The sequence below is a fragment of the Chaetodon trifascialis genome, chromosome 9, assembly GCF_039877785.1.
Source record: "Chaetodon trifascialis isolate fChaTrf1 chromosome 9, fChaTrf1.hap1, whole genome shotgun sequence".
NCBI classification, from domain to species: domain Eukaryota; kingdom Metazoa; phylum Chordata; class Actinopteri; order Chaetodontiformes; family Chaetodontidae; genus Chaetodon; species Chaetodon trifascialis.
In genome coordinates this window covers 24,724,220-24,848,513 of record NC_092064.1, presented here as the reverse complement: position 1 = coordinate 24,848,513, position 124,294 = coordinate 24,724,220, and the positions used below count along the sequence as shown (strand labels likewise).

Sequence of the window (124,294 nt, the reverse complement as noted above, 5' to 3'; positions counted from 1 at the left end):
GAGGCCGGGCCTGCAGGCAGTCTGCTATTGTTTTACTTGGGATTCTGGTGATTTTGATTACAGCTCGCTGTGCATGCTATAAAACACATCTGCCTGTGGTGCAGAAACCACCAGAAACTACTTTACAGAATTTTTAGAAATGAGGTCCTAAATTGGGCAAATATGGCTCCGCCTGTGATACAATGCAGTCAAAACTATCTGCAATATTACAGGGTGTAAACTGAAAAGCTCCTGCTAATATGCTGTTTACCAGACTGTTTTTGGGGACATACAGTGCAAGTAGATTGGAGCCCATTTATTAAATCCTAAACTCCTTAGTGTAATGGAGCTTTTAATGTTTGATTTTTGCTGATAGGGAAGAATGACACCCATACATGTCTTGTTTCAAGCCTCATGCTTAACCTGAAGGTGCACAAAATTCAATTGTGACATAATTCTTATAAAAAATTGATTGCTGAAACTTTATAGCCCAAAGGTTATGATGCAATTTAGCCAAAGTGTCAGTGGTAGCTCATTGACAGCTACTGACTGAACAGAATATTTAGTGAATGAATGCCTGCAAGGCATGGCAAAACAGATTCAAATATATCTTTAATCACAGCACGTAAAGAGAGAATTAAAAGGGAAAATGAGCAAAATATGATGCTGAAACTGAAATCTCTGAAATCATTCGTGCACAGCTAAAACTAGACAACATGACACTGGTAAATAATTTGACTTGACAGTCAAACCTGATGACAATGAGTCTGAATTTTTATGTTTTTCATACAAAAGCAGATTTTAAATTTATTTACAGCTGGTATCATAATTCCTGCTAATACCATCCCTGTAACTGTGTTTATACAATGAGAGATGTATTCTAATACCAATTATCATGTCTGGCTTACTCTTTGATCCTAGAATTGCAGAGATGTTCAGGTTGAACACATAATTTCTTTCATTTTGATGAATCGTCTAGTTCCTGCAGCTGTCCAGGGCGCCGCCCAGTCCCATAAATGAGGAACCCCCTGTCACCCACCACCTTCACCTGAGGTCTGGCTGAGAGGGACTTTGGGCCAAAACAAGCCTGACATGGCAGTAATTCCATATATTTTCCTGTATTTTTAAATGCATGACAACAGCAGAAAAAAATGACAGTAGCAAATTGACTTTCTGATCAGATTTCAGGGATTTTCGGAGCAGTTATGTTTGGTAATATGGGTTTACCCTTTGTTGATACACAGCAAGCTGGGATTTGTTTTCATAGTGAGTGCAGGATTATTTTGCAGGATTTTTGTTTATCTTACAATTTTTTCCTTGTCTTCTCAGAGTTTGGGCTGGGTCAGGAACTGTTACTCTTGTCTGTAAAAGGAGAAGGACATGTACACTCAACCCCGATGAAGGAAGAACATTTAAGCTGCTCATTACCAAAATGTCACCCTTTCTTAGGGGATGCTGTTCCTAGTAGTATGTCCACCCTGATGAGACTGGGGTCTGTCCAGTGTGTTAATGCTGTTGGATATATGCTCTAAACCCCAAGGCATGAGCATTCAATAACAATAAAGAAAAAAATCTCCCATGCTGCCTTGTTGGGAGCTGCTGCTGAAATGCTCTTGCAGTGGGACCAAGCTATGCTGGATGAGAGAGGAAGCAGGAGTGGCACAGCAATGTGAAGCCTTTTCCGGTCCATAAATGCCATGTTTATTTTTGAAGTTCTGGCCTGGTGTGCACCACTTCTCTTTTAAACAAAATGGTGGGTGTATAAAGCCTGTCATAACGATGACAGGGATGGTAAGGCCTTTATAGCCCTGGGCTGTAGGAACAGGATGCTCAGCAGTTCAAAGAGGTTGTAGCCACGTGTGGCTCAGGCAGAGTGATCATGTCAGCAGAAGGGCAGACTTCTTCCCTTTTTTGCAGTGGAAAAGAAGAAAAAGAAGATTATTTAAGACTTTGCTGTCCTCCATGTCACAATGTGTTACACTAATCAGTGCTGATATATCATGGAAAAAGCATTTCAGAGTAAAAATTTAGCAAAGCATAATTTCGTTGAACACATTAACATGTACGTTTTTACGAGTTATAATTTTTTACGTTTTTATTGCAAAGTTTCATTTCTTTCATATAAAAACACACTCAAAGGTTACACACTTTTCTCTTTCCTTTCGGTGCAACTGTAAATCACAAGGTTATATATTATATTTATGTGTTTACTTCCACTATTACGATGCCAGTAGCGCAACTGGGTCTGGATAGAGATGCTGGGTGGTTTCCAAAGAGTTCTTTTCCACAGCTGAAGCCACTTTACCATGCCTGTTTTCACCGCAGTGCACCACAGGGCCTTCTGTGAGGTTGCTGTGCTTCCGTTGTGTGCCTCTCAGAGCCTCTCGAGTCCTCCTCACGATAACACTACAGCCAACGCTGTCGAAGGATCAAAGATCACCCCACGCTTAACAAACAGCTAGACACTTGGCCTATCAGAAACATCTGGGAGTGGTTGGCTGCAGCTGTTGGTGCATGCCCACACCCCTGAAACAATCAGGGCTCAGGCCAGATGTGGAGATCATCTCACGTAAAGTACAGATGTTTCTGTTCCTCAGAGTCACTCACCACAAGGAGAAGTAGGATGCTTTCTGAAGTCCTATTAAATTTAGACTGTTTGTGCTGCACCCATATTGGGTTCAGTGCCTTGGGACATGCCACCAGCCTGTGGGTTGTCACTATTCAGCAAGCTGATTGAAAACAGTGCTGCTTGCAAAGTGCTTTTGGAAAACAGTGCAAAAAAATGTTGTTTTTTCCAAATGCGTGAGTGTGAACCACTAAATATCACCTTGGCTGACCCTACTGATGATATAGAAGTGAGAATGTTGCACAACTTTTTCATACATTTTACATAATTAGCAGTTATGTTGCAATTCTAGAAATAAGCTGCCTAAATTTGCTGCTTGTAAAAGTAATTTTATGTGTACCGCAGGACACTTCATAACATCCCATATCCTCTCAATGTGAAATCCCAGCAGCTGTTCCACTAAATTATTGCTGTGACCCTCCTACTGTATGTGGAAGAAATATTCAAATCATGTGATGAAGTAAAAGTAGCAAAACCACAGCAGAAAGAAAAGCTCAACTGCAAGTGACAGTCCAAAAACACTATGTGAGTAAAAGTAAATGTGAATATTGAAAGTACTCATTATCAAGAATGGCCCCTTTCTTTATGTTACATTCTCATGCATTAAAGTATCAGCTGGTGCAGCCAGTCCTGTTTTTGAATTAATTAGTTTAAATAGTGTAATTAAGTCAAGGGCAATGCATCATCTCTTATGAGCAGATATGTTTTTTATGTTAAATATTTATCTGCAAAGTGAATAAGTACATCCTTCAAAAGCAGTGGAGTAAGAAGTACAATGTGGAGTAGAGTTTCATAGCTGATATTCAGAAATGTATCAGCTTTGGTTTTACAAGAGAGGGTATTAGCTCTCATTTCTTTGGTTCTGAAAGATGATTTTCTATACGACTTGACTGTATTTGATCTGAGCTAATCTGATCTTCATTGCTCAAAAGTTATTCTGCTCTTACACTTAATAAGCTTTGTTGTTTGAAAAAACTCTTTTCAGGCACAGCACAATATCCAGTGAGAGATTACGGAACATAAAAATGCAAGTGGCTCTGCGTCAGTGTCCAGTCTTGTACATTATGCACTAGGATCCACTGTGGAGATGTAAAGTTAATGATACATAGACATGAAGACACCTATTAGTGATTGCAGAGTTGACATATTAATGCACTGGATTTAATGTTAATGCCAGACCTGGGATGGTCTGGAGAGTCTTCCGCTCCTGCAGGCTCCCTGTGGTGATTAGAAAAACACTTTGGTGGATATTACACCCTGTTATTGTATCCTTCTGCTGTCTCTGCCTGTTCCCTCTCTCCGCACCCCATTAAAACAACATCTTTGGCCCAGGCTCACCGAGCATGACATCGGAAGTGAAGTTTAGTGAGGTACCCTCACCGTGACCCCCCCTCCCCATTCTCATGAATGAAATGGTTTTGTTCTGTGCATCAAAGGGAGGTCTTTTTGTTTATATTGGCTTTTATTTTCTGTATATCTCTTCCTCAAGTTTTCCCCCGCAGTGTAAGGATGATGAATTCATGTCTTCTTATAAGACTTGTGGGCCGTGATAACATCAGTGCGTGTTTGTTTGTAGTCTCGAATTTAGATGATTTCCCATTGTTGAAGTCCCATGTCTGCACTACTTCTTCTGTCTCTCCGTCATCAGTCTGTCCTCTAGCTGCCTGGTGGTCTTTAAAGTGGAACCATGCCCAAAACCAAAGGCCATTAATTCTGAGGAGATGGTTGCCCGTCAGAAAGTGTCACTGTGGAGTGCCAGTTGAATCCTGTCATTACTCGTATGGTCCTTATTCCACATATAAGACAGTAGAATGGTGTAGGGCAGCGTGAGCAGGTAAATGAGGAGAGGTTACAGGGTTTTCTTGTACCTCAGTCAGAAGATGTGATACAGCAGCTCTTTCCGAGAGGCTTTTCTGTCAGAGCAAAATGTGAATTATTAACCAATCTCCTGGTTCAGCAGAGGTCATAAGGAGAATTATCATTTGAATGTGAGCCATACTTTTTAAAATGACTTTAGAGTTATTTCTTCTTTCCATTAATTACTATTCCACTTGGAGTGTGAGGTTCATTTTCACTAACGATGAAATCTAGAAGTTTTCATGATACACATAGCTCCCATTTTCAGTTTTTTAATTTTCTTTCAGTTATATTGAAGTTTAAGAATCACTGGTTGGAGCTTTTATGTGTTTCACATCTTTCTTGTAAATGCATACCTCTGCAATGGAACCTAAAGGTTGGGCACCTGCTATGGAGGCCCCCGGATTCCCTCCCTTTCTTAGTAGATGTTTTGGGTAGAACCAGCTATTAAGAGACCACAGAGGAGACCCTGACAGGATCACATCATTTAGCTGGTTTCCACTACAGCAGGTTTAATGAAATGTCAGGTAAGTTTAGCATATCTTCTTTGTCCAATGTGCACAGGAGCTGGACCGGAAGAAAAGTCTAAACTTGAAGCTGGTATGGGGTTCTGGGATTCTGGGGTCTTGGGAAGAAGAAGAGGGAGCAGTGAATTTTAATATGACTCAGCATTTCAGTCTTTCGTATTCTTACCAATAATTCAGTGAGAATCCCCTATCTGACTTGCATTTTGTTTGACTGTGGGGGATGTGGTGGACAGTGCATGCATGTGAATCAGTTAAAAAAAACTGAGCTTTAACTCAACACGAAACATGTTGAAAGATTAGTTTTGTTTGTCATGCTTTCAGCTGAATTGGAAAAAACCCTGGAAAGGTTTCAGCCTTTGAAATGCTGATTCTGCACTGGCACCCGGTCTCTGACCTTACTGACATGTAGAAGCCATGAGCTGTCTCCCATCCTGCATCCTGAGCCTCTCCCACCCTTCTTTGATCATACAACTATTCTATCTCTTACGACAGCCTCACCATTTGTTAATTATTTGGCTACAGGCGTTGGCTGTAGGTTCCTGAACCGATGAGTCAGAGAACAGAATGACTCCCTGTGCTTCAGGCAGAGGATTTGGGTTCAAAACCTCAGCAAATCATCAAAGGGTACAAACGGGATGTGGTTATTTACTATATCTGAGGTTATAAAATAATTTCTTTCACCATTAAAATGATTATACCGGTATATTTATCCCTAATTTCTAATGTGAAACCTTGCCTGTGTATTTTTAGCTGTGGGCTCAGTAGCTGGTTTATAGAGAGCTACTGATTATAGTGTTTGTGCAAACCAAAGCACATATGGCTTTGACAGTATCGTAGCAGCTCTCTTCTAGAACATCTGTGCGTGACTAACACTGAAACATGACATACTGATGTAGGATCTTCCGAAGGGGCCATATCTTAGATTTACTCCCCATCACTTTTATACTGCATCCCTAAGTGTGCACTATTTAGCTTTGTTCTTCAACTCCTGACAGCCATTTCTTATGTTTCCCAAGATGGGCTATTTTACACAACAGACCGTGTTGCATGCTATAGCAGTTCTCACTTGGGTCATAGATCATGACTGACCAGCTGTCCGGACTTGAGAAAAATGAATGTACGTGGTCACAGCTGTGGGTTATTGCCCTTTGATGTCACTGTATTCCTGAGATTCTCACAGTATAAATATGAGGGAAGATTCCTCGATTCAGCAGCTGAGTCTGGCCTTTACAAAATCTAAGTCTTTATAATTTGAAGGCTTTGCCCCAAGGACAAATACAGCAGGGACACTCAAGCTCATAGAAAGTTGTTTTCACATTTATCACCCAAGAGATTGAAAGAGCCAAGTAAGATGCCAGCCTGATTTCTTTTTTAGAAAGTAAATCTTGTTGCTCTGTAAATATTTCTATTTGCTGGATGTTAGCTTTTGTAATCCCCTCACGTGAAGCAAAATGAGACTTGATTATCAAAGGTAATATGATTAATATTTTCATTATAGTCAGAATTACAATATGACACTGCCAAATAGGCTGTGGTATTCTATACGCATGATGTAAAATATAGAAATCTGAATTAAATATAATCTGTTCATCCTCTATGTTATACACACTTTTATTGCAGCATGATTTTTGTATGATTTTTGATTTTTATTGCTCATGATTTTTGTATTTAATACAAATGAGAACCTGTGAGCAAGTGCAAATTTGAGACTTGTGGAATGTGAATTAGTGGAAATTTATGACAGCCAAAGGATGAGCAGACACACAGTAAGTGTATCAGACCATAGAATAGGATGTTGACTTTACCAGGCAACATCCTACTCTGTGGTCTGAGGATGACTGTAGCCCTCATGGCCAGCAGGTTTCAGACAGCTTTCCTCCCTTTCCATCATCACTGCTGGCAGCTGGTGGGGGATTGCTTTTACTTAATTGTCCAAAAAGACGGCTGTTTCCAGCATGCACTTCCTCAGAAAAATGGCCAGACTCACTTGACCTCTTATCCCATAATCCTGTTGGAGCTTTGGCTCATAGCTGAATGATTATGACAATAGCACTTCCCTCAGTAGCTGTGCACCTAAAAGTTGAGTTTTGTGAATTATTTGGAGGGTTTTGCTGGGGTTTTTTTTATTTGTTTTTGGGGTTTTTTTGGAAAAAAAAATCCCAATTTGGCCTCAATATAGTCTTCATACTTAATTGTGCCATCATTACGAAAACAAATAATTAACCATGGCTATTAAAATGAACAACAAAACTGTAAGAACATGAAGAAACCATCCATCCATCCATTATCTATACCGCCTATCCCTTTCGGGGTTGCGGGGGGCTGGAGCCTATCCCAGTTACAATGGGCGAGAGGCGGGGTACACCCTGAACCGGTCGCCAGCCGATTGCAGGGCCACATGTAATGACAAACAAACATTCACACTCACACCTACGGACAATTTAGAGTCATCAATTAACCTAATGAGCATGTTTTTGGTCTGTGGGAGGAAGCCGGAGTACCCGGAGAGAACCCACGCATGCACGGGAAGAACATGCAAACTTCACACAGAAAGGCCCCGCCTGACCCGGGGATCGAACCGGCAACCTTCTTGCTGTGAGGCACGCACACTACCTGCTGCGCCACCGTGCAGCCCATGAAGAAACCATCAAAGGTATTTGGCAAGTTAATTAATGCATCATACATTTAAAGGGATGCTGAAAGCAGACAACCACAAATTCTACAAAACACTTCATTGAGGCAACTGTGGTTTCCGACTTGCAACCCTGCAAAATAACACGACTATCTGCAGCTTCCACGCTGCTGTTGATGAGACTAAAAATACGATAGGAAAACGTGTAAATCCTCGGTTTTATGTGTTGAGCTACTTAATGCACGACATTCAAAGAACTGTTTTGCATTTGCATCTTCATAAGGAATTGCTAACTGTTCTTAGTCTTCAGTTCTGGTCCTTGTTATGTTGTCTCCTGAGCATGAACACAGGGATCATGTGACCCTCGGACAAATTGTTGGTGCAGTTTGCAGCCTTGAGGACTCATGCCTTACCCCTAAATATATAACTGGTGAAACAACAATCTTTGCAGACATATCCTTTCTTTTTGAAAGCATAACAACAGTGTAACATAAAAATAATCTCACTGATATCTTTAAGAAATATGTGCTCGGACCATCAGTGTAATAACATTGCTCAGTGGAACCCTGGCAACCTCTGGTACATGCGGAGCATAATGAGACTGACACTCGCTCTGGCCACTGTGTGCATTAAGCCTGGTTCAGCATATGGACCTGATTTAAAGGGGTTAATTATACATGGACATTCATAATTTTGTTTTTTTTCCCCCTGTTAACTCAGCAGGGTCGGTGACTACTTGTAGCAAATCATTATTATCTTTTCACTATTGATTATTTTATGTGTTGATGTTGATTGACAAGTTCAGGGGAAATTGTGAAATAAGATGACTTTTGCTCGCCTGCTATGAATACAGGAATATAATTTATTGGTGATTGGAGGGTGTGGGTCATTTATGTTTCCTGTGGAACCAAATGAAAGCTTCATATCTGCCAAAGAAAATTATCACAGCAACTGACTCATGGCACAGAAAAATAGTTTCCATGGTTATATATTATTTCAGTTCGTTCTGTCACTCCATCTGCATGAAGCTTTGAAAGAGCTCCCCTCTTTAGTCTTGCTGGTTGTGTGGTCAGAGGAAGAGTTCAGTGAAGCTGCTTTGATGGAGAGATGAAGGAATTCACCCATCTTACTCTGTGCTGACCCTGATGGCGATTGTTCATTTCAATGCCAAGGCTTATTGCTATGGTGTGTTTCAAAATGAGTCAACAGTTTCTAAACTAAACTTTCTCAAGTGACAGCATTGTGAAGTGTGGAGTAATGGGATTAGAGGCTTTTTTTCCTTACGCGTTTGCTTGAACAATTTAATTGTTTTGGGAATTCCAGGGCATCACTCTCAATGCTCTGCATTCCTTTCCTGCACAACAGAACACATTCCTGGGAAAAAAGTGATCTCCATCAGAATTAGTTAGACTCCCTACAATGTCTGAGGAATTTCGTCCAGCAGGAGAACGACATGCCAGACTGTGTGATTGATAGTGTATTAATTAGAAAGCATTCACAGTGGACAGCCCAAAAGATCTGGTTTTTCTGATGTGGGTGTCATTGTTATAAGGCAGACTGCTGTTAACTAAGGAAGAGCCTGAGGCAGGTCTGATCTGTGCAGTATGTAGAAGCAATGAAATGAAGAATAAAGATTATTACATATTAATATATTTGTATGTTTGCTGTTAATACAAATACTTGTTTGGAATAATTGAATACATGTATATTCACTGAAATTGCAGAAGGAACCAAGGTTTAATTGCAAAATCAGATCAGAGTTTCGTCTTCTAGCAAGAGAAATCCGTATGCTGCCGTGCTGAATTATTCTCATGCTTGGTAGACTTTTTCAGCAGAGTTCAGTTCCACTCCTGTAGTTACAAGAAGAGCTCTTTGCTGCATGGCTCTGGGAAAGAAAAAGCCAAATTTATTGATTTTCTTCTCTTTATATATATATTTTTTTACTTCTCCTGAGACGGCTGTGAAAAACTTCATATATGGAGTAACTCTCATTTACTGTAGCTGTTCATATGATCCTATTTGGCCATCCAGTGAGGCTCCTCATGTCTGACTATTGTCTGGTTGGTTATTCAGTATCATGTCCAAATCTCAGAGACTCATGTGATGACAACGCCACTTGCCAGCCTTTAAATCGTGTAATAACAGAGCCTTTACACATTACAGCTGTAAAAAAAAACATAAAAGAAAACATGAAAACCACCATTGAATATTCTTACTTGTTTTCTGTTTTTCCTTATTCTTAGTCACTGGTCTAATTGGTGTTGAAGTGTACCCGCTTGATCTCAAAAAGCCTTTTACTTGTACTCCTTGGACTGAAATGAATGGTTTTCTAAATGTCTTTTGACAACCCGTGTCTCAACAGGATGTGAAGTTCACCAAGGTTGAACAGTGAAATGCAGGAATTATAAACGATACATCAACAAACAACAAAATGGGCCCAGAAATACAGCGTGCATGGCCCATAGCTGTTTTGCAGCAGCATTAAACTGTGCAAAGGTGGATTTTTTTCTGTATTCCTCAGTAGATGGACGGATTTGGCCAGTCCACATACAATATGTAGGAGAAAAACAAGAGTCACAGGCAACTTACTGGCTTTGTCGTCAGAGAAGGCATGAGAAACACAATACTGTTGTGGTTAGTCAGACTGTTTTTTTTAGCCTTTTTAATCCACACAATCATTTGCAGAGCTGACTGGGGTTTTGTCAGCAGAGCCTGGCTTTGTATTTATATAGTCACACAGATTCACACCTGGGACTTACCGAGCACAATCACAGCTTTCCTCAAGGGCCCTTCTGCACTAACTGTCGAGGAAGAGCACAACCTTACCAGAGCTGATATGCTTCCAGTACGTTTCCTCCAGTGAACACTCGGTAGGCTCTTTTCTGTTTTACAATGACAATACAATCTCTTCCCTCTGTCTTCTGTTACTTTGTAAACCACAAGACCATAGTTTGTAATTCAAAGAGAGCTGGGATAACAAATTAAATCAATAAGAAATATCCATGGTACGCTACATACAAAGAGTAGTTGTTTGATGAACACTTGTTAGAGTGAAGACAACACATATGTTCTTTCAGGTTTGTGTTTTAGAAACTGTTAATCTACTAAAATGTCCCTCAACAAACTGCAACAAACAGAGAATTTATAGTGTGCATCACTATAAACTGTATTATCTCACAATAAACCACCATGGTTGCATGGAGACTGACTGTTTTTCTACCTACACTAAATGTAGATTACTGATTTTTTCAAATATAATGAATCTGTAAGCCTTAATTTCAGAGTCCACATGACAAAGAATTCAGACTGATTTTCTTTACACAAGAGAATAAATGTCATAATGTTTGGAGTCAGGAAGCAGCGGTACCACTAAACAGAAATCAGTGAAAGATCTTTTACATCATGATTAAAGATGACAAAGAACTGGTACTCCAAGAATGTTTCTTGACCAAATGAAAACCACCTGTGCACGCAGTATCTAATATCCTTTGGAAGGGATCATGCATTGTAGGTTTATGTAAAGTATGCAGACACATACAATACACACACGCAGCACACAGGGATATACGGTATGCAGCGCGCTTCAGTGAAGTACAGCTGAAAATACTCTTTAACTTGATCAGGAACTGATCTCTGTTCTTCTCATTCATCAAGTGTGTAAAGCACATTCTTTTAGAAGCAACATAAAAAAGACAAAACTCAGATTTCTGCACAGCGATCATGAGGAAATGGTCCACTAGTGCTTCTGGTTAGTGTTTTGCCTCAATAAAAGTCTACATTAGACCGCTGCTCAAGCACATGCCAAAGCCCCCAAAACACCACTGCAGTTTGTCCATCACCAGTATTCCACACAGTCCACCTTAAAAACATAGATAATCAAAGCCTATAAGCTGTAGAAGAGCAACAAGGTGCAATCAGTGTCTGTACTGAGGTGTGCTTTACAGAATCTAAACATTTACGAAACATAAATTGATTCCGAATTTTGCTGCAGTGAGAAAGTATGTTGAGAAATGAAGTACACGCTTTTTCGGTTTTGGCAAAAAGAAATGTGAAGAAGTTCTATTTCATGTAGAAATGCTAATGTTTTAACAGTTTTGTGTCTACTATGAGAAAAAGAAGTGAAAATAACAGATGCAGATGTTCAAGTTGTGCTTAAGTTTAATCATCCTTCTTCCACCTTTACTTTCTTGATGAATAACAATACCTTTCTTCACCAAATATTTTCACTGTATGTTGAATCTGCACAGTTTGTCTGCCCTGTTTGTGTAACTGCTTTCCTAAATCTTGACAGAATTCACATTAGTATTCATATATGCTTTTAAAAGCAAACATTTAAAGCCCCCTTTAGTTACTGAAGGCACACTTGCAATGCAAACAATAAAAACCTTGAGAGTGTAACAAACATAACACAGCTTTTACTATCTGTCAGTCAGCTGCTGTACATAAGCAAAATACAAATTTAATGAAGGGAAAAAAGATCATATGTAGTATTTACTATCTCATAACGCAAGGCAGGAAGATGCCACTGAATCCTGCAGTATTCATTGCCACTGTATTAATACTGCATGCTCAGCAGTAGCCTGTTTAATGTCTTGGTATGACGTTGTGTGTATCAGGTTTGATGCACCTTTGTTCTGGTTGGAATGAATTCCTCGAGCAAAGCAGCCTGTCACACACTTAACTTTAATCTTGATTAAACTCGATCTATTTATTATTTCTTCTATGGACTTTCAGCACAGCTACAGGAGCCAGGCTCTGTGGTTTCCCTTCTAATCCATGGTCAAATGTCACTAAAATAGCCATCACAGAAAAATTACTAAGACCACAACCTTGTGATGTGGACACCAGCTAACCTCAAAGTAGAATTGCAGATTTATCCACCATCGCAGCACCTTGTTTTTTTTTTGAAATTCATGGTCTCTGATGACTCATAGGAGCAGTCCAGATCCTCTCAACCAGTGAGGAAGAGGCGGTGAACTCAGTGGATTCTGCTCGCCGGATAGTCTTATGCAAGTAAAAACGTCATGAGAAATGAACTGAAAGCGGGAGGTGACCTTGGGTAAAAGTCAGGCAGATTAATTCTTATGACAAAATGAATGAAAACTGTTCTTGAAACCAAAGTTTTGTATGGAACTAAAGTGCAGATGCCAAATGAGCAACAGATGCTGCTCTGATGTTTTGACAGTATAATCCCCGATCTGCTTGTTTTTTTGTTTTTTTTTCAAAACATAAACAAATGCCTCAGGTTGACATTTTTACATTTAGCCTTTACATTTTTTCATCTTTCATCACTTATCAGACTCAGAATAGACAATTCTGTCGAGCAAACATTTGTCTGATTGGTGTGCTGTCAACAGGACATTGGACAATCCATTGTCTTCTCAAAAGACAGTGTTTAGGACATTTATCTTACATGATGCACAAATATAAAAAAAAAAGATATTTGCAATGACAGCACATCTTCATTATACTTCATTTTGTTTGTTGAACAAACACACAGTGACTATACAGATAGTGAGTCCAAGTCATAATTTGATAATAAGAAACAGCCCAACACCTTATCTAAAAAAGAAACAGAAACATTAAAAAAGCTTTTTTTTTCTTTACAGCTGCGATACATTTTAGCGCTCTGACATTCATGAGATACCTTTATGACTCTACATCTTTGCCTTCTGAGCTCATCTCTTGCAATCTCTAAACATAATTTTGCGTACTATTTAACTTCCTGTTTCCTCACTCTTCTTTTTCTTTGCGCTCTACATCGCCACCATCTTTGGCACAAAGAACAGAAGCGAGCCCAGCGTCATTTTAATTGGCCTGTTTCTCCAGAGTGACATTAAAACATACAGGGGACAGAGAGTGCAGATGACATGTCCCTGTAGAAGCAAAGCTGTAGGCTATTCTGACTTAGCGAAACAATGTCACCTGATTTTGTGCGTGTGTGTGTGTGTGTGTGTGTGTGCGTGTGTGTGTGTCCGTGTGAATGTACATGTATGTGTGTGAATGTCTGTTTGAGTTTGCCTCCTCTTCCCTGCTGTCACGGTAATAATGAGTTGCTGCCAGCTCTGGAACTCATTCCACTTGGTGATATAGCAGTTCACAGAGTGAGGGAAGGGAGAAATAACTAGGTTGCTTGGAGGGAAAAAAAAAAAACAGTTTAGCCAGCAAAAATGTTGAACTGTTGTAGAGATGACACTGACCAAACTTTTGTTCCCAAAAGTTTAGTTTTTCTTAATGAGGACAAACACAATGAAACAGCTATATCAGTACTATTCATACTGTCACTAAATGCTGCCAAAGTATTCCAGTTATGATGTTATCATAAATTATATGACTTTAATTTGTCTCGCCAAGGGTGAGTCTGTTGTTAAAAGATGTTTCTTTAATGATGATAACAACAAAAATCCATAAATTATATATATAAAAAAAAAAACTGCGAATGAAAGCAAGATGATGAGTTGCAAGCACTCATCGCACTTATGTCAACTGTTTCTCTGCAATAAATATGATTGTTGACACAGCAGGGCCCCTCTGTTGTCCTCTTGTTTATAAGCTCTAAATACAAAGTGACAAGGGTTTAATAACTTTCAGATCGTTCAGTGATTGACAAGAAAGTGAAGCAGGGTTATGGCTCCAGCACTATTAGAGATAAAAGTGCAGCTTCTCTTGGGAGTTGGCTGGTGATGGAGGCTGTGTGCCTTTAAAGAGTCACAAGATGTGAGGAAAAGTTAGGGGCACTGACTTTTCTCTTGACTTACAGATGAAAAACACCCCCGGGAGATTTCCTGACTTCCAGCATCTGAAGGAAAACAGTGTCTTTATGATCGCTTGGGGTGCTTTGGTTGTGTTGAGGTTGTTTTTTCAAGGTATTGCGTGGAGGTGAATCCTCACTATGGCATCTGAGAGCCTGAAAGTGTAAGTAATTGAATATAATAAATGTATATTTTTGAAGATTTTGCTGAAAATTTTGATCATGATATGGCCCTGATATTCAGTGAAAGTTACAGTTGCCTTCAATCTCTTACTTATGTCAAAATCAGTCTGTATGTTGCTGTATTCTTTAGTAGTGTTATTCAAAAAGAACCTTATGGGGAAATAAAAGATATTTTAAAATGTGAATATTGCAACTGTTTTTCCAAAATCTGATGCTTCACATTTCAGTGGTCCACCCCACCCACTTTAAACCCACAGAAACATGTTACCATATTGCAAATGCACGGCACACTTTTGGACAATATGTAAACTTTTCCAACTTGATCCCATTATTCCAGATTGTTTAGACTTGTGTAGCAGCTCTGTAAGAAGCCATGTGGATCACAGCAAGCTCTGCCGCTGATTTACACTTCCCTTTTGCATAGGATGGTGGCACCAAAGTTCAGCAGTAACCTGGCTCGCCTCTCTGCAGTCGGTGTGGCTCCTTGTGGCAGCCGCAGCAGCATGAGCACCAAAGACGCGAGGAGCAGGAGGTTGCACTCCGTCACGTGTTGAATAAATTAGATTTGGAGAGGGGCGTCCGCCGCTCGGCCCCACACTGTTTGGTTCCAGTCAGCGTGCTGCAGCAGTGTGCCTGCGCCCCGACAGCGGATGCCGATAGGTTGATATTTGAAGAGGACGCAAGAAAAGTTTTTTTTTTAAGTTGCAATTTTACTTTTAACAGAAATTGGAAAGAACTAAACAGGAATTCTGCGAAGAGACAAATTGCGCGCAGCGGAGGGGAATCTACAGTCGCCGGCAAAGGACGCACGTTTTTCAAGTCCTGAAATGGATGTAACTTTCACTTCGGGCTTCATAAGGGAATACTGAGAAGAATCTGGATATCTTAAAACTCGGCTTGGCTTCTCTGAAACACAGCAAGGCAACAGATGAATGTGAGTAACCATCACAGCGTGCCACAGATCCTCTCACTCGATAAGTAGACTGATGCCATGAAGCTGACCATCAGTGCAGTTTGTCCATAAGTGCACTTTTCTTCTCACCTGTGTGATGTTTAACACACTTTACCCTCAGCCTGCAGCATAGCCTACTCTTTAGTGCGAGAATATGTTAAACTCATACATGATTTAAGAGGTTGGCTACTTTTTTTTGCAACCGGTTTCCAGCTCTTTCATGCTCAGACTTTATACAGCGGTAATAGAAATAGTGCATGTTGCAGCCTCGCTTGTTAACCTTTAAAAGACTCGCCTTTAAATGCAAAAAGTGCTCATAGAAGATAGAACGATTTGAATATATAATGATGTTCTTTCACGTTTGTATTAAATGTGACTGCAGTGTTTTTGAGAGGAGCACTGCACAGTCCACTCTTTGCAGACAGCCAAATATTTGAACTGCATGTCATGTCGCACTCTTTTTAACCGCTCTGGTACACTCCTTTCCAACTGCTTAACCTATGGAGTTATTTTGTTGTGCGCCCGGCGCTGAGCCTTTGTGCCTCCCTCTTACTCCAGTTGAGCACATACCAAATGATTATCCACATGTCGGCACAGTTATTGTGCTGGCAGACTTGTGTTCAATGACCGTAAGAAGGTGTTCTTTTCCCTCAATTAATGAATTAATTAAGTCTCCACTGGGTTCCATCACCGCGCACTTAGTTGTGAGAGTGATGGTTGCCATGGTGCAGCTGAGTAATTATGCAGTCCTTTTTTTTTTTGACTTTAGACACAACAAGGAGTTCAGGCTCCTCCTTTCGTTTTTTTTTTCTCTCACAATCAGCATGAGGAGGACAGAATCCTAGTTTTGCTTTCATTTGAGTGCCACCTCTGCTGTTCTTAAATGAAGGGATGTTCGGTGACATTGTTTCTGGCAGTCTATGATTGAATACTTGATAGTTATAATAAAAAGGCTAATTGACCAGACCATGACAGAATCCATACCACTAAGCCTTTTTTAAACTTTTCACCCATCCACCCGTACATATATCCATGCATTCATTTTAAAATCCATGCAATGATTCCCATCAGTTACTCTGGGAGGTATACAAAACATTATTCTACCGTGTGCCACTTTTAAAACTAGGTTGCGTTATAATGCATAACTTGCAGAGAAAACAAACAAACAGAAAAAGCAGCAGTGATGGATAAAACCAAAATGTGGACCTCCAAGGCTTTTATAACAATCCAGGCATTATGTCATCAACCCTCGGCACAGTGCATGAAGTAATCACTAGTCTCGTCTTTGTAGCTTTCATATGCTGTTGATGAAGCTGGAGTTCCAGACTCCTAAAAAGAAATAAAAAACACAAAATATGTTTCTCCCAGGATGGCCACACCGGCAACACCCAGAGAATTACTTGCTGCCTTACATTTCTTGAAATGCCTGGCTGTAGTCACTGCGGTTTTACTCATCTCCTTGCAGTGGCGTCATCAGTAAAATAAGTCAACCGTACATCAATCGTGGCCTTTGAAGGTGTCTTGCCAGAACGCGGTCACCTCTTATTACCAGATTCTCTCCCCTTAAATTAATAATCGATGGTGAAAGCAGGGAACTTTTGTGAACACCCTCATTTTATTAAAAAAAAATCCTAATTAGTCCTGACCTCTTAAAAATCTTTGTGACTGTTAGCATATTATGTGAACTTTGACCTTGGTTGTATTGATGTTGTCCAAACACTGCCTGCACCCCTGCTACTGTAACTCGATGCACATGTGTTTTTAATGACGCAACCGCTAGTACTGCCCAGGCAATATCAGATGGTGTCATCTTCAAAGACATAAGGTGTGTTTTTTTTTATCCTGAACATCTTACACAAACAGCTGAACTAACCCATGCTGCTCTTGCTGTGGGAAAGAGATCCTTCTTGTCAGGACCCTCAGAAACCCTTAGCTCATTGTGAAAAAGGAGCTGGTGTGTTTTCCCAATACCGTGCTTGTTATGGCCGAGGAACACATGCGTATCCGAGCCCTGTGATGGCTTTTCCTGCCCTTTTTACATGCACGGGAACTGACGTTTCAAAGACTAACGCAGGGCACAGAAACGCGGCACTTGTGAGAGGCAATAGTCTGGAAAACAATCAGAGCTTTTTAGTTTGCTTTGAGCTAAGCCTGTCATCCTCATGTCCAGTCAATCTGCAGTGTGGTTTCCATTATGGCTCCACTGAGCCTCAGGCAGCCTGGCATGTTCTCGAAGCGACAGAAGTTTTCTTAGAGTTAAGTGGAATCATGGCAAGGAATTAGAAGCTCATTTTACGAGTCTGTCACTGTAGTTGTCCCTCTTGGCCTGATGGTGGTGGAAATGGTTTGGTTGTGTTAATTAAAGTGGCTCAGCTGAAGTGCTGTATTTGGGATTACGTCTTTGATGAACTGGGATACATTTTAACCAGTATTTGGGTTGTATTCCTGCAGATCTGATACTCTGGTAAGATCAAGAAAGAACCAAATTTTATTCACAGGCATCTCAAATATTGTGTGTGATTTTAGTTTATGATGTTAGTTTAAGAGAAGTATAGGAGAATTATTCAATATCCCTAAGATACTACTTCTCAGATGACATGATATGACTTGGCCAGTTTGATCTTTGCCAAATCCACTGTATTAATTATGATGTTTAACAGTGTCATAACTCTACATGGTTAAAAATAATTTCATGTCATGAGTTGTTTGGCATTCTTCTACAGTATGTAATGTAGGTATTGGCTCATGGAGGGTGAAAGCAGTGTTTGCTCAGATGTATTGTCTGTTCTGAGTTTTGCCAAACCAAAGGTCTGGATGTCTTGATCTTGTAGTGAAAGAAACACAAATAGTACTTCACAGAAAATTGAAAAACGAAAAATAAATAAGCAAATGCATTTTCAGCTATGATGAAAAATGAATATTTGACATGTTTTGCTAAACATGATCTAGACCACAGTGGAGAGCTAGAATTGCAGCCCCGATGTTCACAACATTCGCCGTTGCCAGGGATTCTGATGCTGATTCCAGTCATGCTAGCAAAGTGCCCAGAATGATATCCACTGTATTCAAACAGAGGTTTCGCTCTGCATGTAAATCCCAGAATTCTTGGATTTTGGTCGGTTGAATTGGTTCAGGGGATTCAAAAGAAAGTGGGTCAATACTATAGTTACTAGCAATGAAAAGTACATGATGTGTTACACACACATGCTGTTTATAGAAAAAAATAACCACAGTGAAGCTTTTGTGCAAACATCTTAGTCTTTGCTGAGGGTGCATGGGGGTTAATCCTCCAGCAGTTACATCATCTTAATGAAACTCTTCACTAAGGTTCAACTACCAGCAAGAGGAACTCACCATGATCAAGGACAATGATGCAAGGAAAACATCTGAATCCAAGCCACAATGGGATTGGCTTACTAAATGCAACAGCTTTCAACCATCAGCAGCTATTTTGAACACTTTTTTTTCCAGATTGTTTTCCCTGAAGCCCTACAGACAAATAGGCTGTTACCTTTTATATCCTGACTGCTAACTGGCCTCTAACTTTTAGACATGAAAGTCTCAAGGATGTGGGCTTGGGTGGTCGGGTGGGTGACTGTATTTGCTATGCATTTGGTGAACGTGTTAAAGTGCAGAAATTTCTTTTAAACTTCATGCAGAATCTTTTAAAACCATATGTCCTTTTTAACCTGGTATTGTGCAATTAGCCTTGCTGACTGTGTCTGTTATATCCATTCAGGCTCTGCAGAGGTCCTCCACTGTAGCTCAACCAGAGAATGCATTATTTCAGTTGTGGCATTTGGACAAAGATTCTGGCCTTGAAAAGCTACCCTTTGTGCTTTGGAGAAAGCTTTGTAAAATGCATCCCCAGTGTTGCAGTAAAGTAAATCAATACTGAGACTTTAAAGTTCAAGTGCTGTCAAGATTTTCAGGCTGTCATGAATGTGCTTATGTTTTGGCCAAGAACAGAAGAACAGTTCTCAGAAAGCAACCCAGAGTATTATATGTAATATTGAGTTTGTAGTGTTTACCATTATGGTACTGTTACTTACAATTATTATGATCTCTGTGATTAATAAAAAATTGGTATGCATGTAGCAGATTGATCCAGAATTTGTTTTTATTCCCTAAACTATTAACTAATCTTGAACTAGTAACACAGAAGTGATTTTCATTTCATGTTTCAACCAGGAATTCTCACTCCTCACAATTTAAACCAATTTATGACATTAAAGTTAGCATCTTCAGTGTTGCGGGCTCCGTATCACGGCAGACTGAAATTAGCCCTGGAATCTGTGCTTATGGCCAGTTTCCAGCAGCCCTCAATTACAATGCTGCAAAGCCAGAAAAGAGGGGAGAGGTAGACTGCATGGAGCCCTTCAACTCTGCTGTACTGCTCTGTCACTCAAACGCACTGTCACCACCACGGCTGAGACAGATCTCCATACTGTGTTCAGGGACGCATAAGAGGCATTTAGTGCACACACACAGATGTTTTGTGAATGTTTCCTTGCAGATATCAGTTAAACCACTGGGGGGAGCCTTGAAGAGCTTTCACTAGACGCTCAATTCCTCAAAATGTAATACAATTTAATGTACATCTGTATATATTTCCTCCAAATTAAAGCTAAATTTACTTTGCAGGCACGTCAAACCTTAAATTCAATGAATTTAGACACCAGTGCAGACATTTGGAAGCTGTTGTCTTTATTTAATGAAACCGAGACAATAATTTCTTGTGTGCCAGACAGATGGTGACAGCCTTGTTGAAGAACTTGCACATTGATCCAAAGTGTCTCTCAGTCTCAGTTACAGATCCTCTGCTGTTGGCTGGGTCCATTGTTAGACTGTGTTTATTGTCTATGCAAGGACTTCCAACATCATTGCTCCTTTAAAATATCAATATTTGAAGGTTTTCTGCCTTGATTTTACACTCACACTCTGAATTCTCACGAGTATTGAAAGACTGGGGAGGGTTAAGTATTTGAAATGGTTCTTGGACAAGTCTTTCAGAACTGCTCAGTCCATAGAGGCTAACTGTGGTAGCACACTTAAATATTAAGTCCAGGACCTCACCTCCCAGACTTACATGAGAGGGTGCTGCTACACACTGGGTCAGACACACTGGGTAGCAATTCCTGCACCTTTTTAATTAGAGTTGAATAGCCACAGCCAAAGGCCTTGTCTGTATGGTAGTATGCTGTGGCCTGTGGTTTTGATGTTTCTTTAGCAAAGGAAAACTTTCTGGAATGTAGGAGGAACAAGGTGTTGACTTAGTAAGTGAAATAAGAAGTGTAGGAAAATGTTATGTGCAGGGTCTATTGTATGTGCTGCGGTTTGGAACGGAGCCCATAAAACATATGGGAAAGTGTTTAAGGCATATACATATTTCTCTTAAACTAACTTACTCTGTATTTTGACGCAGAAATAATACAAGTTTTCTGAGTTTCTGCTGTTGTTGGGTTTTGATATTGCTCAGCTTTTCCTCTTTGTGTGTCTCCAGGTTTAAAAAGAAGGAGCCAAAATGAAGACAGCTGCCAAGGGTTTTGGGAAGTCTATAATGGACCCTTTGCACCGTGAGGGTTGGTGGAACAGAAGAATAGTGCTAATGGTGTATGTGGCCTTGGAGCTTGTAACAGTGCATTCGCCCATGGTCCTGGGGACCCTTGAGCTACAGTTAGATGAGGAACAGCCAGCAGGCACAATTGTAGGGGACATCAGTGCAGGACTTCCTCCTGGCATCACAGCATCCCTGTACTTCATCTCAGACTATGAGGGCACAGGTGTGGGTAGTGATTTGGACATAGATGAGAGCACAGGCATTATTAAAACTGCTAAAGTTCTGGACAGGGAACTTAGGGATAGATACAACTTCATTGCAGTCACCATGACAGGCGTGACTGTAGAGGTGACTATCAAGGTGAATGACATAAATGACCATGCGCCGATGTTCCCGAGAAAACGAGCCACATTTAAAATCCCTGAGCAGACAGCCATCGGCACCAGGTTTCTTCTTGAGCCAGCTATTGATGCTGATAAAGGCCAGTTCACAACACAGGGTTACCTTATCAAGGATGGAAATGTTGGCCAAGCATTCACCTTGGAGACCAGGAGGGGAAGCAGTGAGGTTCTCTATTTGGACTTGGTGGTCAATGCCCTTCTAGACAGAGAGAAAAGATCCACCTATACTTTATCTCTTGAGGCCTTTGATGGTGGTTCCCCCAAAAGGACAGATCAGATGACATTAGATATTACCGTACAAGACATTAATGACAACGCTCCTGTTTTCAACCAGAGCCGCTACCATGCCATAATATCTGAGAACCTCCAGCCAGGAAGCAACATCCTGCAGGTGTTTGCCACAGACGTTGATGAAGGAGATAATGGGATGGTGCTGTATGAAATCAACAGGAGACAAAGCGACCTGGACCGCTACTTTGTCATTGACTCTCGCACCGGCATCATCACACTCAACAAGCCACTGGATTTTGAGATGCGGAGAGTCCATGAGCTGGTGGTCCAGGCACAAGATAACGCAACCCAGCCAGAGGTGACCAATGCCTTCGTCACCATCCACGTCAGAGACTACAACGACAACCAGCCCACCATGACCATCATCTTTCTCAGTGAGGATGGGTCTCCCAGAATCTCAGAAGGTGCACAGCCAGGGCAGTATGTAGCCAGGATCTCGGTCACTGACCCAGACTATGGAGAGTACGCCAATGTCAATGTGTCGCTAGAAGGAGGAGATGGAAAATTTGCCTTGACCACTAAAGATAGCATCATCTATTTGATCTGTGTCGACAAGATTCTTGACCGGGAGGAGAGAGACACCTACGAGCTGAGGGTGATGGCGACAGACTCCGGCACGCCTCCTCTCAGGGCCGAGTCCTCCTTCATCATCCAGGTGACTGACATCAATGACAACCCTCCTCTGTTCGACCAGCCGGTGTACAGGCAGGTCATTCCTGAAGTGGTGTTTCCTGGAAGCTTTGTGTTACAGGTGACAGCGAGAGACAAAGACCAGGGGCCGAATGGGGACATTAACTATAGCATCCTGCAAGATCAAGGTGCTTACTTCAACTGGTTCAGTATAGACTCTGTTACGGGGATTATCACCACTCTCTCACAGCTGGATTATGAAAAGAACCCCAAACCCAGTATAACGGTGGTGGCCACAGATGGAGGGAGACCACCCTTGTCCTCCACTGCTGTGGTAAACATTGTGCTTCAGGATATAAATGACAACGAGCCTGTTTTTGAGAGAAACTACTACAATGCGTCCATCAAGGAAAACGCAGCTCCAGGAACTTGCATTCTTGAGGTAGGACATTTCATTAAAAAAGTTTGGAATTGATTGATTTTGCAAACACACTTCCACACTTAAACACTGAGCTCACGTAAGGGTCTGAACTCAACTTGGGGGCAATTTTGAAGAGCAGACCAAATGGAAATTTATTAGATAAATAGGAGAGAAATTTGTCAGACTTTGCTGACTCCTTTCATTCCTCTATGAAGAGTTATTTTTTAATGTTAAAGCTGTTTAAATTGGACTGCCTTAGTGAGGATTTACCTGCAGTTTTAGGCCAAGATGATCTCCTCTTTGGCTGTCCTCCCTTTCACCTCTCAAAAGGTTTCCAGGGTAACAGAGGCAGTGTAAAGTCCTCTGTCAGGCCAGGCACAAAGGGGTTTTTCACATATTCACAGGCAGAGACAAATTCAGGGCTTTATCCAAAGAAATAGATGTCACTTCACTCTCAAAAGGCACCTTAATTAGGCTAGTTGAGCGTGAGAAAAAATAGCTATAGACGACAAGAAGAATTAAAGTTTAGACAAATTACAGCACCCCCAGTGACTGCAGTCCTGTTTCACTAAAACATATCTTTTGGTCAGATTGTTTTTGGCCATCTCGTTTAAAACACAGCCCATCAATTGCTTTTATCTTTCAAGTAATTTCTCAAGTATGGACATTCACACAAATTCTATTCCACAAGAATCTGCTGTAGTATTGCATGGATCAAGGATTTGGATACAGAGTGCAGTCCAGACAGAGGGCCCAGCAGACGGGATCTTGGCCCAGGGTTTGGCCTTGGGAGAGGGAGGGGTGAGGGGAGACGCAGGCCTTACCGCGACTTCTGGCTTGACTGCAGAAATAGAAGCTGCAAGAGCTTCTTGTGGGAGGTCCCCTAATTATAAATCACAGGGACCACAAGGATGAGGAGAAAGGAGAAGGTACTGAAATTGATTATGGAATTTTGAAGCAAAACCAGAGAATAATTAAAAAATGTATGTTTTGGAGTACCGTAAAGCTCTACGATCACTCTTTCCAATGTGGGCTGAAGTTCATGTTCTGTGAAAATATCTGAAAACCCAGATTTTGTTTTCTTTCAAAGTAGAGATGGTCAAAGTTTTGTCTTTCCCCCTTACTGCCTCCAAAAGCATTACTACCTGCTCTCTAACAACTCTCAGAGTATGACATGTTTGATCAGGGCCTCGCTGGGTCCAAGTATGAAGTAGTTCTTTAAAGCCACTGCTCTCTGGCCTCTCTTGAGCCTGCCTGGATGCTGTAGACGTGTGTTTGGCAGGGCATGTGAGAACAGACTGCTCTTACTCAGGGTGCCAGCTCTACATCCAAACATCTCAGCAAGACATCTGATGACTGCCTTTTTTTCTCTGCAGATGAAATTCCCAATGTCCCCTTTTTCCGTACACGTTGCTCTCCAAAAAACCATTACAATAAGGATATTGTGATCATTAATTCAGATTTTTGAAGTGGCTTGATTTTTTCCTCTGCAGGTCACCAGCACAGCCGTTGATGATTAATCTAATTTGGTGTGGCTCCACAGTGCTGCGCCTGTAATATTTTGTCACTTTATGCTATACGTCAATTGGTTTATGGATGACTTTAGAATTAGATATGTGGGGGAAAAAAGATAACTAAAAATAAGGACTTAAGCCTATTTACAGCAATCAGTCTTGTAATTTCATATGCAAGATCTACTGCAAAGAAAATAGGTCATCCTTGAGAGTGGAAATGAAATACGACATGAAAAACAACATTTAAAAAAAAAACCACAAGCTGCATTGTGGAGCATGTTTCATGAGCCATTACTAATTCTATTCTCCATTATTAGTTTTCAAACTGTGTCCAATTTTGCAAGTTTTCTGGATGTATAGAAGTCAAACAGAACTCTTACACCACAGATCTGATGCTATAAACGAACCACAATACCAAAAAAGCTTGCTATACTCTTGGCATACATCTACTGTATTTGATCCCTTTATGTGGTGAATGATGTTCTCTTGAACTATTTTATATCTCCATTCTACACTGTGCATTGTAAGCATGCATTCAGTCAGTCAGGATTGTTGCACTGTGCTCTGCCACTGTGCATTTTATTACAAATGTCTGAAGTCTTTCAATAATCGGAAAGTTAACAAGATGAAACAACAGTTACTTCAAGGTCATTTAATTAGGTCATTAAGCAAAGAGGCTTTTGATTCCTGACTTGATGAAGAGTAATATAGGATGTCACTGGAGATAATGAGGCACATCAGCCAGCCTTAATATCTCCAAATTCTGTAAGCGAAGCCTGGTTGGCTTTGACAGTTATTTCCCATTAATTCTTCAATGTGTTATTTTCTGAAGTAATGAAGCTTTCCAGTCAGTGTCAGAATCTCGCATTGGGGAATCATTTGCACCTCATATTATTTTGGCTTTTGGTTGGTTTGGAGTGTATTTCTGCAAGAATTTCCCCTCTGTCTGTTTTTGGGGGGTCGTTCTGGCGCTGATAGAAAGGCGAGAGGGGGTCTTCAGGCAGATGAGGAGGAAATGAGCCCTGACAAGTGCTGGCTTGAATGGCGGAGGTGACATGAGCAGGGGGGCTTCCTCGTCTGTCCGTTGGTCTGTCCCTCTCCAAATTCTTATCTGATCTCACTTCATATGTCATTAACTGGGTGTGAGGATAGGCCAAACCTTATTTTCAAACCCGCCTCCACCATGTTCATGACAGAATGGGCTGCTTGTCATTGCTGGAGCCTCCTTGGCAACATGAGACAACCACTGATTGCTGTGAGAGGAACATTTTGCCTTTTTTTTTTCAGTGCCTTTTTTTCAGTTGCTTTGCTGCCCAATGTGCTTCCTGTCTCAGTGATGTCTTGGCAACTTTTTGACTAAACACATCACTTCCCTTGAAAAAAAAAAACCATCAGGATTGCTAATGCTTTGGGTAGGATTTCTTCTGTGCAACAAAAATATGAGCCTGCTTGTTACCTACAGATTGCTCGTCTTATAAAACAGTGTATCATAACACTCAACTCATTCATTATTTCGCTGAATTCTTTCAAGGCAGTCTAGTTGAAAGAGGTACCTCAATGAAGTGGTGCTCTGAATCTTTTCTCCATTCCTGCCAACATAAAAGCAAGTCTGTGGGGAAAAGGAATACTCATAATTGCCCTGGAGAAAACATATGAATGATTGAAAGAATGTCTTTCTTTCACACGAGTCCCTGACAGTTTCTTTTTGTACTCTTGTGACCACCTATTGGTGACCACCTGGCAGGTGCCAGTAACACTTTTTCCAGTACCTTGAGTCATGTCGCCCTTGAGCTGTATTAACTGGTGAAAAATGTCGCTACTGTGGTGGTCAGTGTAATTATTGTTTTAATCCAGGCACATTCATAATGCTCTCTGCAGTACAGTCAGGATAATGATCCGCAGTTCACCGTTTAATTGCAAGAGATGCTTTTGTTCTAGCTTCCTCAGGGGACTTCGGTAAGCCTGCATTATTGAAGTACATCTTGCTTTTCACAATCTCTGCCTTTATTCTCTATCTTTGTGCGCAGGAATACCTACATCCCTTGTAGAACAGGCTTATATTAAGACTATATTAAGAAAATATTTAAAAAGTTACTGTCTGACAGTAAATTGATAATGCTGACAAGTGCAAGTGGCATTTGGGCTTTTTGAGAAGTTAGTTTGTTGTCATCTGGTTTATTTAAACAATAAGCTCCATTTTTAAAATGCTAGCAGTTATGTCTTCTTGCTCCCTGCTTCTCCACAAAAACATTATGTCTCTAAGTGTTTTAGCTGCTAGCCTTAAATGCTGACCTCATTTGCCAGTGGAGAGCATAAGAATAGTTCATTCTGACTTTCACTCAAACTAAAGTTCTGCAGAGCAGCCATGTAAAATGCAATGATTTTGTGACTGAGAGAGACACCTGACTTGCTCAATCACTCACTTTACATTGCCACATTTTCTATCTGTAATAAACTTTGCTAACTTCATAAGTAACACTTTTTCAGAGCATCCAAGTGAGACTAACTAAGGAGATACGTTAAATTGCCAGTTTCAGAGCTCAGACTAGTATTTTGGTACACAAACCATGCAATCAATTCTTACCAGACATTTTTCTGGAAATGCTTTGTGTCAAATAAAACATTCACTTGTCTGTTTTAATACCAGACTGGCCTGTCTCCCTGTGAGATTGGTTCTGCTTGAGGCGAGCTGACTGTTTCTTTTTCCTCCAGCTAACTACCAAGTTTCGCTGTGGCTCTGCGGTATAACAGTATTTTCAGGGAATGGTAAAATTGCAGGAAACTGGATGTGCTACTTAATGTGTTTGCAAATGTAATACTTCCTTGAACACTTACTCCTGGGCCTAGCAGGGGCACTGAAGCGAACATAAACACTGATGTACATCTGGATAGAGTGTGGGTGTTCAGGTCAAAGTTGCTGCGCTTGAGACAGCTGACCACATTTTATTGTGCTCAGATGTCCATCAGCAAATTCACCGCTTCTCTCTTTCCAACAACACAGGAAGAGGAGAAAGTTGTGGTAAAAGTTTTAATGTTATATGGTTGAATACAAAAGCAGGGAGGAAATGCTGTTCATTAGTGAAAAAAACGATCCTGTGGGTGTTTGAACACTAAAATGTGAAACAGAATAGAAAGACCATCGCATTTGTTTAATTTAGAGCTTCTGTACTTGAGGAAATTCTCGGTTATATTTAGAATTCATCATTTAATCGTCAAGTATATAAAATGTGAGAACTAATGTGACACAAATTGTTTTTAAATTGCTTTCATTAACAGTACAAAACCCCAAAATAGTAAATTTAAATTATATACAATAGAGAAAAGCAGCAACTTCTTATTTTTCAGAAGCTGAAACCAGGGGATGTTTGGCATTTGATAAATTACTGTCAGTGGGTTAATCAAATTGCTCCAGCAGTACTTTGTTTATGTCAGATAGCTGTGGAATAGTAATGAAATTATTATCCAAATGTTTTAGACAGTTAGTGCTGTATGTTTCTGAAGCTGTCCAAGCTTTTGAAATCTAGAAGCTTGTTGCAGTGACAGGTGCAACCACCAGCCAGTGAGATTTTGAAAAACATGCAATTGGAATTCTTTCTTGGTAGCTGGCTGTTATGTGGGTGCCACGTGATGAAGTAAGCAGTATTTCCAATGCTTCAGCGTGACTGTAAACGGTCAGCGCAAGCCGTGATGCAGCCATGCAGAGTGTTGGCTGTGAAGTAAAAGCTGTGAGAGATAAAAGTCGGCTGGAGGGGTTTCCTGCCCACATCTGGCAAGGAAGGAAGATGGGCTTATATGGCTCTCTCATGGGACATTTCATTAGTGCAGTCTGTCTGCCAGACTGTCTGCTGCAGGTGAGGCAGACCTCTCAGCACTGTTTCCAAGTTTCTATGAAAGGGTGTGAGTGTAGTGAAAGGAGACAGAGACATGGAGAAAGAAAACAGTGCAGAGTCTCCAGAGGGACAGTCGGCCTCTGGCAGCTGTGACAAAACTCCGACTCAGCAGCTGGGTCCAGCTGTTGATCCCTCCTCTAACATCTATCGTCTGACTCTGAGGGGTGGGATCAGCTTCACTCTTCCTGTGTCTTCGTATCTGTTTGTCTCTCTTTACTCTTTCACCTCGGCTATCCAGACTTTCTTATCTCTTCCCACGTCCATTTCCCACACTATTGTGTCCCCTCCATGATCCAATTTCACCTCTTCACTTCCCCTTGTTTCCCTCCGGAGTGGTGACATGTGGATCGGAGCAGGTGAGAGCAGCACATCTTCCTGCTTGTGGATGCTCAGGCCTCCCTAGAGTGATGTGAACATGCTGCCTTGTGGGTCCCATTGAGACCAGGCCGAGGCTTATCCAATTTGATGATGCAAGAAAGAAATGGGTGTAAATTACCAGCAGAGTGAAGTCAGACTGCAGATGTGTGTGCCTTCACAGTCGCATTGTCGCAGTGTTGGTTCAGGCTCAAGAGGAGCAGTTTTGCTTGACCTTTGTAAATAGAGACAATTATTCACTTTGCCTCCCTCCTCCTTTGAGACGACTGAATGGGAAGGGGGAGTAGACTGAGAGGCTTGCTGTGATGAGGGCTGCCAGGCCTTCTGTTCTCACAGCCCGTGGTCCCCCTGCACATGTGCAAGGCAGTTGGCACTTCTAAACAAGCTGGGCATCAGGAAGCATCATCTGCTCGTGATATTCATTCAGTTCCAAAGCAAATCTGTGCTAAATCATCCATCCAGTCCCCTGCTGTCCATAAGAAGCCACCAGACTGGAAAGCAGACGCTGAGTGACAGCTTGCCAGGTAACAAAAATCAGTAACCAGGAAACTAGATCCAAACAAACAGCAACAAATAACTTTTGGTGTGATGATGAAGTGCAGGTATTGTAATGGTACACACTGGCCAGCATGTTGTATTTTACATTCATGAAAAAACTGCCTCTTTCTAGAAAAGCATGCACTATATATACACAGCCCTAAAATATCTTAACCACTAAGCAAATTGTCTCCATATCCAGAACTTGACTGTTACAAAGAATGCATCGCTTTTGTCTGCCAGCAACCTCAGCCCCTCTCTTTTGCTCCAGCCTTGCTGCTGCACTGACTGCCAGTTGAAATAACGATTGAGAAGAATGTTACTGAGCCCAACAAGCTCATGGAAACAGTGGAGCAATCAGTTACAGAGCGTGTGGTCAGATCATCCTATTTCTGCTCCCAATTAGATCAGTTTCGGTTTACGACGAGGTCTGATTAGGGCTGTGAAGGTGGCTGAGCGTAGGCAGTCTACCTCAGCTCCCCCGTGTGAGAAATAGGTGATAGGAGGTAGTGTTTCAGGGAAGAAGTGGTAAAAACGTGGAAACATACAAAATACAGGCCAGAGGTAAGAATTCCAAAGCCAAGGCTATCTCTCTGTGTGGTCAGGACAATGTGGGACCGACACTGACACTGTTAGAGCAGGATGTTTGGCAGATGCAGTAATGACGCTATGAAAGCCCTCAGCTCTAATTAGTGCTTAGGGCTGCTATTGAACCTAAATGCTTTTTTGGTACTGACTGAAAGTTGACAAGGCACAGTGTACTGAAAAATGCTTGCTCAGATTTGTATTCCCCCTCACGTATTCTTTCATCATTTTTTTCTTGTTTTTTTGGCATTTTTAGTTTGTGTTTTATTTAACCAAAGCTCTTGCATGGCCGCTTGTTTTATGACAGAATTTATCATTTGAAGTTTGGTACTTTTCTCAATCAAGAAGTTATATTCTTACATTAAAAAATGATTTTAGATATCGTACTTATTCAAATGATACGCAGCCCTAAAAGCTCTGGAATGATACACTGATTAATCAATTAGGTTACATTTATCAATTTTTATAATCACTTAATCATTTAACAAGTAGAAAAAGCCAAATATTTTCTGGTACTTGTACCTGGCTCAGTACTAGTGAGTAAGTAGTTTTAAGTAGTAGAAGTAGTTCTAAGACAGAGTAAAAGATAGCAAGAGAGAGAGAGAATGGAGAATGAGGTTTGTGGGGTGAGACGCTCCACTTTTACATTGTGGTTACCCAACGTTGTCTGTCTTGACTTCAGACAGAGAGGCACCCAGGCCAGCTCCAACCAGACTGCCAGTCTGGGTGCACTGATGCTCCATGGTGGTCCTCCCTCACACTGTTGGTTGCATATCTTGAAGCGTTCGCCACATCTCCCAGAAGCGCCTGTTGCGTTGTAAGGGAGGACATCTGTTATGCCTTATCTATTCTAAGGTAATGCATTCACCCTGCAGATTAGTTCAAATGAGGAGACAACTGCTTAGCTTAATGCTGAGTGCTAGGAGGTGATTAAAAGATTGAGCTGGGGGAACTAATTACCACAGGGTTGTGTGCCTCATCAATAAGGCTAATTTGGTCTGGTGCTGCAGAGTTTGTGTTGATAGTGGTGTGCTGCTTCTTTTAACCAGCGTGTTGAAAGGCCAAATCTTTGTTTAGATTATTGTGTATAGCCTGGTGCTGTGAGGAGCCTGGAGGCAGAGCAGGGAGCAGTGGGACTCTCTGTTGTAATTAGGCAGAGCTGGTATGCAGGAGTGCAGGACCCAAGATGTGTGATGTGGCATCAGAAAAGGCGAACAAAACGCCAGTGACTGTAGGGTGCGTGTCTTGATGCAGACGGGGTTTTAGGATGGAAGAACTTCTCTAATCAGTTCCCTGAGTTCCTCCCAGTTCGTTTCACCAATGCATCTTGTGAGATCCAAAGCATCAACACAGGAGACTCAAGAGCAGGGAAATTTATGAAGCAGATATTACTTTGGCTGTCCAAGGCCAAACTAAAATGATGCACATCAGTGCACCTTTCCATTCCAGCGTAGGTTGAAGGCTGGACATGCAGCCAGTCTGATCCAGATGGAGCAGAACTGTATTGAGTTGCAGCACCGTGGAAAGTGAAGTGAAGAGTACTGAGCGAACATTTTTGTGTTTTTGCTCTGAGTGGCCTGTGTCCACTGTAAGGCTGATCACCCTCAGAGGAAGTATGAAAAAAACACTTTATGTTTAAGTTCCCAGAAAAAGTGTGTATTGTCTGCAGTGTCCTCGGCAAAGTCAACCCACCACTCAAATCGATGCAGACAGGGAGCCGGTCAGTGCAGTAGCCGGGATAATGGAGAAACAAGTTGTTGATGCTTTCAACAAGCCAATTCATCATCGGCAAGGCATCCAGACATCTGGTTTCAGAAGCCGTCTCCAAAACCTGGCTGTGTCTTTATTGAGAATCCCTGGAAATGATACTTAATATATTTCATCAGACCCTTGATGGAACTACAAAAGCATCATATCCCAGGTGCATTTCTGTCATGTGCTACAGGATACTGTATCACCTCGTCTGGAACCATCTACGCTTCTTTACAATAAAGTAATCTTTTCAGTCACCTGTTCTCCGGTAACGCTTTCATTTTTTTGTAGGAGGGGGGGTTGAGCACAGCCTTGCTCTCATGTGGTGGGCGGCGCTCTCATGTAATCTCTCTGAGGAGGCCTGTGAGGGTGTGCAGATGTGAGTGATCTAGGTTTGCAGATCTGTGCAGCTCTTTGGTGTGATGCCTGGATAGCTACAGATTCACCTGCTGCCAATTTTTACTATTAACAACTTATTGCTTACAGGACCTGATTAGCGCAGACAGATAATATTAATATTAATAGAGCAATTTTCCTTTGCATGTGAAGTCACAGCATGCTTGAATAACACAAGTTTATTCTAGGATCTGACTTGGACTGGGTGGTTGGACTTCTTAACTCTTTAGTAATTCAGGAAAGGTCAATGAATGGCTGCTTCAGTGTTTTGTGTCCTTTCTGCTTCCCACTCACAGATTTCAAGTACAACCAACTGCTGGTAGCTGAGCAGCACCTAGGCACCTAGGTTGTGAGGCAGAGGAGAGAAATGTTCCACTCAAATTTTCATTAGCATTTTCCCAGTCCACTGGTACTGAGAACTGTCACACTTTCAATCATGGGCCTGCTGATCTAATGTCTTCACGATCAAAGTCTCCTGACAGATTTGCCAGCACTGTGAATAGGCTACAGGACACAGGCAGTTTCATCATCACAAGTGTAACAAAAGCTTTGATTAAAAATAAATGCTGTTCTCAACCCAGGGGAAGCCATTGAGTGATGTTTAAAGTTGATTTTGACAACATCTGAAAGGTTCCCTGGGCTCCATCCAGTGGGTGTGTGGTCTCCAAAGCAAACAGAATGTTTGATAAGATGGTTGCGTTCTAGTCTCTTACTTATTGTGCTATGGGATAGATAATACCCTCATGCAGAAACATTCATTTCATGGTCATGTAAAACTTTCTCGGATTGTACATTGTAATTCCAGTGCATCTCTAAAATGGAAAGCTCAGCGCTGCGAGCGTCCTGTGATGTTCATGGTAGTTCTCTCCGCCGCTTTAGAGATGTCACTCATCAGTGCGCCTGAAAGAAATAAAAATGTCTGACAGGAAATTTGACTTTAAACATCCTAACTCTGCCCACATGGAAGCACAAAGCATTTCATTTATACCACTATAATTTGAGTGTTTGAGTTTTAGTTCAAGAAGTTAAATGCACTGTCACAATGCTTTGGCGGCCACCTTTTCAGTGTGCAGTAATGTATTGAGTACATCGTGACTGTGCAGGGGAAAGATGAGAAAATAATTAGGCTCCTTTTCTGCCTTTAAATCTCAGCCTGTTTCAGTCAGCGCTCTTCCCCTGTCACCATTCCCGTCATCGCCGCTACTGCACCATTTTTTATTTATGGGCCTTCGCTTCCTTGTTTTTCTACCTCAAGCATACTAATTCTACACTCTAATAGGCTTAGTGGTATCCATGCAATTTTTATTCTCTTATAAATACGAAGTCATCTTTGAAATATCGCCCCCTCCACATGAAATGAACTGCACAGAAGTATTTTGCTCATATAACCTTTCTAACTTAACAAGAGGCAACTTTTTATCCTTTAAGAAAAAAAAGCTAAATGTTTCAGAGGGTAGTCAGGAGAAGTTTTCTGCAGACTCCTTCTGTTCTGCTTGTGTATTTCTGAAAGGAGGGCTTTCTTTGAGAGACTCCTCGAGCCTCTCTCCCTCCTGCAGTTCTGTACATGAATTGTAAACAGGCTGTTTAAGTGTGAAGTCACCCTATGCCCTGTTGCTTCCGCTCTTTATTCATCACACTAACACACATACACATAGAAGTATGGTGAATGTTTTTGCTAAAGAGCTGGGGGAAGGGCACTACTGCTGTTGTGGGACTGGGCCAAGCTCTGACTCGCACTGCAGAGAGTAATTTCTGCAGGAGAGATACAGCAGAGAAGATATTAAAAAAAAACAAACAAAACAACACTTTTTAGTCAGGCCAGTTTTAAGTGTAGTTTTATTATCCATGATATAAAGCTCAACAATTTGCTAACATTTCAAAAGTGATCATTTTGGCCTGTCTCTAGAAATTTCTCTAATGACCTTCAGCTATTCATTATGTGTGAAGTTTCAGTTTTTACATTTTAAAATTGAGAGTCAAGAAAATAATAGGAGTGATGATGCTGAATGAAAAAATCTAAGCAGAAGCAAGGACAGTACTCTGACCTGTGCTCTATTGAAGAGGCTGAAGGAAGACAAGTGGAAAATGATTGAAACAAATGGGGAATGCAGATGGAGGAAGAGTGAGAAAGAAAGCAGATGCTGAGAGGGAAAAGGAGGCGATTTACCTCATGCAGCGTGCGTGCAAAAGTGGCGTGTAGATGAAGCTCAAGTGGTGGTTTGTTGCCATGGCAATATTGGGAAACAAGGGAGGGGTAAACAAGAAACCCCGTCGATTTCACGGGCAAATCATCATCTGAAGGGCCTGTTTTTCCGTTGTAATTGCGGTGGAGTATTTACGTGCTAGGACAGTCCCTAAATGAATGGTGCAGAGGTGAACACATGAAACCTTGAACGCTCAGCTGCTCTTTGACTTTCTTTATTTTCAAGGGACTGGACTGTCAAGAGTTAAGCTGTCCTTCTTTTCAGAGTTCATCACTGTTTCTTTTTGGACTGTCTCGCTGTCTTGGCTATCACACGACATTATCAACACATCCTAGAGGTCTGGGGAACATGTAGCAGGGTCTGAGGATGTTTGTTTGGAGATAGAAACATCATGATCACTTGGCTGGAGAAGGTACATTTGTCCTGGTGTATAAACACAGAGTATAAACTGAGCTATCCGATGAATCTATATTGTATATCAACTGAGGTTTTCATTTGGAGGGGGAATCAGGGGGGTAGCAGAAGGCTGAATATGTTTATTCAACATGTTCGCCCTCCTCAACCCCCCCACCCTTGCATGTTGTTAGTGGCTGGGCCTCTGCATCTGTCATAGAGGACAGACATGGGGGGAGAGTTCACAAGAGTTCCCAAACTCCAGCTCTGCTCAGACGTCTTTGTGCATGCTTTTTGTCTCGCTGCAGGGACTTCCCTTCACCCTGTCCCTCCCAGCTCTCCTGGGTTCTGATAACAGATGGTGGGCATCCTAATGAAGTGCCAGCGTGATTAGACTGAGTTCACCCTTCTTTTTCCACTCGGAAAGGAAGCGATATCAGTCTAAAAAACACTTCCCTCCAGAAACAGACTCATCCCACTGGACTGTGCCGGACTGTTGCTTACGTTCGGCCTTTATCTCCCACAGTTGAGCCATGTGAAGAAACAAACTCAAACCTGTTATCTCTGAGCGAACAAAGCCTATGTGGGCACACTGGTCAACATCATAAAAACTCTATGAGCTTTCAGCTTTTGCTGCACTGATCAGAGTCTGTCTGAGGAAAGTGGATGTGTTTTCCTGAAATCCAAAACGGAGAAATCTGCCTCTCTGATTAGTGGAGACACTGTAGTTTCACCCTGTTAGTCAAAATTGAATTCTGGTGTGGGGTCTGTTTATTGACAGGAAATAATCACAGCACGACAGGAAGTGATTAATTAAAACTTAGTGGACAAATGCAAATGTTTTGAAAGTACAGCAGGTACAGTGCTGCAATCTCCAGTGATGCTGCAAACTGTTAACCAAGAGCAGTTCACTGATGTCACACTGCTGACATAAAGTAAAGAGTAATCATTTCTATTATTTGGCAAAATAACAGTCAACGTTTCTTTGCAGCTTTAAGGTTTTTCCTGGCTTGTAGCTGAAGCAACTAGACAATATCTGTGAAATGTTACAGCTAAACTATTTCCCCCCTCTGTTAGACATACAACTGGACTTACAAAACTGAATAAAATCTGTGTGATGCATTTGAACATGAATAAAATATCTAGAAACTTTGTGTTTTGTAAGAGGATGAGAGAGATAAATTGTGCAACAGTTTGCGTGCCAGTGTGTTCTTTTCCCAGTCTGGGAAGGTGGGACAAAGCTGCAGGATTTGGCCCGTGTTTGTGCAGTAGGAGAAGGGTGCATCAAGATGAGGCCAAAGCACACAACTGAAAAGATTTTTGGCCTGGACATACATAGAGACAATGCTTCAATCACAACAGATGCATACTTAGGGAACTGTGGGATCTGAAAGCAATCCATGGTTTAATTGACCTAATTCTTCTGTGTGTGCTTACAATTGAGCCAAAGTCATAAAATTGGCCTGCTAATGATATTATATGACTGAACAAGTACTTGAAGATGGGAGCTTAGTGAAGGAAATTGGGTTATGTTAATGCAAGGCACCCCTACACGCTTAAGCAGTATAATAGAGAGAAGACAACTAAACAAACAAAATTCAGTGTGATGGCAAGTAGGGGCAGATAGGCTAACTAAGTGTGAGTGAGCAGAATTGTCATTCACCCAATGCAACAGCTCATTCAGTTTTAGTGGCTGTTTTTTAAGTAGTGGGAGACTTGGGCCAATGGGGGGGACTCCTGCAAGATTTTTCACTGTCCACATCCTGGTTTGGCTTGTGTTCTGTCTGAAGGGAAATGAGGAATGCTGTCCTTTAGGTCACAGGCCATGATTATGGGAATAAGTGTATGAAGAAAGAGGTACTTACAAAAATGGTCCCAGTGGATATTTTGTGTAGCTGTGGCAAGCTACACAGTTGGCATTGCGACTTCCAGGCCTTTGTAGACCATTTTAAGCACTTAGGTCATTTGTTATTTTTTAGAGAGCCTCCTCTCATCTGTAGGAGCAGTGCTACCATTTGGAGCACTAGTGCTTTGTTGAAATTGCCACTTTTGAAATGCTCAGCTGATTTATTATAAACCATATTTAAGTGGTTCAGTCTATTCCTTAAAGTGAGTGAGTTCATTTCTCATAATCGCTTTGTGTTTGCGGAATAGAGCAATTTAAATGACCTTACCAGTATGTTTTCAATCAAATGTTTACTTCTTAACCACAGATCTTGCACACTTGGAACAATTTTGGTGACCATTTTCGAATGGCTGTTCAGATGGTAACAGTTAATTGTACAGTGTATCTGATATTGATTTACTGATCTACTCAGTTATACTTAGATAAAATGAAAATATGCCATTGAGCTTGTGTTGTACTTTTTCAATAAGATATGCTTAAGGACTTAGGCTTCCCTAACCCATAGGGAACATAGGGCTGAGGCTCTCCCACCACCTGCCCAGGTAAGTATAGGGTGAGCTAAACAGAGAATAACCATCAGCATCAAACAACGTAATAGAAGATCCTTACCCATCTTCCTTCACGTTAACAGTGGCCAGCCCTTCCCTGCTAAATGACTCAAACCTGTTTTCACTCTCCCTGATTGAGCGGCCGATCATCCCTTCCCACTTCCCAGCAGAACAACAACAAAACAATGTCATGCACAAAAGGGCAAAACCCTTTCAGCAAACCATAATGCTGTGAAACAACAGTACAAGAAGCAACTCAAACACGTGTGTGTTTTCACACAGCCTCACCACAACTCTCATGATTTGTTTCATTGTACTTTTCACCTCTGACCATAATTACGTTTCTTCTCTTTTTGGAAATGATGATACTGTTGGCATTCATCCTGGCAGGTCATTTTTGACCCGTGTCTGCATTTAGCTGTGTTAACAACCTTTTTTTCTACATTGCAAGACAGAGAAATACATATAATGACTTGTCATAATAAAAACGAAATCATTATTGTTCTTTTCTTAAAAATATATTACAAAGAAACATTAAGCTATGTATCTAATAGTATTGAAAATACAGTGATTTTCTACCCATATTGTGTGTTTTAAGGTTTAGAACATGCATTGGGTTGAAAAGTCCAGTTGTCCTTGGGGTCTTCTTTCTACGCTGGAGACTCGCTGCTTATGAGTCATAACATTATGTGATTTTGCAGGAGGAGAGTTTCTCTTTCATGAGCTCTCCTAACTGGCAAACAACTGCAGCACTTTTGATACGACCTCTCCTTTATTGGTGCAGCTCTTAGTGCTTCGCCTTCTGTGAAGTTCATTACTGGTTTACAGTATATAATAAGCCTTATTAATTCGATCCCAGTGGTACTCACTCCTCTGCTCAAAGGGGTGAGTGCATGATTTGGTGTGGTCTCCCCGAGGCTTGGGTGGTATGGTGAAAGGGATTAACGGTGTGACGTCAGAGCGCTCTGACTGGAAAGAGTGGCATGATATGCTCACATAGCTGTGTTCACGCTGGACAGTAGGTTAGTTTCCAATCCCTGCTTAAGCTTGGGAATCTTCAGATGTGGGCACTGAAGGAAGCCAGTGGAAATGAACACCGTGGCAGTGGTGTGCTCTGTGGATGAGAGAGAGGAAATTGCTTGCTCATACAGCACCAAACTAATTCAGGGTTTTCAAATCCTTTCCAGGCTCACCAAAGAAGAGTTTATTATATAACTCACTACTTTTGTTTTCTATTTCTTTGCTCATTAGATATACAAAAACAAAGAACAGAGGCGAAACAGTGTTTCTCTAAAGCGGAGTGTCAGACAGGATTGATGGATCAACCATTTCCCCATATCCATGCTATTCTGCAAGGTAAATTATTCAAATGAATTCAAGTCAGCCAGGACAGCTCATAGAATACTTTGTGTGAAACGCCTTTTTTGAGATACAGAGCGCATTTAGCTATGGTTGTTAGCAGAGTGATGGGTGATGCTGAGAGGAAAGCAGATTGGTTCGAAATAAATCAAATAATTCTTTTATCTCATGCCAAGGACCCTCTGACTCTTGACTTTGCCTTTTGTTTCAAAAAACTTTGCCTGAAGTGCTAAAGAAGTAGAAGTAGTTCTACACCTGTAGTCCTATTTAAGACCTTCTGTTCATTTTTCACCCTCATGCTACTTACTGTAGTTACTGTTTGTTCTCGCTGTGGTAACCCAACCAAGGTTTTATTTATTTAAGTGCATCAGTATCCTTGTTGCAATGTTTCTTTTAACCTAGACTGCTAATGTGAAGCGAGGGTCTCTTTAGAAGACCAGTCTAGACCCCTCCTCACTCTGTGCGCTTACTGTTGCCAGGCTGTGAAAAAATGCCGGAGGAGTTGCCACAATGTGCTTGTATAGAATGGCTTATGGCACAAACACGGCACTGTCTGTGTCTGTAGGGACTGTTGATGTGGGACAGCTGCTTTATGATGGTAAACTCCTTTCCTGAAAGCTGAGGACCCCCTGCTAACTCGCCAGCATAACCACATTGTACGTGAATTGACTCAACATGTTGGATTAGCTGGTTAAATACAGTGATCCTTTCCCTCAAAAGTACAATCCTGACATTTAGGGCATTAGAATACCAACAAAGACTGTTCAATCTTTCTCAGGGCTTTCTTTTCTTGTTTATTCTTGGCCCAGTGTGAGGAAGATAGCAACCTGCATGTTAATTATGCTTCTCAGTGCCATTCAGGTTACATGTTCAGATTAAATCCAAGCTTGATGGAGACAAAGTCGAGAAACTGGACAGTTTTTTTGGTGTACAATGCCTCTGTTGTTGATACAGATAAATAACTTTTGTGCATTTGGGTTAAAGCACTTTGAATATATATACTTCATGGATTCTGCCAAACCAGTGACAGGGAGCTCTTGCCATCTTGGCAAGTGCCTGCGCAAAATAAATACAGCAAGACAGAAAGGGAAAAAAAGCAAGTGAATATTGGGATCCAAACCAGAAACCAAGCCGTGTAGGTTTTTTTAATTTTCCTCTGTCATGCACACAGGCTGAAACACATCTCAACACCATGGAAGAAGAGGACGGCGGTAAAGAGATAGACAGAGAAGGCAAAAATGGAGAGCTGAAAAAAGAGAGCTAGAGAGGTCTGAGTAGGGGAGAAGAAAAAAAAAAGAAAGCGAGAAAATGGAATAAAAATAGGCCCATGATGGAGCTGGTGTCTCGATGAGGCAGCCCACTAACCTCAGAGGCGCCACACTCCCTGGCTTATCCCAGCCCAGTGAAAAGGAGGGGCCACACCACAGATCTTTCTGACTGCCAAGGCTCCAGCGCCAGGCCGACTCTCTCTCTCTCTTGCTCTGTCTGGTCGTGGAGGGGCCAGGCATCTAAGACTAACGCAACAAAGCATGGCTCCCCTCTGGATGACAGAGCAATGTCTCCTGTTTCAGAGGATGAGCGGTGACGAGCTCTCACCCAGGTGTCACATCAGACCTGCAGGGGTTTTTTTTATGCGTGACTGCTGGGATGGCTCTGTTGGTTTAGCAAAGTTAGTGACTCAGTGTGGGAGCTGGTCGCTACTGAGTCAGAAGCCTGACATGTGAACTTCCAAGGCAATATGACTGCATGCTGCAGTGGAGGTCACATCAATCACAGCAAGTTGGGGGCCAGCAGAGCAGACATGAACCTGGTAGGAGGTCACTGACCTGGGAGTGAAATTCCACAGGTTTACCTTCACTTCCTGCTTTCCAGTCCTTTCCAGCGGCACGGCTGCTGAAAATGAGAGCATAGTAGACAAATTGAAAATGTGGGTGATGCACCCGACCATTAAATTGAGCAGTTTGAAAAATCAAATCACAGTCCAGACTTCTGATCTGTATAATTTGCAGTAGCCTTGATCTTGTACACCTGTACAGGATATCAGCTGTCTGAGGAGGCAAGGGATTGTCCTTTTTTTAAACCATGTTTATGCCACAGAGATTCATTGCAAGTAAAATCGGATTAGTTCTTCTGAGTCTGATCTGTCAGGAAGTCTACGCTGTCATCTGGGAAATACTGACAGACAGAGAAGGGAAGAGACCGAGACAGCTCGACATGCTCACTCATCTGGTGGATATTCAGAGGAAAAATATTTTCATAACTGTTTGAAATTTTACATATTAAGTGGATTAAGGGGATTGTACACACATACTTTTCCCTCAATTGAAAAAGAGAACATCTGGATTGCATTAGTTGTGTCTTATAGAGACTGTTGTGCTACTTTCGTTTTGACACTTCATAGTCAAAGAAGTGTGCGTAAAATATGATCAAATGCAGGGGGTGTTTTATTGTTTGTTTTTTTTTTCCTTTTTGCATCTTCCTCTCGTAAGCAAGTATATACAGTATAATTAGATGGCCAAGATTTGGAACCTATATTTTCCAAAGCCACAGAGGTTTGAAATTTGCTGAATGGTTGCATTGCTCAGTTATTCTATATGAGGAATTTGTAAGTCGAGTCTTCCTTTTGTTACCAAAGCAAGATTACTTCCTTTTGCTCCAGAACAACAATGAAATGTTCAAGCACTGAAGTAGAATGTATTCTTTTTCAACCTATTCCTTTGCAGTTTTATTCACAAGTTAATATAGAAGTATATTTAATATAGATGGATGTAGTTTATATTGTAGGGTGTACTACAATGGCTGCAAAATCACCGTAGGTCATATAGACACACACTTTTTGGACAGGGTTGAATAGATGTTAATAGTAGTTTAAATGTCGTAATATCTCAAAACACTAATTGTTTTGTTTGAGAAGGGGATATATGAGTCAAAAAAGGTAGGCGAACCATCCCATAAAGATGATGATAGTATAGCTCACAGGAACAAGTTTCTACCACAGGTGAGCGTAGTGGGAGGTATGAAAATGCTTTTCCATCCTGCTACAAACTGTATTTTCCATTTCCTCTGAGACTCACATCACCCAACAATTAAGACCAAATGAAAGCCACAAGACAGTGCTAAAAACATTTCTGTGAAGCTTTTGTCAAGAGTTGATTTTTCAGTTTGTCTTTGAAAATGGTTAACTTCAGAATACCTTCAGTACCACAAAATATGTTGCTTTAGGCAAACAGTATTTTTTATTAAAAAATTCTCATTATTGGCCCATTTGGAGCAAATTAAGTTTCATTTCTGTCAATGTTACACTGGTGTTCTTTATTTAGTGTGGTCTGTGATAACACTCAAGAGTGTAGAGTTATAGCTTTATTCAAAACCGCCCAGTTTGCACTCTAAGACCTTTTCATCTGGTAGCAATCTCCCCGTGAGCAGTTTCAGCCACCAAAAGCCCAATCCATCAGCCACTGTCATGTGCCGCAATGAAATGTGAAAGGGAGTGTAAATGCAGAGAGGCATAATGTTCTTTTAAAATGGAAAATACCAGTTTAAACTTCATTTGTGCACAATTACATTTTGGAAGAACAGGAAAATAAGAAAATCAATCCAAAATTCCCCTTATTCATTTCAAGATGAACACTGAGCATTCAGCACAACATGTTTTCCCTTTTTAAACTTGCTGCTTTGTCATTACCGTTAAGATAACAGTGGGATTATAGCTAAATGTGTTGATTTCATTCACAGCAGACTGGTTTTAATTGGTTCCTCTTTCATGTTTTATGAGACTGTCACCACAGTGTGTTTGGGTTTGATGCAGAAAATGAGCAGCAGATTGCATAAACTCCAATGCAAACAGGGAAAATAGGTGCTGTGTGCATGCAATGCAAGTGATTGTTGCCAGATTATATGCACCATATGTATTTCTTTCAGAGAGTAGACCGTATTTCCTTTTTTTATGAATTCCTCCCAAAGTCATCACATAGTGCAGCCGTATTTACCTACGCCAGTTAACTGGTTCCATGCTTTTCAGTTCAAATTCTCTTGAGCCAGTGGACAGATGATAGCAGCACAGCAGGTCAAAGAAGGACAGGACAGCCTTCAGCTATCTCCCACACATAAAACAAATCATATCCGCTCAACTTTAAAGAGTAAGACCAGGGATAAAAGGTAATATTAACTGTCTGTCTAAACAGATGAAAAGCGGTCTAAGGGCATGCAGTCTCCTCGCTCCTGCCCCGAGCAGCGGGCACACAGTCAACGCTGCAGCGCGTCCCCACATGAAGGTCAATGGAGGGCTGCATCGTGGGATTATGGGATGCAGGATATCTGCCCTTACTAGACCGAGAAAAGGAAATGAGAGGTGTCTAAATAAAGCCAGTTAAAATGAGTCAGAAGAAAAGTGAACAAGCCTCTTGCTTCATGCGCTTGTGGTTTGAGATGAGATGAAGTTATGCACCGAAAAGGATAAGAGAGAGAGAGAGAGAGAGAGAGAGAGAGAGAGAGAGAGAGAGAGAGAGAAGCAGAGAAAGTGAAAGAAGAACACGAGGGAGAGCAAGAGAGGCAATCTTGCAAATCACAGCTGTTGGAAATACAAATCGACTCAGTTTTTTCAACGTTATTGAATATCTCCTGTGGAGGAGTGAGGGCTGCAGGGTTAAACTGTCCTTTTGACAGACTAAAGCTAGAGTTTGCTGATTATTTATTTTACTCTGGTGTACTGCATTGTAATATTTAACTTCAGATAATTTAATTCGATTGATACATTCAGAGACAAACAAATGGCAAGATTCAGGTTAAATCTGTTGACCATCAGCTGCAGGCGACCCGGGTCAAGAATAATCAGGAACGCATGGATTGTATGTTATCACATCACAACGTGTTCCAGAGTTTGAAACCCGCAGTTTAACTGAGTAACAGTAATTGTCAGGGAGGACCAAGCTGTCTGTGCTATGTTTTTATTTGTTGCTTTGAACGCTGTGGTTCTGCCTAATCTGTAGTTTTCATGTAAGTGTCTGTTCACATTGGAAAGTAAAGCAGACACAAAATAGCAGCTAAATCCTTTCTTCCTTCTTAACTATGCTAACAGTAATCTGTGGAAGTTACATTGAGATGCTGTATCAAATCTAATTTATGCTTTCATAGTCATGTCACAGGAAAGACATAAAGACATGTCAAAGACAGCACCTGTGTTTTATGTTCAGAAAATAGTGACAGAAAATTCACATCTTCATCTTGTTCTATGATTAAACAGCATGTCTTTGAAGTTTGAAGGCCTAAAACCATGATTGCATCAGTTTAGCTTTTAGGGTGCTTGTTTCTGTTTCTTGTATTTGTACGTTTCACCAGAAATGACTGTGCCTGCACAGAAAACATGGAAAAGATTAAGAACCTGACCAGCGCTCTATGCTGAGGACACCGATCAACCTTTTTGGCACTCTTTGTTTTCTCATTTACATAACTGTGAGTGGTTTTACCAGTCTGAAGTGAGGCCCAGCAAGTAGCTAACAGTAAGCAGCTGCTTCTCATCTTTCTCTACAAGCATGTCTGTTATGGCTTCGCTCTGATTGGGTATCACATAACCCCCTTGTATCTCCTGAGCCCTTTGAGACGGAGCTATATGCACAGGCTGTTTTATTATTGCACCACAGAGATCTCTACGCTTTAAAGAGTAACTCATGGCAGAATTTGTTTTAAATGTGTATGTGTCTGGATAATTTAATGTTTTGTTAAGTAGACTATAAACAGCATAGGTGTAAAGAACGGGGAAAAAACACCTGTACATTTAATCGAGAGTGAGAAAATGTAAGGTTTGTTTTCAACTACAAATGTATTTGTTTAATCTGAGGGTTATGTATCGCAATAATAATGCAGTAAAATCTGGCATGTCAGAAACACTGCTTTATTAAATTCATATTGAATTCAAGAGTTCAACCACAGCCAGAAGGAAACGCAACTTTGTGAACTCTGTTGTGTAAGTTCACCATTATTGGGCAGCAACGGCTCAGCCACCATTCAACATGACATCTCCATTTCCAGTGATCCCATCTTGCTGAGAGCTTTTCTCCCTTTTCCTCTTGTCAGGGGTTACTTGCTGAGATATAAACCTGGTCTCTTGCCAGATTCAGGCTTATATCTATTTCTCTGTTTTGGAAGCTGGCCCTCTCCGTGGCTGCTCCACTTCCCGCATCCTGCGCGACAGTCCTTAGGTTGTTTGTGAAATGGAAGTAGAGCAGGACTCCTCTGGGACGTAACTAAGTAGGGAAGGTCTGTAGCCCCCTCACCTCTGTGTTCCTGTAGAGTCCCCCAGTGGCTCAGTAAACAGTGGGCTTGCTCTCCTGGTCTTTAGACTTTCTGTGTGTGCGTTTGTCTAGTAGGAGAGGGGTCTTTACGTTTGTGTGTTGAGGGTGGGCCTTTTTGCTTTTTTGCATTCGAAGTAGATGTCAGATTGAGTTAGCCCAGCGGTCTGCTGAAGTCTGGCTAGACTGGAGAACAATATTTTTCCAAGATTGCCCCGGAGTGCCAGTAGCCAAGACGAAGGGATGCTGCTGTCGAAGCTTCTGCACATTGCTGTTGTTGCTCTGCATGATCCATCCTCCATTTTTATTGTATCTGTGCAACAGGTTAAAATATGCACTTTTTCCAGTTTATAATTACACATTGTCTGTGCCAGTCTATCAGTCTCACATTACCCCTTTAACACAGTGAGCTGCAGTGAGGTTTATATACTGTTATCCTTATCTGCAGGATGCACAAGGCAGACTGCAGGAATACAGTCTGACTGAAGGGTGGTGCATTTACTGTGGGTAAGACAGTATATCTTCAACACATAATTTCTGTGGTATCATCTTTAATTGATTTCAGTTGTGCTTTGTACAGTTTCTCATATTACACCCCACTGGAGTTTCCCTCCCTGTCCCGAAGTGAAATTACCTTTCAGGCTTGTTTGAGCTCATCAAGCAGTTTGTCTTTTCTGGAAAAAATTAAAAATCCATTTATAACCAAAAAAATAAACATCTTCTTGGAGGAGACATGAGGCAGTGCTTCTACAGAGGGATATTAGGCTGCCTAATTTGTTCTCAACTAAAGATGAGGCCTGTCCCACATCTCTTGCAAAGGCATTGAATCTATAGCTTGTGAAACTAAAGAATGTGATTTTAGTAGCTGGCATGAATGAGGACTTGTTTGGTTCTGAGGTGAAGGTCCAACCAGTCCCACACTATCCATGCTATGAAATCCAATAGTTTCCAAGGTTGATTTTTTTCCTTCTTTTTTAAGCAGAAAAGGAGAAATTGTTGTGGACAATCATGCACACCTCCAGTGGCTGACTGATTCGGGTTGACTAGGTGGTTTCACTGGGCAGCTGTCTCAGCCCGGGATTGCACAATGTCCAGGTGGGAGTATCCATGAACAGGCCGAGGCGAGAGCTGCACACTTGGGTTGCCAGCCTTAGCACAAATTCCATCAACACCCACATTTCATCTGTCAGCTGCACTAATCTGAAGCCGACAGTTGTAAAAATAGGGCCATTAGATGGTAGATCTCCCCTCATTGACTTGGTCTATGGGAGTCCCCTGGTTTAATCCTGCAGTTGTTCCCCTGATTGAAAACAAATGCATCCTTCATCACTGCTGTCATCGAAACCAAAAATTCCTTAGAAGTGATTGATCTATAGATACCATTTTCACAAATGTAAAATTCATTGGTCATAGTTTGAATGAAACTTTGACACTGTTGCTTTTTCTTGTGCTGAACTAGTTATGAAAAGATAACACTACAGTATGAAATTAATTGATTGATTGATTTTTTTTTTTTTTTTGGAAACACCAGGTACTTAAGATTTGTACAATATAAGAGAAAATGTAGAACAGACAGAATTAACCTCTGGCAGTGGCAGAATACATATTTAGGCATAATTCACAAGCCAAATGCATGAAATAGTCTTTTGAGTGGCAAGAATATAAATCAGATACACTTATTCTGTTCTTGTCAGGCCACAGATCATCAGGGTGGGTAAGGCCAAGGGTCAGGGGTCAGAGGATGGCCAACAGTAGGCTCAGCAACTCTGCATGGTCTGAAACAGTAGTAAATCAAAGACATACTCACAACTCAAAGCTGTGTTCCAAGATTCTCAATCAAATCAGATTTCTCCAAGTGGGAACAAGAAGAAATACAAAACTGAGGGGGTTTCTCCCCAAGACGTCCACCTCTGCTGCGCTCCCCAGTGCAACTTCTGTCTTTTCATCTGGGTTTGGTGTGATCTGTTATATCCATCAGTCCGAGGAGGCCTGTGGCTCTTTGTATGAAGGGATATGTCAAACTGTTAGCAGCGTATGGTCTATTGGCACATAATAGCGAGCAGAGAATTGAAGCATGGGCATGAAAAGAGAAACCGCTAAAAGGCTGACAGACAAAGAGAAAAGAGCCTGCAAGCCAATAACCATGGAGACTATTTGTCTCAGCTTTGAAATTCAACAAACCCGACAAAAGGTATTAATTTGTAATTTACAGATCAATTCTGGTACAATCTCTCTCCCTTTTAAGGCGTTTAGAGGAAATACTGAGGTCAATACTGAAGCTTTGGCACTGAGATCTGAAAAGCTTGGGAGAAAATAAGGAACAAGGATGTGCCTGAATTTCTCAGGGCCCTGAATCAGATGTGACACACTTTACTTCCCCAATGACAGTGATCAGTGGAGTAACTGTGTGTTAAAGTGCAGAAAAAGTGATAGCTATAGTAATGTCTTTTAAAATGGGATGGCACCATTTGGGGACACTTAAACAGATTACACAGAGCATTTGTTCTGTGCAGAGGAAGTCACTGTGCTGAACAGAAGATGGCAAACAAATTGACTGACCCAAACGGACGCCTGGATGTCCAAATGACTCTACCAGAAACAGTAGGGGGAGAGAGAGAGGTCAAGATGCTACAATAAAACTGTTTTTACCTCTGAAAGATGTTCTTTTAAACGTAATACACAGTATCCCTGAATGCAGTGACTCATAACACCTGCCATCAACATGCAGTGGTTATATGAAAGGAGGTATTTGTTCTTTCATCCTTTGTACAGAGGCAGTGCCGTGAAGCATTAAATAAAATCTTGACATACTACTGTGAAAACTGTGGAGCCATGGCTTTGTTGGTTTATGTATGGGTGGTTTGTTCCGTTGCCTCCCGCACTTCCCAGATCCCCATCCTCTGTCCAGGCTCTATTTGGCAGTGCTCATTGTTGTGCCGCTTGTGGTGTCAAGCAGCAGGTCCACCAAAGTCATCCAGAAGCCAGGCCTAGACCCGTGAGAGAAGACTGCAGTGTGATTGGATTAGCTTTTGAGCGCCACGTTGCTTAATTAATGAAAATGACCTGGGAGCAGAGAGTGAAGCCATTGTCTGCACAGTGACAAAGTCCCTGCCCATCAACAGTATCCTTAACAGGATTTCTCAAAGTACGCCAGGCGTTCTTAATTTGTTGGCTTAGACAGCTACAGAAGGGCCCTGGCAGCTGAGATGTTGTCTGGCTTTTGCTTTGCAGTGGTGAAATTCCAAACACTGGCAGGAGTTTTTTTGGAAACAGAATTTTAAACAGCATTTGTTCCTAAAAGTCACACGTTTTGACCTCAGTGGTAGCAGGGCCTCTTCACCCATCGTCCACACTCATCTTTTAACTCTACAGCAGAAATCCAGTGAATTAAAGGTTTAGCCAGTCAGCAGCTCACACCTGCAGATTATGGCACAGCTCAATGCGTTCATTCACTCACGTGAACACTAGCTCTGCTTCACTTGATGATGTCCGAGCCCCTCCCTCTCCCCGGCCTTCTTTCATTCCTCTTCCTTTAACTTTCTATTGTAGAGGGATGTAAATGTGGGTTGGTATTATGAGGGTGACGACCCTGCAGGGTCTTCTGAGAGGTTGAGCAGAACCAGTGTGACCAGATTAATTAGCATTCCTCAGTGCCGAATGGTGCTCTCTGGAAACTATTACCTGGAATTACCTCAAATCAAAGACATCTTCCTATTATCTCAGCAGGATCAGTCAAAGCAGACCACTCTGTGACTGCCAACTAAGATGACAAAATACACAGCGCATACCTGTTCCCTTGACAACCAAGCTGCTTTTGATGAATTAGTCAACCAAAAAAAACAAGCTTTCACAACTGCGACAATAATTTCGCAAATAAAAGACAAAATATATTCAACTAATTAATTAATCTTGTTAAATATGTGAGTTGCCCGCATTTCCCTCAGTGGAATTGTCATTTGGCATCAAACACAGGCTGACACAGTTTTCTTGTGTGTTTCAAATACTCTAACCAAGATAACTTTTTCAACAATAGCCACACACATGCAGACTGCATGTGACCCACACCTGTCAGTCTTTCTCCACGGCCTCATGTTTCAGTCACTGCTAACACCTACTGACAGTGGCTAAATATTGTCAGTGGCTCACCCACTCATCATTTTGACGAAGATGTGTCTGACACAGTGGTGTGTTTTGTGTCTGCAGTCTGTAGAAGACAGACTGACTCTTGTGCAACAAATACACCGTCTAACAGGACAACTACAACAGTATAGAAAAAGAACAGTGAAGTCCTCAGGCATGGGGGCAAGCAGCAGATTTAGCACAAGTAGTGTTCTGTCTGGAGAACTCCTACCTGTGGCAGAAGTGAACTGCAAGACAGCCTTAAAGAAGTTTTTTAGTACACTGCACTGTACTCATATCACCTACTTTTTAAGAGAAAATGTACAAAAAATAACAGCAAGAAGTGAAAATATCAGAGGATAAAGAGCAACATGAACTTTCCTAGCCACTGGTGTTCACAAATCTAAAACTTCGATAAGTTACACTTGAAAAAAAAAACCTCACATATACCATGACAGACAGTCTTAATGGACCTCGTAATACATGTGCACGTTTTAAGTTCCTCTTTGATGTTTTAACGCTCATCTGAAATTTGGTAAAGCATGAAAACTATCGCTTTCTTCTCGATGCTTTTCCACCAAGGCCTTTTGTTATTCTTCTCCCCCCACAAGAGTTGGAGGTTTCAGATTTCTCCTTGGCTTACAAAGATCTGGAAATCTCTGAACTTTTAACTGCATGTGGAGCACTGACCTCACGTGCTCCGAGATAAAGATTTTGGTTCGGTCCATATAGTGGACATGTCTTCACAGCTTGATTTCCCTGTTCTCTATACTAAATTGGAGGTTTTATTTCATTATTTGTGCTGAAGCAGAAAGGAGAAATAAAGTAAAAGTGGCAGACTGAGCAAAGCCTCTGCTGCTCTGCAGTCAGTGAGCTGTACAATTCAAACAATGGCAGGGGTAAAAGTAATAAATGAATTAGATCTCCATTCATTCTGGCTGTTTTGGGGGCTTTGACATTCTTCCTTTTGAACTGGTGTTGAGTCCCAAGCTACTTATAGTTGAATCTCTCTTAAGGGAGGTGAACAACAGCTCAGAAACAAATGACCTGCTTGCTCCAAAGTGCTACAACCAGGATTCTTGGGAAACTTGCCCATACAAGTGAATTTCTGGTCCAAGAGCATTTCATAAGATGAATGTGTGCGTGTGTGTGTGTGTGTGTGTGTGTGTGTGTGTGTGTGTGTGTGTGTGTGTGTGTGTGTGTGTGTGTGTGTGTGCGTGTGTGTGAAGGATCTAAAATGTGATCGAGGCATTGGGTTGAGCATGTATGCGTTGCTGGTGAACAAAGACACAGAAAAAGTGACTTTTACCTTATATAAGTGCAAACTGAGAGAGTGAAAACTCTAACAATATGCGGGAAAATCAACATCTTGTTTTCATTGTTTTGTCCTCTTTATCTGACTTTAGAATAAGTCAGAATGAAAACAGGAATAGTCTTTAATTTCCCCTTTGATTAGATTGGCGGGGAACTCTGTTTCTTCTTTGGTCTCCCTCCAGCAGGCTTGTGTGATAGGAAAGGTCCTAATCCCCCAGAGTAAAAGGGTCTGTTGTGGGGGAAACTCCATATGGTCACAAAGTGTGTGGTTCCTAGGTCATGCCTGGCGGTTTTTAACAGCAGAGCAGAGCAGTCTTATATTTATCATAATTTGCATAAACCTTAATCTGTTGTGAAACTTTTAAATGACTAATTGGGAAATTATCCTGTAATCATGTGTGTGTATGATCCCCTCAAGGTATGTTTTTGTTACACATTTTGGAGTATGACCTTAAGTTCATGTGTATGATAATGTGTGATGGCGCTCTTTTAACCGTAAGCTGAACTGCTTTGAAGAGCTCAACAGTTCACTGGTTTCTGTGAGACCAGGCAATGACTCATCACAGCTTCGCCTAAACCCTTTTTAGTGAAATAGTTTTCACTACAGGAACTCTACATTCTGTGTCCAACACCATCAAGATGGGAGCAGTGAATCGGCTTTATTCCCCTGGTGGTCATTTTTAACTCACACCGCACCTGGGGTGAGAAGTACAGCCCATGATGTACTGTTTAAAATGTATATCATAAAAATGTCAGTCACAGGAAAAGCATTTATCATTCCATGGGTTTCCACCAGAGGATGTAGCCTCGTAGTTTACAGTTATGTACTCGACACCTACTACCCTAACCTATGGCTGCCTTTAGCTTCCTAGTAATCTAGCTAGTGTTCCTGCCTAATGTAAAGGGCATTGTGTTCGGATGGTCACACAGAAATGTATTAATACAGAAGTAGAAAATATTTTAAAGACAACAATAACTTGCAGGTGTTGTGTTTTTAGTAGCACACGTGTTAACACCCCATAAGGTCTACCTTATGTTTCCGAGTAATATGTTTTATATGTAAACCAGGGATAGGCTCTCCCACCTTGCGTGTGATATATATGTTAAGAAAATGAGAAATAGGCCACTCAGTTTTGTATGCGCATCCTGTAAAACACGTAAAAATCTAGGTCGCATGATGATACCTGAGCCAGCTCCACTTGCTGAAGAAGACTCTGAAAAGCTAGGAAGTGAATTTCTGAGCTCAGGTTTATTTTTATTGCATATGAAAAATATATATTATAGCAATGACGTGGGCCTAAGTGTGCATGACACATAGAAATAATGCACCAATAAAAGCTTAGCTGTTTAAATGTGGACATCTGTTCCGTGTGCTTGTCCAAGCATCTCTACCTGAATATGTGTGCATGCCAGTTATAGCTTTAGACTTGTACAGTGTAAGTAGGTGAAATAACACAGCAAAAAACAGCTGTAGCCACATGTACAGAAGTCACTGAGGATTTGGACAGGATTGAATCACAGATGTGTTCTGCAGTGATTATGTTATCCCCCTTCTTCCCTTTATGAAAATAATACTACATGCTATGAATTTAAAAGATCAAAGTGGATATGAAGCACTTTCTTCTCACTGATGTGTCAAAGTAACAGGAAGTTAAACAATTGTCTCGCTAATGTGCCTTGCTCACTGAATTCTAAATAGAATAAACCTAAATATTGCTGTTAAATGTAAACTCTCTATCTATCAGTGAAAGCTGATGTAATGCTCTCAAGGCTGTCTGATTTACAGACTCTTAAATAAATACATGTACCCGATGTGTCTGATGTATTCAACATGTATCCAACATGTCTCATACTATAGTGTTTATAAGATGTGAAAGATGCTTTATACTCTCTGCTGAAGTCACTTTTCCAGGCTGAGTCACGGTAGGGCCAGCTTCCCTGCTGTTTGAACATCAAAAGTTAGTGATTTTTATAAAAAATATGTAATACCAGTCCCTCATTCTTACTCTGTCTGCCTTTGATTTTATCATGGATTCATGAATTTTACCCTAGAGTTCATGAAAGGCACCATGACTGCAGTTTTATTCTTTTATTGGATTATTACATCATGCATAAAACATACATTTTTGCTGAGCTCATGGCTACATCGATTAGGTCAGTAATACATTCACAGATGAAATGGATGTGATGATAGAAAGCAGTGTGATGTATTTGGAGCAAAGGCAAGCGCTTGTTTGGTGCGTTAGCTTTACACAGAAGCGAGTGCTGCGTCTTCTTTAAGGTGATATTTTGATTACAGCGTTGCATTACCTAATGGCAGATTGAGTTTTGAGAAGTTGTGTATCTAATTAGTGTACTTGATCAGTTTGTTCACAGTTTGTCTTGAAGTGCCTCATAAGACATCTAGTGCCACCCATCTTTGACACTACTTCTACGGCGTGCCGGGGGGGGGGGTGATAACAGGCCACACACTCAGATCCACGCTCTCCGCTCCTTCGGCACATTTCCTCACTGCTCCATGTTCATTGCTAATATTCTCATTAGGCCCGGCAGAACGGCCGCCTAACGTGTTTTCACAGCCGGTGTGTGACATCATCTCATTTCAAAAGCACCTCATAAACACATAGTCCTCAGCTGAGGTCGGGTCTGGGAAAGCTTATAGCCACCCCTTCACCCGCCTCGTCATTGTCTCTGGAGTGACAGTGATCTAAGACACCAAGAATGATGAAAGCAGCAGAAAAAAGTTTAAAGTTGAGGAGATTATAAAGTTTTTTTTAGAAGTAGGTTTAAATATCTCTGCAGTATCTTTGGCATTACTTACTAATCAGGTCCTAGTTGCTCTCACTGGGTAGGGCACGCAGGGTACCAGGCTGTACTACGTGGAGAAATTAGATTCATTCTGACATTAAAGATTTTCTGGAATGTCTTCAAATAATCCTTCCTTCATTAACAAAAAAGAAAAAAAAAGAAAGAAAAGAAAAGAATAAATCCGCCCTCAAATGCCAGTGAAATATCAAACAAAGAAAAGCTTACAAGAAACATAGTCTCTGGTCAGCCAAAAGGTCTTAAGTCGATTGATAAAAATAAGACGGAGGACTTCAAATGTGTGAAGTGTGTTTTTTCAACAGTGTTGTACTTTAAACCTTTGACCAAAGGCCACACAGCGTGCAGAACAAAAAGGGAAATATCTCTAAAGCTGAGACCTTGATCTCCAAAGCGAGTGTCTGGCAAAAAAAAGAAATGTTTCCCCACAAAACTGCTTAATGGGGCTAAAGGAAAGGCAGCGATCATCACCCACAAGCACTTAAACAGCTCGTTGGCATGGTGAATTATTATGTGCACGTTTCAAACGGATGCTGACATCATCATAAATTATTGATCACTGATTGAAGCCTCTGCTCAGAGTTGATATTTTTAGGTCATCATTTGCACTTTCTCACTCAGATTCAGCATTAGAAAAAGTGAAACGCTGCTGGTTTTCATCTGTGAATAGACAGATCCGAGATTGAGGTTTCGTTTGAATTTTTCTGAATATTTCATTACTGCACATTTTTTATTATATTACAGTATTTGATCATGCTGGGCAGAATCTTGGTGCTGTGCCACAGATGGTGACCATGTCAGACTTTTCTGTATTATTACATCGATGTGTCCCAGAGGAGAGTAGCAACAGTTGTTTTCCATACTTGTCCAACATACGATCATCAAGTCCAGTTTTGCTCATGCACCTGGTATTCTCAGTTTTACTAGTTCCCCTCTCTGAGCCTTTGCCCTCTGAAATTAGATGTAATCCCTTTGAGGAGTGGTTGATCTGCTTATCGTTTTGCTACACACAGAGCTAGTTTCTCCCCCAAAGAATCTATCATGTGACATCTGAATCTTTAACCCATCAAATGAGCTTAAGTTATACTGGTGAAGCAACGTTTGAGAGATCCCATGACTCGCCAGTAATCCACAGTTCCCATTTCCTATTGGCTTTTTGGATTACAATATGTTTTCTTTGTTCCATTTTTCGTTACTGCTGGTAACACTAAAACAGCCCACATAACCTTGGGTTTCTTTATGAAAGCCACATTTAATCCCTCATTACCCCACATCCAGGCATTTATTGAAATGTTTGCAAGCCGTGTATGTGGCCCTGCTGCGTTCAGCGTTTCACGGTTGAGAATTTCCAATGCATCTGTAATACACGCATGCCGATAATGCATCTTTTAGTAGCTCTTTGCAATGGCCTGTGTTATCTCAGGTTATTTTTTTTGTGTTCTCCCAAATGTCTATGAAAACCAGGGCCCCTTTTAGCAGCCGCAGTTAAAGACACTTTTGTTAGATACTGCAACTGTTTGTAGTTGAAGGGAATAGACTCTAGTGTGCTGATGTAATCTGTTAAAGGGAAGGAAAACATTGTATAGTTGTTGCTGAATGAGCCCTGGAAGGCCCCAGCCTCAGAGGAAACTGGGAACAGGGGGTTGGAGGATTAGTGTTTTTTCTCAGACTTTGGCTCTACTTTTCCCCACTTTTTCCTCACAGTTTTTTTCTCCAGCTTCCTTTCTTTGTAAAAGGGTACCACATTTGCTCCAGATCTCATGATACAATGCACCTTTTACACTTTAAGAGAAGTACGACTGGCAGATGCAAGTTACTGTTGTATGTTTACATAAAGATTACATGGAAGTACTTCACAATGGAAGATCAGTTTGCAGTCTGTGTTTTTAGACCCAAATCAATACAACAGAGCAAAGGACATCAACACAAAGAATCACTTCAATTTTCAGAGAAGAACTTCAGACTGTGAGCATAAGCATGTGGTCACATAATGGTTATGTATTATCTTGAGCGTTGTTGGTGTTCTTTAATGTGGCTCTATTTTCCAATCCCACTGCTTTCAATAAAGACTAGACATCAGCAGTTTTTAAACTGTGGAGTTCAAACCATAATTTTGCTCCCCTGTCATGTGAGCAAGATGCTTACAGTATATGAGCCTTGAGTTCCACAGTTTGAACGAATCGGAGAGCTTTTCCATGCCGCATCCCAAATTTGATGATTTCCTACTGAAAACCAAAACCAGGAAGTGCAATAATGGATGGGACCAACACTGAAGCTTCAATATCTCAGACGACACTGTGAAACATGATCTTTAATGCTGGTAGTAATGTTTTCATAGAGACTGCTGTGTCATAAGGCAGGGTTAATCAGCACCATAGGAGCGCCATGTGCCCGTCTGTTTCTCCTTCACTGTTGCTCTCCTACTGTTATGCTCAACTGGGTCACGTTTATCTTCTCCTCGGAAACCAGCTCTGCTCTTCTGGAGCAGTTGGCCCTGCTCAGTTTCAATTTTAAATGCATCTCTTCGTGCCGGAAACTGAGACATAGCAGATTAAAAATAATGCTCCCTTTTTTAACGGCTGGCAAAAGAGTTGAATGATCCTCTTCTTTCCTGTCACAAATTGAAAAACTAACCCTCTCTTACTTTCGTGTCATCTCAAGCAAAATCTCTCTCTGCTGTTTATTTTCGCTGGCTTGTTTATTTGGTTAATCTTTCAGCACTTCTTCCTTTGTCTGGCTGGCTTAGAGCTGCTCCGCCACTCGCACCAGCTCATCCACTACCCACAAAACCAGTGACCCCCCACGGCAGCCTCTCTGTTCGGCTTGGCTCTTCTCCCATTTCAGAAAGGCACCAGAAGCGTGAGACACAGATGCATGTGTCTTTTGGACAGCTTACCCTCCCTACTACAAGACTTCAATTTCCCTGTAATGCCTGTCATTAAACAGCCTACACTTCTCTTTGATCTGGTCATGGTCTGTGTCCTTCCTCTTTATCTACTCTCTGGCTTTCACGACCTGTCCTGTATGCCTGCTCTGAGCTATCACTGTGAATGCCGCTGTCTCTAAACAAGTATGTGCTCCAGCTTCTATGCTTACATCGAACTTGAAACATACTAGACATTTAATATCAGGAATAGCCTCGCTTACACGCTTTGACCATTTTTCATGTAACAGGTGCAGAGACTCAGTTCAAATTTAATGCCTCTAATACAAAAACCATATGAGGATTAATCTTTCGTCGGTTTTTTGTCAGCAGGAACACGTACCTGTCAGGAGAAATGCTTTTGACTATAGTTAGCTCCTTTGTGTGTTTCGGTCGACACATGAAGAATGAAAGGGGCAAGAAAATACAGAAAATGTTTTCAAGCTGGAAAAATAAAACTTATCAAAGAAGCTGTTAGAGAAATGTCACGTCCCCCTTATTCACAATCCCACATTTGCCCGTTTCAGAGTCATAGTCAGAGATATATGGATAGTCTGCCACTGATGAGGAGTATCATAGTAAATATGAGCAAAATACCAAACTTCCTCATCAAATATCAGCAAACTAATGCTCCATCCAAAGAAATTGGGACTAATTGCTGCTCATCCTTTGGTATCCTTTCACATAAAGCAATCACAGAGCAGCTAGGTTGGTAAACAAGATTAAACAGTGGGACTTTATATGATTTCAGGCTATTACAGTAAACATTTACCTCATGCGGTTTACAGTTCACTTTTGCTGCTGTATCATTCTCAGCTGATCTTAACTGTGCTTCATTTAAGGGAACAGACTGCACCAAAACATACTTGCCATCTTCCCCTTTCCCCAGTCAGATTAACAAGGAAGAGAAACGGTGGCCTTTGACTGTTGTTGTGTCTGTTAGGTCGGGCAGTCCTTACACCCTGTGACACATTCCACTCCTTCCGATAAATCTTTCTTAAGGAATCAAACTGTGATTTATTTCTGCCATTGTCACAAGGGTCTTGAGTCAAAGCGCTCAACAGAGAGTCACAGAGGTTAAAGCCCATGGTCTCCCAGCAGGATGTGATACATTAACCCATTCAATGCCTGCGTAATGTCCTCTAACACTGCCTTAATAGGCTAATTTGTTTTACTATTATGGGCCTGTTTGAAAGACAAATATGCATGACTATAAATAATTTGTTCAACTGGACAAATGTATTTGCAAGACACAAAACTAATGTAGAGTAATGAGTTTCAAAACCACACATGTACCACTGACAGGTGGTTCTGACACTCTGGGCCTTTTGTAATTGGGTTATTTTCTAAATGATGCACGTCAGTGAAGTGTGAAATATAGTTTCTCAACTCGTTAATTATTCAAGTGCATTTATTTATTTAGAATAAAGACATATAGACACAGAATGTTCTGCTGCTTATAGGTAACATTAAGAAAGCTGTACATCAGGAAAGAGCTTGTTGTCTGTGTTGTATGTTGTAACATTTTGTGGCAGAGAATTTGCAAAACTCCATTTTCAGTAAGTAATCTTAGATCTAAGACTAATAACAAATGAATCTTGGTAAATATATCATGTTACATTTTTGCAAAAAAAAAATACATTGACCCTGGTAAATGTGAGTGTTGGCTGTCAATTTAGTTTGATAGCTCTGCAGTAACTGGTGTGCAGCGATTGTCATACCACTGTTTTTTCCATTTCATTCACGTGTAAAAGTAGCAGTTTCTACTTGTTAAAAATAGATCTCTGACTAAAGAATTTGAGTGGATCAGCATTATTGGAGCTGAAAAAGCATCCGGTATGCTCCTGTGGATCAAGAGAGATACTGACATCAGCAGACAGAAATCTTTTGGCTCCTAGCTGAAGGTACAGTATGTCTGACGATGAGTAATTCTCCAGAGTATGGTCGTCACGCAAAACCGATGATGATGAAGCTGTGCTGGCAACCAGTTATCTGTTCTCACGCAAGAAAGGATTTGAGATTAACCACGGCACCATGACATGTGTTTTGCTGGAACACTGTCCCACCATAACCAAACAGCAAAAGTTCACGTTGAACTCGCTCAATGTGTCTGCAGATAAGGAGATGATAGATGATGACCTCCTCAGCTCTTCCATGTGTATGATGTATGCATTCGGTCATAATGAAGACGTTTCGCTGCTGTGTTCCTGAGGTCAGTCGAGCTCAGTGCAGTTTGTTCAGCTACCTCTAGCATTTTCATCACTCACAGAACAAGTAGCCACAAACTGAGCTGAAAAGAAACACAGAGGAGCTGGAAGTTGCGTTTCATCATAGCCAATGAAGCATTCACTCCAACATCTAAATGACAGAGTGAGAATGCTGCAGAATTGTAGCGTAACATATTAAAGCATTAGAAGAAATGCTGTCTTTTGGATTCACTCTCTTGTTAATAAGTGGGTTACTGCTCGTGGCTTATTTGAAGATCATTTGCCGGTCTAAGATGCCCTATAATATCATACCTCAGAAGATCAGAGAAGTCTCTAATTATGAAGTCAGAACAACATTTACTTGGCTCATGGAAAAACACAAAAGGCTCCAGGGAGACGTTAGGTGCCAGTTTATCTGTGATTTATATTACCCTTCCTTTTTCCTGGGCCGTAATTCACTTGTCTGCCACGGTTATTGATGAAGGTAGAAGAACCTCGTATGCCTCGCTGACACAAGTGGCGGGTGGCTGGCCACCAGATGAAAGACAGAATAGATGGTTGCTGGGCCGAAGGTCCCAGAGGGCAGCTGGACATTTGGCTGACCTGTGACATAGGACCTCACATGTTAGCCAGAACTTTCTGCTTGATTGCATTAGATTAGGTATGCCTCGTACCCTTTTCTGTGTAAATCACACACACACACACACAGATGCATGAAGTCTCATAAACATGGTCAAGTATTGTGTGTATAGGTGGGTAGGGGTCAAGAGAGACTTCTCAAGATGTCCCAAGACTCACAGACACACAGAAAATATGTGGTTTTAGCTAAAACTTTAAACTCACTTTATTAAAACTCACGTTAATCACTAAGATGTCAAGACAAGAATAAGATGGGAAAACAATACAGCATTCTGGGAGAAATTGAAGTTTTTAGGAAGTGGTTTGTACAGTCATTTTCACTCATTCATCGTGTATACCTTTCACTTCAGGGTCACAGAGTCTGTAGCCTATCCCAGCATGCATTGGGTAAAGGTCAGGAAAACACCTAGGACATGCTTCCTACTCATCTCAAGGCATGTCACACTAAGCTGATAAAGGTCTTGACTCAAAGAAATAATGTCTTTTTTCTTAAAGATGAATTGCCTTTCCATTCGACATGTTTTTTAGTTTTGAGTCAAGAAAGGAGTTCTGTTCAAGCCACTTCTCTAAATCTTTCTTTACCTGCGACCATTTTTCTTTGCGAGACCTCACCAGGAGCCATTGCCCACAACAAAACAGCAGTTGATGGGGGGATCTGGCCAGAGCACATCCTTTTACGTAAACGTATTTGGTGTTTGTGCGAGTGCATGGTCTGATGACATTGCCATTAAGATCAAGCAACATATTGATATGTATATCAATGTATATTAATATCATGCGTGATCATATTAAGTAGTTCACGCAGATCTAACAAAGACAGCCATGTTTGTCTGAAGCTTTCAGACAAGTTTTCATCAAAAAACAGTTTGTAATACTAACAGTAAATAGTTAAATACCATGCGTTTCTGTGATTTGGGTGAATTTGCCCTTTAACATTGTACTTCAGCAGACTAACAACAGATGCAAATGTGCGTTCAAAACTGTGATTTACTCATACATAACAGAGTGGAAAGTTTCATCACTGAGCTCTTTCCACCACATGTGCACAGAAGGAATTCTCTTGCACAGCTGGGCAAGCAATTAATTCTGAAGCATGTATCCAGACACTTGATGATAACAACCCCATCCTATGTAAGTCTTGTTGCTCAGCAAAAAGCAGGAAATGTAATCACTGAACAGACTCAGGCTTGTGGATAAGTGCTGTCGGGGAGTGTGTGAGGTAAATTTGAGGTGTGTATCAGTATACCATGGGGATCATCGGGGGAAATCCTGGCCAAAGCTCAGCTTTTGTGTAACCCAAACAGGTTTTTATCTTTCAAATAGATTAAATATGTTTAATTCAGACTTGCATGTATTCCTTTTAGGAGCTTGCGTGAGTGTAATCTTGCGGAGGACATGTTTACTGTGGAAGTCCCTTTTGGTCTGAGAAACAACTGAAGTGCTCACTGACTACCTTATGTATACTCAGAAGGGATTGTTTGAAATGAATCACATGAAGGAGGGGACTGGACATGTATACAAGATAAAATATAATTACCCTATCACCTAAATATTTTGCTGAAAACTAAATAAATATCCTAGTGAGGAAATGAAACCCACCTATTGCTTTGGAGGCTCAAAAGAATTTGTGTGAAAAGAAAAAAATTGCTCATGAATCACAGCAAACATCTCAGATGGTAAACATACAAATATCAGATAGTAACCGTATTGAGCATGTCAAAGCGGAAACCGGCTCTAACATAACAGAAAGTGTTTCAGTTTAGGAGGTGACGTAGTTTTACATGTGTAAATATGGAAAATCTCATTATCACGTTTTCTAGCAAGTTAGAAAACAAGATGAAAGCGTAATGATGACGGAGTGCCAGTATCTCCATCCATCTCCACGTGACAGAGCCACAGTTTTATGTGAAGAACAGCTGTTGTTTGTTGTTGGCAGCGAACTGTTTGGAAAGTTACGGTACATATTGCGTGTGTGTCTGTGTGCACTCATCTGTCTAGCTGTACATGATCTTTTGTCTGCTCAGAATGAATCTCTGTTGACTCGCAATTATGTGACTCGGTAAAACAAAAGAAAGAGATCCAAACAGACACTCAGCTCTCCGTACCGTTTCCGTTGCCAGAGCGTGCCGTCTTAATGTGTCCAACCCACGTCTGAACCAGGGATGACTTCCTTCAGGATTGAGCTTACAGTTAAACAGGCTTTACAGGAGAAACCGCGTGTGACCCCTTCCTGGGCAGTCTTCATTTGTTTGCGATGTTTATCAGCCGGTGACAGGGTCTGTTTATGTGTATGGTTCCAGTAGGCCTTCATGACCCCAATGCCCTGACTCACCCCCACCCCCCGCTCCTCTTCCTCAGCTTGCAGAGAGCGACGGTAGAGAGTGATTCAGTTATTTTCCCTCAGGACTGATTATATTACTACAAGACTAGCACAGTGACGCTGTGGCTGCTGGAGGTGGGTTGCAATCACTCCCTTCTAATCAGTAGACCTACACTATGTTTTAATGTTTGCATGGATAATGAATTTCAGAGAATCCATCACGATGTCAGAAAACTCTTAAGGACATTCAAGATCTATCTTGAAACCTAAAAACAGATGGCTCCATTGACTAAAATTGAATTGCGTCCAATCCGTCACACAGATGTGACTCAGACTGAAAAATGCTGCTGAAATGTGTTATGTAGACTGCTTAAGAGCTGTCTGCTGAAGACTAACACCTTTGTGTTATTAACAATATAATAACCAGTTTGTATGTGAGGACGTCAGACATTTTAGATTGACTAAGAACTTCAGGACAGTCACATGGAATGATAAATAACGTGGGTGGGATGCCATCTGTTTTAATAAAGCAACTGAACAGTTACTTCTTTAAACATACTGTTAACACTGTTAACTGTGTAAATAAATGGCCTTTATTGAACAGGGGTAACAATGAAGCTTTGAGAATGGCTGATAGGTGGACTGACATGCTGGTACCACATGCTGCATTATGCTCAAGCTAAAGTTGGTCAACTTCATCATCATGGGGAGCAGCTGCTGCCTGGGGTGAGAAAACTGAGTAATAGGGCGAGCTGTCACTTAGTGGAGCCACAGCCTAATGCATTTACAGAACATGTAAGCACTGCGCTGATGATCTATTGATTTATTTACATTTTACATCACTGAAGTAAGTGGCTCTGTCAAACTATTTCTAGTACCGACCTCAAGGACAGCAGCTCTTTTGTGTAAGAGTCTCTGACATAATGCGTTGAATCTAAAATACAGTTTCAACAAATGACATGTTGTAAACGCACACAACAAAATGCACTTTAGAAACCTTTATTGTGTGTTGAAAAATCCTTGTGCTTGGTTTGTTGCAAATATAGAATACCTTCCCATCAGCAGTTTATTTGTGTGATCCTCCTGTGAGACTGGACAGGTCTAGACATTCAACATAAGCAACTACACACAGTGACACAATACTGTCTCTGCTTTCCAAACTGCCTGTTTTAATTACTGTTTTCCAGCAAGCTGAGATGAAATTACAATGGCAGTCAATAAACATGCCCTTCATACTTCGTGACTTTTAAATCTCTACTCTAAGATCAACCACCAAAAAATGTCAGTGTTTTCAAGAAACTGCCTCTTGTGCAATGCCTTTCCCATTTCCTACCCTCTGAAAGACGAAGGCAGTTGAGAGTCTTGATATTTCATTAGGGCCCTTCTGGTGCTGTGTAGTAAGAGTTGGAGAGATCTGGAAGACTCGAGTCCCTGCCACACCACATATCTGGCTCCCCCTGCTGCGCTGGGAAACTTGACCAATCCATCCTTGTTTTACTATAATTGCTGACCTCAGCGGTGCCTCAGAAACAATACTGTAAATGCACATAAAGTGAGTATGGCTTGTATGTATGTGACTACATGTCTGTATCAATATCCATATGTGTTGCAGAGGCGGCATCTGTATGTGGTTCTGTGTGCAGGGGAGAGTTCTGCAAATCGAAAACCCCCTTGAAAGAATATTAAAGTAAAAAAGAGAGATCTGCTTTATGATCAAGCTATCAGCACAGAAAATATAATTCAATCTGATGTCTCCAGTGTGTTCTTCATTATTAGTGATTACATGTGCTGCTTTGAGTTTACCACCAAATGATAGAATTAGCATGTGGTTGCATGGTATTGGCTTTGAATGTCTGCTGGAGAATATCAATAGATGAAGTGGCTCCTAGAGCGTTTCGGCAAATTTGACTCCACTGGTTCTCTATTGATGAATGCAGTGCTCTTTGTTGCCAGTTTTGATCACAAATTTACTCAAAGACATTTTGATCACAGCAGTGTAGCAGCCTGTCCTGTAGACCTGGTTCACACAGAGAAGAGAGGACAAACGACAGTATTGAATATTCTCATCAAACAGTCTTGTGGATCTCTGGGAACCAGGGACCAATCTGGCTCTGCAACCGCATCTGTGCTGTGTTTGTGCATGCCATGCTCAGTGGGCATTCTCCCACCCACTGCAGGCAGCTGTAGCACTAGCCTAGCCCACATCAGTGCTCCTGCACCCCCGCATGCTGTGCATGGTTCATATTAGCTCCCCTCCCACCTATCCAGACCCTGGGATCCATCGCCTGGTCTGCCTCAGCAGACCAGAGCTCAGCACAGCTATTGGATGGCTGTGAAAGGGATGACTAGCTGAAAAGGAGCCAAGCAAGAGCCTGACAGGCCCTGCTCTGTGGGTATCTGATGCAAGGTTACCTCCCCTGCTAGAAGTCTTGTGAGAGCGGATCCACTCAGCAAGCTTGCAGCATCAGTTCATCTCCCACACTGGACCTTGGGCAGGTCTCAGGGGGTTTAACTGGCTTTGTTGGTGACTTTTGTGGTGATGTGGGTTTACTGGAGGTTACCTGATGCGGAATCATTGTCATGTCAGATTTGAAAATGCGGTGTGTGTGCAGTGTGTTAATGCTCCAGTTCACCTTGACTTTTATTCTTTGCATTAGCGTAATCAAAAAAACAAAACAACAAAAAAAAAAAACACTGAACAAAAAATCAACAACATCTGCAAGGTAGCTAATGGCAAACAATTTTACATCCATTAGACATATTAAACTGGGGTAAAAGGCAGCCTCCTCCGACCTCCTTGTTTGTTTTAACTGCTCTACCTTCCACATTTTTTCATTTTCATTCAAAACGATTATTCTCAAACTCAAACCAGCAATTTTGTCTTTGTTTTCTTTCCATTGGCTAATTAGTGGTCAGCGTGCACAAGAAAATAGTGGCGCGTTTGTTTCTCCCATTTGACCTGTGGAAAATAAACAAGCTAATGTTTTAAGCAGGAGCCTCTCAGATGGGTCACTGAGCTGCTTCTGTCATTCCAGGTGGCCAAGGGTTAACGCCACACACACACCAGTTCACTTATGCTTCCAGTAGAGTTTTTGTCTTATTTATTTTTCCAGCCAGAGTAAAAACTTCGCTTAGAATTATCCCTGATAAGAGATTGTCAGCGGTGGTAATGCGTACATTATGGCAACGTCCTCGCCAGCTGTGAACCTACATTAAGGTTAGCAACACGTCTGCGTGTAGGCCTTTCCCAGGACCCGCCTGCTAACTTTTCCACCGATGTGCTTTCCAAAATTAAATTGCATTGCATTGCAATGTTTCTTTTGCTTTTATTCTGTCTATCTACAGGGCATTTTAAATAAGAGCTACATATCAAATACTCCCAGTTTACCTGTTGGGATCATGGTTCATGTCAAATGTTGACTGGGTTAGTGCACACCAGAGAGCTTTTAAAAACACCTTAAAGTTGTTCTCAAGGTGTTGAAGTCACATTCCTTCTTGTAGACATACAGTAGTACTATACACTGAATCTTTTTATGGAGCAGCCACTTGCGTGTATCTACTCTACTTCCTTCCCCTCAGTCGGCTTTTTTGTCATCATTATTGCAATAATTTGTATTTAATTAACCTGCGCTGAGCTGAAAAATAGTATTGCATGCCTGATCTTGAATGTAGCTTCCCCTCCATTCAACTCTGTCAGATTTACCTTTTCCCTTTGGCTGCACAATATCTCTCCTCACAGCTCACTTTGCCTTTTCTGGAACCCTTTTCCCCTTAAATGGTTTGATGCTTAATCACTTCCAGATGCAAGGTCTAGATGAAAGACAGACGCGTCACTTTTAGAAGAAAGTCTAATGAAAGATTTTAAAAGATGCAGGCCACCTAACTCCCAACCACTGAAGTTTGTCACAACTCTTACACTGCAAACTATAAAGACTGAATATTGTGAGACTTAAAAAAATGTGTGCTGTTTTGGAACCCTGAGGGCCTTGAGGCAAGTCTGAACTCTATTTAAAAAAGAAGCGATATTTCTATAGTCTATATATAGACTCTATATTTTTTATGTTGTTAGATTCAGTCAGACCCTTACTATTGCAGCAGTAGGGGTATACCAGCAAGACGGTGTCTAGCCATATAGCACTATACTGTGAAAAGCTCTTGTCAAATTCTTAGTCCTGCTATCATGTCGTGGCATTTATATTCTTGAAAGAATAAATGTAATTCAGTAATAGCAATAGTAATAGTAATTGTTTAAAGTAAACAAATGAATAAAATTTAGAGAGTGAGAAGTCTAAATGGGCGAATTTACTGAAAAAGCCTTGTTTTTTGGACGTGGACAAAATCTTTGGCAGCATAAAAAATGTTAGCATTCTGGCATGATGTTCTTAGACTGCATGTTATAACACATTAAATTCAACACAATGACCTTTTACTCACTTCAGACACAGGAACCCTGTCATGATGTTTTGACTGACTTTTTTCCAGCGGTGTAGTAGTTGTGGTGAGTGATGTGTGAGAGGAAAGGAAAGAGACAGAAACTTTATCCTGTCCTGTGTCTGCACTCTAGCACTGAGTGTCATTATATCCCTGTCTGCTATATTACCTCTCCTCTGTTCCCCTGCCAGATATGTGGACCTTACACCATACTAACCTGCTGCCCTTAACCCAGGTCCTCCACACTTATGTCAGTGCACTACACAGAGACAGATGAAAAGCTGCTGTTCATGGAACCATTGTTGATTTAGAAATCAATACTTCTTTGTCTACCCGTGTCAGAAAGTAGTTTCCTTTATGCCCTAAAAGAGCTGAGACTATCCCACTCTGAGAAACTAGGGCAGTAGAACCTGCTGGGGCCGTAGGCTTGGCAAAATATTGCTCTCCTGCTACAGACATTTCCAAAGGCGGCCAAAAGTTACTTACACTGGGCAACCTAATCATGTTGAGACTATAATTCTGGAAAATTTACTGTAAAATATTATCTGTTTTCATGTTTATCCTTCAGCACATGTGTAATGGATTTTATTAGTGTTCATCTACAGTTCGAGTCTGGTCAAATCATTAGCCCTGCAAGGACAGTTGGAACTCATTTCTATGGTGAAAGGACAATTCTGGATGATATGATTTGGCAACTATCACATAACTGTATATTTTTGGAGAAATCAGTGGGATTAAGATGGTTACTGACCTTGACAGTTATATGGTGTTTCACAGGGATACCCCAATACAGCAGATGTATTTTAATGGACATCTGGACAGAGAAAGTACTTGACAAATCTGGAATAGATTGTTCAAGCCATGCAGGGTTACCGAGGGAGGTTTTGTGAATTTGAATTGCAAATAATGAATACAATTCTACATAGCTGTTTGTTCTGTAATTAGAAATATGTCGCTGAGCCAGTACCAGTGTAATGTTGCTGAGGCTTTCACAACAGAAATTATGCAAAGGATAATTGAGAGCTGATGTAAAATTTTCATTCAAAGGCGTCGCGCTTGAATTGCTGTATTTGAGTGTTTCCTGTGAATAGAAGTTATTTGGCTGGCCACACACAAAGATTTGCTCCCAACCAAGAGGATTTTTTCCAAAACCAGTGGGGTTGAAGACTACCATGGAAAAAAAAATCCTTGGATTAGTTCTTATATTAATCCATCCATCCCTTCAACACTTGAGTGTTCATGTGACCTATGTGCTCTTTTGTCTTGCGCTACCTCCAGATTAACATCTTGCTTATTCCAAAACTGATAAGGTGTGTCAGAAACTGTTGGCTGGATTTCAATTAAATTCACTGTGGATATTATTTGTTCCCAGAGGGTGAATATGCTTCCTTATGCTTCTGACCACTCCCTGACCTTTCCTGCAACATCACTATCAAGCCATTTCCATTTGTAGACAAGGAATATCAAAATGTATCACACAGATTGCCTTGACAGAGACTTAATCGACTTGTGGCCTTTCTCTAGTGCCACAAACATTTCATTATAACCACAAATTACATTCTTGTAGAGCCTCAACTTATTGGAAAAATTTCATTTCCAAAGTTAAACTAGCATGTAGCTGATAGTGAGTCACTTTGCAGTGCAAGCAGCCCCTGCTCCTTCACCCAGTGTAAAGGAGCAAAGCTATGCATTTTTAATGAGCTGTTGTTCTATAAGTACTAAAATTAGCTAAGTGAAATAGCACAGAAATTGTTAAATAGCACACCCCCTTCCAAAAAAGTGCCTTTTATTACATTATGCTCATGTCACATGTACCTTTGACAGCTAAGTATAGCGTAGCATAGCATAGTCTTTCAGCCAGGTGTTGACTCTGGCTTTCTCATGCTATGTAGACTTCTCTGTACACGAGCTGAGGACCACAACAAGGCAACTGGGATGATTCTTGAACATCCTTCAGTCTGTCTTCTGAAATTTCATTTCTTTTTTTTTATCACACTTTGATAAAACAGCCAGACATCACAGGCCACAGTTTGGCAGTATTTAATGTCACAAATTCGTAGACCTTACACATGCCTTAAACTATGCAGTGAAGATTTCAGCTTTTTGTCTCCTGAGTAACCACCAAAATCTTTCACACATGGTTGGTTGGACTCCAGACAATACTGTCTGTGCGGCAAATGTTTGGAGTTCAGATATATTCATCAACAGTGTGTGGGCTTCTTCCTGGGCTGGTGTGGTCTCTGTCTGGGTCTTTCGTGTGGTGGTGGACATGTCACAAAGTCTCTGTCTTGCCTATCTGCTACTTTAGTGAGTAGTGAAAGAGGCCTTTAGGAGGTCTCCGCCTCGCTCTCCTCATCTGCGCTCTCCTCAGAAGTGATGCCAGGACAATACAGGGAGAGGAGTGTGCAAGGCTTCACACCAGCTGTGAAAGCTCAAAGCAACTCCTCGTCCAGATTTCTGCAACTCGCCCACTCGTTTGATTTCTCTGAGCCCACACTTTCCTCTTCGCCTTTACTGTCTTCTAATGATCTCCATGTCACTCCATCAATCTATCACATGCTACATCTCATTGCTCTTGCAGGAGTCCTGCTATTAGAGGCTTAATTGACCATGTCTGTGAGAATGAAACTGAAATTATGTTTGATATTGATTATCTGCCATTATTGAATTAATATCTGGAAAGTTTCAACCTTCTAGGACATGACCTAGCTCATATTGCTGTAAATATCTGGTCAGGTTGACTTAATTTGTGGTACTGGAGTTTAAGCTTCCTATCATAAAGAAGACAGCAGAAATCTCTCTTGGTGGCAGAATACTCAGTTCCCTCACCTTTTGACTGCAGTCTCCACAGTTTAGTAAGTCAGGTCCTCTCTATTCTAGATCCCTAGGGATGGAAACTTGCCTCTCTTCAACATCTATACTGATCTCTGTAACTTAAAGGTGCAATGTGTAAGATATGGCCAAATAAATTACATCATCAGTAGAACGTGATGAAGTAACAGTTCTGATGTTATATCAAAGACATCTGTGTACTGTGCTGTAGACATGTCTACTGAGGTTAGCATGCTAACCAGCTAGCCCAGGCCTGTCCTGTCTCATAACACCACTTTGTACTTTGTTTCAGCTGTGTGTGCGAGCAGTGAGTTTGCTACGTTTCACAAGCTCTCTTAGCTTTTTTAGTCTAACAAATGAGCACAATAAACCCCAAAAATGTCAAGAAAGGAAATATTCTTACATCTGTTTTCCTTATTAAGCAGAAAAATACAACAGTATACCTTCTGAACACTCGACAGAAATAAAAAGCTCACCAAAACCATCTTGTCTTTCCAGTGTTACAACAATCAACAACCTGTTTTGGTTTTTCGAGTTAGATGTGAAAATACTTTGGCTCTAGACGCTGCTTTTCCACGCTGGTGATGATTGGCCTTCCACTCACTGCACTGCCGCTTTAATCCTTTCCTGTCCCCACCTGCTGTGTCTTCATCGTCCCTGGAGTCAGAGTCCTGCTCTGAGTCGCTGTAAATCACCTCTGCATTATTTTCCCTGCTGTCAAACTGGCCTCCTTCAGTCTCTGAGGCTGTTTGGTCCGGATCTGTCCTTGATCGCTGTGAGGCTGTTGAGCCTGGTTCTGTTGCCCGTGCCATAAATACCAACAATCCCCTGGTGCTCCAAGCTCTTGGGTGCAGCACATTGCCGTCAGTAGAACCACTAGTTGCACAGTTAACTGAGTTAACAAGCTAACAGCAGTAGCTACAACCAAGATGGCTACAGCAAAGAATATAGTGAGCAGCAGTAAGCAGTTAGTCTGTGATATGCAGCCCCTTATTTGTTTGGAGTTTGACAGTCGGCTAATGCTTCCACATCGTACCATTAAGCACTTCTTTAAAGCTATCTCAGATGCATGGCCAGTGTGCACATAAGAGTGTGTCAAGTAACAGCACTTTTCCAGTAAGTTAAAAGCAGGCTCAGTCATAAAGTTGATTTTAAGAGAATTAGAAATGTCATCCTGTATTTTCTCAACATCTCTTTATGCCACAGAGTTTAATTTGGGCCACAGTAGCCGCTGCTTCATACTCATCTGTGCTTGGTTTGTTTGCAAAGAGTTTGCGGTGAATACAAAGAAGATTTCGGTGTAATCGGAGTGCAGAATTAACTTGGTCTCGCTCGTTTGCTCCACAGGTATCACAAGACTGTGATGAGCAGTGATTTTATCCCCAGTGTTTGTACGCTTGTGTCTTTGCTTATGCATCGAAGGTACACTGAAAGGACATGTGCATGCAGAGTTTGATTGATGTGTGTGATAATTTCCAGTTGGCAAACATTTACATGCGCACTCCGTCATTTGTGGCCTATTTGGATTGGCAGAGGTGCAGTCCTGATTGGCTGCTTTCACTGAGGACTTCAGGAGACAGATTTGTTTGACTGGGCATTCTAAAATACGGGGAGCATGATTAAAAACTACATCGCCTTCATTTCACCCCTTGTTGGCCTCCATGGTTTCGGCTCTACATCATTAGTTTGCTCATAGGTTTTTGCACTATTTCTTTCCACTGTGGAGCTTTTTTTGCATGTCTGCACAATGAAGATGGATAGAGGAGCAGTAGCTTGGGCAAATAAGGTCACGCTGACATACATGTGTTTGAATTATCCGCAAAAATTTAAGAACAAGAACTAGAAAGCCACACTGGTCAATCATATATTTGTACGAGAATTCTAATTGAACTTCTGGGAAATTTATCTCTAAAAATAGAAAGCACCCAAATCCTGAGCTTGTTCTTTTCCAGGCCTGGCTCTCTCTCAGACCACAGTGAGGACATTAGATGGGCCAGAACGCTTTGGAGCATCCAAAAACCTCAGGATCATTATTCCATTTGAACATATTATACATAAACATATAAAGGCATGTTCTCTCCTGTGAATCCTGTTCTCTTGATTGGACAGTCAGTCAGTCAGAAAGTCTCCTCTGGAAGGCTCCTGGAATCTGATGGGAGAACCGCAAAGTGTCCCAGTTATCTTTGGATTCCCCCAGCTTGTTTTACTAAAGAGTCGGCCAAACGTTGCCTTTCCCCTGCTGATAAGACAGCTTCCATCATGCCTCACTCACACACACCGAGTGTAGGGAGACTACTGCTGGCTGCTGCTGATGATCTAAGATTACTCCTGCTTTTGAACTTTTAATCCAATAGAAATAGATGGTTTGTGCAATAACTATACATTGCAATGGAAAGCATAAAAAGTCAGTGGGAAACAGAAAGAGAGGCCCCTCGTGTCCATGTCAAGATGGATACGACAAAGTGGTGAGTGGTATTTTTCCTACTTGACTTCATACATGACTGGCACGTCTTAAATGACTTTCTTGGTTATAAATAGTTCCTTTTCCCCAAAATGTACAATATGCCCATATAGAGGAGGTGTTGCGGTAACTGTAATGTACTCACTGCATGTGGGTATGTAGTTAGGCTTTGTTACTAAAAAGATAGAACAAAGAACGTCTGAAAGGGAAATAAACAAGTGTGCAACTGTGTTGTCAAAGTAATGAGATGAATGATGGATGACTTCTTGCTGTGACTGAACTGAAGCATTTCTCAACATCCCAAGCATGCTTCAGTCTTTATTCAAGACTCTGTAAGAATTTTGTTTTGTCTGTTAAGATTTACCCTTGCTGTGTTGATTTATCCTGATCTTTGATGCTAGAGGACACATTTTATTAGGTATCCTCATCTCTCAGGGTTCTTGGTTTGGGGTTTGGCTAATTGTCCTGCTCATATTTCATTTGCATATGGCCCCATATGTCCTTTCATATGGGTGGCTAGCAAATTATAACCTCCTGAACAGACAAGTCTCTGTGCTCCACCAAGTTGACACTGATACGCTGCTATTAACTTAGAAATGAGAGTGGAATTGAACACTCTCTGCAGATTCCAAAATAGACTGATTGCCTCGGGCAGTCTACTTACAGTGGTTAGGATTTATGCAAATGTTAATGTGTGGTTTATAATCTTACAATACATTCCACACAAAGGTCATACGTTTAACTCATGGAGCATATTGTTCCCAGGTTTTTCAAACCACATAGTATGGCTCAAAATATGCTCATCACTTTATTCAGCACATGGAGCACTGGGAGAAGTGTAATTATTAAAGCACTGGATCCTCCTCATGTAAATTAATTTCATGGCATACACATCACTCAATCCCCTGTCTCTTCTGAAAAAGCGCAGTATCTCTACAGCACACACGGCACCACTGTACTTTGCTCATGTTTAAACTCCTTAAACTCATAGTGAACTCTGTGAATTGTGTGCTCAGTGTGAACACACCAGCAAGTTTTGCTGTCTGTCATTATAGATTCATAGAGTGAAAAGAGCTCCAACTCCCAACCCACCATAAGTAACTTTCATTTTCTTTTTTCATCTTTTTGCTTTCATTTTCATTTCAGTTTTCATATTATAAATATAAATGTAGGCCTTTTACATCTTACTTTTTACGAACTGTATGTGGGTGTATTGTGTAGAAAAAGTTTTTATGGATGCTTGTGGCTAAACTGGAAAGCAACAGGGAGTCTCCGCAAATAGGATATACATTCAGTGCCTGTCACGAATGGGCCGGTCACAAGAGAGGAGATATTTTCCTCGATTTGCTGGGAGATGTGTGTGGAATATTTTTTTTTTCGTTTTGTTCAAGACCCAGGTATTTCTAAAATGCTCCCTCAACTTTGCCTCCAGCTGACACTCATCATACAACTGTGAAGAAAACAAGCATATAAAGCTGTGGGTTGTTATGAGTACCTTGTCCCTCTGCAAAATGATAAAATATTCCAGTGTGTTCGGTTTGCTGCAGCCTCCACGCGTTAAAAGATGGAGTAGCTTTCTTGTATTGCTCTTGGTTTCCCCTTTCCTCGTGTGGTTTATTATTCTTCTCTTTGGCTTGTGTCGTTGCCAGCTTTACAGCTCTCTCACTCCTGCACCCCACTCACCCTCTGTTACAGTCCAGAGTGTGGGGCATGCTCTCTGCTGAGTTCCCCGTCTGCCATCTGCTCAGGAAAGAGACGGAGCCTGAATTATTGCCGCCAAACCTTCATCACCTCAAATGAATGATTTCCATCTACTCACACTCACACCAATGCCATCTTTAAAAAGTCAGCTTTTGATGATAAGCATGACCTGCCTTATTTTTCTTGGCAATATTCCTGTTTTACACAGAGGAGGCTCCCTGCCGCTGAGTGTTGAAGCACCACAGCATGAATTGAGCTACTATTTCCTTCCAATTAGTGTTTTCCTAAAAAGATTCATCTATAAAGGATGTAAGGAAGGAGAATTCTAATCAACTTGTGAGGTTTAACCCTACTGTAATCTCTCACAAAGTGCGATCCAAAGCCAACACTTGCAAACAATTATACTGCTGGTACCCAGGGGCCTGATCTGATTGGTCTATTTGCCTTGTGCTGTCTTAGGAGATCCTGTAGTAATTGAGTCGGCTCCCTGGCTGATGGCTTGTGAGCTGCTTTTATAGCTCCAGCGGTTCCAGCCCTCTGTAGATGCGCGGCATTATTAAAACCAGACCACAAGTGGGACATTACATTAGGGTATAATATGCTGCACTGAAGCATACTGTGTGGTATCCCACTGTTCCCCAGCAGCCCCGGTCACTGTCCTTTGTAGACAGACGCCACTCCTGTAGCAGGCAGTTTTCCCTGCTGGCAGCCCTCCCAGAGCCTGTAGAAGTCATTCTCCTTCCCGCCACCCTCCTTCATTCCCTCAGAGCCCCTTTCTGCCAAAGGGCCTGTTTGGCTCATGCTCTGGCTCAGATAAACAACAAAGATCATGTCCAAAGATGCTTTCAAATGGCACCTGGTATGGGGCTCTTGTTTCAATTTGTGGATTGCCATCACTCTTACATCCCTCTAATAGAATTTAGATTTAATCTGCTGTGGCTTTAGAGTAATATTATTAATGAGTATGGAAACTGCTGAGTTTATCCAGTAAGATATTTCCCTTCCAACTTAATAAATTTTAATTTTAATGCACAATGTTGGAATGTTTAACCAATAGCATGTTTTCTTCTCTGTAGGTGACTGCGACAGATGCAGACGGCGGCTCCTTTGGCTCCATTACCTACTCCCTTGGTTCTGGCATCAACAGCGCTGTTCCCTCTCGGTTCACCATTGGCAAGGAGACCGGCCAGATCTGCACCAGTGCTGCACTAGACAGAGATCAAGGCCCGGCCAGCTTCGACTTTACTGTTACTGCAGTGGATGGGGTGAGCCACCGCATTTTGAAATCATGCTTAATATGAATCCATTGAGCCACAGAGTAATCCTATAAACACAGCAGCCGTGCTTTTCATATGGACAGGAGAGCAAAGACATGGCCAACTGTGCAGAAAAACTTTGATTTGAGAAGCCAAGTAAAAAATAAAAGCTTGAATGGCTCTCCGTGGCAGGCTTACTCAAAAGTTAGCATATCCTGTTCACTTTATGCCAAATAATACTCAAAAAATAAAAGGTTTAAAATGAAAGAAAATTACTACAGCCATGTTAAAGCAATCAGATGGAGAAATGCTTCAACTGTCAGGCAGTAATATTTTAACAAGTTGGACTGCTGCCTCTCTCGTTTTTGCCACCTGGTCCAAATGAAAAGCCTACACTGTATTTTCTGCAAATGAAAAGCCTATGAAACAGATTGTTTGATTGCGGCAAGCCCTCGCACCCACCACGGGTCATGGCATCTTGCTCTTTCCCAAGGGAAACTATCAATCTGTAGCCCTGCACGAACCTGCTGAGACTATATTTTAGAGGCTACGCCATACATCGAAATTTTAATAGGGTTTACTGCTGGTTTTTACTTGCACCATTAACATGGCCTAAATCCTACTTTCAGGTGTGTTTTTTCTGTTCATGATTTAATGTGTGTGACGGCATAACAAAAGAGCTTTTGTTTCCTCTGCAGGGTGGACTGAGCTCAGTTGCCTATGTGAAGGTAGATTTGGTCGACATTAATGATAACAGACCCGCCTTCTACCCAGTCAGCTATGCTGTCAGTCTAAGCACGCAGAGTGCCCCTGGGACATCTGTTGTAAGAGTGACGGCCTATGACCCAGACTCAGGCGAGAATGGCAGAATTACATACAAAACAGTACCTGGAGGGGCCTCCCCTTACTTTACTCTAAACAAAGACACAGGTTGGCACCAGTACTTTTCCAGTTCCTTATATCTTGCGTGATTTATAATGATGTGTAATGCAGAAATGGCCTGTTTCAACCTTCTCTGCGGCTTTGTCTTTGTAGGTGTGATCTCCCTGTCTCGGTCTGTCTATGGAAAGGCCAACTCTGTCATTCCCATGGTAATCTCTGCACAGGATGGTGGTGGCCTGGTTGCCCTCATCAATGCCAGAGTCAACATTAGTGTGGTGGCAGGACTAGTGGCGCCGCCTGTGTTTGAACAGACTCAGTACTACTTTACTGTATCGGAAGACGTCTTGCGGGGGACAGTCGTAGGTATCGTCCAGGCCAGTAGTAAGACAGGTGGGGTCCACAAACACATGCTCTCTTTCTTTTGTTCTCCTCTTTGTCACTCACTCACTTACTCACTCTCAAACACCCAAATTTAAGACCCACAGCCCATATCAAACAATTCAATATACATCATATGTCACATGGATCTTACCGAAATGAGATTCTTTTCTGTTCCCTGCACCACTTGTACAAATAGGCATTGGGCCACTGTACACATATAACTCTGAAATAACATCAATCAAAAATTCCATTTCACAACTGTGTTTATATATTCATTTTTTGAGTTTTCAGAGTTCTATTACAGTCATGAAAATTGAAAAATGACATATTTCGAGTGTACAGTTACTTGGTGCTTTTAGCGTAGCCTCCTGGGCCCTGTTGATGTGTTCCTGGTTTTTGTCACCTTTCCCCCTGTCCAGGTACCTCCAAAGATATCTCCTACACCATCAGTTCTGGGGACCCTGTTGGATACTTTACAGTGGATCCTGATACTGGGACCCTAAGGACTAGTCTGCCCCTGGATCATGAAGCCCAGTCAGCTCTTGATTTGGAGGTGCAAGCCCGCAGTGGTAACCCCCCTGCCTTTGGCCAGACCCGTGTCCACATTACCATCGCAGACATCAACGATAACCCGCCTGTTTTCCTGCCCTCTTCCTCGGAATCGTTGCTGCTGCCAGAGCACACAGAAATGGGCACAGTGGTTTATCGGGTCCAAGCTGAGGACAGAGACTCTGGACTCAATGGACAACTCACCTTTGAGCTTTCTTCTCCAACTGGAATCCAGAGGACCTTCAGCATAGAGCGCAGCAGCGGAGAGGTTCGATTGGTAGGGAGTCTCAACTATGAGAGTGCCCCCCGCTATGACCTCCATGTGATTGCCAAGGATAGTGGAGTACCTCAGCTTAGTGCCACCTTCATGCTTGTGGTTCATGTCCAGGCAGAGAATGACCAGGGACCTGTGTTTGATACCCTCACCTACCGTGTAGAGCTAAAAGAAGGGACTCCAATAAACAAACGCTTCCTGCAGGTCAGGGCTCTCAACAGAGAAACACCTGGCTCAGTTTACTTCAGTCCCTTGGCATATCACCTGCGTCCAGACGGAGATGCTGCTGGGTTTGGCATCATTGCGGACAGTGGCTGGTTGTTTGTGAAGAGTGCCCTAGATAGAGAAGTCAAGGACATGTATCTTCTAACAGTGCTGGCCAGCCAAGGTCATGGACAGTTGAAGAAGACGGGCAGTGCTACAGTGCGGATATCGGTGACTGATGAAAATGACAATTCTCCTCGACTCACACAGGAAAGGGTCTTCATGGCAGTGCGAGAAAACCTGCCTGCAGGAACAGGCTTTGGTCATGTGCTGGCCTCAGATCGAGACAGTGGCCCCAATGGACGCCTCAGCTACCGCTTCCTGCACCCTGATCGCCACTTCCAGATAAACTCCCACACAGGTTAATTGAAAATGTATTGTACTATGATGTACTATGAATCACAACAGCAGTCACAGAGGAGTGTTAAAATTGGGGTAGCTTAATTTTACTTCACGAGGCAATCAAAGAAAATCTGTATGTATGCAAAAAAAACTGCACATGTAAAAAGGTTTTTGGAGATGTTTAAGAGACAGATGCTTAAAGAACAGGGCAAGCTGCTGTTTACACAGGAGCTAGCACAAGAAAAGAAAGACTGCGCTGTTGATATTATATGTTGGATTTTGGATTTCTTCTGGATTATGTGAAATACCTGCCTCCAGAAGATACTGGAGCGTACCTGAACACCACATTCAGAGTGCTTAGTTTTTGTACATGTATTGCATTTTTCTGCATTTGAGTGAAAACTAAACTGAAACAGTAACAAATTATTTCTTTATACATGTGCTCAAAGACCCATCAATTTGAAAAACAAGCTGTCATGATTCCGCTGGAGACATTTTTTATTATCTGTAATCAAAAATGGAAATAATTGGTGAAAAAGCTCTATCAGTGTTTAGTCAACTCAACGAGTCATATTTAAAAAATGAGAGACTACAGTTGCCTCTTCCCCACTGTCATTAATTAGTCAGATGATGGTGACAGTAGCACTAAGCGTCTTGCTGGGCTCTAATTGGCCTGCTGAGCCTGTTAGTCAGTGGGTGGAGACACAGACTCTGAATTGTGATCAGTTTCTGGCTGAGTTATGAGTCCCTACAGCATCTGCCAACCTTCCAAAATTCCTCTATTTGTGTGTGTGCCTGAGTGTGTGTCGTAGATGTACAACCTGTGGATGTCTATTGCTTGTGTGTCATTGATCAAAGCCTGCTGGCTCTTAAGTCTCTCATCATTATTCTAGTGCTCTGGACTAGCGCTTCAGCATAAAATCCCTCTCATCCACCCCCTTTTCTCCCCAGGTGAGATCAGTACAAGGACTATTCTGGACAGAGAGCAGCAGTCGAGTTACCAGCTGGTGGTGGTGGTTCAAGATGGAGGCTCGCCCCCCCGTAGTGCCACAGGCACAGCCTTCATCACTGTCCTGGATGACAACGACAATGACCCCGCTTTCACACACAGCCAGTCAGCCAAAAACCTCATTATACAGGTGATATCAAAAGACCTGTTACACAGACGGGCAGAAAATGAAATGTCTTTCATATCTTTGTTGACGCATAGTAAATTTGGTTTTTTAATCCATAGGTGACAGAAGGTCAGTCCTCTGGGGTTTTACTGTGCACACTGCAAGCCAAAGACCCTGATGAGGGAGAGAATGGCACTGTATTCTACTCTTTGTCAGGTAGAGTACCTGCTGGAATTAAAGAGAGCACTCATCATTGCAAAATAACTAGTGCTTTATGTAAATGTGCTACCTGAAGTGATTTAAGAAACTGATATTACTCTGTGAGGTGTCCTGATTACAGATGAAGGGAGCAACACATATCAGGACACTTTTAAGAGCAATCTGCCACCCAATCAGAAGAGAGTATTTTCCATGGCTGTGGTACAAATGTATTATTGTAGGATTATTTTTGTTGTTTTATTTGTTTCTTTTATTTATTTATTTTCCAGCTTTGTATTTTCACTATTTTAGTTAGCTTTTTTTATGTAAAGCACATTGTAGTGCTGTGTAATGTAAAGTACTAGATTAATGAAATTGATCATTATTAGTATCCATGCATCTATGGTTGAGTTGATTAGTCATAACAGCCACCACTTTTGTCTGAATTTGATCCTGACAAAATGCTACAACGCTCAAAGTTTGGACTTTCGGTCTGTCACAGGTCCCAGGGCTGAGCGTTTCTCTTTGAACCCAAACACTGGAGAGCTGCGTTCATCGTCCCCTCTCAGCCACTCGGAGCGGGCTGAGTACACTCTGACGGTGACAGCCACTGACAGAGGACTGCCCCCACGCAGCACCTCCTTCTCCCTCACCATTCAGGTCAGACTTTAATTGGAGCCCGGCCAGCACAAACACCCTCACTATTCACCTATTTAATATCAAAGAATAGACTCAGCGCTGAGAGGATCCATGTCTCTGGGCCCCTCAGACTAGCTGCAGACATGTCAGCCGCACTTCTGACAAGCTCCCCTCCCATCCCCTCCCTTTTCTTCCCCTGTGACTTTTCAAAAGGGAAATTTCTATCTGAAATGGAAAAGTGGGTCTGAATCAAATACTCCCAGCTGGCTTGTGATGAGGGCCAGCTGTAGACTGCTCTGATCAAGGTCATACTCAATGACTTCAACACTTTTTTAATACAGTAGCCCTTTTTGCAATGAGCGGCAGGGCTGCACACTCACGTAAAATACAGCATTGAAGGTAATTCTGTTAATATCTAATATAAAACAGAAAATGGTCACAATGGAAGAACCCTGGAAGGAACGTAGATTTAAAAGTTCCAGGAAAATAGAGTTGCCATATAAACAGCTCCAGTAAGTGCCAGTTCAGTTTTTCCTCCTTTCCAACAACAAAAAAATAAGAAAGTCATAGTTATTGATTAATTGGATTAAACGGTACAATGTTGTTCTAGCCCACTGACACATCTCTGTAAGTTCCTTTAATCATCTTTTCAGGCTGGTTTTCTAAATCCATCAATGATAGGATGGGACTATACCAATTTATTTCTGGATCACTCCTTTTCCATCTAATGTGGAACCAATTTACAGCTTGTCATGTCAGATTTCACAACAGTCACAGCATATTTTTTTGACTGCCTACTTACGGTGGGAACTGTGCTGTAGGGTACAATGCTGAGTATCTATTGCTGAGTATCTCAGTAATGCTGCTGAAAATTTGGTCAACACAACCTCTCCCTTCCCCTTTACAGCTGTTTAAATTTTCTCAGGCCATACTTGTCTCAAAGAAAAAATCAGTTTTATTAAAACAATGTGTCATGTGTTACTTGTGGCGCTCCTTTTATACAAAAGAAAAGTAATAATGTAGTCTTTGAAGACACTTGAACTGCTCATCAAAGGAAGTGTAAAGCTATACACAGTACAGAAATGTGTCCCAGTGTTAAATTCAAACCCTGTCACCATTCCTCCTCTGAGTGTTACTTTTATCATCTATTATTTTATTATTTTTCCTGGCAGCCGCATGAGTATCAGATTAAGTGTTATTAAGGTTAGCAGGCGTGTTATTCAAGTCTATAAAAACCTCTTGTAACTGGTTTCATTTATTCCCAGTGAACACATGCAGTACAAGCAAGTGGATTGCATAAAATATGTTTCTGCTTTGCCCAAAATCCATGAAATATTTCCATTTTTTGTGTTGAAAACTGTAAACTTCAGAGCATTAGATCCACCGTCATGTTGCTCTGTCCTCAAATACTCTACTACTTCTTCATTGCAGATTCTCAGCACTAACAGGCCGACTTCTAATTCCCTCTCCATATCCTTCAATTCTGTGGAGGAGGCCAAACCTGGCTCTGTAATTGGCTCAGTCCGGCTCCGTGACAGAGAAACCTCAGAGGAAGGGGAGGTGACCTACACGGTGGTGGGGGGTTCAGGCCGAGATGGGACCTTTGTTGTAGACCGTCTGACCGGAGATGTGTACCTGGCTCGCCCTCTTGACTATGAACGAGATGCACGCTACACCCTGAAGATTGAGGTGGATGACTTCTCTCAGGCCCCCCCTAGCAGCACCCTGGTCCACCTGGACATTGATGTAGAGGATAGCAATGACCACACCCCTCAGTTCCCAGAGGATCCCGTCACCATCGTCATCTCTGAGAACATGGAGCCTGGCTCATCTGTCTATACTTTCCAAGCCACAGATAAGGATGGCAGTGGGCCCAACAGCGAGCTGAGGTACTCCATTCTCCAACAGTGGCCAAACACCCCTGGCCTACTAGCCCTTGATCCCTCCACTGGGGTTCTCTCTTTGAGCCAGGAGCTTGACCATGAGGTTATCTCCAACTTGATAGTGGTTGTAAAGGCAACAGACTCTGCCCTCGATGCCAGCCAGAGGCGCTGGGGATCTGTAACAGCGAGGGTGTACATAACTGATGAGAACGACAATCCGCCAGTGTTCAGCTCGCCAACAGCTGTCAGTGTGATGGAGGACCAGCCTGTGGGTTTTGTGGCGCTGTATGTCATGGCCAGAGATGCAGACCAAGGGGAGAATGGCAGAGTGACCTACAGCATCCAATCAGGCAACACTGGAGGAACATTCGGCCTCAACCCTAACTCTGGTGAGTCTAACCCAATGCAGGAGGTAGTGTGTGCTTTATGTTGCAAAACACAAAGTAAGAGTGTGGAGGTTGGATTGGTGGATGGGATGTTGCAGTTGACTTTCATGCTGGAACCTGTTTATCATGCCCAACATTAGGAGTGACTTTTAACTGTAAATATAATCTTTTATTAACCAACACCACATTGTAGTTGGCATGTGCAGGTATTGTAAATGTTCCATCTGGTGATAGTGTTGCATATGTGATACATCTGAGAGAACTCTTCGAAAGGCAATCACTATATTCTGGATAGGTTTCCCTCCTCAGCGTGTATTCATTTCAGCTTCTGGAATGTTCTTCCTCGTCCTGTGTTTTAGCCATAAACAGTCGATGTATATGTAACTTTTGGAAGAAGGGAGGCATATACAAATATAACATATGTCATCATCAGATATCAACACTTTCAGTTGTTTACATGCAGTAAGATTCAGCAGGCCAACCGCACCTGTTTCTTCATACTGATAAGACTAAAACTTTCTGCTTGTCCTCTATCTTTATATTTCCAGCACCTGTTGGGAATTTCAGCACTTATCCTCGCTGAAGTTGAAATATTTTCAATTCAGCAACCAAGCGAATCAGCATCTGTTCACCTCTCTTTGGGGCTTTTTGTGGATTTTATAAGCATTTGTGCAATCTCTAAATTTTACTTTTCAATGCATGTGTACACACCTTTCCATTTGCTTCCTCTAAGCCCCCCACCACAATCACTAAACCTCACCCCTCCATAAACACACAAACTTTTGTAATACTCTGCTTATGATGAAGTGCAGCTCTTGCTTCACCTTTCATGACTTATTTCTCTTAGCTGGAAGTCAGACAGACAGAGAAGCCAGCTTGATATATAATACACACACTTGCACAAGCACACATGCACACACAACCCATCATCTGTTATTGTGGCTCTATTCCCATGAAAGACCAAAGAACCTCCTGCTCGGGCTTCTGGGAACCATTAGAGAAGGGATCAGTTACGCGTGTTTATGTGTACGCACGTGTGTGTGTGTGTGTGTGTGTGTGTGTGTGTGTGTAGGCATGCACACATGTGTTTGTGTGCTTGCATGAGACTCTGTCACATAGGCAGTGCTGACCTTGGGCTATTTGGTCCTCTGGGCTTTGTTGTGGTGTTTGAGACACGTGTCAACGTAGGCTCCACCTTCCCCTTCAAGTCGCCAACGAGGATGCCTCCTGGAGCAGCTCAGGGATGGAAACGTTCAGGGCTTGTCATGCATGCCACTTCAGCTTCAGCCCCGTATGGGCGCTCACCTTGATGTGTTTTCATGCACACTGGTTATTTGTTAGAATGATGACAGAGTTAATCCTCTGAGCACCTGGTTTGCTCCTGTTTTGGGGTCAGTGACTGTAGACCTGTGACCATCTCTGCACACTATGTTTTCATTACTTTGGCATCACAGTTAACCACAATAGAGAGAACTGCCAAGCTATTATTAGGAATATATAAAGTCACAGAGCGAGACACATTCTCATCACTCAACGTCAGAAGGGAGGTCATTAATTTCACTTTGGGAGGAAGGGTGCCTTGGCGATATGGCGAATTGCTTCTTTGCAAAAGACAACATGATTTAGAGATTAGCACATCAAATGTTGATAAATGACTTCTGCATATAAGACAAGAAAGATGTGCTTTTTGTCTGAGCAACCTTAGCTGACCCTCACACTGCAGTCCAAAGTGTTGTCGCCACAAACTTGTCGTCCAAAATAAAAACTTTCCTGGTTTCCCGCTGTCTTTTTTTCTGCCAATGTGTTGTCAGTGACCAGAGATATGGCAGGATCATAGCGGAGTCTAATTTGGTGAAAATATTCTGGCCTGTAATACCCACCAGATTAAAGGCTTAAGGGCAACTTATCTCAGTCCTAGCAAGATACAAAGCGAAAACATGCTCGAAAAAGTCAAAACCAAAACGGCCCTTTCTTTTTTTAACAGTTGCTGCTCATTTTAAAGCATGAAACTGAAATTGAATCAATGCAAGCTCTAGCCTCTTAGGGCAGGATAATGAAAAGGCAAGGGTGCCCCTAATTTCTACGGAGCACGGCAAGCCTGGCTGTTGCGTGTCTAGAGTGTGTTTATTGCTTCTTTCTCGATGGCTGCGGCATTCTCCAGTGGAAAATCTCGTAAACTGCGGCCAGACCGTTGTGCTGTTACAGCAGTGGTGGTGGTAGCACTCAGGTAGGCAAAGCTGTGTGTGTGGAGGAGATTAGATCTGATTTGACCCTCACACGGGAATTTTTCACACTTGCTTTTTAAATCACTCGACTGCACACAACCGTGGAAAGTGGCATGTTTTATTGCCTCTGATAGCATGCTTTCATACTGTAGTTGTCGTGCGTAACTGCCTCTGTGAAACAGGCTATAATAAACTACACCCACACACACACATACAGGAAATCTCTCCTCACATTTCACCCTTGATTCATCTCTCTGCAGGCTCTCTGTCTATTTTCAAACCTTTGGACCGTGAGGAGCAGGACGTCTTTAACCTCACAATAATCGCTGAGGATCATGGGATACCCCAGCACTCGTCCAGCCAACTGCTGTGTGTCCATGTGATTGATGTTAACGATGAGGTGCCCTGGTTTGAGGAGAGTCAGTACGAAGCCCAGATCTCTGAGAACCAGCCTCCAGGAACTAGTTTGTTGACTGTGTCTGCCTCTGATCTGGACCAAGGTGAGACATACAGTACACTGTGCATTATGACTTAGATACTACAGCTTTAGCGCATGTAATCCTATTTTTTAATCAACGGTTTGCTCCCAGTACACCTATCTAATCACAACATGATGTATGTGTTGTTTTTTGTTCATGGATATCTAATCGTGCTGCTTCAGCAGTGAAGAGAAACAAAAATGCTTGTGATGCTTCTCATCTTTCATGGGTTGTGTGCGTATTCAGATTACAGACATTAGCAGTTGTTTTTAATTGAGGACTACACAGGACTGTGGGGGTGGGGGTACACAAAGAGTGCATTCCCCCAGACTTAGTCAGAAGCACATAAAACAGAAGGATTATAAACTTTCTCTCCAAAAGCAATCAGTGAAGTAAACAGGTGAGGTTGCCAGACTCTTTTCTGTTAGCACGCAATCTGGCATCCAGACACCTGAGGGAGGGCCGTGACTGCCAAATGCTTAGACAGCAAAACTAATGACAAACAAATAAATAAGCATGTAAGCTATTAACCAGAAAATCCAAGTATCTTCTAGATAATGTTTTGTCACATATATAAAAGGTCAAAAGAATTAACTTTCTGAGCATTGGTGATATTTGTTGTTAGTATACTTTTTTCCCCAATCCATTTTGGAATCAAAGCATTGTCTCTCTGTGTCTCTCTGCAGGAACCAATGGACAGGTGACATATGGTGGTATCTCAGAGGAGGATTTCAGCATCAACCCAGTTACAGGTGTAATAACAACCACTAAGTCACTAGACAGGGAGCTCCAGGAGTTGTACACTATAACAGGTACTGCCCCCTGACTGTCATACATCATAACAGATAAAACATGTCCAAAGGTGACTTCTTTCATAGTCCTCAGTATTAAGAGTTGCTTGCTGAATTTCAAATGTGGCATTCATCATCTCTTAACACACAACGCTTTGTGTGTTTTTTCTCCTTGTGTTTTAACAGTGTACGCGAAAGACGGAGGACTCCCCCCAAATTATGCCAAAGCCACAGTGAGGATCAGAGTGCTTGATGAGAATGACAATGCCCCTTTCTTTGGACGTCTCTACCACAGCATAGAGGTGCCTGAAAACCTGGAGGCATTGCCTCTGTTTACCCTAAGAGCCACTGACCAGGATGCTGGAGACAGTGGGGAAATTAACTACAAAATTACTGGTGAGAATTAGTTTTATTGTACCATTTACATTGTAAATGATCAGCTCAACTGCTGCCATGATTTTGCATTTTTATAACTTTCTACAACCATTTGCCATTGCCGTCTTTGCAGGTGGAGATCCATCTGGAGACTTCCACTTAGACAGTCAGTCAGGTGTGCTCTCCACTTCAAGGCCTCTGGATCGAGAGAAGAGGCCTGGATACACACTAACAGTCACAGCCCAGGACCGGGGCCACCCTCCTCTCAGCAGCACCGCTACAGTGGAGGTGACCATTATGGACATCAATGATCACAGCCCCCAGTTTCAGAGCAGCAGCTACACTGCAGACATTTCAGAAGATGTTCCAATCGGCTCACTGGTCCTGGAGGTGAAAGCCATCGATCTGGACCAGGGCCCCAACAGCCAGGTGCTGTACTTTCTGAGCAGTGGCTCCAAGAGCATGTTCATCATAGATCAGAACACAGGCCGCATTATCACAGCAGCACCACTAGACAGAGAGAAAACCGCCTCTTACTCCTTTGAAGTGTGTGCCACTGACTCTTCCCCTGTAAACCCACGCAACTCCACTGCTCACGTGACCGTCTACATTCAGGATGTGAACGACAATGCTCCGTTCTTCATTCAGGACCCACTCATTGTGAACATCTCTGCCAGCAGTGTGTCCAGCCGACGAGTGCTGGCCACCATGAGGGCGGAGGACAAGGACTTTGGGGCTAATGGTTCTGTGTTTTATCGTTTCGCCAACCCTGTGAAGGGCTTCACCATCAACTCGCTAACAGGAGACATCCAGGCTACAGAGAAGCTTCAGACTCTGACCCAGAGCCAGAGGACTTTGATAGTTCAGGCCATGGACCAGGGCAACCCGGCTCAGTCTTCCCTGGGGGTGGTTATCATTTATATCAGGGAACAGAGCTACAGGGGTATTCGCTTCTCCCGAACAGCGCGAGATGTTAGTCTGCAGGAGAATGCAGCTAAAGGTTTGAATGAAACTAAATTCTAACCTTTTTTGCTTGAAAAGTGAATGTATAATGAAAATAATTACAAGTAAATTGTTTCAACAGAGTGTGTTTTTCATCTTATAGGCACAGTAGTAACACAGACGCAGGCCCAGTACCCTGATGGTTCTCAAACTGGTATCAGCTACAGCATTTTCAGTGGAAACAGAATGCAGTCTTTTGGAATAAACACCATTACTGGTAAGTGCAGAGATGGCAGCGTACAGTACAAAAGTGTTTTCCAAATCCACAGTGTGTCACTCAGTGTTATTTTTGTGAATTAGGTGAAATATGGGTCCAGAAATCTGAAGGACTAGACTTTGAGGAGACCCCGAAACTCCGCCTTGTGGTGAAAGCTGAGACGGCATCCTCCAGCTCCTACATGGCTGTCAACTTAATCCTGCAGGACGTCAATGACAACTTGCCACGCTTCCAACTCCAGAACTATGTCGCCTACATTAGAGAGGCACAGGGCTACGATTTTCCTATTATCCAGGTGCAGTACTCGCCAGCCCCCAGTGAATATATTATGGTTTAAGTGTGAAGTTGTAGAATTAAAAACTAACCTAAGCAGAAGTCTGGATAGTTTCAGTGCTGTAGAGAAGTGACCTAGAAATGAATGAGCGTTCTCAGTGTCCCAACTGACTATAATATAGAATCAATGGTAACCATGAAACCTGGTCCATACAGCCCATTTTTATTAACTCTTGACTTACAAGTACATTATTGCTCACTAGTTCATGTTACACTGAAACAGCTGTTGCAAATATTTCTATATTGGTGGTCATTTCTCCAGGTTGCTGCAGATGACCTGGACCAGGGTCAAAATGGTCAGGTGACCTACTCTATCAGGTCATCGTCCATGAGTGGCTTATTTAAGATAGACCCACTGACCGGCAGCATCACCACTGCAGCCATAATGGACAGAGAGATCTGGACACAAACAAAGTGAGTTTTGCTCTCCTTTTTTTCTCTTTGTAGTCACATTCTGCCATGTGTTTCTCCTCAGCTCATCTCATTAAACCACGTTTAATGGTTGTTACTGTGATAATGCCCATTCCTTCTTACAAATAACTTCCCTTGCTGTAGTGGTAAAGCATGTTTTGTGTATATTTTCACAAGACAAAAAATGGGAGAAAATCAATTAGAACTTTTGCTGAATTCTGTTTCCACGTTTTTCATACTGCAAGAAGACAGTCACGACTACTTTAAATTAGGTCCTCTTTTAACAACTGCTGCTCAGAAAATGGTTTCAGTTAGAGAAAGAGAAAAGAAAAAATGAAAATGAGCTGATGATCATGTACCAGAGCCTATTAAAGTTTGTCTGGCAGGAGCGTTTTTTAAAATCTGATTTCAAACTAATTTTATTTCATTGATTTTTTTCAATCACTTTTTAATATTGAAAATAAGTCATTTTTTCTTTGCAAAACAAATGAAAACAATGAACGAGTAGAGAGCCCTACTGTTGTAGAAGAACAAGTATGTATCCTCTAAAACTCATTTTGACTCAAACGGAGGCTAATCTTGTTGGTGGGTGAAACATTATGCAACCGGGTTCATAAAAGTTAAAAGTTCAGACACTGAGATTTGTGGCACCAGGCTTGTTGTTACGGCAACAGACCGAGGAACCCCACGGCTAGCTGGCTCCGCCACCCTCACTGTGATCATCATCGACCTCAACGACAACAGTCCCATGATTCCTCTGCCTCGAGAGATCCGAGTACCTGAGGGTAAGTCAGCCTCACAGTGGAAGTTAGTCCAGTGATCTTATCAGAAAGCTTCATATCACACTCCCTGGCAGCTCAGTCAGCATGCCTCAGTGAGAAAAGTCTGATCCTATTATGAAACAAACTATTGCCAAGTTCCTCTGTTCATTTCCTGTCTATTAGATGAAGGCTTTCCAGAGAGAGCACATTTCTTAATAAAGAGAAAAAAAGTGTGTTTTTCCCCCAGCTGCAACCTAAATGTATGCTCTTCTTCTCGTGCCTCCCCAATCGCACACATACAGATACTCTGATTGGCACAGTTATCACCCAGGTAACAGGAAATGATGTGGACTCAGGGCCAGCCCTCTCCTACACACTACATCTGGATACCGACAGCAAAGGCATGTTTGGGATTCATCGCTATGGAGGAGGAGTGTCTCTGACGGGCCTGTTGGACTATGAGAAAAGGACATGGTACACTCTGACCGTCCGCTCGTCTGACTCTAAACATCAAAGCGAGGCCAACCTCACTGTGCTGGTGGATGATGTGAACGATAATGCCCCCACCTTTACTCAAGACTTGTATCAGGTACAGCTAGCTTCACACATCTGTCGTCACACCTGCATTTACCACCACATTTTAGAGTAGCATGTTTGCTAAATTCTTGAATTATCTGTAATGAATGTACACATATCTTTCTCATCAGGTGACTGTATCAGAGCACCTCCCAGCAGGCAGTGCAATTATCACTGTAACAGCCACTGACTGTGACTTTGGGGACAATGGAAAGATAACCTACAGAGTAAAGTCATCAACTCGGGGCGTCTTCTACATTGACCCAAGCAATGGTAAGGTTACTGTGTGCACATTTATGGTTGTTTCTGTTTTCTAACCAGTGCTCCCCTTAATTACCCTTCATAAAAACGTTATCCCCCAAGGCTTTTCTTGGATGCAAATTTGGGGTTTGGACATATTTGCAATAGACATTTCAGAATATTTAATCATTTTGTTCATTAAAAGTCATTGAAAGCCAGATTTCATGTTATTTGCCTCAGATGTTTTGCTTGAGATAGCATCTAAAAATAAGTGTGTTATAAAAGAGGACTCTTTTTGCCTCAAGCTATTCTGTCTCCTATTCTCAAATGCAATTCCTGTTCTTCAAATATTGTTCCCTTCAACACACATCCAAACCCACTACACTGTTTACAAAAATAATTGCAATTAAGTTATTTATTTGAATCATACATTGTTAATTTTTTTATGGCAAACCACATTGTGTGATGAACAACATGAAATTAATATGATGCACTCTGATGCACATGTTCTTTGTTAACTTCACAGGTACTCTGTTTGTCAACCAAAAAACAGAGTTTGATTTTGAGAATCCCTCCATCCTTGTGGTAATTGAGGCACGGGACCAGGGCACTCCATCCCTTTCGTCCATTGCCACTGTCCAGGTACAAGTGTCCGATGTGAACGACAACGCCCCCATCTTCCACCAGTCAGAATACAGAGCCACTTTGTCTGAAGATGGCCTTCCTGGATCAACTGTTCTGACCTTAGAGGCTGTAGATGGAGACCTGTCCCGGGACAACTGTGGTTTTGATTTTGCCATTGCCAGTGGCAACTCAGGTAATACCTTCCAGATTGAGAGCAGCGTGCGCTTCTTGGAGGGGCAGGGCTTCCAGACAGTCGGCAGTCTGATCCTGGTGGAGGAGCTGGACTTTGAAGCGGTGCCAAGTTATAACTTGACTGTTGTGGTATCAGACCGTGGAATCCCTCAACGTAGCTCCAGTGTGCCTATTCTCATCAGTGTTACAGATGCCAATGACAACCCTCCAGCTTTCAGCCGAGCAGAGTACAGTGTGGTACTGAGTGAGGGTGCAGCAGCAGGGACAGAGATCCTGCATCTATCTGCAACAGATCCAGACTCTGCTCCAAATGGAGAGGTGCAGTACTGCATAAGCTCAGGGGACGAGACAGATCTTTTCCAGGTGGACCAGTGGACTGGAGCCTTGAGGCTGCATAGACCTCTGGACAGTGAGAGACAGTCATCCCATATGATTGTTGTCCAGGCTACTGATGGTCAAGGGCACTACGCTTTGGCTCCAGTCAGTATCGAGGTGAAAGACATCAATGATAACCGTCCCTTCTTTCCCCTCAAACTATTAACTTCGAGCATCAGGGAAAACCAACCCCAAAATGCCTTAGTCACCATGCTGCATGCAATCGACCATGACAGAGGTGTTTTTGGACAGTTAAGGTACTACATGTTTGACAACTCTAAAGAGGCAAGAGAGGCCTTCTTCATCAACCAAACTTCTGGAGAAGTATGGACTCGCTCTACCTTTGACTTTGAGAAGGTAAACTCTTTCCATTTTGTGGCTGTTGCCATGGATGCTGGCAACTATTCTGCTACTGCAACAGTGCAGATTTATGTTACAGGGGAGGATGAATATGATCCTGTTTTCACCTCCTCAGAGTTCTCATTCGAAGTGCCTGAAGGAGCAAAGAAAGGTCAGATCATTGGCAAAGTACAAGCCAGAGATGAGGACGGAGGCGTGGATGGCATTGTCCTCTATACTCTAGCAGACAGTTCGCCTTATTTTGAAGTCAATAAATCAACAGGAGCAATTTCCTTAAAGATGGACAGCTACAGTAGACACGTGAGTCGCTCTAAAAGAGAGGTGCGTCTTATGACACTGGACATGACTGCTCACAGTCCTCTGGAGACATCCCGCATAGCAGTGGCCAAAGTTACCATAGATGTGACCCATACAACTTTTGGTCTCAACACAGACATGAATATGCTGCTCATCAGTGTCATAGCAGTTTCACTTGGGACAATAGTCATACTAATATTAATTGCTGTGGCACTATTTTTTGTTAAATTAAGACGTCGAAGAAAGGAGCAAAAGGCACATGGACGAACACCATCGTCAGGCACCATGCTGCACAAACTTGAGGAAACAAAAATATCAGCAAATGAAATGATTTACCATCAGGCCCTTCCTGGATACACAGCTGATCAGAGTGGCAGCAGCGGTGGTCCGTACCCTCGTGGAGGATCCCTGGATCCCTCCCACTCCAGTGGCCGTGGCTCTGCGGAGGCAGAGGCAGCAGAAGATGATGAAATCAGAATGATCAATGAATACCCTCGAGTGTCAAGTATCTCCTCCTCCATGCAGGAGCGCATCTCTGCCAGAGGCCCGGACTCTGGAATCCAGCAGGATGCAGATCAGCTATCAGATGTGTCCTGTGAGCCTTCCATAGACTGGTTCAGAGGGAAGAAACTGGGCAGTCTGAGTGGTACTTTATTAGCTGGCCAGGTGCCAGTCTACAGGGATGAGGGGGGTGGGTATGTGGGTGTGGGACGGGGACTTAGCATCTCCCACCCTAAAGATTATACTTTCCCAGAGGATGGAAAACCTGCTGTGGATGGCTCCCTAACAGCCATTGTGGCCAGTGATGAGGAGCTGAGGGGCAGCTATAACTGGGACTACCTGCTAAACTGGTGTCCCCAGTTCCAACCCTTAGCTAATGTTTTTACTGAAATAGCACGTTTAAAAGATGAAACAGCTCCTCCTCATCCTCGGAGATCGTTTCATCACAAAGCAAAAGCTGAGTCAAGAATTGACCCCCCGCCTCTCATAACCTCTGTGGCCCACCCCGGGGCCAAAACTGTACCTCCAAAGCCTGCTGTAGGGAGGACATTCCCCCACTTGGCTTCTTTACGCAGATCTCCCATCAGCGCAGAGGGATCCATCTCCTCGGTCGCCATGTCTCCAAGTTTCTCCCCCTCTCTTTCACCACTTGCAGCACGTTCTCCTGCAGTCACACCCTTCAGTGTCTCACAGGGCCCCTCTGCATCAATGATCAGCACAACTGAACACAATTTGGAACACAGCGAGGAGGCAGAGCTGAGGATTTAAATTTTAAAGGCGAAGGGTGGATTAATAGTCATTGCTGTCCCAGACTTGTTCTACTGTATGACCACAGGGGCTGCAACCTGTAATGCGTCAATACTATTCTTTTTTCTGTTTGCAAGAACAAGTACACAAATAGTTGAAGTTGTGGTGCTTACTGAAGAAAAACTGAACTACATGACTAACAGGCCAAAATGGACTATGCCTTTTTTTATGTGTGGGTGAAAGAAACTCCTTATTCTTCTGTTGATCAGTGTTAATTTGCACATTCAAATGGAGATTCATACATGATGTCAATATTTTGTACAAAAGCATTGTCTATATTTTTATACTTACACGTGTTTTCTGACAAGAAAAGTGTCAAGAGGTTGCTAAACCCTCAGAATATATTTCTATATTTGTATATTTGTTGCTTGTACTGTACACATGTTTGTACTGTAAGTTGGTTTTATCTCTTGTAATTCTTAACCTTGTGGTTTTAAATGAAGCTCTTCATTAATGCTTTATGATTTGGGATTTTGGTAACAGATTATTGTAAATATTTATAGAGGAAGAGACATCCTTTCTCGAACAAATGAAACATCAGTCAGAATAGAGTATTGTGTGATCAGATTTTCTGCGAATCCCGTGTTTGATCTCACATCAAAAGGTAATCGTGAATGTGAAATTGCTTAAAAGTTCCTCAACATAAGTCCTCTCATTTGTGCAAAGGAAAATGAAATGTGCCATCCAATGATCCTGTCCTTCAGGTGCCCTGGCTTTAATTTGTCACAACGAGCCTTACTGCTTTCATTTTGGATTGTGATAATAATTCATGTGAAGGAGAACATTGAGCAGCTACGTGGTAAATGTAGAATAGTTTGCTCTATCAGCAGCTTAATCATTCCAGAGAATGTAAGCAGATCTTGGTCATTTGTCTACTCATCTAATGCTTCTTAGTAAAATATTTAAGACACATTACTTGAAGGCAAAATGAGAAGGATTTTTCTGAAAAAAACAACTGTCTAATGAAAATGACCCACTAGAAGCGTGTGGTGGTGTCTGTACCTGCATAGACCCTGCCCTCTGCCTGTGTTTTTGTGTTATGTTGTGATCAGGATGTCTCTGGGTGTCAGCCTAAGGGCAATGGGTGTGTAGCCTGCAGCCAATAACAGCGAGCAGGGTGTGAGGGCGGAAAGACGTAGTGACCAGGTGCCAGATTGTAAGCATGCATCCAAGAGGAAGCTACAAGCAGGAGAGGAGGAGAATGTTGTGTTGACAAGCTGCAACAGACAAATCCTGCTCATTCTGCCTTTCAGCTCTGACTCAGTGCGATAATGACACTGACATTTGCAGATGTTCCTCATTTTTGTCCTGATTTTTTTTTTTTTTTTTGCATAGTTTTACAGACTAAACTATAATGAATGTTATTTTGGACCACATTTGTCCCCTCTTTTCAATAGCACTATACAGAATACTATATGGATTAAAAGTAATACTAACAAATGTTACATACTGTATGATGGAAGAAAAAAAGTGTATATTTATGAATGTTCAAACACCAGAGAATGTTTCCTAGTCAGTGAGAGAAAAATTCATGTAATGTACAAGATCAGCCAACTCACGTAATGCTCTTAAACAGATGCCTCATAAAGACATCATAAATATGTTCATGATCATCATTGTTTTTTTGGCAGCCTTTACAAAATAAAATAATGTATACATTTGCATTAATAATAACCTAGAGCCCTGCTGTGGCTTACATGCAGATTTCCCTATTTGTATTTTTTTTATTTTGCTTAGTCCCTCCGTTTTAGACCCTCAATAACATTATCTTAAGTAGCACTAACCTTCTACAATATTTCTATTTATTATATAGGTAGACTTCGGAAGCTGAGAGGCTTGGTAAATTATTTAACAAGGATGCTATTTTGACCATGGCCAAATATACATGAACACTACCTATTTGATAGAATGAAGGTACCTTGTTGTTTGTATTGTTTTGTATTGAACAGTGTTACCTGCCACAAGTTTCATGTGTGTCCATACTGTGCGTGTAATGGTGCCATAGAAGAGAAATTCCTCCAAATGTTCACACATATTCTAGGCTCCAGAGAAATGTTTTGAGCAAAAAGTGCCTGATTAAAGTACTTATGTGAACTCATTGTTGCCTCTGTCACATCTTTCTCAGCTTAGAATGGTGGTAATGCATGAAAATGACTCATATAATCATAGTTATTATACGCAATTCAGGTCTGTATGATTTTGGGTGACAAGTGAAAGATGGAAGTCGAAGTGACTAAAGCGCAGGACATGACCACTGCTCCACTCTGAAGGTTTATAAATGGGTCTCCTCTGAACACTGATGGTTATTTGAAGGCTCAACAGTATTTTCTGGCATTCCAAACCTCCAAAATCTAAACACAGCTAAAGTCACTAGCACTACCTTGTAACTTGTAACCTTGCATAAATGTGCAGCTCTGTATTGGAGAAATGGACAAATGTTGGCCAGTCCCAGTGTTGTCCCAATCTTATGAAAACATATCTCAACTGAACAATATTTGATTTAATGATAGCCATTAAGTGTTATTTAGAACTTGATAGGTATACATGATGCAACACAGTCACAATAGTCATTGAAAGTAATGGCTTTGCAGATTCCCGTATTTCTGTTAAAAGCAGCTATGAAAAGACACATTTTCTTACATCCAGTTAATGTTCTTGCTGAATCTTTTCCAGCACAGATGAAGACAAAACACAAGACTTTGAACCCGATGGAAACTACACGAAACCTTCAGCTGCTTCCTCAGATCAGCCCGTTCCATTCATGTATTTGTTTGTTTAAATTAGCAGCACTTCAACATAAAGCCAGATCTATTTCCATCCTGCTTTTGTGTTCTAATGCCAATTCATCTACTTGGCCAAAAGATTCATTCACAATACGTTTTGCAGCTCAGACGTTATTCATCACGTAACCCTGACCACGCCAAACCCCAGCTCAGATCTCAGATTTATTTTGCTACTTTCGAAATGTCAGTCCGTTTTGTAGTTTCTACTAATTGCCCTCAATTTCTATTCCCCAGATCATATAACTCATGAGAACAGCATGATGAAGTAAAGCAAAGTTGAGAAATTTGTATGTCTTCAATCAGGGTTTAGTATTACTAGAATATTGTAGTATTGTACATAAAGCCTTTATTTTTAAAACTTAATACTGGCTCTCAAATGATGTAACAAAAACATCAAAAAGGCTACAAACCATGATTACATGTTTTACCCCAGTGAACTTTTTATCAAACAGCAGAAAGTTCAAGCGGTATAAGAAGAAAAAGTTGACTTTCCTGAACTTTTTCACATTTTAGAATTCATGCATGTCAACAATGTTACTAAATACTGTTATTTTTTAGTATCCAACCCCACCTGTCATGGGAACTCATTGCATCACTCGCATATTGCCTGAGGCTGGACAACACTCCTGCTGCCTGATGAAACAGAGCTGAAACTGGACCAGCGCTGTTTGTCTGCTCCAAGGCCTGCTTCGACTGGTTATGGATCTGAAACCTAAACCCTGTGGTATTCTGGGCAATTACACACACGCACTCGCACAGAGAGGTGAATTTGTGTGTGTACTTTTTATGCCCGGACTGGAAATATGGACAGAGCTGGTTGATCTGAACAGGCTGTTGATGATACACTCAGCTTGAGCGTCATAACAGACCCAGGTTATGAAATGAATGCTGTGACCCAAACCGAGCACCTAGGATCAGAGGCCAGTATATACACAACAGAACTCAGATGATATGAGTAAGAGGGCATAAGCCAAGTCATTACTCAAAGCTTAAATTAAAGGCTGTGCGTAAACCAAGTGAAATCTATCATTTTCCTGTCAACACAAAGTGGATACACAGGAGGCTGCTCTGTTAACATGCAATCTTCAGTGCCAGGCTGCACTCTTACCTTCGCTGAGGTACTGCTTTAACCTCTGTGTCTTGTATAGAGTTGTCAATACTGTCATGCTTATATGTTATTATAAAATTCTTCATCTTGCAGTTTTTTTCAGCCACCCTAACCTGCAGTTTACTTAGTTTACTTTGAATTCCTGTATTTCTTACCCTGGATGTTATTCTCATATTTTCGGTCGAGTCAGTTTACTCACCATGTCCATTGTAGCGGTTTGTGAAACATGGACTCCAACAAGATGCAGCGAACTGCATCGAGAAATGAATCTACAACTGGATCCTCTCTTTACTGCACATTGAAAGCCAACTAAAACTGAATGGCGTGTACATTACCATTTTGTTTTTCAGTTTGGAAACTATCAAACCATTTTGTTGAAATTACTAATTCCCTAGCATGAATTCAAGCTAAATCAAAAGTGTACCACAGCCTCAGGCGGATTTAAATAAATAAGCCTATGTACATGAATATGCCATGTAAGCCCAGGAAATGGATCAATTATGAGATGCAGCTTCCTACCAGAGCTACTATACATGGATCTCCACTTTCAGTTGTAGTCAGAGAAAATAGTTTTAAATAATTTCTTTTAAATGTAAGTTTTTTGGAAACTTTGCCCCAGTTAACATGCCCTTGGCATTCAAAATCCCCACATTTCTACACTGGAGGTTGTAACTAAAATGTTATGAGGTCATGATGAACAAGAAAATGAGAATAACATCAAGGATGACAGATACTTTTGTCATTATATTCTGTTTCAGTGTGCCCATTGAGTTACCTGTGTTCATGCTTAAAGCTGCCTCGTCACAGAGGAGTCATTCAGCCTTTGAAATCCTTCAGCTTGCTGGAGAACAAAAGTATTGTTTTTCACATTGATCAGCTCCACACTTTGATCAAAGAATATGCTAATAAACTAATTTCATGCATTGTTGAATGATTTCCCATTGTTACTGCTATAACACCTTCTGAATAGATGCAATATTCTCTTTTTCTTGCAACACAGTATGATTTATTACTCTGGCAGCATCCTCCTCTTTACTGACAGCCTTATCTGTGAAGCATTTTTTGATTCTATCCTTGTTTAAGTTGTAGACAAAAAGCTCTATAATACCATTTTTACACCAAAATTAGTGCACATATGTCATTCTTTTATGCAGATAAATCTGCTAAAATGTGCGATTGAGTCCTTTCCCATATGCCAGTGGACGAGTTTGCCTTTTTTCTGGGGTCTGATCAATAGTCAAAAATTACTTCCTGTGTCTTTTCTTTAACACTTTTCCTTGACCTCGATGGAAAACATCATGAGGCCAAGGAAAGATGTGAAGGAGAATTCATAAGGACTTTGAAAAAGACAACAATGGTGCTAAGAGAATCCGAATGCACTTCCTCTTGGCTATGTAACAATGCGATGGCAGATATTATTGACATGGGTCTGTCTTTCAAGTCTTCTGGTGTACTTTACCATGCTATAGAAAGTAAATACTTATATGTATATAATTCAAATGGAGTTTGGAATTGGACATAATGTCCAAACCATTTTGTAGCCAAATATTGAGCTTGAATTTCTCCAGACATCTGTGACATGATGTAGGGCGGTTATGTAAAGTTACATACATATTGATGAATTACAAACTCGATCCATTAAATAAACGAGTAAGCAATTTTGACACAAAGACTAAAAATTCAGATTTTATTTCATAGACTACCTGAAAATCGGTGCAGTGTTATAGTTCTACCAAAAATATGGTAGATTCTTTAGCTGGTGGAAAATCATTCTTGGCAACTGAATACTTACTGGCATTGGCAGGTGAGTTAAACAGTAATGAGTTACGTAGAGTGAAAGAGTTCAGACTTTTGAATTAACCTGAAAGATGACAATTTTACAGTTCACACTGTTATGTTCAAGGTTTTCAGAAATGTCATGTCTTGCTTATAAAAGCTACCACTCAACTTTGGTTTGGTTCATTTGGAATAGCCAGCCAATGAACAGGATCTATCTGTACCTTTCAACACAAAAGGCTCGCAATGCAGTGCATGAAATGTAGCACGGCTTTGCTGTAAGATCTTTCATTAATAAATGAGGCCTTTTGTCCTTTTTTGGTTTTGCAAAAGAGGTCGCCCTCTTGCAGCAGTTTCCTGTGTTCTTGCGTAGCTGAACATGAGGAGAGAAAGAACTTATTGAAAAAGTGGGAAAAGGACTGAAAGACACTGGAAATATTTGGAGTTTGTTTGTATATTGATGGGTACAAAATTGAATCCTGTAGCAGAGCTACACTTAAAGGTCAAACCTATAGAAATCAGTACAGGTAATTACTACTTCAGGTGTGTGACTGACATCATTGAAATAAAGAAAAGTAAAGATAACATGAAAGTAAATTTACACTCAAGCCTACACGTGTGCAGTGTTGAGAAAAATCCTAGCGAAATCCTTCACTGACCACAGTGCCACATGTTGTCAGGGGACTGACTTTTGTGCAGCAAAAAATTAACCCTTACTCAGATGTTCCAGAGACATTTCATGCTTTTTAGCAGTAGAGAGCTTATGTAGTGCTGAAGGCATAATGACTTTAACGACTGTAGGATATAATGGTTTTAACATGGCTTCTGGAGAAGAGCTTGCGCTATGGGTCCTTCTCACTGTCTTATGTTCAAAAGCACTCTCTGTAATGAAGCTACCAAAATAGGCAGACATTCAGAGGTAGTTAACCGGGGCTAGATAATGTCTCTTTTTTATAATCTCTGCAGTGATCTCATCTTGATGACATAGTATATGATGTGACAGAAAAAAGATGAATGCCAGCCGCAGAGATCAGCCAATTATGAAGTGAATCACAGTGAAGGGTATGGGCTTATAGACATAAGGAATGGGAATCTTTGCATTCGGGTGTGAGCTGCTTTGTCTGCAGGCTCTTTGGTGAGGATCAGACTCCTCTGTGGAGAAGCCCAGGCTACCGTCCAGTTAAAATGAGGCCAGACCAGAGAGAGGTCTCTGTGCTCCTGCTTGGATTACCCGTAAACCCCTCATACCTGCAGCTTGCACGGAAGTCTCCGCTCCTTGTTCCCTCAACAGAGGGCCAGGCTCCAGGGATGCTCCATCCTCAGCTTACCACAATCCTTTCTCCAAACACTCCAGAGAGACTTTTTCCCCCCTCTGATCGTCTTGTCTCTTACGAGTTCTGTTTTTTCCCCTTCTCTCTCTTCAAGGTCTTGCCAGGCTACTTGCGTGACTAGAGGGAGTGGAAAAAAAGGTTTCAAAACCCATTGGCACGCGAGCCCCAAATCTATTTTTGGAGAGCGTTCTTTTTTTCTTTCAAAACAAAAAAGCCACAGGGAGAAATAGGCAATACTGGGGTGAAGGGGGTCTGTTTCTCATTTGGCCAGGCCTGCCTCCTGTCCTGCCCCGCCAGCGTCAGAACCACAGCACTATGGGGAAAGGGTGGCTCAGACTAGGGAGGAGAAGTGTTTTTCCTGCAAAACTGCGGCCAAAACTATGGACCCTCATCTTAGCCTTTGTCACTTAGCAACCAGCCCAACCTGCTTCCCATTACTAGACCATCTGCTTGTGTTTCAGGCTTTACTTTGTTTTGATTTGTTTCGCCCCTTTTTAACTATTGTCTTAAATTCACCGTGATTAAATTACTGCATTTAAATTCGTCCTTCATTGTTAATTCATTTTCATCAGGCATTGTTTGGTAGGCCTGCTGCAGAAGCATTAACTGCAATGCTCATGGCTTAATTCCATTCTGCCTTGATGATTTGTTGCAGTTATTGTGTACAGCGGTTCGTGGAGGAGACAGACGTTGAGATAGGAATTCAATAAATTATGCATGAGGTGTTTATTGTTTGACAAATGTGATATTCTTTACTGTTTTGGCTTGTTCGCAGAGCAGCATATTTATGATGTATGGTTATACAACTCAGAATTTTGTGCATTTAGCTGGAGTCTGTGCTTTGACATAGCATGGAAACTTCTGACCAGTGTCTTTGAAACAACTGTTGTGACTGCAAAACAATGATGACGCTGGTTAGCAACAAAATTCCTAGACACACAATGAAATCCCTTTAAAAAAAGAAAAGATCCACCCTTAATTTATTTGACAGTGACACAGTTTAGCATAATTTTACAAGTGGCATATTTTGTGCTCTGTGATTATTGATGAAGATGTTTGTTTTTGCCAAGTTAAGATTTCCTTTGTTCTGCTAACGAAACGACATTGGCTCTTGTCTGAGAAAAACTGTAATAAATTAAAATGATGATGATGTAACTGTTTTTAAGGCTTTAATGTTAGGCTATTAAGGCTAACAACTAATCTGGGTTTATAATGACAACAGTTGTAATTATGCCAATTTGGGCAAAAGATGCTGTAGTCTGTCAGTCTGACAGGTCAACATAGTATGGCATGAATGAAAAGGAGAGCTTTGTGGTTGTAGAGTATAATGACTCACAGCAGTGTGCTGCTGCACTGATGACGAAGTGTTTCCCATCACAGAATCAGTGATGGGAAATTTCTTGTAGAGACTGAGGAAAACCACTGTGCCCTCAACTGATTCTGTCAAACAAAAGCCTCTTTTTCTATTATAATATACTGAACAGCAGCAGTACATGCTTGGTACATGGCTAAATATCTTGATGTTCAATATCGGTTTAGACTATCCAAGCCTATTTTATTGTTATCCACTTGAAAAGTCTGAAATGCAAAATTCTCATTGCTGGCGCATGCACACCTCTAAAGGAAATTTGTAGTGCATGAACACACTACCAAACCAAAGAAACCTAGTGATTCTGGAGACCCTGGTATTATTCCTCACACACCACATACCATCAGACCAGCCCTTCAATTTTCAAAATACTCTACCCCCTGACCCTGAACTCCTTAACACACAACATTTGCTATGCACGGTCATGCTCCAAACGGGAGGAAAAAACATACTGTTGTTAGTATTGATTTAAGTGGCTCCATGACATTTTGTCTGGCAGCACTTTCAGGTTAAACTTTGACTAAACAAGAACTCCAGGTCTGCAGTCTACTGAGTGCTTTCTTGTATATACAGTAGGTAAATAAGATACTCCATCACATTCCTGCAGCCTTGTTTGACAGACAGTGTCAGCTGGACAACATGTGGGTGATGCTTCTTTCTAAGAAATGTTTTTTTTTTTATGCTGAGCAGAATTGATTGGATCAAATCAATCCAATCCAAAGTGATTGGAGAAATGAAATTTAAATAAAAAGAAGAGAACAGATAGAAAAAAGCGGCTTTGGTTAAGGTTTGGGATAAGGTGAAGCAGCATTATCACTGTCCCCTCTCTCTGTGCTTAGCTTAGCCCAACAAATCTTTAACCACATATTGCAGTTCTAAAAGAAATTGTTTTATTGTGGCATTTAGCTAGAGAATTTCCCGTGTTGATCTAACCTTGCTAGTGAGAGTTGGGATTATTTTCTTTAGTTCAATATCTCTATGGGAATCTGGCTCAGTGTTGGGTAAAACCATTGGAGAGTCAGATTGATTGACGTAATGCAAACAGATTCCAGCTCGCTTCTTATTAGAGAACTACAGAATCAAGGGGAGAAACTGGTTATTACACCACAGCTATAAGCTACAGGCAGTTTCAGAGAAAAAAAACTGAATATACTGAAATCTCAAAAGTTTCCCCATATAATAATCATCCAACCTGCATCTCCTGTAGAGTATACAGGTGTCGAGGGAGAAAGATTAGAAAGTATCCAGAGGAAAAGTGGCCTCATACTGGCACATAAACATACTTTCTAGACAGATTTGGTATGATAAACCAACACTGAAGTCCAACTGTTGTAACTGAGGAACTAAGCACTCAACACCTGCTTTAACAGATATCCCTACCTTCCAGGACTATCCATCTAAGGGACATAAATCTGGGACTATGAAAACATGCTCTGACAGGCATAAGTAAGAAGACTGAAGAAGGCGTGAGTCATTTCCATCTCTCTTCTTCTTAAACTATCATATATTAAACTGAACATGTTTCACTTTGGAAAATATTAGAATCACTGCGCCAATACCTTTTGCATTCAGCTTTACGCAGAACTGACAACAAAAAAGAAATGTCTGCTGAGATCTTAGGAATCATGCAAGCAAGTTTAGTAATGATAAATCCCATCACTATCCAGGCCATGTGGCTATAAGCTATTTATCAGTTTAGGGTACCAAATATGGAAACACTTTAAACTAAAATTTGCATCATTCACTTAACAAAAGGCTTTGTCAGAATCGTATCATGTTCAGATTTGCTGTAAACATCAAAAAATTGACGATGGCAGCTCTGACTGCTATTTCACAAACCAGTGCTGACTTTCCACAATCCTGAAAATCACTCAGGGTTATAATCAGTGGTGTTGCGCATTCACAGCTTAATAAATGATGATAAATGATGGACCTTTTTTGTTGACAGATTCATGCATTTGTGACTGATGGCCCTCTAACAGGCTGGGAAATACAGACAATAAAAACAGATTTACAGCAAATGGGCTGGCGCCAGACAATAGGCTGGGTAACTATAAGTTCATTTAAAAAGCTCACATCCCTGAGTCCGCTGGCAAACACAATAATTTAAGGCTGAACATTTTCCACTCAACCACCTGATTAACAACCCCTGGTGCTAATTAACCTCCTGACATCAAAATACACTAAGACCTGAAAGGGACTCCCAGGCAATTTGGATTTAAACCCGACAAGCAGACTGATAAACAGATTTCTGGAGCTTTGTTTAGACCCATTGGCTTTCAGGGCCTGGCTTTTAATAATTGTGTTTCTGCTCTGTGTCGATGGCATGAGGCACACTAAAGCGCGGCTGTGTTTTTGTTTTCTTTGAGCCGGAGGGATTCCAGCATGGTCCCACCAGACATGACCATAGCTGCCAGCCTTGAGGTCTGAACAGTGGACTGACATGCTTAACCTCATCAGTCACTGCACACTTTCTCTCATTTACATATGATACTTGGCTGTGGGAAAAGGTGGGGTACAATAATAAAGTTGCAGTCAAAGGGACAACAATAATTTATGATGATCCCCGATGATGTTTATATCAAATACACACACTCTGTACCGCTTTGAGGATTTATTATGGTGCACTCGATGAATTGAGAACATATGGCAGTGCTTAGCTGCCAAGTGTTTTTTTTTTTTTTTGAGGATCACTATCCTCACAGCCCAATGAAGAGTGGTGAGTTTGCTAACATTGAATGGGCACGTTAGTACAAAGGTGCACAGTTGCAGAGCTGGTGATTAGTCTGCCTTCCTCAGCTAAAGCTCTTAGATTTCCCTTCTTGTCATTATCATTTTTATTCAGTCGACACCAAATGCTGCTCAAATATTTCAGCTGAAAAAAAAAAATCCATTTAACTTTCCACATTTAAACTTTCTCATAAAACTGCACAATAACTCCTGGAACCTTTCTCAGCTTGAGAAACAGACACATTGCTTTCACACTGGGTTCTTAACCTCCTGGGAAACAAGAGCTTTGTTGGTTTTCCCTCTAAGATTCGTGAATGTGAGTAACTGCAATTAACAACCTTTCGTTAAACAAAACATTCAGAACTCAAGACCCTGAGGACCAGCACTGAAAACCACAGCCCTGTGAGCTCCCTACCCTTGAGCAGCTCCCCTGCCTGTATCCATGATCTGCTGACTACCACTACTACTGCTGAAATCCATACGAGCCTGATTGCTGCTTGAGATCCTCTGACAGGGCCCAACTAATGGCTCCAAAATCTTGACTTGTTGCTAATTGTGTCCAGGCTTTTGCTCAAAGTCAAAACTCGGTGTCCTCTTTTAAACCTCCTCTGAGGACTCACTTTTGTCTTATTGGTTATTTCTTAAAACCTCCCATTTTGGGGGCTTGGTGTTACATACTCAACCTGTCCACGTACACAACTGCCACATTTAAGTTTACTCATGCCTTACATTGTTGGAAAGCCAAGATTCCTGCCATTTGATTGATGTAAACCATTTTTCAGATACAATTACAACAGCAGATACAATCCGAGCCAACAACAAAGAAACAGATGATTATAAAACTGGGGAAGTCTCAGAATAATCAAAAAAATAATAATTCATATAAATATAGATATTATGTTGACCATTCGAGAAAACATGAAATCATTCAGTTTCTATCGTATTGTTATTAGTTTCTATTGAACTTGGAATAGGGCACGTCTTTATACTGTAGTCCTATTGTGCTTTCCAGCTAATAAGTCCCAGATATAGTCATTTGCAGGCGTCTGTTTGCAGAAAAAAACCCTTCTATTTCAGTGTGTTCAAATTTCTATTACTCAATGTCAGTAGCATTGACAATGATTCTGACTGCTGGGGATAAAAGTTCAAGAGTTTTACCCTTCAAAGGAGACCAAAGCCATTCATGTACACCCAATGGTTCAAGAAAAGCTATCAATTTATTTTGTGTATATCTTGGATAGGTGTTTTAAGCTCATTTCTACTGGAATGGTAAGGTTAACCATCATTTGACCTTTTCACAGCAGACATTTTGGCATGCAGGAAAAGCTGAGGTGTAACTGATGAAGCTAAAAGTAACTGCATTTAATTGAGGTGAGCAACTTCCAGGAGCCTGGTGTTGTGCATGCTGGCTCACTGATATGGCTTACTGGGAAACTTAATGGAACTGAGCTGTCATTCACAAAATGAGTTTCACCTGTGATGTGCCTGACATGACAACTCAAAACACCTGCTGTGAAAAAGGTTTCCAGAGCGGCTTCAGACAAGATTCTGCTGCCAAAACAACAAATTTCAGCAGCAATGGCTGAGGAAAGAGAGGACTATAAATGGAAGATACTTTTCACTTTTATACCACTGTTGTTCTGTCATTAAGTTACGATTTTTCTGGAATTAGGCAGCTATTGCAGGGGCAGAGGTTCACAGTATGACTAAACCAGCATGGGCATAAATAAACAAAAATACCATCAATCAACATGTTTTATGAAAAGTCACCCAGTTTGATTGAAGCAAGTAACTAAGCATAACCTTAAATACCAGGAGGACAAGATCAGACTCGCGTTTCCTCTTTTTTTTAGAGCATAAGAAGATGCTACATTGCATTGTTTGCAATTAACCGTATTATTGTTTACATCTGCTTTCCAAAACCAGAAACTGGTCAATGTTGACCTAGAATACTGCAAAATAAATCGATTTAACAGTTTCATCGTGTATTCACTATGATTTTGTTTGTTTGCTCGTATGTTTGTTGCATGTAGTAGGCAGTTCTGAATAGCCTTTCAGATTCCTTCAGATTCAGACGCTTGTGCTTTCTGTACAAAATGAAAGGCAATATGGCTGCCTGGTGAATTGCTTAGTACACTGGAAAATGAGGATGTGTCTTTCATAATGTTTTAAATGGAAACTGTTGTGGAAAAGACTGTGTTAGTTTTGTCACCATATGGCAACATGGAAAGTTTTTATGACCACCATGCTGTTGGTTATTTGTCAGTGGTCTCACAAAAGGCTTTGGAAGCCACAAGCCTTATAAAGTAAGTAAGCTGAATAATGAAACATCATTTAAACAATAGAAATTAGACAGTGAAAGCAAACGATTGGGTACAGATACTGTATATGGTGCACAACATAAATAGAAAAATAATATTGTATAATGATTTACATTAAGTGTGTTGACATGATAATCTGACAGAAGTTAAAGTTAGCAAAAAGCTCAAAGTCACCAAAAAACATCTGAAAGCATTTTAAGGCCTTCTATGTCTAAATTATCTTTTATTTTCTGCTATAAACAATTTTAGTCTCATCTTACCCAACATAGACTGCTCTTCCCTCTGCACACTCACTTTGTGGTTGGGTCACGATCTTTTTTTGATAGCTGTTTACATGTGAGTGTCACAGACAGGCGTGAAAGAACCTCTCCAGTTTCCATTATACAATCACGCACCACATGCTCTGTGCACTCCATTTGTCTGTGAGCGGCTTGTTGACTTGCTGAACGAGGTCAAGGTATGCTATGCTTGAGTGTTGTGGATTTTGTGGAGAAACACTGATAAACATGACCTAATGCTTTGATATTACAAGTCAGTTGAAAAGAGTCCAATTTAAATTACAACAAATGTGAGTGTGTGTCTATTGATGTGGATAAATGTTGAGGAAGAAGAGACAGAGCTGAAACAGCTGTAGTATGAACATGGTACTGGTTCTTAATCTAATTTCCCTGCAGATTTTTTGGCTCATTTTGGCTCATTAGACCTCATTTCATGTCTATGTATATGTGTGAATGTCTGTGTGTACAGACTGTGCATGACTGACATCTCCCTTGCTCTCCTGTTGGTTTTGCAGCAAACTTGTTTTTAAGTTTGGTGAAGAAGTAAAACTTGTATGTTTTAAAAGTTATGTAATTCAACGCAGCTCTGCCCCTCTTCAAACTGCACAGAGCTCCAATTAGGCGGAATAAGTGAAAACACCTGGGTGGGCATGCAGAGCCTTAACCATGGTAAACAAAAGCTAAACATGTTTTAAATCTTAAATAGTAATTTATTTGAAATTTTACATATACCATAACATCATTCACCACGGGACATGTAATTTGTTTCAGCTTATACCCTTAACTCTCCTGTCCATTATGTCCTTCTTGGTAGGGGTTTTTCTTTTCCTTGTAGCAGCTGTATACTTGTACAACATGGCAAAAATACTTCAATACCCACAAAAATAGACTGTTGTGTCTGGATTCTTAGGTGCCATTCTTCATCCCTGCCCTGGGTTTGTCCAGTCCACTAGGAGGACGTATGTCGTAAATCAATGCTCTGCCCAACAACAGTGTGGTGAGAGCGGTGGAAGCCAAATAGTTTGAACTGTACTTCTCCAGCCGGGCGTCTGGAACAAACCCAGCTACTGAGAGGGCTCTGAACAAGAGCGGTCTACTTCAAGTGGAAAGTATTTTAGCCTACAGTCCCATCTGCTTTCACTTTGATTCCACATCTAAATAGATAGTGTCTACAGCGTGTGGACGATTATGTGTTTTACACTGCAATTCACTTCAAAAATGTTGATGTTACAGAGATTTTCTCTCATCAGCATAAGCTGTTCGCTACACAGCGTTCGCTTGGATCTTGGAGTTACACACTCAGCATCTCATAAAAGTTATGGCTCATAATTGCAAAACTTTTTACTGCTCATAGGAAACTATTAAGTTTGAAACTTTAAATTCAGACAAGAATGTCATTGATATCCTCAAAAATTGCCTGCTAGGTCCTTTGAGTCCCCTACATAAAAATAGACTTTAGTGTTACCAGAAAAATAACCCACATGAGGACTGAAGTTTAATCTCACACATGCATATGGATAATGTAAGACATTTTCATTTGTGCGTCTATGCTGGTGTGCTACGGTGGCTGGTGTCATTAAAACTCACAGCATCAATCTCTTTAACAGCTAATGAACATTCATTACTAAGAGACTTTGCTGTCATGGTGTCCTTAGAGCGACACACTAAATCACTTCTGCTTGCCTTTGGTTACTTGTTAAGTAAAATTCAAGTTATGGAGATACAAGAAATGCACCGCTAACCCTCTTATTGGAAAATGTTGGCTATAGCAATGTTGCAAGGCAATTATGATAACACTTTATTAGGCCTAGTCTCAAGAAATAGAAATGTTGCCTAAAAATTCAATGTGCCAAGCCAAGCCGTGATGACACACATTTCCACTACAGTTTGACAGCAAGGGGAAGCTGTGCATTGCCCTGCATTCTTCAAGAGTACAACCCCCCACAGGTGATCAAGGTGAGCAAAGTGGGCCAAATTTTCTACCGTCACACCATGACATTGTAATGAAAAAAATAATAAGGCTTCAAGGCATGGCTCGGCGCAACTATCCCCTTTGAGGGAAACAGTCTCAACTGTAGGACACCATCGTATCACTTCTGAGATGATACATTTAAACTTAACCGTCAGCCTACATAAAGAAATGAGCTACAGGTAACTGTGTGTTGCAGAGGCTCACAGCAATGCAATGCAAATGCTCAACTCTCAACAACATGATTACTGGAAGTTCAAAACTAGCATTGAGAAAATGAACATGAAAAGGCTTGTGAAATTGGCACCTGTGCATTTTCATCTACACAAGCAACAATAGGAAACATGCAGCCTTCAGCTGTGTAGCAACCGTTTTAAAAGATTGGGTAATCTTTTAAAACATTTCTCTGTCTGATACAGACCAGTGCTAATAGAACTTTTGTCATGAACAAAACTAGCCATGACCAATGGCACCAACTGCACAACCAACCCTCAACCCTAACCCTAAGATTAACCCAAGCTGAATATAATTATTAGTTAGTCTAATATAATTATTAGTTACTAATTAGTTAGTCATTAATCCCGTCACGACACATTTCTCACCCTTACGATACTTAATCAAACAACCAACCAACCTCAGTTTTACAGGTGACTTTGCAGGATTTCATGTTGCACAGTAGATGTGGGATGGTTGCTGCCTACATATTTGAGGTTGAATCAGGTTTGATTATCATGATGTCTATTTGGCAAGACAACAAAGGAGTCCAATGTATCAGTACTGTTCCATCCAGGAACCATATGCCGCAAGATACAGATCAAAGGCATATGTAGGAAAAAATAATATAAGAAAATTATAAATAATGTAATGTTGTGTTTATTAAATATAAAACAGGAGTAAACATTTTATGATGGCAGCCTTGAAAATATATCTACATGCAAGACCTCAGCTGAGTTGCTAATTACTGCGCAGGCTGTTGGTGGAGGGGGTGATGGGAATAGTGGACAAACTGGTCATGATCCTGTAGGTTAAAAGAGTTACAGCTGGTACAAATGAGACAACAGAGAATGGGCCCAAATGGAAGCAGAGTGGTGCAGATCGATGATTTATTTATTTAATTTATTTATGTTTTTTACAAATATAAGGTTCAAGGCTTACAGGACCAAGAAGCAGGCAGGGGAAAATTGGGAAAGCAGCCCAAAACAATCAATTCCACAAGGGCAGGCAGAAAATCCAAAACCCCAAAAATGATGAGGCGAGATTTAAAAAACAGGCAGGTAGCAAGTTTCAGGTAATAGATTTCAGATAACATAATGCAGGCAACTGAGGCTGGAAAGACACACACAGGTGATTTTAATGATCTGGTAGGGAATGAGTGGGAATGAGGCAGTTACAGTAAATACTGCAGCGGAGCGAAAGTGAAAACAGGTGAGAGAGTGGGTGGGGAAGATCACGTGACTGCTGGGCATGAGGGAGTGGCTGGACCTGGGAGCGAGACAGGAGAACAAGTCAGGGCATTTGGTGGACAGGTAGAAAGTGGCAATGAACAGGTTTGAAGAAGTGGGAATGTGGTTGGAGGGAAGGACAAAGAGGCAGATTGTGACACAGTTGGCAGAAGAGTCCAGTGGCTGCAGGAATACCACCATCCTATTAACACTTACTGTAGGACACGCTATCCTTTTCTACCCCTGATACTATTCATGATCAAGTTGACTATGTTCAAACAGAAAGCCATTGCAACAGATTTACTAAGATTTGAAATGTGTCAAATAGCTACTGCAGAAGTAGTTCTGACATTTCATTATGATTGTAATGAAACTCCATCAAACAACTTAAAAATTTTTGGATTTGACTCTCAAACAAGGTGTTGAAATACAGCAATTTCTGTCCAACTGGGTTTATTTAGAACCTGTGCATGACCCCTGTTGCCTTGAAAGAAGTCCCAGACTGAAAAACAGCATAATGTGAAAAGGTAAATCAATCTAGGTGCATGTGAAGGGGTCTGATCAGGGATTTGGTATTTGCAGAGTTAAAGTTGAACTTCCTGAAGTTGTTAAGGGCCTCAGTGGCCCTCTCTTAGATTGTGCTGATGAGAAAGTGGTGCTCTGATTTGCAAGTCTGGCTTAAAACTTCAAAGAGTATCCTTTAGTATTCACAGAGCAGGAGGTGAATCATGATTCTTCCCTTAAAGCCCCTGAAAAAAAAAAAAAACTTAATGGGCACAATTCTTCCTTACCAGGGTTTTGACCATTTCCAAGGAGTTACCAATATCTTTTAGACAGTGCGTTGTTGGAAACTTTTAATTGAAACAGAATAACTCACATAAACCACAAAATAAATAAGTAAATAAACTACACAGCAGCTAATGCCTCCAAAGAGCATCAAAACACACGCTAGAGACATTTTCTGTTTACACCGACCACAGTTGTCCAAATCATGTTGTCAGTCATGTTAAACAGCTGTTTGGAAAAAAACATTTACCGAAATTTGGATATACTACTGAATGGTGTGTCACTCAAGGACACCACAAGAAAAGACAACATGACAGTGTGCTTTCTGACTGAGTTTTTAACAGGCTAACTACGTACATCCGCATTTTTATGTCATGACAGCAGCACATGAGCACAATGCCTCTCCACCCACACCAGTGTTGGCAGAGCTGCCATTCAATGTGCTGCTCTCTCTCTGCAGGAGCAGTTTGGTATCTGGGATCTTTTGATTAATGGGTGACCTGTTGTGCCACAGCCACCACAGAAAAATGATTTAGATTACAGAATGGTGTTGGAAGGCAGAAGAAAAAAAAAGTCTAAAATATCTGATTTATTTAAAAATTTCTCCTCTGCAGTAGGTCCTTTCTGAAGGTATCAGGCTTCAGATTCCTAATTTCAAACAGATTTACATATCACTTTGAACACTGCAAGACACCAGTCAGGATGGACTGTACCTCATAAAAAGTGTAGAAGCCTGGCAAAAGTTGGAGTTTAACTTTGTGCAGTGCAGATAGGCTCTGTAGTTGAGACATTAACCACCACAGGCACATCTGTGAAGCAGCTTTTACCTTAATGAGTGACAGAGTTAGTATTTGGTGTTTAGGGCTTTGGAAAGGGTACCAGGTTGGAGGGACTCAGAGGTCAGAGCTAATGGCAACAGAGGGTGAACACAGGTCTTAATCAACAGATGTCACTCGGCTCCACATCTGCTTTATCACATCTCGCCTGTTGTTGTGATTTAGAGGGCAAGATGCCTACAGGTGCTGTTCTACTTACTATATGCCAGAGGACCCATCCCCCCATGTGATTAAGAAAAGAAAGAAAAACAGAGTTCAGATGTACTCCTGTGCACGACTACTTTTACAACTTGTGCTTCTTTGTGTGATACATCCTGTAAAACCTTTCAGAATAAATGCAATAAAACTTGATGGCTTTGTTTAACATTAGTATGTAAAAGTGTATAATATGAGTATGGCAATCAGTCAGACAACCATACATTAGGCATACTTTACCTTAGTCTTCAACTGAATTTAACATATAAAACTTGAAGAGGCGGACAGGTACGACAGTTGTGACTGTGCGGCCATGCTGCGTTTGCTGCAACCATCTGGCTACCAAGGCTCTCCTAGCATTAAACTTTCTCATAGCACTGTGCAACGCCAACAACAACAACAACGGTGGTTTAAAAGCAATTAAAAATTCACATTAAGTAGATTTGTTGATTTTCTTTCAGCTGAGAAGATAGCAAGCTTATTCTTATCCTGTAGTCACATGCAACAGGCATGCTCTCTGCTCAGCAGGCAGCGCAGGAAGATGCAGGAGGGTCTGAACACATATCCTAAACAGATGTCCCTGATGTAGTTAAAAAGCCCTTTGCTGGTAAACGAGAGCCAACCTGAAATGCTGAATGCTCTGGATATTAGATGTTGTAAATCTCTCTTTTTGAAATAGTACACTTGAATTAACAAACCTTGGTGGCAGTGACCTTACTTTAAATAAAAACCGTTAGGTGGATGTGATTAAGCTTTTACCAGGAGTCACACCTTCCTTGGAACACCTCTGCCAAGGTGCTGGAAGTGAGACTCCAGCCAATTGTCAAACCTATTCAAAAGACCAATTTGGATTCCTTCTTGGTTCCAGAATGGTGTACCTTTTACTCTCTCACCTAACTGTGGCATCCTGAGAGTCTAATCCTCTCTACATGTGTTTTGTGAATTTGGAAAAAGCTTGCAACCAAGTTTCCCAAAGTATCTTGTGAGAAGAACATCCAGGAGTATACGGCCTATTTGGTTCCTGTACATTTAGAATCAGGCCTGTGGTGGTTCTCTGAGCTTTTTTACGAGCTCACTCAACATGAGCATGAAGCTTTGGGTGGTCTGCGTCCACTTCTCTGCTTGTAATATATTCATGGACAAGATATCAACACTAACATGAAGTAATCGTCTTACTAACTTAGCTCCTTCCCCGGAGTCTCTGTGCTTTGTCGTCTTGCAGGTTCCCATGGACAGTGGCTGAATCTGGATTGTGGATTTCAGCTGCGTCTCCTGCCTTGGCCCTGCCTGACATCCACTGCAACTGCTACTGCTGTTATTACATCCACTGTCACTGTTACTGTGACTGCATGTCTGTCTCTCTGTCTCTGTCTCTCTCTCTCTCTCTCTGACTGCTTTTCTTTCTGTCTGTCTGTCTGTCTGTCTGTCTGTCTGTCTGTCTGTCTGTCTGTCTGTCTGTCTGTCTGTCTGTCTGTCTGTCTGTCTGTCTGTCTGTCTGTCTGTCTCACTCTCTCTCTCTTGCTCTTCCTCTCTCACCCAACCGGTCGAGGCAGATGGCCGCCCACCCAGAGTCTGGTTCTGCTCGAGGTTTCTGCCTGTTAAAAGGAAGTTTTTCCTCGCCACTGTCGCCAAGTGCTTGCTCATGGGGGAATTGTTGGTTTCTTTGTAGATAAAAGAGCTTGGTCTGTACCAGCTCTATATGGAAAGTGTCCTGAGACAACTTCTGTTGTGATTTGGCGCTATACAAATAAAATTGAATTGAAAATTGAATTGAATTAATAAGGCAAATTACTAATGCAAATTGATGTCATGAGAGTGGTATTTCTCTGTTTGCAGATGATGCATTTAAATGTTCAAAAAAATAAAAACACTGATAACAGAATGTGAAGAAGTAACAGATCTGATGTTATGTCAAACATTTTCTATGTATTGTTTTGCAGAGGTGTCTACTGAATGCAGCATACTAATGAACAAGGCTGTCCCACTCTGTTTGTACTTCGAGGCGATAGTCCGATAGCATAGCTCAGCCTTTCCTGTTTGACAAGCTCTCTTTGCTTTTTTGTTCTATTAAATAAATGAAATCCTTGCTCTGATTACTCTGGTGGTATGCTGCCTGCTATTTGTTTGGAGTGATCTTCTACAGTTGGCCAGTTCTTCACATTGTGCTTTTATGATGTTCTCATGAGCATGAGGGCGCAGCAGGATGAAGGGGTTTGCCCTGCCCCCATCCCACCAAAATGCCTTTTGCACAACCCCCCATACACATACACACCCTCCAAGCTGCCCCGTCCACTGACCCTCTGCCACCCAGTGGTATGATGTGAAGAACAGCGATTGAATTTTTTTTTTTTTTTTTTTTTTTTTGCACTTTTTGGGACTCTTTGGAATTGCAGCATTGACTTCATTATTTCTGAATTGGACTTATTACAAACCTACTTTTGAACTCTGTGTCTGCTATCATTATATCTTCCTATTACTTATTGCCTTTTCCACATTATATACCTCCTCTTGCCTTTCCAGTTGTCTGAGGAGGCGCATTCTCTCCAGCATTTTCTAGGTCTTGGAAATGTTGGAGAGAATATGTCTTCCAGCTGATATAGGAGGACTTTTGGATCCCCCAGGAGGCAAAAGAGGAATTTCGTGGAGAATAGGACATATGTTGTTGGCTGCTTCATTGATATTGCTACCACTGGAACCCTGAACTGGATACAGGTGAATGCAGAAAAGACGTTGTTGGGATGCTCCAATGGTGAATTTCTGATGTTTTATGGTTTTGCTTATAATGGTAAAGTAGTAATCAAGGTTTCAGATATTCTAGTACTTTCCAAGAAACACCATATTCAAATGATGGTAATAAAATCTGTCAAAACAAAAGGTTCTCCTAACTACCTTTTAGTCGATAAAATATGACTGTAGGTTCACAAGTCACCCTGCTTTGTACAGATTTTGTATTGCCATCAAGTTTCTCTCAGCAATCACCACAATCCACAATAGGAGAAGCTGCATGATAACAGGAGCACACCATGTGTCATAGCCTGCATAAATCTTAACAGGAGGAATCTGGAAAACTTCAAGTCTTCTGGGTCATCAGCTATTATTTAATTTTCAAATGTGTGGTATGTCTCAGGAAATCAGCACAGACAATTGTTTTAAAGAGGAATGAATTGGGAAAACCTTTCTCATGAAAGGTGGCATTAATTATGGACATTGTTCTGTATTCATGGTCCATTTGCATTTTCAATAAAGACATAATTGATCGCATTCACTGTATGTTGTCAAGAGGTGCTTCATGGCTCAAAATCAAAGTTTGATTCACGTAGTTTGGTTTCAAGAAAAACTTGTACTGTCATTATAACAGTTTCTTTAAAAAGTTGCTGTGAGTGAGTTACATTTATATCATACTACTATTTCTAGTTATATTTAACATGGAGTTCAAATCTCTTCAGTCCTAATTCATGGTTTGAGAAAATGCCGGAAACTGAAATGAATGAGATTACAAAATTGGAGACCTGCGAAACAGAAAATTGCATGACAGAGAAAGTAAACAGTATAAAGAAACTAAACAACTGGCCTTTCGTGCATATCCTGACCGCAGCCTCTGTGTGCCAACCAAAGGTAGCGTTCATGAAAACAAAATTAACAACTGCTTTAACACTTCAGTGAAAATGCCAACAAGCCCTTGTGGGATTTACGATGCTTAAATTGCCCCCTCAGTTTATTTGCGGCCTCTGACTGGTCGTCCCTCTGATTATGCAGGTGAATTTAATTGGAAACATCAGAGCAATAGCAAAGCCTGTATTTTCTGAGGGCCATTGCTCTCACGCCATATATCCAAGGTCACTGAGCTCACTGCCACGGCAGTAATCTGAAAGATCTGCCTTGAAAATAAAAACAACTTAAAATGCTATATAAATCACACTTCTAAATAACACACTGAAGTTTGTTGCTGTCTTTTCATGTGTTAAGATATTACTTTCCACTGTTGTTTGGGAGTTCATTTGAATAATAGAAATACTCTTGACAGCTCTGTGTTTACTCTTAAATGAAAGCCTTCGAAATGAAGAAGAGAGCAGAGGGAAAACATGAAACAAAGAGTCTTTATGTCAGCAGAAATTCATTTGAAAACACATCTGTCAATCAGAAGAATGTTTCTCACCATTAGAAACTTAATTTACCCCTTTAAACCATGCATCGTTTCACACAGACCCATATCTCTACTTTTTCTTTAATCTAAACCCTTTCACAGCATAAATTTATAATTGCTCTTAAAGCAATACTTAGTAAAGGGAAAGCATAAAATGATGTTTTGTTCTTGATTGTGTGTTGTCATTTCAGACGTTCTACAACTGACATCACAGCATCCAAGGGTCCATTATGATGATGAATTGCTGCTTCTCTGAGACAGCATTGATTGAACCACCAAGTAGGGAAAAGGTTGACAGACTGTTTGAAATGGCACATTAAAGACACTGTAAAAATGACTTCCATATGCACTCTAATGTAGAAATTGAGTGCTGTTTGTATTTCCCATGGAGTAAGGATATTGGCAGCACTGCTTTGCCATGTTTATCTGGATTCTTCTGTCTCACTCCAGTGTTCTTGTTTGCTGCTGCCGAGCACAGGGACTGTGTGAGGATGAATTTCCCTCCCAACATCTGGAAGCGTGCTTAATGATCATTTAAAACGAGATGAACTATTCTCTAAAATGACAGGGGGAGGGGTGCACTGTGGTTTAGGTCTCACGCTCCCCTCACATGCATATGCTGGCATTGTGACATTCAGTGCACTCTCAGAGGAGACCCTGCCTGAGACCTTTAAAATTTAATTTGGTCTTGTTCTAAATTTACAGGCGGCACTACATTTACATTCTTCTGTGTGAGAGTTTGGTGTCTTAAAATTTCTATCCAAGGGTGAGAGCTTGACAACTGGTATAAACCCTGTACCACTGACATTGTTAAAGCATAAAACTGTTGACTGTTCTGAAGCTACTTCTGTGATGTTTATCACATTACCATGGGAGAATTTGTAATTAAACTCTGCTTTAATAAGCTTTAAGCACCTAATTGTGCTTTGCAGTCTTGCACAATGCTACTAACTCACTGCTGCACATAATTTCCTTTACCTCCACTCCAAAAACAAAACAACTGGTTTTAAAATTCAAACCTCAGCAACAACAGTCTGTCTGTGGCCCGTGAATAATGTGAAGGTCAAAGGTACCGGAGCTAAAGGATGTTGAGTCAGTCACTCTCTTGAAAATGGTAAGTCAAAACATACCCTTTCAATTATTGACTCACCAAACTGGAACTAAAGCAGCTGACCAGCCACTGACATATTTGGCTTTGAGATGATGGTAACAGCAGTGGCCTCATTACCTTTACATTTCTGTGACCTCAGTCCCTGCACCTATAAAATGCATTAATAGGTCATAATCATTGATTGATAAGATTTGTATGTGCTATGACCAAAAACATACTTCTATATTGTGTGCGTCTGTGTTTCCTTGCTCTGTAAGTGAAAGGCTGTTTTTTTTTTATCACCTTTCACCTTTATCACATGATGTCCCAACAAAATGTATAAAGACATACTTGTCATAGTAAGGGTAGAGATAATAGGTATTTTTACATTTACTGTTTTGTACTAAAAAACTGATCAAAAACAGAATCAGAATTGGCTTTATTGGCCAAGTATGTGTGCGCAAAATGAATTTGACTCAGGTTTAAACATGGCACTCAATGTGCTTGCATAAGAAAAGAGGACATAGAGCTCAATGAGGACGGAAAGACAAAAAAAAAAGCCTGAACATAGAGTTAAGTGGTTCAGAAATCTAAAATAAACAATATACAAAGAATGTACACACAAATGATGCAGACAAATGGACATATTAACAGGTCAGGCATGTAAATTTTGACCTCAACAACTTAAATGTGACATAAGTGTAAGAACAAGCTGCTAAGATTAAAGGTCTGGTCACATCACACTTTCGTCCAAAGAGTATTCACTCTGTCATGTTTGGGGATGTGGGGGGAGGGGGGTATCATACCACGTTCAACAATCCAAAAACTGTCTGATGAATTAGGTGGCTGAGACTGAGTGACTGTTTACAGACAAGTGAACATATACTTAAGTTGTCCAGTGTTCAAAACTCAATGGATTTTGGCAGGAGGATCAAAAGCAGAATACATATCATGCCAGTGAAATTGCCTTTGACATGTTGATATGTTGATTAAGGGGAAAACATGAATAACCTAGCTTCATCATTTGGCATTTTGTGGTCTTTGATGTTGGTGATGCAATAGTCAAATTCAGTCTGTGCAGAGGCTTGAAAGAGGGAGGAGGATGGTGACGATGAAGAATTCAATGAAAAGGTTTTCTCAACATGGGATTTTAGGTGTTTGTAAAATGTGCCACTTGCAGGATATCAGTACTTCAATGGAAAATGTACCATTTAGCTGAAAGGCCTACACTGTGGGTGAGTGTGAGAGGCTGGTTCTCTGCTCAGAGCTGGAGTAATTACCAAAAAACTTCTACATTTGGAGACCATGTGCACTTCCCTCGCATCCCTGATTGAAACAAATGAGGCAAATAATTGCAAGCGTGGTCAGTTTACGAGGGTGAGGCCTATCTCAAGGCCTTTCACGTCTCAAAACAAACGACTATATTTATACAGTTTGATTTCAAGAGATATCGCAATCAATGTAACAGGCAGGACGCAACAACCTTGCTCCTAATGATTAATACTCATAACATGTGAGGGGCGCCCTCATGGAGTTCCTGATGAAGTTACAGTGTGAGACATGCCAGTTTGTTTTTGCTCAGCAGTAAGCTGTTAGTGACATCTTCGGGGGCTTGATGGTAGTGCAGTTTAGGAATAAAAGCTACGTCAGCACAGCACGACGTGGAAGATGGAGCGGGGGAGGTGGCTGACGATGATGTTACGTTAAAGGTATTATGCTTCAAAATAAGAGCATATCGCTACCGTGGACGCTTCCAACTACTCATTTGTCAAATAAAACACAGTAAACAACATATACAATGTATTTTATTCGAATTGTTTTGCTTTTAATGCCCGGCCACTTGACTTACAATAGAATAAAAATGTCACAAACTTTTATTTCGAAGTTATACTACTAAAGCTGCTAGCTTGCTGGATGCAGGGATTTTCTGGCTGAGGTTCATGGGAGCAGGCAGAGCGGTGCAGGAAAAATAATCATGGATGTAGCATTGAGTGATAATTAAAGACAACGGTGCACTTAAGGTCTGAGCAAACCACAGTTTGTTGCTCCTTCGGACGTCTGGACTTGCCTCCAATATCAGGTTGCCTCAGTGGTGAAGGAAGCTAACTCAGCTGCCAGGTAGTAGCCCTCTAGCCAGCCACATCAGCACCGCTGATATTAGCCAGCCACGTTAGCATCAGTGCAAGCAATCTGTTATTTTGTGCTGATGTGGGTTAGATCGCTTTATGATTGTCGTTTTGTCAAGATACAGGCATGATCCCGTCTTTATGTGTCAGTGTTTGGTGCTGTCTTGCAGAGATTTCATGATGGCAGACAGTATCATGAGTAAGGCTGCTACCATGGAGATACCCATTAACAGCAATGGAGACACAGGGACTCTGCCAGAGGATGACAGCCTGGAGCAGGTCAGCTCGTCATATTGTCTCACTGACACTGTCTTTTTAAATCTGAAGTGCAATTTTGTGCTCAGTTTGTGGTTCTCTGTCCTTTTTAACATGACAGCACAGTCCAGGACTAAGGCTTGGTAGGCCAGCTGTTACCTAACCATGCACAGGCCTGCAGCTAGTGTGCACTGTAGCTGTAAACTACTATCACCACCAATACCTGCAACAGGGAGTGATGTGTTAGGAGCATGGACAGGGAGTCATTCTGACAGGCTTTGGTATCAGCTTCTGCATGACAAGCAGTCATTAAAACTGTAGTGCATCATTATGTGTGTGTGTGTGTGTGTGTGAGGAAAGTCATACTTAGGGCCACCATTACTGAATAAGAAAAGCACTTAAGTAACTTCTTGGTGTGGTCTCGGTGTGTGCAGGTTGACAACACATTGCATGCCTTCTATACAGTATAGCAAACTGTACACCTGTCTATCACAATAACGACAATAACAATAATAATAACAGTTTTGGAGATACTTTTAAATTGCTAATGTAAAAATGTTATGGTGCTCAGTTTTTTTTTAATTTGCACTGTCCTGCCCATGAGCTGTACATTTCCTGGCCTCTTAACTGTATTTCTTACCAGTATTTTGTTGTAAATCCATCAGGATTTGCAGCAGGTGATGGTGTCTGGACCCAACCTGAATGAAACCAGCATTGTCTCAGGAGGTTACGGAGGACCTGCCGGGGGCATCATTCCTACCAGCACCATCAAAGGTACTGCCAGAAAACCCGAACCCCATCCTTCACAGCTTTTGCTTTGTTGATTCACACAGTTTGTGCTGCAAAGATATCATGACTTGCAAGGTGAATTAAGTAACAGTAGCTGTCCATATCTTAAAATTATGCTAATAACTCTACATTTAATAGGGTTGTCACGCAGCTTACACACACACACACACGCTCACAGACATGCTGTCTATTTCTGATACAGCCTGCCATGCTCTGTGCCAGAGATCTGTCAACACTGCAAGTCACTGAAAGAAGTCGATACTTAATGCCTCTTTACGAAACCAAAGCGAGGGTTTTTCCTCCGTCTGTTCTGATGTGTCACTAGACAGATGCTCATCTTTAGGCTCCTGGTTCATATTGCAAACATCCATATCCCATAGGGCCTGCAGTTCGCTTCAACCCAGAGTATCTGGACAGAAGACGAGCCCCTGCACCAGGACCAGGTGGCAGTGCATTCCAACGACCCTTTTTTGTTTTCTAAGTTAACCTTTATATGTTGGTCTGTTTTGGCCCCTTGTAAGAGGTTTTGGTGTTGCTTGACTGAGGGAGTTGTTTGCAACCTTGCTTGTACTTCTTTAACTCACAGCTTCAGCAGCAGGAAATGTTTTTGCAGCTGTCAAAGTTAGCGATACACTAACATGATATTACAGGGCTGTCACTTCAAATGTCTGATAAGAATGTCCTCTTTGGTAAAATGCACTTTGGATGACTGTTGTGTCATTGCTTGGTAATTACCTTTCATCCCATGAAGTCCATTTTCATCTTGTTTGTAAATCCTTTTATTCTGCATGAGAACCCTGCATGGTGGATTATGTCAAATCCTTTTTAACTCCAACTTATTACGTATGCATCCTCCATCACAGAGCCTAACATTTTTTTTCAGTCTACGCACATATCACTGCCAAGCTTTCTTGACACAGATTTCACTCCATGCCTTCTCCTCATCCTCACTCTTTATCGCTACCATACTCATTTCAGACATTCGCATGAAATCCAGGGGTGTTAGCTTGCCTCACAGCCAATCTGCAGCCGGTCGACTTGCCCAGCACACAGAGCAGCATGCAGGTATTGCCAGGCTCATCACCTTGTCCACGCTGTCCTCACTCATTGTCATGACCCGTGCAATTTCAGTGAACCTCTGCCGTGTAAACTTTGAGAACTTTGATTGGATAGCATTCATTTGAGTGTACATTGTTGTTGTTTTTCCTCTGTTAGGCTCGTCGAACCATAACGCTGGTAATTCAACTGAAGAAGTTTCCCGTGGCGTGGCGGTGGAGAAATTGGACAGTGTAAAGAAATGGGGCATAAACACATACAAGGTATTGTGTCATTATGCATAGCTACTTTGTATTCAGTTTGCAAAAGCTGATGCAATGGATATGTTGGTCCAGTGTGTCCCTCTTTGCAATTCACCCATAAAACTGTGCATCGTATGTACATAGTGTAATTTACTTCACTGAAATGGTGCTCTTTTGTTGTTTTTCTGTCAAAATGTCAACTGTAATCCCTGTAGTCTTCATAGGTTTTTCAGTTAATACAATCTTAACTGCATCAGAATATATTTTACTCTGTGTTTAATATAACCTGTGTTCATATCCACTCTGCAGTGTACAAAGCAGATGTTCTCAGAGAGGTTTGGACGAGGTTCACGAACAGTAGACCTGGAACTGGAGGCTCAGATTGACGTGCTAAGAGACACCAAGAACAAGTATGAAAACATCTTAAGACTGGCCACTGCGCTCACCTGTCATTTTCAAAGCATGGTGCAGACACAACAGGCTCTAGGAGACAGCTTCACCGACCTCAGCCAGAAGTCTCCAGAGCTGCAGGTACAGTTTTGGCAAAGCTTCCTGTGTGACATGAAAATAACATTGGCAGGTAAAATTTCAGTGTTTCCCTGCAGGACGAGTTTGGGTATAATGCAGAAACACAAAAGCTGCTGTGTAAGAACGGCGAGGCTCTGCTCGGTGCCATCAACTTCTTTGTGTCCAGTGTCAACACCCTGGTCAACAAAACAATGGAGGATACTCTGATGACCATTAAGCTGTATGAAAATGCAAGGTAACAAACTCTGACATCCCACTGAGAAACAGAAGCTGAAGTCCTGTCGGGTAATCATGTGTGACGGCTTTAACTGTTCTTGTGCACAGACTTGAGTTTGATGCCTATCGTTCTGATCTGGAGGAGCTGAGTTTGGGCCCTAGGGATGCAGCTACCATGGTCCGCATTGAGATGGCTCAGCATGACTACCAGATCCACAGAGACAAATATGAAAGGCTGCGTAGTGACGTCACCATCAAGCTCAAATTCCTGGAGGAAAACAAGGTTGGCAGTTTTCTTTTTCATTTGAAATGCTTTTGCTTTTGCTGACCTCCAGCAGTTTAACACCTCACCTTGCTGCAGTGATGTATAGGTGTACTCCAGGACCCTGTGACATCACTGTTGGGTGAAACAAGCTCGAAACTGTCAACCAGCAAGGGCAGAAAAACACTGCTTTTCAGCCAGGTGTACAGCTTTGTTTTTGGGACATGTTTTTGAATGTGGAAAAAACAACATACCTACAGATAGAGACAGATAGATAGAGCATGTTGTGAAGCTTTCGATCTGTCCAGTGTTAAATATTTCAGCTATTACGTACTTTATGCACTGAGCAGGCAGGCTTCTTCATGCACAGGCTCAGTAAAGAGAGAGAATGCCTCATTTTTGCCTGTTAAATGCATATCTGTGATCCTCACTGTTAAAACACATATTTTTTTATATTAGGAGTTTTTGCCAAATTAATGAAAAATGAGAAGGATAAAAATAAGCCTTTGTCTTTTCATCTGACTTTTCATGTCTGAAATATCTTAAAAAGCCTGCTTGACTCGTGGGAATAGAGCTGAGAGGGATGTAAGCTGCTTTTAGGTTGAGTCCCCAGAAAATAATCGGAGCAGCTCATAGATGTACATGTGCTGTGCTCTCCTGGAAACAGCTGAAACTGTTCGTAATGGCACAATTTCCCTCTTCTTTTCCTCTAGGTGAAGGTGATGCACAAGCAGCTGCTTCTCTTCCATAATGCCATCTCTGCTTACTTTGCTGGCAACCAGCAGCAGTTGGAACAAACTCTAATACAGTTCAATGTTAAGCTAAAGCCCCCAGGATCAGACAAGCCATCCTGGCTGGAGGAGCAGTAAAGAGCGCTCAGGTTCAGCTGTTTGAGATGTGCAGTGACGCGCCCGTCAGTGGAGAACTTGACATTGTGGTTAGATGGACAAAAATTAAATGCATAGAGGAGTATATTGTAGGAGCTGTAGCTGCCAGTGATGAAGAAAAACATGAGATATCTCTTTTGTAATGTTTTCAGTATCACTTATTACATAGATGGAACAACATTTTCCGTTGTATTTAGAATTTTAGTCACGAAATGACCTTTTCTTACTTTCTTATGCTTTAGGTAGCACAATCATTTACATGGATATCACTTCTTATTTATGTACAGTATAGTCTTCTGTTGTGGAGATACCCCTTGGCAGTTTTGCACATGCATTATTTTGTTGTTTTTAATGTTGTCTTAGGTGTGATCTTCAGTATTTCAGAGTATATCACATGGGAGGAATTCCACAAGTAAGATTGGCCAGTTAGTGGGATAATGTCGAAAATGTTATGAAATATTCTCTGAAATTGTATTTATTTTTCTTGAGTTTGCATGATTGAACCATATTTTTCAAATTTTGTTAAACAGATTTAAATCAAAGACATCAGGATATAGCATCATTTTCAAAGTTATCCCACTATATTTCTAATATCACTTTGTGGAATACCGACTTGAATGGTCAGTTTACATGCATAGAAGGGAGAGAGAGAGAGAGAGAGAGAGAGAGAGAGAGAGAGAGTGTGAATATAGTGATTTTCTTCATCCTAATATATAATTGCAATTAGTTTGAGCTCCGAAATTGTGGATACCTTCAGATGTGTCCCTATGAATCCAGCACAGTTACAAGAATCAGTCTTGTTTACTCCAGAGTTTACACATGGAAATAAGCCTGAACTCAGCATCAATCCATATACTGGATGCTTCAGTGATGAATAGAAACATCTCAACAATCATAAAGAAAATACAATGCATCCCTTGGTTGATTGACTTTTTTTCAATAGGAGGCGCCAGTGTGCAACTAAACGTTAAACACAATCCGGAAATGGGAAAACTGGATACATGTGATACCACGTTTATTACAGGTTACAAGTCTCAGTTTCTCTTCAGCGACAGAATGTATGAGTACATTTTTCTTTTGTTGTGTTATTTATTGACCAATCTGTTTGTACACAACATTGTATGTTATATACATTTCTTTGAGTTCTAGTCAGCTGATTGTCTTGTTCTGCATTTCCAATAAAATCTGCTGGATGTTCTGTTTCACTGTGCAGTCAACACAGATCTGTCAGTTTGATAGAGGACGCTCTCACAGATTATGTACAGAAAACTCACAATATATGTAACATGTATGGCACCAGTATGTACATGATAATACAGTCTGATTTACCTCCAACACGCCTTCCATGACTTTATCTTTTATTTCATCAAATCATCACTTTCATTACTTGAAGGTCTAGTTCAGGTTACTGTAGCAAGGCTCATTGAAACTTATGACAAACTTACGATGTTAGAAATGTCTAAGCAGTTGCAGTATTTATAATATTCAAGTGTTTGTTATTGGTAGATGTGATGATACTTATCACATCCTGTGGACCACTGTTAACCAGGAAGTAATGCAGACAAAAGGTTAATAATGAGACTTCCATGGGCAACTGGTTTGCCTGTAGAAGTAAAGAAACCACGGTTTTTCCACAAAGCATGGAAGTTGTGGCAGACATTAAATGCAAATTGAGAATCTGTGTAGACTGATGGTTTGTCCTTTTCCTAGAATGAAAGCACGGGTTAGTGCAAACAATTCGGCTGCCTGAGCAGATAGGTTATTAGGTAATCTGGCAGTTTCAATCACATTATGGTTTGTACATACAGCATAAGAAACACAAGGGGAACCATTAGAGGGGTCCCTCATGGCAGAACCGTCTACCAAGAAAACACAGTCAGGGTTAGACAAGGGTGTGCCAAACAGTGCATCACATGGTTTTGACACAATGTCAACCACCTCTGAGCAAGAATGAGGTTCTCCATCTTCAGTTGTAGGAAGCAGAGTTGATGGGTTAAGGACATTACAGCGTTTTAAAATCACATGCGACATTGTTAGTAGAACATTTTGCCAGTGCAGTAGTCTTGCTGGTGTTAGGTGAACAGAACATGCACAACAAGAGGACACATAGCAACAATGTCAGCTGTGGCCATAACTGCTTCAGTAGCGGCTGCTACAGCCCTTAGGCATGCTATCATAGCCCTTTCTGTTGTGGAAAGTCGTTTTGAATAATAACCTATCAGACGCTGTTTGTCACCATGGGACTGTCAGGACTGCTGACATAAAACCATCACGTTCAGACACAAAGAGATTGTAAGGAATGGTAGGACTTGGGAGTCCTAAACAAGGTGAACTAGATAAGGCTTGCCTTAACTCGGTGAAAGCTGTCTCTGCCTCAGGAGTCCAAGTCAACAAATCAGTCATGGTCAAAAAGTCAATCATGGTCAAATGTTTTCCCCCATGTGTGATATCATACAGGGGTTGGGAGATCTCCGCAAAATCACAAATCCATGGATGGCAATAGCCTGCTAAACCCAAAAAAGACATCATCTGCTTCTTTGTTTGTGGTTTTGGAACATATCCAAGATGGCCTGGATGCGGTCCGGACCTAATTTGCGACCCTCCGGAGTGATAATATGGCCAAGATAACACACTGATTGTGCAACAAGCTGCACCTTGTCTTTTGAAACTTTGTGACCGTTTTCTGCCAGAAAACAAAGCAATGCCACTGTGTC

At 41.4% G+C, this 124,294-nt stretch overlaps 2 protein-coding genes across 4 annotated transcripts; both read left to right on the top strand.

Moving 5' to 3' along the window:
• Positions 1–15,313: 15,313 nt before the first annotated feature.
• Positions 15,314–93,152, top strand: LOC139336689 (protocadherin-16-like). Its single transcript, XM_070970868.1, has 21 exons — positions 15,314–15,489; positions 21,011–22,831; positions 73,403–73,591; positions 74,281–74,512; positions 74,618–74,854; positions 75,265–76,293; positions 77,226–77,413; positions 77,509–77,605; positions 78,090–78,247; positions 79,658–80,498; positions 82,981–83,220; positions 83,886–84,011; positions 84,177–84,386; positions 84,499–85,365; positions 85,471–85,584; positions 85,668–85,879; positions 86,180–86,331; positions 86,983–87,113; positions 87,392–87,678; positions 87,797–87,938; positions 88,432–93,152. The coding sequence occupies exons 2-21, from the start codon at positions 21,032–21,034 to the stop codon at positions 91,020–91,022; spliced, it is 9,843 nt and encodes a 3,280-aa protein (XP_070826969.1). The 5' UTR covers positions 15,314–15,489; positions 21,011–21,031; the 3' UTR covers positions 91,023–93,152.
• Positions 93,153–117,106: 23,954 nt separating this feature from the next.
• On the top strand, positions 117,107–122,785 carry LOC139336723 (arfaptin-2-like). Of its 3 annotated transcripts, XM_070970919.1 has the most exons (10): positions 117,107–117,337; positions 117,516–117,624; positions 118,266–118,374; positions 118,770–118,832; positions 119,368–119,454; positions 119,605–119,708; positions 119,997–120,218; positions 120,293–120,450; positions 120,540–120,714; positions 121,407–122,785. In XM_070970919.1, the coding sequence occupies exons 2-10, from the start codon at positions 117,523–117,525 to the stop codon at positions 121,560–121,562; spliced, it is 1,176 nt and encodes a 391-aa protein (XP_070827020.1). In that variant the 5' UTR covers positions 117,107–117,337; positions 117,516–117,522; the 3' UTR covers positions 121,563–122,785. The 3 variants fall into 3 exon arrangements, with proteins under 3 accessions (XP_070827020.1, XP_070827018.1, XP_070827019.1); XM_070970917.1 differs by lacking the exon at positions 118,770–118,832; XM_070970918.1 differs by lacking the exons at positions 118,770–118,832; positions 119,368–119,454.
• Positions 122,786–124,294: the final 1,509 nt, after the last annotated feature.

Coding starts and splice junctions, on each gene's coding strand:
- LOC139336689 (XM_070970868.1), top strand. CDS start 21,032: ATGAAGACAGCTGCCAAGGGTTTTGGGAAGTCTATAATGGACCCTTTG. Junction 73,592..74,280: donor CTGTTACTGCAGTGGATGGG/GTGAGCCACCGC, acceptor TTTCCTCTGCAG/GGTGGACTGAGCTCAGTTGC. Junction 87,114..87,391: donor AGAGATCCGAGTACCTGAGG/GTAAGTCAGCCT, acceptor GCACACATACAG/ATACTCTGATTGGCACAGTT.
- LOC139336723 (XM_070970919.1), top strand. CDS start 117,523: ATGATGGCAGACAGTATCATGAGTAAGGCTGCTACCATGGAGATACCC. Junction 118,375..118,769: donor TCCTACCAGCACCATCAAAG/GTACTGCCAGAA, acceptor CATATCCCATAG/GGCCTGCAGTTCGCTTCAAC. Junction 120,715..121,406: donor AATTCCTGGAGGAAAACAAG/GTTGGCAGTTTT, acceptor CTTTTCCTCTAG/GTGAAGGTGATGCACAAGCA.